The sequence below is a fragment of the Xyrauchen texanus genome, chromosome 6 (assembly GCF_025860055.1).
Source record: "Xyrauchen texanus isolate HMW12.3.18 chromosome 6, RBS_HiC_50CHRs, whole genome shotgun sequence".
NCBI classification, from domain to species: Eukaryota; Metazoa; Chordata; class Actinopteri; order Cypriniformes; family Catostomidae; genus Xyrauchen; species Xyrauchen texanus.
The window spans coordinates 27,079,492-27,203,539 of record NC_068281.1 but is presented as its reverse complement, the minus strand read 5'-3'; the positions used below and the strand labels follow the sequence as shown (position 1 = coordinate 27,203,539).

General features: G+C 39.9%; 2 protein-coding genes across 4 annotated transcripts; both read right to left on the bottom strand.

Annotated features, from left to right (window-relative positions):
• Window positions 1-2,627: 2,627 nt before the first annotated feature.
• Window positions 2,628-30,447, bottom strand: LOC127645686 (TGF-beta receptor type-1-like). Its single transcript, XM_052129363.1, has 9 exons — window positions 30,279-30,447; window positions 17,595-17,828; window positions 12,443-12,682; window positions 11,144-11,374; window positions 9,539-9,706; window positions 8,995-9,151; window positions 6,774-6,898; window positions 6,208-6,338; window positions 2,628-3,532 (listed from the first exon to the last, which is right to left on the bottom strand). The coding sequence occupies exons 1-9, from the start codon at window positions 30,445-30,447 to the stop codon at window positions 3,407-3,409; spliced, it is 1,581 nt and encodes a 526-aa protein (XP_051985323.1). The 3' UTR covers window positions 2,628-3,406.
• Window positions 30,448-31,240: 793 nt separating this feature from the next.
• Window positions 31,241-119,734, bottom strand: col15a1b (collagen, type XV, alpha 1b). Of its 3 annotated transcripts, XM_052128930.1 has the most exons (43): window positions 119,567-119,734; window positions 119,405-119,475; window positions 65,463-66,010; window positions 63,551-63,625; window positions 62,833-62,934; window positions 55,282-55,390; window positions 55,110-55,150; window positions 54,808-54,990; window positions 54,258-54,284; window positions 53,656-53,718; window positions 53,433-53,519; window positions 53,131-53,193; window positions 52,861-53,010; window positions 52,232-52,285; window positions 52,086-52,121; window positions 51,860-51,988; window positions 50,072-50,134; window positions 49,843-49,878; window positions 49,515-49,556; window positions 49,120-49,182; window positions 47,434-47,469; window positions 47,067-47,150; window positions 46,910-46,975; window positions 46,280-46,315; window positions 45,868-45,921; window positions 45,494-45,583; window positions 45,378-45,413; window positions 45,236-45,289; window positions 45,078-45,134; window positions 44,940-44,990; window positions 44,785-44,826; window positions 44,157-44,181; window positions 43,926-44,000; window positions 43,679-43,704; window positions 42,746-42,844; window positions 40,718-40,868; window positions 40,462-40,526; window positions 40,243-40,371; window positions 39,304-39,405; window positions 34,657-34,719; window positions 34,370-34,567; window positions 34,106-34,221; window positions 31,241-32,399 (listed from the first exon to the last, which is right to left on the bottom strand). In XM_052128930.1, the coding sequence occupies exons 1-43, from the start codon at window positions 119,596-119,598 to the stop codon at window positions 32,183-32,185; spliced, it is 3,846 nt and encodes a 1,281-aa protein (XP_051984890.1). In that variant the 5' UTR covers window positions 119,599-119,734; the 3' UTR covers window positions 31,241-32,182. The 3 variants fall into 3 exon arrangements, with proteins under 3 accessions (XP_051984890.1, XP_051984891.1, XP_051984892.1); XM_052128931.1 differs by lacking the exon at window positions 44,785-44,826; XM_052128932.1 differs by lacking the exons at window positions 119,405-119,475; window positions 119,567-119,734 and adding an exon at window positions 116,617-116,751.
• Window positions 119,735-124,048: the final 4,314 nt, after the last annotated feature.

Sequence of the window (124,048 nt, the reverse complement as noted above, 5' to 3'; positions counted from 1 at the left end):
AATTCTTTCATCATTTACACTCCAAACCTGTATGACTTTTCTTCAGCTAAACAAAATATTTTATATTTTGAACAATGTTGCAATTGCTGATTTCCATAAAAAAATATGTTGATAGTGACTCCTTTAAATCTTAAAAAAAAGCACCCAAGTGTCATAAAAGTACTTCATTAGTGTGTCTAATTGTGCAACTTGTGCGTAATCTGCCAAGTCTTTTGAAGCCAAATGATCACTTTGTATGCTGAACAGCCCTAAGTTTCCATTGTTCTCAAATCAATTCACTGATCAACTCATGTAAGCTATATAGATTATGTCATGACGTGTTTAAGCTGTGAAGGGGAGTTACTACAAACTGATATTGAATTGTAATTAGCAAACTGAATATCCTTTTCAATATTTTCTATTGTTTTTTGCAGATAAAAGAAAGTCATACGGGTTTGGAATAAAAAGGACGGTGAGTAAATAATCCCTGCGTTCCAAATGGCATAAATTATGCTATCGGAGGGTATTTTGAAAGCAGAACTATCATGATGGCCTTGCTGCAAGAATTTCCAATAAAATTGACTTTAAAAGCGAGTTTTGAATGACCGTTATTTTTGAGCCCCACACTTTTCAGCACTCCAGAGTATGGTTGGGAATCATAAGGAATTTTACGATTCTGCTACAGATTCCGCTTAATGATTCTGGTTCCAGTAACGATTCCAGTAATTGTTTTAGTACTTTTCTTTTTTTCTCTTAAGAATTATTTGGAAATGAGAAATGCAATTATTATTGTAATAATATTAAATATAATAATAATTTCAGATTTCTACAGAGCAGATCCACCCAATCAGAAATACATTTATAACAGTTCTTATAAAAAGTGTTTGCAGACTTTTTAGAGACATAAATACAATCCAATAATAGATCCTTACTATATTTTAAATAAAGAAATCTAAACCAACAAGAAATGTGATGGCATATTTCATTAAATTATTTATTATTTGATAAAATTCCAATTATTACAACAAAACTATCTTTAATTACACATTGTCAAATAAACACCCTTTCAGTAACTTCCCTGCTTGATTTAATAGGGACACAGGTCATCATTAAAAAAAAGAGTAACAATTCCAGAGACAGTTTAGACTGTATTAATAGCCTAATGTTTACTTCAGGCTTGCAAGACTTCAACAGATCTTATTTATTTTCACATTGGAAAACTTGCATAACTTGCACATCAGCATAAGATAACTTGTATACTGGGAGTGCTGTATGTATCATACTGTAGATTCAAAAGAACCAGCTCATTAGAATGGTTCTTTCGGGATTGGTCTATACTGGGAGCATCATGTGTTTTGCGCTGTTGATTCAAAACAACCGGCTCCTTTGAATACAGTTCGATTCCCGAAATAATTATTCAAAGCGCATATGTTTCACACTGGGAAAAAGAGCTGGCTCGAGACTCGTTCGATTGGGAATTAAATACACTGGTAGAGCTGTGTTTTTACGCTGTAGAGAGTAGAGGGCTGCAGGGAACAGTGTTCGAAACAGTGTTCCAGCCGCATCGGCAGAAAATTGCATGCTGGAGTGCCGTTAACGGAATCGAAAGTCAAGAAGATCATACGATTCCGGTATTATTAAAGAATGGAACTGGTTCTGAACAATAACCAGTTCTCGGTTACCAACCCTACTCAAGAGATCTCACAGTGAATGGGAAAATATTTGAAGCGAATAGGGTTTAGGGATGATCCCTTCTGAATGGAACGCACCCTATTACAGAATTTTCAAATTGTGTTTAGTCTTCCTTTAGAAAAAGCTTATAAAAAGTTCTACATCTTTCCCTTTACTCTGAATAGGGCTACATCTTTCAATGTTTTCTTAATGCCTCTAATTGCATGACTGGAAACAGTGTGCAGCAGAAAAAGATTGAGGCAGACATAGTCAGATACCTTATCTGACTACGACAGCACCATACTTTCAAAACAAAAAGCACAGTACTATTGAAAAACATGTTACATAAACTGTAGCATCGTTTCTACAGTAATGAAGAGACACACTATAGTTAAATTGGCCTTTGTATAAGTGGCTTTCATGGCTACCTCACTTCTCTGATAGATTATTTTAAAGAACTGTCTTTCCAGGCAGCTCTCCGGGCTGCTTCTAATATGCAATATCATTGAATGTACTGCCTTTGCTTGAAGATTATTTTATGGTTATTTGGTGCATGTCTGGAAAGTGAGTTGTAAGAAGCAGCATGATCAAGTAGCCAGCTTATTACAAAACCATTTCCAAACAATCAGGCAAGGGTTTGGAGCCTGTGTTACAGCAATCAGGAGAACATGCCGTAACTTTAAGCTGAACATCTGTAACTTTCTTCAACTGCTTCCAAATGCAAACATGCTTGTGGTGCCAATAACCCCAAAACAACTAAGTAGACATAATGACTCGAAAACTAAAGAGGTCCAAGTTACCAAATATGGTAAACATGATTGATTTCAGAGCAGTGGCACTTCCTGGTAACTGAGTCAAAGCACACACACACACACACACACGCACAGACACACACACACGCACGCACGCACGCGCACGCACGCACGCACGACGCACACGCACACGCACACAAGCGTTGGTGCAGCTATCCTTATGAGGACTCTCCATAGACATAATTATTTTTATACTGTACAAACTACAGATTCTATCCCCTAACCATCATAAAAAACTTTCTGCATTTTAAAATTTTCAATAAAACATTGTTTGGTATGTTTTTCCCAACCGATTTACCTTATGGGGACCCTAGATATGTCCTCATAAACCGCATTTATAGCATAACACCCTTGCAAATACCAGTTTGTAACCTATATAAAAAAAGTCCATGTAAACCACCTAAACACACACACACACACACACACACACACACACACACACGCCTTGGTAAGCCTACACATAGAAATACACACTAGCAACTTTAGTCGAATATGTACATCTATGGACAACAGGCTATATATAAATATAAAAGTCAAGAGTCAAGCCCAGCTTGCAAAGCACATCAATGACACTGAATGGCTGTCTATGGTTAGTTGCCTGGTCAGTCACCAAACAACTGAAAAGAAAACTGATATCCCAGTGGACTGGTGTAGCTTTGAGCACAGGTATGTGAAAACCTGCAGTTGCTGTAATGGTTGTTTGAGGTGATCTTGTATGATGAGGATGCATCTTTAGATGGACAGCATGGCAGAGTTTGAAATCTCACAACACTCACCCCTCAACTACTGTCCATCCCCCATAATTGAAGTGTTGAAGTAAATCTCCATAATGAAAGTAAGAAAGTCATCTATTTTTTTTTTTTTTTTTTTTTTAAAGTTTTCCATAACCTCCCTAGATTAGTGGAGGAAGTGGATTGGCAGTGTAAAGATAAAGAGAGATGTATCTACATCTTGATACCCTCTTGCTGGCTGAGCATGGACAGAGACTTCTTCACACGTAGCGCGGTGAGGCGGGCTGCTCCGTTGGCGTACCAGCATTCCCTCATGATCTTAGCCATCACACGCAGGGCCTGTAGGCAAGGGGAATTCAGTTGTTATCACAGATAAACTTACTGTATCAATACAGGTTTCCTGATTCAATTCCATTTCACAAGCTCTCGATTCGAAATGTTACATATCGGTCTGCATTCATGGTGTGTGAGTTACCCATGCCATGGGCACTGACACACCCCTGGCCCATTCAGACATTGGCTTTTGGACTTGACACTGATAACAGCTTGGATTGCCCTTTTCCTCTTTGGCCCAGATAACATGACTGCTTTGCTTTTCAAAAACGTTTTGAAATGTGGACTCTTCAGACCAAAAAACACAGTTCCACTGTTCTACTTTCCATCTAAGATGAGAAAGAGCCCAGAGAAGTTGGCAGCTTTTCTGGACAGTGTTGATGTATGGCTTCTGCTTTGCATAGTTTAGTTTTAACTTGCATCTGTGAATGCAGTGAGTGGTATTGACTAACAAAGGTTTACTGAAGTTATCCCAAGCCCATGTTCATAATATCCATTACAGATGGATGCCGTTTTTAAGACAGTGATGTCTGAGGGATCAGAGATCACAAGCATTCAGAAGTGGTTTTCGCCTTGACTTTTAAGCACCAAGATTTGACCAGATTCCTTGAAACTTTTAACTATGTATTGTTTACTGTAGAGGGTGAAATGCCCAAAATATTTCCTATCTGTGTTTGGGGAACATTGTTCTCAAAGTGCTGGATTATTTGCTGAAGTATCAATTGGCAAATTGTCAAATCTCTAATGATCATTGCTCTTGAAGGACTAGGCGGTTTTTGCAGGCTCCCTATATACTATTACACAATTACCTCACCTGGTTAACATCTCCTTTTTCCCACTGGCTTGTTATTTCAACTCGTCAAATTGTTATTAACAAAACTAAATATTTTCAAAATTCAAATAGTCAATGGGTTGCCTGAATGACTAGTTGACTTATTCGTCTTAAGGAAGCATGGTTTCAGGTTTACTTTCCATTTATCGGACTTAAGGTGCGGTCACACAACACTTCACACTCCATTCAAATATATCCGAAGACCGGAAATGCAAGCTCATATAGAGAAATTTCACATTCCTCTGTATACAAAAATTTAAGTTTGGTGCACTCTGACCTAAGAATCTGGATGATGAGAGGACGTGTGACCAATTGAAGATGGAAATATCAAACACTGAACACTTGGATCAACACAAAGAATACCTATTTTAAGTTGCATGTTTTTATTGTTGCAGGAAAGTGAGTAGACAGTATATTTTAACATGTTAGTATAATTTTATTTGTGATTTATTATATTAAGCCCTCTTGCGTGGCATCATATCCTGGTCTGTTGCAGTGTCAGGAATAATTTTGCATACTTAATGTTTTCCTACTTTTATAACTTCAGCAAATGTACAGTATGCATTCCTTCTTGCAGCATTTTAATTCAAAGGGAAATAACTGTAAAGCCAAGACTTGAAAGAACTCATAGCCTTCAATCTCTTGTGAAAACCCTCAACATGGGTTTGTTTGATGGGCTTCTATTCAAGGATCCACAATACAGAGAGCATGAAGCATCTGCTGTGGCATTCTTGCCTCCTTTTCATCCAGGATCACTGTCTAGACAGCTCATTCTATTACACTCTACAAACCCATGCTTATATACAAACTTGGAAAAGCTTAAACTCAAGAGCTCACTTAACAAATGAAACAATCTATTGGCAAAGTAAAATTAATACAAAGTAGGTTAATGTATACAGCTCTTTGAGAGAGTGAGGTATGAGAATTAGGTCACGTTGGAATTCCACTGATGATTGGTGGGGGAAAAAGATTTAATTTCCATTTTATTTGTGTGTATTCAATAGGGATTACCAGGAGTTCTTGAGTACTTGGAAATTACAGCAAATGATCAATCATGAAAATACAATAATTGCATTGACATGATTTTCTTTCTTTTTTTGTGGTATTTTCTGCCTTTATTATATAGAAAAGAGGAAAGGGAAACAGGGGGAAAAAAACCAGGAAAGTTTTAATAAACAGCATCTTGGATTGTATTAATTTAGGACTCCTTGTCGGTGTCCCTCATAGTAAGAAAAGAATAGGGTATTTTTTGACATTCTATAAATCAATTTTAAAAACTATCAGCCTTTCCCACCGTATTAGTTATCAGTATCAAGAAAATCCACAATTGGTTTACCTCTATTTCAAACCAATAAAAAAAATAAACAACTACACACAAATGTGTCAAAAAGAGGCCTTGTTTATAATTAATTTGAGTACTCAGGTAGGCAAACTGACCAAAATGCCCATCCAAAGGATTTAATCCAACATGTCAGCTTATTTTTTGCTCCCCCTCCCCCTCCTTAAAAAGGCTGGGAAAAAACGACAACAGCCATTTAATAATGGCCTGCATTGCAATCAAAAGTGTCTTTTACTTCGGCATGCTGTGCCTGCTCTGCAAACAGATAGTTGGATTAGGATCTTTTTATGACTCAAATTGGGTGTAATCTAATTCTTCCTCTACAGCAATGAAAAGCACATCAAGAGAAAACAAAACAATAAGTGCCACCTCATCTTATGCTTATGGAGTAGAACAACTAAATAAAGAAATGACAGAGAACATTAATAGAAGGGAATACGATGCAGATGAAGAAAATGAAAATGTGCTGTTTCGAGGGAATGTATCATCTACAAACAAAGAGGTGCATACCTCACAGCTCTGCCACCTGTTAGGGATGTTGACACGAAGCTTCTGGTCACAAACCACTCGCTTCATGTCCTCTACTGATGGGTCAGATGGAACAAGGTCATAGTAGGGATGTTGGTAGTCCTCATGGATGCCTGAGAGGAGAATGTATCCCACCAGAGCACACATTTTAATGCCGTGTATTTTTGACACAGTTTTGTTATTTCAAACCATTACCATAATACATTTACATACAGTGGTGTCCATACATCTGTTACTACACTGATCAAAATCATATAAATAAGATTTATATAAAGCTAAAGGGGGGCATAAAACACTCGGAAATCAATTCTGAAATTCCTTTTAATCTCAATTCCTTTTTTCATTATATTATGTTTGTTTATCAGATAAAAAAAATTGTTGAGTCAACCATTATCCCTCTTAACCCCCATTAAGGTTGGACTGTTGGCCCCACTGCACTTAACTAAACCCATTTCAAGTATTGTTGCACTATCATCATGCAACTGACCTGAGAATTAATCTTTTAATATAGTCATTATCACAATTTGTAGGGGCAACCAATGGCTTACCTCCAATTGAACACCTGCGGGCAATCTCCCAGAATACCAGACCCAAGGCATAGATGTCTGCCCTTTTAAAAGACTCAAAATGCTTCATGTTAATAGTGTCATCCAGTACCTCAGGGGCCATATACCTGTGAACATGAGAGAATACATCAGATGTGTATGACATTTAATTGACTCTGGGCCTCTTGGTGACCTGAAATGGTGGCTGATTTAGAAAATGGGGGTCTTGTGGGCTAGACATTGAGGTTTATTTTGGAAACAGAGAAGAGTGAGCAAACCACATTCCAGAAAGCCCTAGAGGGACAAAAGGCTGTGAGGGAGGTGCACTCTGACATTCAGAACTCACATATGGTTATCATCAGAGCAGGGGAAATTAGCAAGTATATATTGCAGTACATGTATGTGGGTGTCACAGCCAGTCACTGTGCCAGCCCAGGAGCAGTGTGGACAAAAAAGTGTGTGTGTATGTGGTATCCAGGGGGCACAGAGAAGGATGGGCGCACCACTGAGAGCCATTCGATGTAGATTAGATGTGATACTCTCCTGTGGTGACAACACTAGAAGTGGCATCCTTGCAGTACTGTGCTTCTCCCCATTCACCATCAGCACACACATACCACTCAGCCAGAACTTGTTAGTACCGGTGGGGGAAAAGAAACTGCTTGCCCTATGCATAGCAATTCTTTCTAAACTGATTCTGAATCACCCCACAAAATGTCTTAATCTAAAAGTTATTATTAAAATATTTTTGAAAAGGCATACAGGGAACAAGATACAGTATTACAAATACAGATAAGTGCCAGGTAGTTTGCAACACTGCAAAAACAGCAAGAGCACATCTTCTGATGCAATTATATAATGAATAATGGTGTATTAACAGTGTTTTTCATGTAAGGAAAATATGTGGGAGTCTTCATATATTTTTACCAGCCAAGCACAAAAAGGTTGAATAGGCTTTATATTATGACATTTTATTATGAAGAGTTTAAATAACAAGATACTACGTTATTATACCTGCCCATCATATTTCTTTCGGGAAGTCAGGACAGACATATTTTATTAAAAGTCAACTTCACACTAGCTGAAATTTCCGCAGTATTTTCTATGTAAGATTAATTTACATAATCGCTGGCCAGTTAGTCTGCCAGCTGGAGGTCATTAATGTTGCTGAATTAATGGCTCTAACAACTAGAAAAGAACTAGTAGCTCAGTCGCTGGGATGGGCTCTAATGGACACGTCAAGTGAACAATGAGCTTCTAAATTCAGTCTATTACATTTATTTATGCCTACATGTTTCTCCTGTTGTTAAATTGTCATGAAACACAAAACATAATTTTTTTTTTAGATATTAAAAGTTATGTACATGTTTAACAACATTGAGAACAATGACAGCACTCATTATGTTAGCAATACTAAAGGGAAAGTGGTGAGCCATTTCATCCTTTCGGTTTAAATCCAAAGTTAAAGCATGTGAGGTATTTGTGTTAAGAATTAGATGTGATTGGTTAGAGAATGTTTCTAAGTCAGCAACATACTTGATGAGAAGGAACGCTTTAATCCAATCAATGGGCGGACTTTTGCATGAGATAGCATTACAGTGGAGAATTCAAAATCACTGAACCGTGACAGCGGGTTCAGCCCGGCGCAAGTTAACAACACTCGCGGAACAGACACAAGAGCCAACTTTTGCACTAAACACCTAGGTGAGATCAAAATCACTCGCCAGAACGGACAGCAGTCCGATGTTGAAGTCAGCGAGGTTGAAATACTGGATAACTTTACACAGACAAGGTTAGTAAGCCATTTTACCACACAACAGTCATGTTTACACGTTTTATGTTTAAGTACCGTCGCGTTACTTTTAAAACTGTGTAGAAAATCAATAGAGTTAAACTTGTATTAAATCTATAACATTCATAAATATCTATGAATTTATAGTCTCTAAGCATTCCTGGTTTTGGTGGAAAATCCTGCTTTCACTTCCTTCTCAAAAATTTGAACAAAATATCAAAATCTTTGATTTGATTTACACATTAAACTTTTTCCCCAAGACCGACAACCAATGCAACACTAATATTCACAGGCACACAGAGCTCTCAGCTCAGGCAAACACTATTCAGTCATATGGTTCTGCGCTGGCGTACAAACATGGGTGAGAGTGTGTCTGCCGACTGGTTCTGGATATCTTTCACTGTGAATGGTGCTGAGGAATGTATTAGTAACCTCTTGGTGCCCACTCTGTGGTTGGGTGCAATATCTATGGTGTCTGTGGCAGAGTCGTGGCGCACAGCCAAGCCTAGGTCAGCGATGCAGCAGGTTCCATTCTTCTTCACCAGGATGTTTTTAGATTTCAGATCACGATGGGCAATGGCAGGCTTACCTGAGGAACAGATTCAGATTGTTTCAGACAGTTCACAGTCTGAAACAAGATGGATCATCAAACAATTTTCAAAATCGAACACCTCTGATTAATATGAGGGGATGTCAAGTGATTGTCCGCAGTGGCAAGCAATAGATCTTCTCTTTGCTCAAACCAGCAAGACATTTTGTTGATTACTTTGCTTCTATTTCTGCTGCTCCAAACTAGGTAGCCCTGCCCACAGTGAAATCGTATTGGTCCAAATCCTACTCCACATAGTTATTAAACATCAAATATGTTCTGATTTGCTGTGATTTAGCACAAGGTAAATAATTGTCATGCCTGGTTTGGAGTGTAACAGCATATTTAACAGAGTAAAAGGAAAGTAATGTCTGTAGTGTGACTCACCCTGAGTGCCCACAATCTCCATATGCAGATGAGCCAGGCCACTAGCGCCAGACAGAGAGAGCTTGATCATGCCCTCCACAGTGACTGTGTACCTGTTCAGGTAGTCAAAGAGTGAGCCGTGCTCATGGTAATCAGAAACCAGCCACAGCTGAGTCCACGTGCCATTATCTGAGATGCACACAAAGAAACCACTTAATGCCTTGTGGTTCGATGAATAATAGGGTTTAACTGCCAAGAATATTCTCAACCATGACTTTGCTTTAAAGTTCATTATATAAAATGTTTGGCAGCTTTTCAGCTACATTTCTGGCAAAATATAACTTCATTAATCTTGCTGAATGATGGTTGAGCTGTTATTGAGATCAATACTGCATACGTAGAGACAAATCTTAGGACAAATGTTAAAAGTAAAATAAACTGATTTCTTGAAAGTAGGGTGGCTGATGGCCAATTTATGTGACCTGCATTCCATCATTAGACCCAGAAACAGAATTTTATGCATTGAATTAAAAAAAGTTATAGCTTTATAATGACATAATTCCTGATTTTCTGAGATATAATGATTTAAATGTTGGCTGAGACTGGGTCAAAATGTGTTTCCGTATATGATATTACATAGTTTAACTCTTTTTATAGAGTTAAAAATTGCCAAGACAATTTGTCAATTTTGGTACAGATAAATAGGCTGAATAAAGGCCCTCTGCGTGGGTTTGTTTACATTTGAATTTGGAGTTTTTGATTCTGTCAATGTACATCTATGGGATTTTTATGAGTTTTGATCAGCCACTGTGGGCAAACTGTAATTCCGATCAGTCAAAGATAGCATAGAAACCCATGTCAAAACAGTCTGAAAAAACAAGTTGTCAGTTGTCAGTACTGTAGATTCTATTTCTTTTTTTCAATTTAAAAAATAAATAAATATTTTATAATTTCTTCTCCCAATTTGGAATGCTCAATTCCCACTACTTAGCAGGTCCTCATGGTGGCGCGGTTACTCACCTCAATTCTGGTGGAGGAGTACAAGTCTCTGTTGCCTCTGCTTCTCAATCCATGCATTTTATCACATGGCTCAATGTGCAAGACTCCGCAAGGAGGCTCATGCTACTCTCCGCTATCCACGCACAACTTGCCACTTGCCCCATTGAGAGAGAGAACCCCTAATCGTGCCCACAAGGAGGTTACCCCATGTGACTCTACCCTCCCTAGCAATGGGGACAATTTGGTTGCTTAGGAGACCTGGCTGGAGTCACTCAGCAAACCCTGGATTCGAACTAGTCAGCATCAAATCTCGCTGAGCTACCCAGGCCCAAGTACTGTAGATGTTGATATAACAAGGGTTGCTACCACTTTTATTAATTGGCCAGGCAGAGACGGTTATGAGCTGATACCAATAGATCTCAACCTCGCCAAATATTGTATGATTTATGACCTGACAGATACAGTATATCGTCTATCACTAATGTAAAACATTACAGACATAGTAGAATTAACTGTTTGCAAACTAATATCATTATATATAATAACACTCTCCTATACATATTGTTGCCTTGATGGTCTATCACACTTAACAGTACTGAACTGCTTTTCCTGACTTTGCGGTCTGACCTTTGTTGTCTGCAGCAATAAAACCCAGGATGTTTTCATGACGAAGCATGACGGTCTGGTAGATCTCTGCCTCCCGGAACCAAGAGCGCTCCTCTCTGGAGGAGAAGATCTTCACTGCCACCTCCTCTCCACGCCAGCGGCCCCTCCACACCTCTCCAAAACGGCCCTTCCCTATACTCTCCTGCAGGATGATGGTCCTGGCAATGGTCCTTTGTACAAGCAGTGGCAAACCTGTAAAAGACAAAAAGCTGTACTTAAACTATGCACAAGATTTGATACAAGATTATGACAGACATCCAGGAGCTTCTGATGCACAGCCAAGTACAGTATTTCTCAGCGTAGACAGAACAATGCTGTAATGACAGTATCTTTTATGTCCTGGACTGAAGACAAAGCCTAAAGTGATTTGGAGAAAAGCATATAATGTACGGAAACATTAAACTTTTACAGATCCCCAAATGTTCCCAAGGGCTTTTGAAAACGCAGTTATCAAAATGAAATTGGCTTGAGCTTTCTCAGGGTTTATGATGGGTATCAGAGAGCAATGAGGGTAATTTGAAAATTAAAGTAACTTTGCATTATAAGTGACATAAAAACCATTACTACTGGAGAAAGTAAAAATACAAACAATGATGAGCCAAGGCAATAGAACGATCAGAGGTTGTGCTACAAATAATCATTATCAGTCACTTTGGACTGGGTTGTACATTTTCCATTATGCTCCATTTTTATCTGTCATTAAATATGGTAACACTTGGCATTTTAATCTGACATCACAAGAAATAAATATGTGATAGGCACTCTTGTATACTTATCGAGCTCTGTGTTGTGGGTTCTTGGCTTTTTCATTTACTTAGCTCTCACAATTTGAAAAACAACATAAAATCGTTTGAACTGGACTACACTTCTCTCATTCTCTCCTCTAATCCACTGTTATGTCTCTCTATATTTAAAGTAAATGTATGCATTTGGTAGATGCTTTTATCTAAAGGGACTTTAGTCTTTAGACTGCATTCAAGGCATAGATTTCACAGGCTCTTCCAGCCTATTTTTCCCAGGGGTGCTTTTAAGACTTATTTTCCCACTTTTCTCCACTTCTAATTCATGTTAGCACCGTTTACTGGTGTGACATTTCTAAAATAGAGGAATGCAAAACACCAGGTAGCATGTTTTTTAATCTGTCAAAATGATAGAAAGCAAAAAAATTAAATAAATATATAATCAGTTTTAATAAATTAAAGTGTTTGGATAATGCACACAACTTATGAGTATGATCTGTTAAATATGTGCTGGCTTTACCTGAGCCTGATCCAGAAGTGGTCATGTCATAGATGAGGTCCTTCAGTGTGGTGCTATCAGCAAGGAAGGGGTGGTCCACTCTGGGGTCTTCCTCACTTGGCACACGGTGGTGGATTATGAAACCTTTATGGCAAATGTAGAGGAGCAGCACTAGCACAAAGCTCAGTACACAGATGGGTACCGCGATCATTGCAGCCAGGGCCACGGGACTCAGGGACTGGGGTTTCGCATCAGGGAGCTCTGAGAAACAGCAAAGCGATGAGCTTTAGACTTTTAAAATACATGAAAAAAATGTCCTGAAAAAAGATTGAACTAACACTTTTAAAGTTAATTCAGTAGCATTTGTGGCATAATATTGACCACAAAAATGAACTTTGAGTTGCCCCTCCTATTCTTAAAATAAAAAAATAAAAAAACAAGTGAGACACTTACAATGGAAGTGAATAGGAGCCCATTTTTGGAGGGTTTAAAAAGCACTTACATTACATTACATCTTCTATTAAAACTAATTTATTATTTGAGCTGTAAAGTTATGTAATTGTCATTTTTACAGTCAGTTTAGGGTTTACAGTTTGATGACATTACATTGTCATGGCAACAAAGTTGGCTAAAATTGGCTATACATTTATACACAAGGTTAGTAAGTGATTTTTTCACACTAAAATCATGTTTACATGTATATTGTTTACGTCTTGTGGCTATACTTGTGAAACACTGAGCATTTTAACACTCAAAAATTGGCCTCCATTTACTTCCATTGTAAGTGCCTCACTGTAAACCAGGTTTTTCAAAATACATTTTTGTTGTAATTAATATTATGCCACAAATGCTGTCTATAGAGCATAACTTGTATTGAACCTGGAATATAAGTGTATATACGGTAGAGACTTTGTAAGTTTGGGCAAAAACAACAACAACAGATCTTGCTAAATTTGATAATAATAAACACAGCAGGGTGTTCAGACTTTGAAAGTCAACTCTTCTTACATAAAAAAAAGCACTGAGCTTAAGTCTGAGGGCTTAAAACCTTTATTGGGTAGAAAAGTTAGAAAAGAAAAGTGATAAAATTACTATGTAATGAAGCTGAAATAGAAACCATATGAAAAGGATAATACAGAGAAACAAAATCGGACACATTTGACTTTAAAAAGCCCACCGCACTCTTTAAATTAAGTTAAGAGAATGCCATGTGACTAATGTTCTGATACGAGATAGGACTATCAATTTACAGCACCTTCCTTCCTGCCAGAGTTTATCCAGTCATGCTAACGCAGGTCATTGACAGTCATCATATCATTATGGTCACCTTAGCCATTTGATTTAACACCAACATAATGAAATAGTTCAACCAAAAAACCAAACAAACAAACACACACAAAAAAAACAATAAAATGTCACATTCAGTGCATCACTCCAAAATGTCCAACCATGCAACTTTTGCATGACAAGTCGTTTAAAGGCATATGATGACTTTGCATGGTGAACAGACCACAATTTAATTCTTTATTCACTCTCAAATTAAATCAAACATCAACTGATGTATACGGAGCTCAAATCAAATACAGTGATACGTCAACAGCGGCTATAATCCTTTACTCTTATTGTTATTATAATTTATTACATGGCTCACTGGAATACTCAATTCTGATTGGTCGATAGCAGCATCTAGCAGTCTGATATTGCTCAGTAACAATCTGGGTATTGCAAGCCATCATTCCTGCTTCTCGGATCACTGTGCAATCCATGCAAGCTAAGCTTATAAAATAATTTTTTACTCAAATCAATGTTTCTTGTGCATTTATTTATTTGGCAAATAGGCTTGTAATAAACATACACAATGAGCAGTCATACATTTATTAATTACAAAAAAAAACATCAACGTATCTCTGATGCAAACCGGAGGTTGATTTCAGCTGTTATAGGCTGAATAATGAGGAGTGAGATTATCATTTTCACAAAATAAACACCAACAGATCTCCGACGCAAACATTATGCACATTTTTAAATTCACTAGTTCATTTTAAATGGTCCAGTGTAATAAGTGAATATCTATCTCAATTACTATTTTAAGTTTAGGAAAAAGTTGCATGCATCTTAAATATATGTGACCAATAAGATGGCGTTAATGTTTTTGTTTTTTTATCGTTATTATGTCTGTCAATGTCAGTGTGCTTTGTGTCCACCTCTAGAAAATGTGGTTGGTAATATTAAACACAATTCTCTGTAGGGTGGAATGTTGTTATGGACCATAAGTGACACGGACAGGTTAAGCCGATGTGCACGGTCTCCAGGATGTGAGTGGGGTCTGAGTTTAGTCTGAAAAGCTCAATTTTAGGGTGGTAGCAGCCACCCCGTGCCACCCTTCTGGCCTGCCCTTGGTGCCTCTCCCTTGTGATTGGTGCGTAATTTGTTAAGTATTTGATTGATAAATGGTGTTCATAAAGGACATTTGTGTTTGTTATCTTCCCTGTAGACTATTTAGTGCTTCTCGTGTATTTAGTTTGCAGGATCAACTCTGCTGCTTTGTTCTCTCTCAAGGTGAGATGCATGTTTGCTTTTTATTCTTGCACCTATTATTAGGCTGAAGTGCTTTGATGTGGTGGGCTTCGTGTATGGTAGGCTTTTATTTGGGCTTTAGTGGGGTGGTTTATAAATGGTTTCAATTTTATGTTTTAAGTGTATTCATAATAAATTTGTCATTCCAGGTGCAGTGTGGCCCTGTATAACACTAGCTGCTGTTTCTTCACATCTGTTCCAGTATGCCGTTTCATCAGAGTTGCTTCATTGTTTTTGTCAAACTTGTTGCAATACACTTGTCTTGTATCTGCATTGTACAGTGCAAAACATTAAAAGATGGTGAAAAAACAAAATCTCATTATAAATAATAGAAGTGTGTACTGTATGTTATTCGAGAAATTAAAACCCAATAGGTGCATACATCGAAAAAATATTTCATAATGAATGCTTGAGCCAAATAAGAGTGATCTCTAAGGATTTGGGCTCAGGTGTATTCAATAAGATAAGATCCAGATCATGTTTCATGATAAAGTTGGAAACTGTGCTATAAAAGTAACTTAACTTACAAATTACACTTACATTTGCTCTGGAGCTGTCAATTTTACAACAATATCATTAGCACAATTAGGTTAAAGAATATATGACTATCATATAGGCATACAACTTGAACTCAAACGGTCAACACTTGTCGTAGCTGAAGAATTATGCCTGAGCGAAGTATTCATTTATTAATACATTACAGTGCAAGTTATACATACAATTTACAATCTTTAGAATGTGTAAGTGTTTAAGACAGAACATGCAGTTGCACTGAACACATGAATACCAGTGACGTTTTAGCACAGTGTGTGGACTTTTCAGACGGTCTGTTATGCACCATAAGTGAAAAATGTATAAATATTTAACTTAAATTAAACTTTACCCCACCATTATTAAAATATTATTATGCAGTCATAATGCATTGATGTTTTGATTAAATATAATTTGTTTGGTCTATGATGTGGGGTCACTGAACTCATTGGGATGGAAAATGAGAAAACCATTCTACCACTCAAATTTAGGGGGGGTCCATGCCTATTGACATGGGGGAACTTCCCCACACCCACACACCCACACACCCCCACCTTAGAACTGCCCCTGCAGACTACATCAGTCAAAATGAATTCACAAGTTTTCTTTCAATGGGAATATCTGGCTCGACCTAATGAAAAAATGACTTGGAGAACAAAGCTGGCTTTAAAGAGCAGAGCACTTATGTCCCCACTGTCACTAAGAAATGCATAGTATGAGAGCTATATATTTTTTATACAACTGCCCTATCTGTGACGTAAAAGGCAGTGTTCACTCCAAGGTTTTCAGACTAGCGTAGGACACGGTGCATCTTTCGTATACATAAGAGACATGAAAATGCATCGACACGATTGTTCTTGTGTATGTGTGCTGAAGGTCACCACAGAAAATAATTTAATCAAGCTGATGTACAGCCAAAGGGAACTCAGGATTTGGATGCCCGACTCTGCGCAATACACACTACGTGCAAGAACCTATAATCAGCCCTCAAAGTCATTTTAAAAGCATTCATCTTAGATGCCAAACCACATGTACCAAATACAAATGCATACTTTCTGGCAGGCCCGGATTACCCAATGGGCATTATGGGCACGGGCCCAGGGGCCCATGCGCACTTGGGGCCCAAGCGAGGGAAAGATTTTTTATTTTTTTTTCATTTCCGAAAACGGAGCGTATATTTGCACTACGTGCCGGCCCGGTGCCTGTCTTTTTAGCAAAAAGACGCTCGACACAAAATAACTACTGTAGCGTAAGGCGTGAGGTGCATGATGGTAGCTTTTGACGCGTTCGGCCAGAGTTCGAATCCGCCTTTTGCCGAACTCGCTCTTCTCCCTTTTCCCAACACATGCAGGTACTTAGGCCCTACTGCTGGTGGTGACACGTACGCGTGCATTTGAGCAACACTGGCAACAAAACTAGCACTAGTGTAATTGCTAAATAAGTTAATTGCATCACAGGAAGAGGAGAGGGGGAGAGAGACAAAGAGCGGCAGCCCCTGTAGAGCCGAGGAGTAGAGGACAGGAGAGGAAGAGAGAGACAGACAGGAAAGCTACATTAATGGGTGTGTGTACGTGTTTGTGTGTTAATTATGGAAGAATTTGATTCATATAACTGGATTGGTAAAGGTGAGGCACTATGTGCTTGCATATGCCAGCTAGTTGCTCGCTATAGGTGTTACCAGCAAATAGTATCCAAAAATTCAAAAGCTTGATTGTGTGGGTGGGGTGGGGGGCCCTACAAGACATTGTGCCCAGGGGCCTCTGAATTCTTAATCCGGGCCTGCTTTCTGGTATAGAGCGGTATAAAATCTCATTCATTTTCTCCAAACCTAAAGTGAGCTCAGAGGTTGTTAATAAGTGGTATGTGCTTCTGTTGAAGCAATCAGTCTGTGTTATTTCAACTTAATAAAAAGAAACAACAAAGACAGCTAAGAAAGTGGGCGGGCATTGTTACACCCTAAGCTTGTACAAAGTTAAAGAGAAACACAAACTCTCTTGACAAACAAGCCCACTCAAAGGTCATTGTAATCGTATTCTCTCACCTTTGAAGGTGATGAGTCTCTCACCTGGGATGACTTTTGGGTTCTTGTTGCACATGTGGGTGTTGCAGCAGTGTGGATGCATGCCATGGTTGTAGGGGGCACACTGGAAGGGCCTGTCTGGAGGGAGGAGATGATCCTGCTCTATGCAGGAAGCCTCATGTGTCACAATCTGTCCGGCAGACTTCGAGACGAAAGCAAAGCACATGCCAGTTGTGTTACACGTCCTATTTAAACACCGCTCACAATAACACAGCAGTGCTGAATCAGAGGGGAGAGAGGGAGAAAGAGATTCTAGGTTAGAAATATAACACTTCTTAAAAGGAATAGTTCACCCAAAAATAAACATTATTTATTTCATCATTTACTCCTCTGCATGTTGTTCTAAACCAGTATAACTTTTTCATCCCTAGATCACAAAAAGAGATGTTAGGCAGAATGTTATTCTCAGTCACCTCACCATTCACTTTTATTGTATGGAAAAAGATGCAATGAAAGAGAATGGTGACTGTGGCTAACATGAAACAATTTATGCAAATTTATTATGAATACATTTAAAAAATAAAGCAGAAACCATTTATAAACCACCCCAATAAAGCCCAAATAAATGCCTTAACTTCAATGCTGATAGAACACTGAAACTCAACAGTTCAAATTACAATGCATGTTTACAAATTCACATGTCTCACAAATACAAACTTGAGGACTCACTGTATATACAGTATTTGGAAGATTCCAGGCATTTGGCAGCCTGTGGTTATACTGTACTTCTCAAATGGTACTCAATAAGTGGCAATTAGACCAGATGAGGTGAGGTGAAGTGGGTGAAAAGTGTAGGATAAGAGTCTATGTGCTGGAATTCAGGTTACACAGGAAGGAGAGACAGGCTGCATTGCTCTCAGTCGGTCTGAGCCATTTCAGACACTGTATGAAACCTAATGCTGCTGAGATGCAACAAGGATAAACCTGAGAGACCGGAGAGGCCAAACCCCTACCAGACGCTAAACCACAGGCCACAATTAAGTGAATGTGGGAATTCAGGGCGTCTAGACAACTGAAAACTGAAATAAAACCTGAGAGATGCAGTACACATGTTTGCCTCAGGGTGAAAACAACTATGTGAGTTCTTTCAGGGTGAGACAGAGAGTGAGATACAGTTGAAGTCAGATTACATACACTTAGGTTGAAGTCATTAAAAATACATGTTTAACCACTCCACAGATTTAATATTAGCACACTATTAGGGCTTCCGCCGACCAAAGATTTTCCTAGTTTACTAGTAGTCATTAGTCGACTAGTTATTGCACGCTTATGATATTAATTTAATTACTTAAATATTTTTTTTGGGGGGAGCATCCGAAAATGGTTTGAGTTCCAAGGCTGAGAAAGAATATTATAAGTAACATTCCTAATGCTGTTCTAAATTAAAGAGAAATACTAAACCTTTATTGAGCCTTTATATAATTTTTACAAATAAGTAGTTACATTTATTTTTATACTTTTACTTTAGTACATTTTAAGAATTGTAACTGTACTTTTAAAGTGCTATTTCCCCACCACTTCTGTTCACCAATTCCCTGTCATGATTTTATTTTGATCTATCAACGTGATTGACTAGAGAGAGTCTCGTGACTCCTGTCAAATCAAATCAGATGTAAAAAACTTGAACAGCAGCTGCAGATCTGGCGCCATCTGTTATGGATGCCTCAAGCACAGTTCAACACCTGAATATCACGGCTGCACCTGGAAGGATTTTTCACAATGAAAAATACTTGACTCTGTCATGTGAGTTTAACTTGCTCAAGCCAGATATCAGCATTAATCCTGCCTCTAATTTGAAGAAACATATCAAGGAAAATGTCATATTTCTGCTTACTAGATTCTGTGTGTCTATAACATAGCCTGTAATTTATCTATTTATCACTGAGATTATTGGGCTGCTGCGAGAGATTAATGCTGTTATGCTTGAGTAACGAGGCAGACGAGGAAATGCGGATCCAAACGCAGCTTGAACTTTATTAGACGAACCAAAACAGGAAAACACAAAGGAACAACCCACGATGGGGAAATTAAACATAAAATAGTAAACTACACACGACGTGAGCAAAACAGGGGACTCGAGGAGGAAACACACACCGGGTTGACATCAAACATACCAACAAACATTACTAACATTCAGCGATCGACAGGGACTGAACAAACAGGCAGGGTATAAATACAAGACAGGACCAATGAACAACTAGAACTCAAAATGACATGATGAGGTGATGACCAGAAACCAATGGGAAACTAACGAGGACAGGTGAGAACAATGAACAATGAACACAATGGCTAACAAGACTATGGAGGTACAAAAGGTTCAAAAGTGAAAACTATGGAGTGACGAAAGTATCAAAATGGAAGACAAAAGGGAAACAGTAAAACAGGACAAGGTCATACGTTACAAATGCAATGTTATCAGGGCTGGGCAATAAAACTATCAAGAAAAAAAGAAGAGAGAGAGAGAGAGAGAGAGAGATGTCCGCGATATCGATGATAATTTTTTTTTGTCATTTTCTACACTTAGCCTATATTGTACAACTACAACAGAGGTGTTCATTACATCGATCAGGACAGCAAGACCACCACTGTTTGGTTGACCTAGATAAAATATCGAATTTTAATTTCCTGACGTCTGTCTCTGCATGCTGTTTGATTGACAGGCGGCTAATGTTTGAGCACTATTGCGGTCAAATACACTTTAGAATTCCACCAACGCCCGTCTTGATGAGGCATTAAATGTAAACATAATTGGTTTGGTCTAAAGTGAATGTATGTTGTTGGACATCAAATGTTGGACTTGAAGTGTACATGCAACCAAATTGAGCACTGTCTAGTAGGCTATGTCATATGAAGTCTATTAATCAAACAACAATAACAAGGAAATGAGAAAACCACTCCCTGCTTGTGGCTGAATAACTTGAGTAGCTTTAAAAGTATTAATGTAATATAATACATTTCATAATAATATTTTTAATAATATTGTTAGTTTTTATTTTTATAATACTGAACCTGATGTAGCGATTGAGTTAATTTGTATAATAAATTACAAGGAAAGTATAAAGATGATAAAACAATTTATAATTATGCACAGCCTTTATCATGTTTTTCTAATGCCTGATAGAAAAGTATCAACCTTTGTAGAGCAATACTTCAGGCAAACATTCCACCCGTCACAAACTTCAGAAAATTGTGCATCATGCATTAGAATGAGAACACAATATTTCTGGGCTTAAAAGATATAAGAACTAAATCAATGTTGAACATTGTAACTCAAAAGGAGGACAATGTGGCCCCCATGTGCTACTTAAAGAAATAATTCATACAAAACTGAAAATTCTCTCATCATTTACTCACCCTCATGCCATCCCAGATGTGGATGACTTTCAGAACACAAATTAAGATTTTCAGATGAATTTTTCAGCTCTGGTCCATACAATACAAGTGAATGGATGCCAATATGTTGATGCTCCAAAAAGCACATAAAGGCATCATAAAAGTAGCCTAATCCAAGTGACTCCAGTGGTTAAATCCATGACTTCTGAAGTGATATGATAGGTGTGGGTGAGAAATAGATCAATATTTAAGTACATTTTTGTGAGAATTTATTCTCCCTGCCCAGTAGATGGCGATATGAATCACCAAAAACAAAAGAAGTGACAGTTTAAGTGGAGAGCAGGGAGGAGAATTTCAAGCAAACCCCCCACTACTTAATAGGTTCTCGTGGTGTTGCGATTACTAACCTCAATCTGTATTGGGTGGTGGAGGACAAGTTTCAGCTGCCTCCGCTTCTGAGACAGTCAATCCATCTTATCATGTGGCTCGATGTGCATAACACCACGAGACTCACAGCACGTGGAGGCTCATGCTATTCTCTGCGATCCACGCACAACTTTCCAAGTGCCCAATTGAGGGCAAGAACCACTAAATCACGATCACGAGGTAGTTACTCCATGTGACTCAACTAGGCCAATTTGCTTGCTTAGGAGACCTGGCTGGAGACATTCAGCACACCCTGAATTCGAACTCGTGACTCCAGGGGTGGTAGTTAGCGTCAATACTCGCTGAGCTACCCTACTTGCAAGCTTTATTCATATTTACCTTTTATCATTAGAAAATAAAGTTAAAAGTGACAGGGAACTGCTGAGTAGAGGCTGATAGAATACGTGCTTTAGAGATAGATAAATGAGCGATCCACAGGATGCTAGATTTGCTAATTTTTTTTTAGGTTTGTTTATTACATCTGTTTAAACGAGATATGCACATATTTGCAGATGGTATATTAAATAATTTTATTGATATTTGCCCTTTTATCATTTGCCAAGACAGTTAAATGTTACAGGGTACTGTTGAGGAGAGAGAGGGAGAAAGAAACAGGTGAAACAACGTGTCTGTTCTGATATGTGGATATGTGATTGTGTGAGTCTGCGATTTAGTGGTTGACCACTATTTACAGTGGATATAAAAAGTCTACACACCCCAGTTAAAATGCCAGGTTCTTGTGATGTAAAAGAATGAGACTAAGATACATCATGTCAGAACTTTTTCCACCTTTAATGTGACCTATAACGTGAACAATTCAATTGAAAAACAAACTGAAATCTTTTTGAAAAAAAAAAAAAAATACAAACACTCACAATAACCTGGTTGCATAAGTTTGCACACCTTTAAACTAATACTTTGTTGAAGCACCTTTTGATTTTATTACTGCACTCAGTCTTTTTGGGTAGGAGTCTATTAGCATGGCATATCTTGACCTGGCAATATTTACTCACTCTTCTTTGCAAAAGTGCTCCAAATATGTCAGATTGCGAAGACATCTCCTGTGCACAGCCCTCTTCAGATCACCCCACAGATGTTCAATTGGATTCAGGTCTGGGCTCTGGCTGGGCCATTCCAAAACATTAATCTTCTTCTGGTGAAGCCATGCTTTTGTGGATTTGGATGTGCACTTTGGGTCGTTGTCGTGCTGAAAGGTGAACTTCCTCTTCATCTTCAGCTTTCTAACAGACGCCTGAGGGTTTTCTGCCAAAATTGCCTGGTATTTGGAACTGTTCATAATTCCCTCCACCCTGACAAAGGCCCCAGTTCCAGCTGAAGAAAAACAGCCCCAAAGCATGATGCTGCCACCACCATGCTTCACTGTGGGTATGCTGTTCTTTGGGTGATGTGCAGTGTTATTTTTGCACCAAACATACTTTTGGAATTATGGCCCAAAAGTTCAACCTTGTTTTCATCAGACCATAACACATTTTCCCACATGCTTTTGGGAGACTTGATGTTTGTTTTTGCAAACTTCAGCCAGGCTTGGATGTTTTTCTTTGTAAGAAAAGGCTTCCATCTTGCCACCCTACCCCATAGCCCATTCATATGAAGAATACAGGAGATTATTGTCACATGTAGCACACAGCCAGTACTTGCCAGAAATTCCTGCAGTTCCTTTAATGTTGCTGTAGGCCTCATGGAAGACTCCCTGACCAGTTTTCTTCTTGTCTTTTCATAAATTTTGGAGGGACGTACAGTTCTTGGTAATGTCTCTGTTGTGCCATATTTTCTCCACTTGATGATGACTGTCTTCACTGTGTTCCAAGTTCTTTGGAAATTCTTTTGTACCCTTCTCCTGACTGATATCTTTCAACAATGAGATCCCTCTGATGCTTTGGAAGCTCTCTGCAGACCATGGTTTTTGCTCTGAGATGCAACTAAGAAAATGTCAGGAAAATCCTAATAGAACAGCTGAACTTTATTTGTGATTAATCGAGAAGGGTCTGGCTGCAGACTTGCACTCTCAGACTTGCACGCTCAGACACAAGCGCTTCCGCTAATGTAATGAGCTGTGCTGAACTGAACTGAGATGCAAGGTCGAATGACCGAATATTGCATGTATTTTACAGTACGTATTTTACAAAAAATGTAGACATTAAAACAGGACGGGACGGTCCAAACGCTATTGAACTACACTGGGTTCAATGTGCAAACCATGTAATAGCACTGTATTAAATAGTTTCCTTTATGTATTTAATACCGTGAGTGGTTGTTAGGCATAACATTAATTTATTTTTATTTGTATCAGAGATAAAAAAGTAGCGTATATTAAGGTAAAATGTAAAAATCTTATCATGTAACGAAAAAGCATATATATATATATATATATATATATATATATATATAATGTTTACTGAAACGATTTTTGAATGATCTGTTCTCAATCCGACACAGCCAGTCTTTGTTTAAAGTAAACAGAGTTAGACTGACAGGCATTAGCTCGTTTTGTTCAGTAATAATAATAATAATAAAATTGTCATTTTGCAGCCAATTCAGAAAATTGTACCAGCGATTTACATTATTTAAACTTTTAACAAGTCAATAGTTTACGCTGAAGCGGAAGCGCTAGTGTCTGAGCGTGCAAGTGACGTCACTTGCAGCGGAAGCGCTCGTGTCTGAGCGTGCAAGTCTGAGAGTGCAAGTCTGCAGCCAGACGCTATTGGATTAATCAGTCACACTTTAAATGATGGCAGGTGTGAAATGACTTCTATTTAACATGAGTTTGAATGTGATTGGTTAATTCTGAACACAGCCACATCCCCAGTTATAAGAGGGTGTGCACACTTATGCAACCAGGTTATTGTAAGGTTTTTCATTTTAATTTTTCCCCCACGAAGATTTCAGTTTGTTTTTCAACTGAATTGTTCACATTAAAAGTGGAAAAAGTTCTGACATGATTTATATTTGTCTCATTCTTTTACATCACAAAAACCTGGCATTTTAACAGGGGTGTGTAGACTTTTTATATCCACTGTAAATGTACTTTTATATGCCTCCCACATCGGTGTAGCGGCTGTTTGAATGTACAGAAACAGTATACCGTTTCTTGCTGTTAAGGACGTCTTTTTACGCCCTGAATGAAGAACTAAGAAGAACTTCTACGGAAGTATATCAAGGCCTTTAGGGAGTGGTTTTATTCAAATACACATTCCTGTTGACTGTATTATGTCATTTACACCTAAAAATGACAACTTGCTTTTGTTGCCACCCAGTGGATATTTTACCTCAACAAAAATTGCAATTTTGGCCACTGGGAACGATTTCAGCAGCAGAACTTTTGGCCTTCTGTTGCCGATTTCACAGTGTGATCAGTCTGACTCCTCTCACTGTACAATTATAAATCCTTCTAAATTTTGGGAACATTTGTGTGTTAATGTATATAATTATTTAAAAGGAATTGCAATACAATACAATGAGTAATAACTGAGAGTACAGGCACTTACATCAGTACTTGACTTAACTCAAGCAGGAAAGCACAAACCATTTTTTTTTAATACCACAGGAAATGGTAATGAAACCAAACAAAACAAAAGTATAAACAGATAGATTTAAAGCAGACATTTTTTAAATAACTGGAGGTACCTAACCTGAAAAACACTCATACACATCTTGTGTTGGGAGCAGCCAGTCATTTTGAAACATGGCCTATGATGTCTTGCGACGTCATGTAATTTATGTAACAGTAGAAAGCAGACAGGAAACAAAGAGGTAGGAAATAGCCAAACTCAAACTTGGGTTGCCTGTTGAACACTGGAGGCCTGGCCAGAAAATAGCCTATTTTTTTTTTACAACACTCAGTCTTGGGGAAATACATTAGCTAGAGCAGGGGTGCCCACACTTTTTGGCATGATGATCTACTTTTAAATGACCAACTCAATAAGATCTACCAACTAAAAAAACAGTTTCATTTAAAAAAAATAATAAATGCTTGTTGGGACTACTGCATGTATCCCTACATGGAATTCATCTTCAAATTAATTTAAAAAAATAAAATAATGTTCAATGTTGATATCATCCAGTTTTAACACTAAACCAAAAACACCTACATCACAATAGATTACAATAGACAGGGCATTTACCTTATTCTGATGACTTGCACTGAATAGAATCAGACAGTTCTGCATAATCAGGGCAGTAGCTGCTGGTAGCTAGTCTCAAACACTGCTAGCTTTGCAATTTCACGCTCTATTCTCAGAAGCCCTTGGAGGGCGCGAACCTAGTTGTCATGGCAACTGAATAAACAAAAATCTCACCTGGTCAAAATTTACTAGTCAAGTTCAAGTCAGACAGAAAACTAAAAGAAGGAAAGACATTATATTTATTTTTATAAAAATTTAACGAAAGCACATTTAAATTTTGTGCGATCTACCAGCATTGCCTTTGCGATCGACTGGTAGATCGCGATCAACGTATTGGGCACCCCTGAACTAGAGCTTCTGCTCATAACCTGAAAAATACACCTGCGTCTTCATCACCCTTCTTTATTTGTCACTGGCGAGTGATGCGATTTGGGCTTTGCCTTTTAGTCAGTACTATCCCTAACCATGTAATAACATACCATCCTAGCACCGCAGGCAACCATCACCATACAATGTGTCAGAGCAGCACATGCACTTCCTAAATGGCCAGTTCTCTGATGGCTATGGCATGTAGCATTTTTGTGCAGAAATAAGCAATTATGGAATTGTTACTTCATAATTACAAATTATTCGTATTACTCACAAGTAATTACTCATTACTCAAAAGTAATTACATTACTTCCCAGAAAAAAGTAAAGATACTTCTTTTCCACCTCACAGAGGATACATTAAGGCCATTCTCTAGCTTTGAATGTATTTCCTTAGTCATAAACACATTCAGCTTGTCTGGAAAAGAGAGTCAGACCTAAGCTGCCAAGTTTGGAGAACATTACACAGTTAAAGCTCCACTTCCAAATCAGTCACCTACTGTGTGACACATTTTAGAAGAGTGTGGCCAAGGGAGCAACACAACACCACCAATTTAATCAAGATTACCAAAACAAACAGACACTCAATCCTAAACCATATGACAGAAGACAAACAATCAAGAAGGAAATGTGATTATATTTTCAGGGCCCTATAAAATCCAAAATTATCTATTTTATTAATTCCATTGTATTTTAATTTTTTTCCAGAATGTCATATTTTCAAATGTAATCAAATTTTATCATCACATGAGTGTCCATTTAAATGAATAAAAATAAAGCAATTATTTTTCAACAAAAAATAGATTTTTGTTTAATCAAATGAATTGCTTCTAATCAGGTTGTCATGGCTCAACCTTGTGCAAACCCACATCCTTTTGCGAGGACATTGTGTTTTGTCTTTGCTATATGCTATGCATAATTGAATTTCACTTAAATCAGCTGATCTCAGTTCAGGACAATCTAGGCTGTCAGTAAAGGGTTAAACTATTGATGCATCGAATCATGGGAGAAAGCAACATGGAGTCAATCACAGCAGAGTTTGTCTTTGGTAGAAACACCAAAAAAACTACAGAGTCTCTAGTTTCATCTGACATGCCATTTTGACATTTTGAGTGATTTATCAGAAAGCTGCATGGTGACACATTGACCACTGATGTGGACCATAGGCCAATTTTTTCCCTTAGATATCCTACATTACAGAGCATGATCACAGAATCAACGGGTTCATCCAAAAGCTGAAAAATATTCCTTTCAGAGGCTTTATATGAAGTTAGGATGAAAATAAGGTGCATTTCAAACTGTTCTGAGACCAGTAAAGACACACAGCACACTGGAGGCTAAGTCATTCACTAAATTAGGAGCAAGGGATAATTCTATAGCATTCCTTTGCAGCTAAGTGCATTCTCTCTAAAATTTGAGTCAAAAGTTCAGTTTCAGGCTGCAGATGATGTTTGGACCACTCGACATGGTTGGCAGACGTGGGACAATGGTAACCAGTACAGATTAATTTTGACATGATTGGATGATGCTGGCCATTACTTTATTAGAATCAGATTATCAGAATTAATTATGCTAATTTCTGATTGGTAAAATGCTTCAGCACTGGCTATCTCTTGTTTGTTTGACTTTGCAAAATGAGGACTTTGAGATTTTATTGTCAAAGTAGAAAGAAACCATTGAAAAATAAGTCAAATAATTGTATTTAGAGTTTTTTTTCCTTGCACTTTTCCCCATACACATTGTTCCAAAGCAACTTTACAGAAATCAGAATGCTGTAAACTTAATAAAAAGCATCTGTTAAATTACTGAATGTTAAGTTAAAAGACTTGTGCAGCTTCATTCATTATAACAGGGGTGATCACCTACCAGAGATAAGATGTGTGCTACAGTTGTTAGTACTAGGGATGTATCAATCCAATACCTGGATCGGTATAGGCTCCGATACTGATGTTTTTAAACGGAACGGTATCGCTCTGCCGAGCCTGATCCAAATCCGATACTGTGTGTTAGTACAGTCAAGCTCAAAACATGACATAAAAGAACCATTAAAACACCATTAAAGCAGTTCATATGACCTGTGCATTTTATTCAAAGCCACTTGAAGACGTGCGATAGCTCTGTGAATCACAAAAGGCTGTGTTTAATAAGTAAATATATATAGCATGTGCAGTGCCAGGTTTAAAAAGTGCATGATTTAAATACATTACTGTTGTATTTAAAATTAAGTCAATAATAATAATAATAATAACAATTAATTATTATTATTGTCATCATTATTATTTGTTTACAATTGATAACGATATTTAAGTTCAATGGGTTCCAATAAATAACTGTGAATGAAAAGTGGTCTGATGTCTTACAACTAAATTGAACAAAAAAACAGAGATCTGAATCCTTTAAAGTCCAGATGCAAGTTGAAACATTTTTGGGAAAAAAAAATAAAAAATAAAATAAAAAAGACAAAAATAAAACACTGGTTTCTTTTCTGTTGAAGAGTGGAATTACTGTTAATTTTGCTGCTACATTATCCAGTATACTAGCTAATAATAAAGTGTTTCTTAATAAGCTATACATTTATATTGAAATAATGTGTAGTTTGATGTTTGTGTTTCTTTACATATAAAAGAGCACACCCAATTAGTTCCACACAATAATGTAAAGATATTCTAAACTGATTATGCAAAAAACAACACTGGGATCGGCCGATACTGAGATTTCCGATTTCGGAATCGGAGGAGAAAAGTGGTATCGGTGCAAACCTAATTGTGTTAATGATTAAAAGCATTGAGCACAGCTGCAGGCAGGCAGGATCCTAACAGGAATAACAGTGTGGTGTCATAGCTCTGGATTTGTAGGTTTTAAACATATAACCAATGTGTTCATTTAGTTTGATTACAAATTATAATAGCATTGATCAGCATTATTAAGGAAGATTGTGGTTGCGGATTATTGTCTATAGAGGTGGAATAAAGCAGTTGGTAGATCTGAAACGTTTTCAATCAAACTCACTTTATGCTCAGGCATACATTTTGTTTTGAACTCTTTATCAAACAATATTGAAAAATGTACTTAGTTTAAAAATAGACTCTTTTTTTTAATGCAACTTTTAAACGTATTTTAAAAGTGTATCCCGTATAATGATGCATACATGTATGACTTTGGGATAAGCCCCGGATGTCCGATGTCCACTGTCCACTGAAGGGAGTGCAGACGTGAATATAGGATGTTTCCTTCTCTGAGTATCCCAGCGTGTGAATTGAGGCCATCACAGCTTAATGTGTGCATGAAACGTGTTACACAAGAATAAACAGAACATGTATTCACCCATTGTTGCTTAATATAACAAAAACTTAATTATTAGGTAAAAGCGTTTGCTTGCTCAAACCTATGTCGTTGTATTATGACAGATCCACAAACACACTAAGCAACCAGTACGAATACGAAAGTACAAGTCTCGTCGTGTTATTTGTTTTACATCCCAATGCATTTGAATCAGACGTGTTGTTCTACGAGGTTTCAAAGTAAACGCAATGAGTGCAAAAATGTGACTAAGGAAAGGCGTAACAATTTTGTTTGTCTTTATTATGGAGTTGCACCCATAGATCTTCAGTCACATTCGATTCACTTAACTGAAGATAATCGATGCAATCTTTCAGTTATCTGAGCACTGATATATTGATAAGAATAGCACGTACTGGCATTTGTAATGCACAGAAACACTCTGAAATGACACTGCAACTCTCGTAACATAGGAAACTAATTTCCTGTCAGTTCACATAACTTAACAGAATACAGATGACAGATGTATCGATCGGATCTGGCGTTACAAAGAATCTGGCTGGGCTTTGTCCTTTGATTAATGAAAGAATAAGCGATGTTACGATAGGACAGTATTTAATGTCAGATCACGAAAACAAACATGTCCATCAACACAAACCAAGTGCCTTAGTCAAACAGGAGCTGATTGAAGGTAAAGTGCATCGATACTGTTCAGGTTCGCTAATGATAGCAAAGCTCGTTCAACAGTTTCAGATGACAGAACATTTGATCCAGAGGTTGTTATAAATTAAAAGGAGCTTTGAAGTATTGTAAATAAATACTGGCTCGCGATATCCAAACCTCGCGCCCTGCTCCGATAGCATGCACGAGCCACCACTCCATCTTTCTGTCCGAGAAACACACACACACACACACACACTCTTCTAGACTGTTGTGCGATGTGACAAATGCCACGGCTTAACATTAACATCGCTCAATATTAAACACTCATGTCGCCGAGGCTTCCTATGACCCGCGCCATATTTGAACACCCCCTTGATAGACTTATTCTGAAAAAGATGAAAAACTTGAGAAATGTAGACAGGGGGAAATTACAAAGTGTCTCAATTCCACGCACTTACCTCGCGCCTCCTGTGTTACGGTGCACACTAAGAAAGCCAACAGTAATGAACGGCATAGTAACGCTCCCACGTCCATTGCGACAGAGACTATTTCGTTTTTTTGACTGGTCGGTTTTTTTCTCTCACATTCAACTTGTCGGGTCTTTGCATTGAGAGGGAGCGTTCTCATTGGTCAATACGGAGAAGATGCCCCGCCCAAGATGATCATTTTCCTTTTGGCCAGTGAGTTCAGTCGTGCCTCAAAACTACTGCAAATATGTCCCGTAAACATTATCAGTAATATGTAGCCTACTATATAGTAGGCCACACACACACACACACACACACACACACATGTTGTGTTTCCATGTTTTATGGGGACTTTCCATAGACATAATGGTTTTTATACTGTACAAACTTTATATTCTATCCCCTAAACCTAACCCTACCCCTAAACCTAACCCTCACAGAAAACATTCTGCATTTTTACATTTTCAAAAAACATAATTTAGTATGATTTATAAGCTGTTTTCCTCATGGGGACCGACAAAATGTCCCCACAAGGTCAAAAATTTCGGGTTTTACTATCCTTATGGGGACATTTGGTCCCCACAAAGTGATAAATACACGCTCACACACACACACACACACACACACACACACACACACACACACACACACAATTTGTTATCTTGTTATCAACTACATACACATCGGTGGCGCTGCTTTACGTGACTCTACTCTGCCCCTTTGCGATCGTATAAATCGTATTTTATATACGAGGTCGCAATTATAAAATACGATTTATTTTAGTCGTGAGGAGAAAGGTCTCGTTCACCCTTTCAGAGAAAGAGTGTGAAATATTTTGTTGTTGTTCAAATGCAATGAAATCGGGCAATATTTACATATGTAAAAACTATTGCTATACATGCTAGACATTAGAAAAAGATGACCCATGCTTATAAAATGAAACATTTATTCACTGAGCACCAACTGTGCAAAGGGGGGATTCTCTCAGTCATTGTCACATACTTTTAAAAGAGCAAAACCATACTTTTCCCCTAATTTATGATAGTCTCCCTAAAAATGCCACAGAAATCTGTGTTCAGATTTCAGGTCAGCATTCACTTCCATTGTATGGACCAACAGTGCTCAGATATTCTTCTAAAAATCTTCATTAGTGTTCTGCAAATGAAAGAAAGACATACACATCTGGGATGGCATGAGTGTGAGTAAATGACCAGAGAATTTTAATTTTTGGGTGAACTTTCCCTTTAAATACTTTGATGGCAAGTTCACAGACAAGAGCCATCATGGGCATGAAAAACAAACCAAAACTGACAAACACCCATCCCCTACCATGTTTTTAACACAAATTTTAACTTTCTGCTTTTCTGGGCCAACAAAATAAATCCATTGTTTGAATATATCCAAATACTGATATCTAAACATTTACAGATTTAAATGGATTAAAAAGAGCTTGTAACTATCAAAGTTTGTAATTTAATATCTGTAGTTAATGGATTACACATAAAAACCCACTATATTAGTCATGATGAGGCAATAAGACCATCTGTGAAGGCACACTGTAATGTGGTTAAGTTGTACAATGGAATAAGATCTACACATGTGTTACTGAGGTATTCTTTTGTATTCTAATAGTTGAATGAAAGTCAATTGGGTCACAGATTGAACAATGCCAGAGGGTGATTTACACATATTTACATCATGCTCAGAGAAGATATGAAACATGCTTGCAGTGCCATTTTCTCTGGCGTGTTACTTCACACAAGAGCTCTCTCTCTAAAAAACAAAAAAGAGTTAGACTGGATATTTCCCCAGCAGTCCAGCTACTGCTGCTTCCTACATCTGCAGTGTATGAGAGGAACATTAGTTTAAAAGGGTAGATGGTATAAGTCCAATTTCTAGTTCCTTCCGGAGTCCTGCATGTAGCTGTTCTCAATGCAAAGCACAATGAAGTGGTTCGAGCAGCTACGTGTGTGCTGCCCAAGCAGTCTGCCAGTCTGGAGGAGAGACACCAGTCCGGTTACTGCCATGTCACCTGTCCGCCATGCCTCACAGTAGTTGGTTATCATGCGGATGCCCATGGTACTCGAGCCGTGCCACACTAGTTTCTGAGGCCTAGAGTCATATTAACACGTACAGTTGGTCAGACACAGACAAAAACAGAAGCACATATCTAAAAACAGGTCTAGTTCACCCCAAAATGAAAATTCTCTGATCATTTATTCACCCTCATGCCATTCCAGATGTGTATGACTTTCTTTATTCTGCAGAACACAAATTACATTTTTTAGAATAATATCTCAGCTCTGTGGGTCCATACAATACAAGTGAATGGTGCCAAAATTTTTATGCTCAAAAAGCACATCATAATAAATGTAATCCATACGACTCCAGTGTTTTAATCACTATCTTCATAAGTGATTTGATGGGTGTGGGTGAGAAACAGATCAATATTTATGTAAATTTGTGGGGCCTGGCTAGCTCAGTGAGCATTGACTCTGACTACTACCCCTGGAATAATGAGTTCAAATCCAAATTGGCCTGGTTGCTAGGGAGGTTAGAGTTACATGGGGTAACCTCCTCATGGTCGCGTTTAGTGGTTCTTGCTCTCAATGAGGACCTACTAAGTAGTGAAAATTGGGCATTCCAAATTGGGAGAAAAGGGGATTAAAAATAAATAAATATTTAATAACGTTTTTGCTAGAAATTCTTCTAACTGCCCAGTAAGGGGCTTATGCGTGCAGAATATGAATCACCAAAAACACATGAAGAAGAATGTGAAGGTTTGTGTACATTGACTGAGAAGGGAGGAGAATTTCTGGAAACATTTATTTAACCACTTATGTCATATGGATTATTTTTATGCCGATTTATGTGCTTAAAAAGTCGGGCACCCATTCACTTGTATTGTAAGGACCAAAAGAGCAGAGAATTCATCTAAAAATCAATATTTGTGCTCTGCTGAAGAAAATAAGTCACACACATCCGGAATGGAATAAATGAGTAAATAATGAGACAATTTTCATTTTTGGGTGAACTAGTCCTTTAAATTCTGTTAACCAGTCGCCAAGTACTCTACATGGCCAAGAGTTTGTGGACCCATCAACACCATACCCATATTCAAAACCATGGGCATTAATATGGAGTTGGTCCTCCATTTGCTTCTATAAAAGCTTTCATTCTTCTGAAAATTCTTCTGGGGGGGTGGTATAATTGAATTTTTGACCTAAATGGTTTAAACTGAAATATTAACAGCTTAAATATACAACAATATGAAACTGCGTCCCTAAAATGCAAGCACTGTTGATGCAATGCGTTTATTTTTCATTCAGTGCAATTCAGCATGCGTTTTTGTTTTTTTCAAAGACATTTGTCACTAATATACTTCCATACTAGTTCTTTCCCACCACACTCAGTTAACCATTTAATTGGTACCATCCTATGACAGTGTGACATTAAAAGTCACTGAGTTATTTGGTATGTCTCATTCAGCTCAGATCATTTGACTAAGTAGGTTGTTTTGCTTGATTCAGTGATGCAACTACCCATTTTCAAGGATGTATATGATGCCTACATTGGTGCACCCCTATCCCCTTCAATTGGGGATGGGGATGGTAGGGGAGCGGGTAGATGCCCCCATTGCAACCCCTATTAATGTAGCACACCTATACATTGCATTTATGTTTTTTTAACCTCTCGCTTGATTTTATACATCTGTTTGTAATACAGTAGGTTTAGCTGAAATAGCCAAACCTGTTAATTAGAACTGGGTGTCCACAAACCTTTGGTGATGTAGTACATATACTGTAAACACTTTTTACCAAGCCTGATCTGTCATGACATTTCGACCATCAAAGGAGTAAATCGGAATAAGTGGATCAAAAATGGCCCCGTTGCCAGAGAACATAGCCATCCAGTTACTGAAGAGCACTTCTCCCTAGGGAAGACACATGGGAGGCTACATTTAAACAGGCTATATTGAACACCTACATCAAAATAAATGTAAAGAGCACAAACTGATACTCATTCATTCCAAAACTCTACATTTCAATCTACCACTCAAGCATGCTCTATTAATAGCGTACTTTGAGGTTCACCACTGGCAAACTGAAGTGGTCTCCTTTCTTGACAATGGTGGAGAGGTCTTGTAGGTGAGAGGAAAGAAAAGCTCTGTACGTAGATGTAAGGCCCCTAGCATGGGCTTGCTGGTAACACTGATAATCCGCCCCTCGGATTCCACGCATGTCCCCTGAGAATGGGGCATTGAGTGCCACAAGGTGCAACTGAGAAGGACAAACAACAAAGATCATGTCAAAGTGTCACTTTTTCACATCAATGATTAAAGATGCAACAAGGCTTAAGCAATCCTTACCCCAGGCACTGAGTGTGCAGTGTGCGGAAGAACATTGTAGTGTGGCATGTAGCTCTTTAACTCCTACAATAGGCAGAGATTAGATGTTCAGGCACTAATTACTATAAAAGTAATATACTGTGTATATAACGTTACAACTGCAATTACCCTGCAGAAAAGACCAGCATTGCGGGTCACCAACTTATGTTGTGTTCCCCTTCTGTTACTCACTCGATGTTGTGTCGATGTAGTGACACTAGAGGTTGCCCTTGAGAGCCCCAAAATACCTCAATCTTTGAGAAAAGGCCAACGAGAATTGTTGAGTGGAATTTGCATGCTCCAAAATACCTCAATCTGTGAGAAAAGGCCAATGAGAATTGTTGAGTGGAATTTGCATGCCACTACCCCGGACATACAGGTATAAAAGTAGCTGGAATGCCCACTCTCATTCAGATTTTTTCTTCAGAGCCGAGCGGTTGTGTATCAGCGAGCTGAATCCCACTGCTGTTCCATTCACCTCTGAAAGAAGCATATGCTGTTGGATATATGGCGCATTCCGGCGGCTTTCACTCCTTCTGCACGATTAGTGAAGATTACACCACTGGGCGCTTTGACAGCGCTACTAAAAGAGTATATATTTCTGAAAAGAGTATATTTTCCTCTATTAGACCAACACATTGAAGACTAGTCTTTTTAAAGATGCCTTTCCTTCTTTGTGTGATTCTTGGATGCGGTCGTTATCTCTCTGCTTCCGACAGCCACGGGCGTGGATGATTCATGTTCTCATTGCGAGGACATGACCATAGCAACTTTGCAGTCGAGGCTTTCCTTCTTCCCAGGGGAAAGCCACTTCAGCTGCCCCCCGAGCTACGTGTTCTACTTGTTTGTTTCCTTTTGTTTTGTGTTCGCCGCACCCCAATCGGGCTTTGATACCCACATTGTCAAAAAAAGAGTGGTTTCCTCACTCCTTGGGTCAGATAATCGGTGTTTACGGCCAGCGTTGTCACGGCCACCAGACACCGAGTGCTCACAGCCAGTGCCCCGTGAACACGGCCCTTCGCGCGCCTGGCTGCGCCACACCTACAACCACAGCCAGCTGGTTGTGAGAAGTCTCAAGGACGGCCCAAGAGGTCCTCCTCCTCGCGCGTTAACCCGCCCCATTCCGTGTACACGGAGCAAGGTAAATGCTTTGAGGTTCCCCTCAGCGCAGCCTCCTCGGGTCGAAATAATGTTCCTTGTCTTGGCATTGCCTCATACACGTGAGAGATACCTCTGGCGTTGCCACCTTCAGGTACATCAGATGCGATCATCCCCTTAGTGCCCCTCGCCCACAGCTTGGAGGCGTGGCTAGTGCTTTCCAACCATCCATCGGCTACGCGATTCAATTCGCCAGGTGCCCGCCCCGGTTCAGCTGCGTCTGCTTCACCTCAGTGCAGGGCGAGAACTCCGCCACCCTGCGGGCGGAGATCGCGTACCTTCTGTGCAAGGGCGCAACAGAGCCTGTCCCTTCAGCCGAGATGAGGAAAGGGTTCTACAGCCCTTCAAGATGCTGATGCAGAAACATATTTTGTCGTGCGTCCAGCATCAAGATTGGTTCATGGCGGTAGACCTGAAGGATGTGTACTTTCACGTCTCGGTTTTACCTCGACACAGACCCTTCCTACGGTTTCGATGGCCGTGCATATCAGTACAAGGTCCTGAGGCAGCACTTGCCACATTAAGGGAAGTGGGTGTATGCATACTCAACTACCTCGACAACTAGCTGATGCGCACACAGGGACCCGGTGGTCATGCACCTCAGCCGTCTAGTTCAGAGCATCTCTTTTCTCAGCATGGAGTTAGACTCAGTCTCAATGATAGCGTGCCTCACAAGCAAGCGTGCGCAGTCGGTGCTGAACTGCCTGAAGTCATTCAGGTGCAGGACAGCGGTTCCACTGAAATCTTTCAGAGGCTCCTGGGGCATATGGCATCCTCGGCGTTGGTCACGAAGCTCGGGTTGATGCATATGAGACCGCCTCACACTGGCTTCAGTCTCGATTCCCAAGATAGGCATGGCGCCGCAGCACACATCGCATAGCCATCATGTCGATCGGCCATAACTCATTCAGCTCTTGGATAGACCTCATGTTTTTGCGGGCAGGAGTCCCCCTACAGCAGGTGTCCAGGCATGCTGTGGTCACCACAGATGCCTCCAAGTCAGACTGGGGCGCTGTTTGTAATGGGCACACAGACGCTGGCTCCTGGACAGGACCATAGCTGTGTTGGCACATCAACTGCCTAGAGTTGCTGTCTGTACTGCTTGCCCTGCAGAGGCTATTGCCATTGATCCGGGGCAAGCACGTGTTGGTCCGGTCCAACCACACAGTGACAGTAGAGTATATAAATCGTCAAAGCGCCGTACGTTCTCCTCGCATGTCGCAAATCACCCGCCATCTCCTCCTCTGGAGTCAGCAGCAGCTGAGGTCTCTGCAGGCCACTCACATCCCGGGCAGCCTCAACACCACAGCGGACACGCTGTCATGGCAGGTGATGCTCCGCGGAGAGTAGAGACTACACCCCCAGGTAGTCCAGCTGATTTGGTGTTGATTCGGCAAAGCACAGGTAGACCTGTTTGCTTCCCGGGAATCCTCCCACTGCCCACTATGGTATTCCCTGACGGGAGCCTCCCTCGGGACAGACGCGTTGGCACACAGCTGGCCCCGGGGGCTGCGCAAATACGCATTCCACCCAGTGAGCCTACTTGCACAGACCTTGTGCAAGGTCATGGAGGATGAGGAAAAAGTTACCCTCGTGGCCCCATACTGGCCCACCCAGTCTTTGCACTCGGTCCTCACGCCCCTTGCTACAGCACCTCCATGGCAAATTCCCCTTAAGAAGGACCTTCTTTCACAGGGATGGGGCACCATCTGGCACCTGTACCCAGACCTCTGGAACTTCCATGTCTGGACCTTAGACGGGCACGGAAGACCTAAGTGGCCTACCACCGGCAGTCGTAGACATGATCACTCAGGCCAGAGCTCCCTCTACGAGGCAGCTTTATGTCCTGAAATGGCATTTGTTCGCGAGGTGGTGTTCTTCCCGAGACGAAGACCCCCAGAGATGTGCAGTTGGGTCAGTGTCTTCTTTCCTGCAGGAGAGGTTGGAGGGGTGGCTGACCCCCTCAACCTTGAAGGTATATGTGGCCGGCATAGCGGCCCACCTTGACATGGTGGATGGTAATTCCCTAGGGAAGCACGACCTGATCATCAGTTTCCTCAGAGGCACAAGGAGGCTGAATCCTCCTAGGCCACACCTATTCCCCTCATGGGATCTCTCCGTGGCCATCCTGGGCCACGAAGAGCCCGTTTGAGCCACTAGAGTCAGTCGAGCTGAAAGCCCTCTCCTTGAAAACGGCCCTCCTGACTGCGCTCACCTCCATCAAGAGGGTTGGGGACCTGCAAGCATTCTCTGTCAGCGACACTTGCCTGGAGTTTGGTCCAACAGATTCTCACGTGATCCTGAGACTCTGGCGGGGCTATGTGCCCCAGGAGGAGGCAGACTCAGCCCTGTTGTTGCTGTGTCTGGTTCGTGCTTTGCGCATCTACTTGGATCACACACAGAGCTTTAGACGCTCTGAGCAGCTCTTTGTCTGCTTCAACGGACAGCGGAAAGGGAACGCTGTCTCCAAACAGCGGTTTGCCCACTGAATCGTGGATGTCATTGCTTTGGCATACCAGACGTGCCCACCCCTTTGGGAATACGAGCACACTCTACAAGGAGTGTGGCATCCTTGTGGGCACCGGCCAATGGCACCTCTCAAGCAGACATTTGCAGAGCAGCCGGCTGGGCAACACCCAATACATTTGCAAGATTTTACAATCTCCGGGTTGAGCCAGTTCTGTCCCGTGTTTTGTCAGGTACAAACATGTACAGCTGGTCGGGTGTATCGCTTGCGTATAGCGCCTTTCCCCTCTGTGAGCCAAAGACATGTGCTGCTTCTCCCATGCGAGTTCACAAACCTATGAACCCTGGATGTCCTTCCTCCCTAGTCCTGTGGCTCGCGAATTCAATGGAGGAATTTACAGCAGGACCCACTATGAGGTCTAATATGCCCTGAAATGAGATAGGTGATCCACAAGTCCGGTTACTCCGGTAACCCCCTGTGATGTATTTTCCGTGGTACGGTCTCCCTGTAGGCAGACCCGCGTCACCCTTGGGCAGAGCTCTCTATGCCCTGGTTGCTGTGTTTGTAGAGCTCCTCCCCTTCGAGGCAGGACCTACCACCACGCCTCTTCCATGTGCAGCTGGTGAGCCCACGTGTCATATTGCCACATGTTCCTTCCTTTCGGGCAGGATATGGCCTCCGCGGGGTCTTTTCCCCCTCAAAGAATAGGAAAGGAAAAAAACACCTTCCCCAATGCGTATAATAGTGTTAGATGGCCCCAGCCAAATCTAATACTCTGTGGAGAGAAAAATCTAAAGCCAAATCTTATATTCTGTGGAGAGAAAACATAGAGAGAAAAGGCTGCGGCTGGCGCCTTTTTAAACAGCATCAACAAGCTAAGACCAGTATAGCAATTGCATTTTTTTTTTCAGGGATACAGTTGGATTTGAACATTATTTTGACAATTGCATCCCTGATTTGGCATGTTCTCAATGGAAAAGAGCTTTACAGTAAGTTTGACGCACCTGGCTGTGTACTCTGGGTATACTTTGGTCACTTGGTCTGCTCAGGCCTTGTGACAAAGCAGATGAAGAACTGTCTTCAGGAACTGGGATTAGCTCTCCCAGCTGAAAAAAAAACAAACACAGTTACATATCACAAGATTTTTGAAATGTTAAATAGAGTGGTAGGCTGATGCATCAAACAGATTTTTAGCCAATAATTGCATCTGCTTGGCTGATTAACAGTGTTAATTGTGTCTTGTGTCATTTCCAAACTTCACAGAGAGCCTTGACAATGGGTAATAAACAAAATGTATTTTGAATAAATATTATATAAAAGTTTCATTTTATTTCATGAAAAGAAGTGTGTTCTTTTTAGTCGTAAATTGATTTCCTTGAAAACTTCCAACAGAGTGTCTCTGTGGCAAAATTATGACCTTGCTCTGTTTGTCTGAGCATCCAGACTGCCCTATGCAGCAACAATGGCTCAACCAATTGACGGGGAAATATTCGGAAAAGCTGTTTGACAACCATTATTTTTTCAATCCCGTTTGATGGCGCAGAAATGACACGCTTCAGCTTTAAGCAATTTTGAGCACATCTCATTTGCTGTCATTAAGGTTGCACTTTATTTTATAGTACGTGAACTTTCAGTATACTAACAGTGTACTTATATAAAGTTTATTATATTAATATTAGGTAACTACATGCACTTAATATGGGTTTGGTTAGGGTTGGGGTTTGGTTTATGATTAGTACCTAGTAATTATGTAGTATGTAGATGTAGAACAGTACTGTAAAATGAAGTGCTACCTTCATTAAATTCTACTAAACATTTATAAGCATTATACTGGTCATCTGCTTTTTCAGACATTAGTTACATTAGCAGGCAACATGTCTGAAACAAAATGTTTTGATCTATTGACGCTAGTTATGAAAGGGAACAAGAAAATAAGTAGATACCTCAACTTTCCTCCAGCCCCCTCGTACTCTGATGTACAACTCACTCTTGTCTAAGACATATGCCATAGTCCCTTCTGCAGCTTGTCGGGTCTCAGTGATCAAGGTCTGGCTGTTTTTATATGTGCTCACCTTGACCAGGTAAAGAGCACAGTCCAAAGTCACAAAAAAATTCAAGGTATTTTCAGTCATTCGTGAGCTAGTTCTGTGTGTATGACTTACTGGGTTTCTATGGCCAGGAGCACCAGGAGGTCCAGCAGGACCTGGAGGTCCAGGGAGGCTGACAGCTAAAATGCAATCAAGTAAAGCTAAAGTTTAGTAACTTGTAAGTTGCTGATATTAAGTTTTATGTCTTGATGACTGATCCTCAAAACAGTTTTAAAGAGAATTAAGCTTCATCGAATGCCCCAGGTTAGATGTCTACAAATGTTTTGACAAGTCTTCTATCTACTGTCATGATAAAGAAGTTTTTCTGCACCTGAGGCTGAGCCATGCACTGACGGGGAACCTGGTGGCCCAGGAGGTCCTGGTGGTCCTTGTGGTCCTGGTCTTCCATAGCCAGGCAGTCCTGGCAGGCCTGGGGCTCCAATCTCCCCAGGAGGACCAGCAATAGAATCACCCTTGGGTCCCTGAATGCAAAAACATACAGTGTCATACATTAATGCTGCTCGTTCTTGGACAGGATTGTCAGAGACGATCTGCTTCCACTTGAATTATCAGCACCCAATCCCTCCGACTGCTAGCCAGTAGAAAAAATATAATCAAGTTGCATGATGATTGTCAGTAAAAAAGTATTTTCTGTGGCAGAAATCACACATTCACGTGTCTTTAATTGGTCAGAAGTCTCACCTTCTGCAGATCATTTACTTTAAACTGAAATTTATCTCATCATCTACCTCTTGTCACTCGAAAACTATCATGAAAATGTCAAAGCTGCTCTTTCCATACAATGAAAATACATGCTGATCACATGGCTGTCAAATTCACATGCAGTTTCGCTTGATTTATTACATTTTTGATTTGATTATAGATTGGAATTACAACCTGGGTCCCCTTGCACATTTAACAAAAAACTTTACTAACTACACTTAATTTAAAGAACTACTAAGTTGTTAAAAATTATTTTATCCCCTTTGGTCATGTCTTTTGTCCTATGGCACCAAGTGGGCCAGGACCACCACTGGTGCCCCCCCAGTAAAAATAAATGAATAACACCCCATCCTCAAGATTCTGATATGGTGCGTAATACTGAATATAGCCACCTGACCAAACACCTCTGGATGTAATATCCCTTTGCACAGTACAAATTTCACTTCCCCTGGCACAAAAAATCTCCGCGCCACTTTTAAAGGGAAAGCTCACCCCAGTAATGAAAATTCTGTCATCATTTAGGTGGTCCGAATCCGAGTGTGATTGTTCCCGGTGCTCCCCAGCAGCCTTGGTCTAGTTTCAGATTCAGGTATGATTCTGTCAAACCCAGGTGCTTTTGCATCATCAACTTGCATCATCACAAATGTGCATATGATGGAAAACACAACTCAAGTCACTATATATGTGTGTTTGTTATTAATTTGGCATCATTATAGCACACCAGAGTGAGAGACACTTGCATCTCTTTGTGTTGCATGCTGTAATTTAGCAGTTTACATGTTCTGGAGAAGGGGACTACATCTTATGCTCACAAACAATCTTTTTTTGAGGACACTCATTCATGCACATGTATAAAAGGCACCTCACCTCTGTGTTCCATGTAGTTGCCCTACCACTCATGGTGCACATGTGTTTTTTTTTCCTCCAAAAAGTCATTTTACTTCCTGAACATGTGCAGACCTGAGTACAACCAATCTCAGACCACCTCCTATAGGTAGTCTCTGTTTCTGTACCACAGTCCGTTCCCCGGTCTGCAAAACAGCTTTCACATTAACAACTTTTCAAGTGAACCGTACTCTGTCTCAGACTAAACTGCCAGTGTGAAAACTCCTTACTCTCATGTTGTTTAAAACCTGTATGTCTTTATTTATTCTGTGGAACATAAAAGGAGATGTTAGACTCAGTCACCATTAATTTTCATTGCATTTTTCTTCCATACAGTAAAAGGTGACTCAGGCTAAAATCCTCTATGAGATCTCTTATTGTGTTCCATGAAAGAACAAAGTTATATGGGTTTGGAACAACATGAGGGTGAGTAAATGATGACATTTTGATGATAATTTGAAGTGAACTGTGCCTTTAATTCAAAACTGTGCTCAGTGCCTAGGTAAACTATCAAAACGGTTTCACTGTTTTACTGAACTGTAAAATGAGTTTACTTTGAAATCCTCATTGCTGCCTTGCACTGACACCCAACATACTTTAAACAATAGAGCTTTCAAAAATTCCAAATCTCAATTCAACACTTTTTTTTTCAATAAAATATATATTAGACACAGGTACTCTTTGTGAATATTTAAATAGTGGTATGAATTTGTTAGCTTTTACTTTTTAGTTTTAGCTACTGCAGACTTACCACAAGGCCTGTTCTCCCCAGGAGCCCTGGAGAGCCAGGCAGACCTGGATCCCCTTTCTCTCCCTTCTGCCCTTTGTAGCCAGTATCACCATTAGCAACCTAAAAAAAACACACATTCAACATCAACTGCAGTAATGATGTTCAGTCCATGTTTTCAACAGGAAATTGTAGTTCTTAGGTTATCATTAATAACATATCAGCTTTTATTCAAGCAAAATGAAAAAAAAAGATTGCTATTTTATAACAAAGCAACTTGTAATTAAATAATTATTAATTGGAACACATTTGTTAAAGGGATAGTTTACCCAAAAATGTAAATTATATCATCATTTACCCTCATGTTGTTCCAAATGAATATGACTTTATTTCGTAGAACACACAAAAAAAGATGTTAGGCAGGATGCCTCAGTCACATTCACTTATAAAAAAATAGGTGCAATGAAACTGAACGGTGACTGAAAGTAATATGGGTTTGGAAAAAGTTAATCATGACAAAAAAATAAAAAATATTTGGGTGAATTATCTCTTTAAAGCTGCTTTAAGCCATTTCTGTGCACTACTGGCACCAAACAGAAATGCAAAATGTATGATTGTTTCCAAACAGGTTTCCCAAACACTTGCCCTTTCTGCCCTTGTAATCCCATCCCAAACTCACACCATTGGCAGAAAGCTGACTCTAATTTTCTGACTGGCTAACACACATGCGCTGCAGTCAGATTCATTTGTGGTGTTTACAGAGTCTAGGGCTCTCACTGAGACCAGCGTTATTTCTCAGGACACCTTTTTCAGTGATATCTGTCAGGTAGTAGGGACATTTTATGCATTTTATAAAAAATAAAAAAAAGATGCTTATTTCTGGTTTAAGTGTGAACATATAGGTTCACTGCTCAGTACATATTTCATCTTATATAAATACTGAGAATGTATGCTTACCACATAACCCTCAGGAAACATAGACACTGTGGAGAAAGAGACATTAAATTACAGATCAAGACAATAGATTGACAGTGACACTGTCACAGACTATTCCTTTAGTCAAAAAGTGTTAAGGTATAGTCATTGCACTGTCTGTCAGTCAAACTATGCCATATAAAATGTTTAATTGTCTAACATAACATGCACAAAACACTTCTGTTAAGAGTTTTCCACAATATGTGGAATCTTTCAATCTTTATTATACCTGGAGTTCCTGGCAACCCAGGATTTCCTACATCACCCTTCTCCCCTTTGAATCCAAGCGACTCTCTTCTATCAACTGTTAAATGGAAAAATGAAAGCATTTACTCATTACTTAATGTATCCTAAACCTTTTTTATTTACTAATTCTGTAATCTTTTTCAACTATTAAACACAAATATCTGGCTGATAATACAGTACCCATAGTTTCTTATGTAAAATTTGATAGATATACCTTGTTGTGAATTGTTGTTGTTGACCTGTAAGACAATATTTTTTCAATAAAATGAGATGAGGTTTTGGATAGAATGGACTGATTTGATAATTAAATTAATTTCAAATAAATATGAAATCAAAAGGGATCAAAACACATGGTTGCAAATGTCAGCATACAGGTACCAGAGAACTGTTTTGTTAGTGTGACATTATTTGATATATGCAGCATACCAGATCCCATGATACCATGAATTCACTGCTGAGCCCAACATATATTAGAGCTCATGCAACATGCTTTGAGAAGCTCTGGTAAGCACCTCAGATGAGATTAGATACTGGGTTAAAGTACCAGAGCAAGACCAGAAGCAAACTTTTCAAAATTTGTGAGTAACAGCATAAAGCAGGCTTAATTCAATTCTCAAACATATGAAAATATATCTAATCTTTCTATCCGGCTTTAAATAAAACAGAATTTAGATCTGTTTTGTAAATTAAGCCTGTTTTAAAAACCCTGAACCCAAGGAATAACCTAGAAGCACCGTAGACAGAAAATGAGGCAGGACTAGTGAATTAAGGGGAGGAGCCAGAATGACATGCACCACACCCGAGCCAAACCACCAACCACTGAAACTTGCTCATTAACTTACTGGTGTTTTGCAGTGTGGTCGGGGAGGGACTGGAAAAACTGTCTTCAATATTCAGAGCAGAATCATTTCATTACTTTTTTTAAAATGTTATCATACTAATTCTTACTCAATGTAATTCGAAATGCTGCAAGTCTTGCTAACAGGGTCATACTTACTCCATTGAGGCCAATCACTCGACCTGGTGGCCCAGGAGGTCCAGGTGGACCCTAAAACACATGTTGTTTAAATAAATAGTTAGATTTAAAGGCATACAACATAATAGCATGATGCCACAAAAAACACAATGTACTTACAGGTGGACCACTTGCATCTCCCTTGTCCCCTTTCCTTCCAACCATTCCAGGCCGACCCTAAAAGAAGAACATTCCAGGGAGTAATAAGAAAGTGTAAACAAGCATTTATGAATGGTAAAACTGCAAAATCAATCAATCAATCAATCAATCAAACTAACCGGTCGACCAGGAATTCCATATCCCCCTTTTTGGCCTGATGGTCCAATTGGTCCCTATAGGTGAAAGTATAAATAAATATTTCTCTATTTTGTAAAGATGGATGGATGGATGGATGGATGGATGGATGGATGGATGTCTCACCACAATCCCGGCCTGTCCAGGGGGGCCACAGTCTCCCTACAAAACACATTTATGTCAATATCAGACTATTGAGGGTAAATTACAAGTTCCAGATCAGGTGTATAGTGTGTTTCAACCTTGCTTCCCTTTGGTCCTCTGGGTCCTCTCAGGCCTGTGATTAGAGAACCATCAGCAGCAATAGATACGCCAGGCTCCCCCTTCTCTCCCTTTCAGATAATACACAGCAAATTAAACTCACATAAAACGTTAGTATGTCACATATGGGTAATTAAGTAAACCATAAAAGTAACCATATGGTGTGACAATTATATAGCAGTTGTAGACACAGCTGCTCAGATTTATGAATACATTTATGAATTAAATGAGCCCACATTAGTAATTAACATTGAAATGTAATTTAAAAACTAGATGGAATAGAGGGGGAGTTTGGTAGAGTAGCTGTGAATGATGAAATGGTAGAAAGACTTCTGATCAGTTTATAAATTCATACCTTCAGTCCCTGAATACCAGCAAAACCAATGTCACCTTTTGGTCCTCTTGGTCCCTGATCATAAAAACATTAAAGCACTGAGTGATTTACACCATCACAATGTACTATTTGCAAGTTTACACAAACACAACTCATTGTAACCTCATTAAAAGCATCTACACAAAACCAAATTTGTTTGTTAAAATTTAAAAGTGGTTTCTGCCACAAAATTATGAGGTGAGAAAAATGTAAGAGCAAATATAGTAACAGCCAGCAAATTATGCACAGATTTATGACAATACTGAAACTGGTTCAAACATGTTAAACAATGGATGTTATACTGATGATTAAGTCAAAAACGTAATTTTTTTAGGTGCAACAGCCAAAGATATTTTCAATGTATAAAGCAGATAGAGATTAATGGCATTCTTACAGGAAATCCTGCTCTGCCAGGCAAGCCCTCAGGGCCCTGCAAAGTGCACCACACAGAGGCAAACAAAACAACATTAACAATATGGCTGTGATGCATGCACAAAGAATATCCCAAATTGCAGATCATGTAGAAAATGCCAAGCATTAAGAAGCTTTGGGCTGCCTGAGGAGTGAAAGTTATTGCAAATGTTGGCTTTTATTAATAAATCCCACAAGCAATCAAACAAGGGCTTAAACGATATTCCACATGCTGCCTGTGCATTCATGAGCATATGCTTTTAAATGTACAAACATGAAGCTCTAACACATTAAATTCTTTTTTAATTTTGTTTTAAGTTTGTGTAATCTTTGGCAGTGAAGATGTAAACACATTTGGCTCCCTCCGGAATCTAAATAATTATAGAAATCCATTAGTTAGGGTGGAGGAGGGATGCCAGGAGAATTACTGAAAAAGTGAGATACTGTAGACAGATTAGATATATCCTTACATATCATGTATCCTTGTGACTACTCCTGTTCACACTTCCCAAATTCAGGTTGAAAGCTGACATTTGTGCTATCCATTTTAAATATGATGTATTTTAATCTATCCAGGGCTGTTGATAGGAAAACAGTGAGCTGCTTTACATACCATAGGACCTGGGGGTCCTCTGATCTTAGTGAGGTTGAATATGGCTGCTGTATCATTTGAAAAGAGCTGAAAGACAAAGTCATTTCATTTCCATCAATATCCTACAAAATGATTGGGATGAATAGTAGCTGAGCAGGTAATAAGATGTAATACTCACATCCTGGATGTTAATAATTGGTCCAGGTGGGCCAGATGGACCAGGAGGCCCTGTGATGTTCAGTCCATCACGACCTCGCTCACCCTGAGTCACAATTAACACAGCAAATTACACAATGCATTATACACAGAGACAATGACTAACTAACAACAATTATCTATTTGTAGCTAGAACTCATTCTAGCTTTATCTACAAAGATAAAAATTTGAAATAATTCTCACATACCATATATCAAGGATAATAATTTTTTTTAAGTGAATATCATCATATATAATTATACATACGATTTGAAAAATATAGGGCAAAGGTCAGGTCAGATTTACAGACAATTATTCAAAATGCATATTCACAAAAAGACACCCCATACCTTCTCTCCTGTACTGCCCTTCTCTCCCTTGGGTCCCTGTTCAAGGCAAGGTAGCAAAAAAACAACAACTACAGTCTCAGCAGACAGGTAACTTTTTGACATTATTTTTGACCTTTTTATGTGCTGGCCACCAGTGTTGGAGGTAACGTGATAAAAGGAACACGTGTTACATAATCAGATTTCTTTTTTTACGAGTAACAAGTAAAGTAACGCAATATTTTTTATTTTAGACCATAATATCTGAGTTACATTTTAAATAAAGTAACGCATTGCTTTTGTACACCTCTACTGTCCCTGTATTGCGAGAAATCAGAAGTAAAAGTATAAAACTTCAGGGAGGAGATGTAGTGCATGATTGGCATTATATTTCTACAAAGTGTGAGGCCAGAGATCATTTAGCAGATAGAGAGACGAGTTACTTCTATTTAAATGAATGGGAGAAATTGGAACACCCAACCAAGAAGATCTAGCACCCAACAGTCAATAGATGTAGAAAAAAAACACTGCATTAAAAAAATCAGTACACGCATTTAGGCAGAGTGATAAGACTATCCACTGACCACAATCCACAGTCTTCCACTGACCACGACATGATACACAGGGTAAAATATTCACTCAATTCACTAACTTATGCAGCCGAACTGCACTGTGTTTCAGCTCCCCGTTACTGGAGAATGGGATTAGAAAAGACTCTGGATCTGTGACTCCAAGCAATGTTCTACACTGATTTTGTAGGCAGAGAAAATGTCTTAGTTTCTAAAAAGCTTCTCGATTTTTTTTTTAGAATAAATAAGTAGTTTGATTCATGAAACAAACCGTTTTTATGACATTTTGGTAGCATTAAAAACAATTCCATTCAAGTTGTATCAACATGCGCCTTTGAAGTTGTGGCGTCTGTACGCACCGTGGATCAACTCAAAACAAACTGCACTGAGATGACTTAAGTGAAAAATATTCATTTATGCATCAGACTTATTCCTTGAACATGTTAGGCTGGCATCCCCAATGAATTTTATCCTGACTTTTGAAAAACATCTTAAGTTGACTCTGGCATTGTCAATGGGCACAGCACATGATGGCAAATATGATGCAGGTTCAAGTGTAGGACTTTGCTGCTTTAGGTAAGACAGTGGTTATTCTTCATTATTCATATTGGTTGCCAAGTTGGAAGAAAAACAAACCATGCATATTCATGTAATTGATTCTTTATGACGTGAAGACCTACTTTCTAAATATCTGTTTGTTTGCTATGTTGTTTTGACATGAGTGTTGTACAGTAGCTAGCATGACCTGTAATGTCTCTTGTATGCAATGTATGGCTTTTTTGTATGGAGTGCATAGCATAGCAGAAGAGAAAGTGGCTGTGAGAAAAAAGTAACGCAAAAGTAACACAAAGTAAAGTAATACTTTACTTTCCATAAAAGAAAAAGTTTTAATTAATTGAGTTAATTTTTTAAGTAGTAACTCAATCTTCTAACAAGTTACTTTTGGCCATATTTAACAAAAATAATGTCTTATTATGAAATACTAATAGCATTGTTGTAATCACTGTTACATGTAATTAAGGTACTTTTTGAAACATTGTTACTGTATATGATCGCTTCTTCAGAGTAATCCAAATACACATAATTTTCCTCTTCTTTTGCTTGTTTGAAATAAATTGAATAAATAAAGCAGAACTCTAACCCTAACTCCTGGTAACCCAGCTAATCCTGGTATTCCATCAAGTCCTGGAGCTCCTGGTTCACCCTGGACAAAGAAGAGATGGAGATCAGGAACACTCTTAATGAAAAAATTAAACAAGACATTATGAAATGAAATGAACTTGAATGTTTTTTCCTTCGAAGGTTGTGTGTTCTCACTGTAAAAATTTGTAACCTGCAACTGTTACCTTAAGGAGCTATCTCTACCAGATCTAACCCTTAAAAAATGGTTTCATTGGTGTAACCTAATTCAGGTGGATTCAGTGATGCTAATTTGACTTGTGTCAAATTAATCAATCAAGATTTTACCACAAAAAGCACTTTTTCAGTGTTCAGTGATAATGCTTTGCTATGTAGGAGGACTGTATTTTTACAGACCTTTACAGACAAACCGGGAGGTCCGTCAGCACCAGGAAGTCCCTACAGGAAGGAATTAGAACATGTATTTGGCCTATAATATACAGTGAGTGCAACTTATTTACACAGACACACACATTTAAACACTCTAAAACTACTAAACGAAATTAGTGAATTAAAAAAAATCCACTAAATGGGATAATGTGAAGGATAAACATTTTCTCTGTGGATATATTAGACCAGCCATAAAGTATTTTCATTTTTTGCCTGTACATTTAATCTTTATAGTCAACAGGATAAAGGCAATACATCTGTGCCAAATCACTATCAAAAGATACACTAAACCAACCTGAGGTCCGTGTGGGCCAGGAAGCCCGGGAGGTCCCTTAAATAGGAGAAGAGAAACAAAAAACCCACATTATAGGTCCATTCAACAAAACTGTACACTTAGGAAACAGAACTCCAACCAGAGAAGCATGCATTCATGCATCCAAGGTAACTCAAACACCTTGATACGTGAATACTAGTGAATAGAACTTGAAAATTATGTTATAGTTTTGATGGTTTTGTACACTCACTTCATGGCCTTTTGAAATTCCTGCTCCAAGAAATAATCCGCTTTCACCAGAACCCTCCAAATCCTGTAGGTATAAAACATCTCCTGTCCTTAGGTCTATAAAATCCATACCAATTCAAAAGCCTCAGAAATGAGAATTAAGGTTTTTAATGAAATGGTGTACTGACCCTGAATAATGTAATGTTTGAAGAGTTTCTAGCTCAAAGATCTGGTATTATCTCTTTAAATTAAAAATGATGTTTTTCAAACAAGCATTGGTTTGTCAGAGAGGAAACTAAAATGCTCTACTATGAAAATTAGGACAGAATTAGAAATACTTATTAAAACAAAGAAAAATACATCAATCTGAAAATGTTTATATAAAAAAAAAGAATTTGGACTTCATGTGGACTAAATAATTTTTCAAGAATACTGACATGGAAAATATTATATTTTACTTTAGTTTCACAGAATATTTTGTCTTAGGCTCTCCCTTTTTTGTATACTTGTTGGGTTAGATTAAATGAATAGCTTTTCTGCTGTATGTATGTGATCCGTCATGTACCGACTACATGAACCATAGAGACTAAGCAGATATGAGCCTGATCTATTTTTAATATCAGATCTCAAGAAACATTTGAGAAAATTTGATTGTCACTTATGGTCTTCTGATAACCCCATTCAATGAAGAAAAAACATTACCCATCAGAGAGATATATCTGATCGATGTGCCAACACATCGCCACAGGTGGCATTTCCAGTTGGTCTTTATATTATTTTGATGGGATGCAAATGCTATTATTCCTGATACATGTGACTGTACTGTACCGGTATATCAAATGTGTGCATGCCAATGTGGAGATTCTCAATGCATTTTTTTTCTATTTGTGACTTCCATAAGGGGGTGTTTATGGAGATGGAATTGTTGCATATAAACATAAAAATGGAAAGAGTTTCACAAATAGAAAGTTGATAAACAAATAAATAAAATGAGATTTGCAAATAAAAAAATTATTTACAAATATATTTTTTAACTTACAAACACAACTCTGTCCAGCATACATTTGTGAATCGCACGCATTTATTTGTTGATCTCTTCCTGTGCATTTGCAGATTGCTACACGCATTTTTCGATTTTGAAACAAATCTAGCATCAATATGTGCACACAAATCTACAAATAGGTGGACTCCACCCATAATCTACTCAAGCCAATCAGATAACGGCCACATTACTTGGACCAATCATAGCACATTCTATCTTCAACCAATCACGCTTTGTTTTACTATCATGGCGGGACCAGAGTCACAGTGCTCTTATGAGCATGGAATCAAGCACATCCAGATAAGCTCCAAGACTCGCCATCAGCGGAATACTGTGATTTCTCACAATTCTAAACATGTGTAGTGTCTTGTTAAATGTCGACAGCTGAAAATTGCCCATTTGTAGAGTGTCCTGATCATTAGCTTTTTAGCCAACCTTAGGCAGGTGGTTTTAATGTTGTGGCTGATTGGTTTATATATACAGTATATATATATATATATATATATATACAGTATATACAGTATATATATATATATATATATATATATATATATATATATATATATATATATATATATATTTTTTTTTTTTTAATAAAACATTCGAGTAAAGATCAGTTAAAAACATTAGCATGTTGTTATCCATAATCTTTTGCATTGATAATCTGAAATCACATCTTTCATCATGAGTTGCCAATCTGCTTCTACTTTTAAAAATGGAACTGGACTTCTGCACTGTAAAATTATTTTTGGAATTTCTTTTTTAAACCTTCAAAGTGTCCATCATGAAGCCACTGCCTGGTGGACCTGGAGGGCCAGGTGGTCCAGGTGCACCCCTTGGTCCCATAGGGCCTATAGTGCCAGGTAAACCTCTCGGGCCAGAATCACCATTTTCACCCTGTATGTGAAAAATTATAAATAAAACAAAAATATAATGGACTTTTCAACTTAATACAGTTTTATGCATTTTGTATTATGCATAACAAACAATGCACCTTTGGTCCAGGAGGTCCTCTTATTCCTTGTTCACCCTATAAAAAAAAGCACCAGATGTATGGCGGAAGCTTTTAATAAAAGTTTCAAATACGGTTTTATATGACATTAAGTGAGTAGTTTCTTCAAGATTCGATCATTTTCATACTTTTGCTCCCTTCGGTCCCTGCGGTCCAAAAGAGCCATCCTGACCAGGAACACCCTTAAAAGATGACAAAGAACACCTGCTTATTATGGGACTAAATACAGTGAATTCTGTAAAGTCAGCAGCCACACCACATTACTGTCATTTGTTCTGTGCACAATATTACATTTACATTTATGCATTTGGCAGACGCTTTTATCCAAAGCGACTTACAGTGCACTTATTACAGGGACAATCCCCCCCAGAGCAACCTGGAGTTAAGTGCCTTGCTCAAGGGCACAATGGTGGCATCTTGGTGGTGCTGGGGCTTGAACCCCTGACCTTCTGGTCAGTAATCCTGAGCCTCAATCACTGAGCCACCACTGCTACATCTATTACATCTAAGCTTTAAGAGGTCTTGAGAAACACTGGTGGGGAATGAATAATTTATCAGCTGGTCTAAGTTACTGAAAATTTTCACACTGCGTTTCATTTTAAGTTGTCTGTGTGCATTAAAAACTGGATCTAATGCAAGATGACAGGACTAACTGGTGTAGTAGATCAGAGATTAATTAATTAAATGTAAACTGACTATCTTCAGAGACTGATTTTTTAACCACTATTTTATAAAGGCAAAGAGAGAACATACTCACAGGAAGTCCAGGCTTCCCAACGAGCCCATCTCTGCCATCTTTGCCAGGAGCACCTGGCAAGCCATGGGGTCCGGGCAGCATACCTTCTGATGGGCTGCTAGAACCAGGGGGGCCAGGTTTCCCAGGAGGCCCTGGAGGACCAGGTGGACCCTGCAATATGACATTTTTCCCTTATATTATTGCCAATTGCAGACACAGATAACTGGTGTTAAAAAGTAGCTTAATATGTGATAATGTTTGCAGATTTGCAAAACATTACATTTTACTCACTTTTAAAATTTCTGTATCAATGTCAGCATCTCCAAATCCAGAACCAAGAGCATCAAATCCATACTGCCATTAAGAATAGAGATAAACTTTAACTGAAAGGATCCACAGTATGAGTAGTTTTAAATCAGACTGCTAAGAAAAACACTATCACACAAGCCACAGGCATCATCTTGAGAAAAAAATACTGTTAAAAATCACATGCTTTGGCAGTAATCCACAGTGTCACAGGATATTCTAAGTATCAATGCAGAGCAACATTTACAGTATGTAAAGCCACACATTGTGTGTAATGTGGAACTCACTGGAACTCTGACTGGTTTGGATGATCCTGGTGGTCCAGGAGGCCCTGGTGGACCAGGTGGTCCAGGCCGACCCTCTCCAGGATCACCCTAATATAAAATAAAAGGTCCGCTTACGTCACATTTTAAGGTTTATAAAAGCAGCAATACTGCTGGCCATAGCAGTAAGTCCTAAAATCATACGTTGGAAGCATTTGGAAGCATCTCAATAGTTTTTTTAAATCACCTTTTCCCCTTTAACCCCAGATTCTCCAGATAACCCCGGAAATCCCGAAGGTCCCCTTTGTCCCTGTATTAAAGAGATACATGGACTGCTGAATTAAGACGTAAAGATGATGTTATGAAAAAAAGACATGCATCTCAAGATTCACATAATTTAGCTACAGTGTATCTTACATTTTACAATGTAGATACTATTAACATCAGACTATGGGCCAAAATACTATACTGTTTAGGCCAAAATTATACACTAAGATACATTTTTACATGATTTACAAACATTTACATGGCTTTCATGTGAATTTCCTTGCAAATGGCAGGGATCAAAAAATTATTTATCTCCTCTATAATACTGAAAAGACTAAAAGTGAACACATGTACTCTATTTGAATGTCAGCTGGGCGTCTCCAATCTGTGGAGCAATGCTGAGGTAATTTTCTTAGTTATTATCATTGTAAAAGGTTCTAACTGAAATAATTTCTAAAAGTGACAATAATATGTGCACATCATTTCAATATCTTGATTTACTCTTATGAAATACTGTATAGTATCCACTTCTAAAGCACCAGAATTTTAAAATAGTCAACAGCTCAGGAAATTACAACTCACTGGTTTTCCTTCTTCACCTTTGCTTCCCTGTAAAACATAGGCAAGGCATTGGAAAAATTATTATGCAAAACATTATCATTAGGATAGTGGGATAGTTCACCTAAAAGTAAAAAATCTGTCATCATTTATTCATCCTCATGTTGTTCCAAACCTGTCTTTCTTCCATGAAACACAAAAAGAGATGTTAGGCAGACAGCATCTGTCACTATTCACTTTCTTTCTTTCGTAATTCACCATTCACTTTCATTGAATTCTTTTTTCCTTTGAATGAATGTGAATAGTGACTGAGGCTGTCTGCCTAACATCTATTTTTGTGTTCCATGGAAGAAAGTCAGGGTTGGAAGAACATGAGGGTGAGTAAATAATGACAGAATTTAATTTCTTTAATCTCATTATGCTGTGGCAGATGAAATGTTTTGTTGTATGTTAAATTTACAGTGCTATCTCTAACCACTCCCTCAGATTAGAGATTAATCAGGGTAAGAGATAAAGGGTAAATCAGGCCAGATTTGACAATATCTGTATAATCATAAGGAGGAAATAAACATACAGGTTGTCCATCTTTCCCTGGTCTGCCTGGTACTCCTGGTGGACCCACTGGACCTTGTGGGCCTCTCTGTCCGGGCTGCCCTGAACGTTTGGGTGGAAGAGGTGGTCCAGGAGGTCCAGGGGGACCCGGAAGGCCTGGAGATCCAGGAGCACCACGCTCCCCCTTTTGCCCCTGGTCAAAATTCTGGGGAAGATCAAGTGGTAAATAATGTATTTTTTAACCATTCTATAAAAGCGTCATCACTCATAATACTTTTACTAATATAGTGCCTTTTTTTCATGATGCGTTTAATTTATACTTACATCACCTGCAAGCTCCCTCTTTTCGTCTGTTTTGAAAGTACCTGAAAGGATTAATAACCAATATCGTAATCATTCAGAGATTATATTTATTTAAATATTGATTTAGTAAATATTCAAATCTATTTACTAATCATAATGCAATTTGGGGTCTTAACCTAATCAAAGGTCTCACCTTGAAGTAGCCTTTCGTCTATAGGGTTCACATGTCCGGAGGAGTTCTCCTCTTCCACTTCAGGTGATACAGTGGGTGGGGCTCGCACAGGAGAGGTGGGTTGATGTGTCTGCAAGCAATAATACATACACCAGAAACATAAACTCTCAATGAACTGTTTACAATTGAACTACAAGATCAATTGGCCATAATGATGAAAAACATGTTTATGAACTGTTGGGCAGCAAATGCTGTCAGCTAATAACTGTATGCTATGAAAACAATATGGTCTTTCTCAAGGGGGGCATTTATTGGCCTAAAAAAAAAAATCCTCCATTGGGCCACATTCAATTATAAGAACAAAGCAAATCTATCATATTCCTACAGTTTGTGAGCTGCTGAGAATGACTTTTATCAAGAGACAACAATAATAGTCTTATAATAATTATGCATTTCAATAACATCCGTACGTTTTCATGTATAAAAAAGTGTGTCTACATATTGATTTCAGTAAAATGCCTAACTGTTCTAAGAACACAGCAGAACTTTTTCCCTACAGTGTGTCAACTGCACAACAACATAGAGGTAAAAATAGCTTATCATATTTAACACAGATCTGGTAATCTGCTTAAATTGGCAAAAAGGACCAATCAAACTATTACCTCACAAACATAATGTAAAAAGCATAACTTCATGAAGACTCATGTGCTGATATAAACTCCATTTACAATGTGTGCTTAAAAGAAGGATTGTCCTTTTTTCTGCAATGCATTTCACATAATGTTGTCAATCAAGAACGATACGCCGATAAATAACTCTCATTTGTGTGTTCCTCATCTCTAGATTATTAATTTAGATCAGCATCAATGCCGATAAAAAACATGGAGAAATTAGCTTTGTTGAAAGCAACTTTGTAGAAATGAATGGAGTCGCATTGATTAGACTGTCTTGACTGACGGCCTATTACGTAAGGGTTGTTTTGGCTCATGACAGTCACCTGTGGTTGGCTGGATGATCGCTCAATTAGCCCAAAAGAAACAAAACGCAAAGAAAACTGTATACAAATCCACCATTTGGTATCGGTATGGGTTTAGCTTGGAAAACTGTGGGACACAAAAATCACCTTTTAAAGAGTGCTACTACGCCCTTGATCTAAACCGTTTGATGCCTCTAGATCTACAAAAATACTGATTCCCTGAAGGGAGAAGGAAGCACTTTGTTTTCTGTTAAGAAAGATAAAAAATGCATAATGTTTGCAAGTGAAATAACATAATTCACTACAAACACAAACATAAAAGACAAACAAAAACAACACTGATCTTTTCTCATGCCAAATATCAAACCCTTTATACAAACTTGACTATTCTGCGGGGGAGAAAAAAAACACTTTTTCCAGAAAAATTTAAAAAATAAATCCTATAAAGCCTGTAGGTGCACTAAAAAGGTATAATGCCTTTTTAATACATATTATTAAAATATTTTCATAAATTTATGTATGGGCAGTTATACTACATTATAAACCTTTTCTATTCATGGTATTCTTCTAAAATGTATAATGCATTATAAGGGGAAGTATTAAATGTAACATATGTATCCATTTATAGTAACAATTATTTATGAGAATTTGTTTAATTGGGGTATTATGTTATGAGGGGCAGTTTAGGTCATAATTCAAACTTTAAATCTCATACACACACAAAACACTCATACATTCACAAGAAATGTTTGCACATACTTACAAAAACACATGCACATTCACATGAAACGCTTGCAAATACACACAAAATGCATGCACATACTCACAAAATACTTGCACATACACAAAAAAGCCTCCCACATACACTGGCGGCCAAAAGTTTGGATTTTGCTCTTATGGAAAGAAATTGGTACTTTTATAAACAAAGTGGCATTAAACTAATCACAATGTATAGTAAGGACATTAATAATGTCAAAAATTACTATTACAATTAGATTATTTTTTTCAGAACTTCTTAAATACTTTAAAATCCTTAAAATCCTCCACGTGCAGCAATGACAGCTTTGCAGATCCATGGCATTCTAGCTGTCAGTTTGTCCAGATACTCAGGTGACATTTCACCCCACGCTTCCTGTAGCACTTGCCATAGATGTGAATGTCTTGTCGGGCAGTTCTCACGCACCTTACAGTCTAGCTGATCCCACAAAAGCTCAATGGGATTAAGATCCATAACACTCTTTTCTTTGTTTCTTTGCCAACTCTAACCTTTTCTTTTTGTTTTTCTGTTTCAAAAGTGACTTTTTCTTTGCAATTCTTCCCATAAGGCCGCAACCCCTGAGTCTTCTCTTTACTGTTGTACATGAAACTGGTGTTGAGCAGGTAGAATTCAATGACATGTGTGGTGTCTATTTCTCAAACTAGAGACTGATGTACTTATCCTGACTGTAGTGTACACCTTTTTGAATTATTTATTTTTATTTCAAGCATTGTATAGCCTTCAATTATTGACAGATGAGCATCTAGAGAAAGCTTTTTTGTCATTTTTTACCAAATATTGTCCTTAAGACATGCCAGTCTATTTACATAAGTTATGTACATAACTATGGATCTATGAGACTGAACGATGACTGTTACCATGGTCTTTTACCCTGACTTATACCATCATCACGAGACTTAATAAGAACAAAGTCAGCTGACTGACTTTGGGGTTGGCTTTACCATATATAAACATCCGTGTAAACAGACCTGGAATGCCTCAGCTCATCCCGAGTGACAAGGGATGGTGACGTCAACGTTCGGTCTCAGTCTTCACAACAGATAGAGTGTAACTCGGCAGACAGCGTGCCCCCTTGAAAAACTGATTCACCAAAAGGTGTTTTCCTACCTTCATACCATTCACCAAATCAAGAAAGTGGGAAATGGCTACAATGTTTTTATTGTATTAGCCTTCCTTTCTGAGTCCAGGAGTGCCTGAATTAAGCAGAGAACAAAGCAGATCCTGAACAAGACATATAAGAGAAGCAAATCAATGTCTTCTCTGCCATCTGGGAACAACCAGAAGCATCCTGTAATGACCCAGTGTTTCCCTCTTGAGAACAACAACTCTTCAGGCCACTCTCGACATATCCAACCCCAGCGGGCCTCCCTGACCACTCAGAGAAAACCACATTCTGCAATGGGTGTTCTCAGCTGACGCAAACAGATCGACCACACTGAGTAGCATTCTGAGATGCTATACTTCTCACCACTGTTGTACAGAGTGGTTATCTGAGTTACCGTAGACTCTGTCAGTTCGAACCAGTCTGGCCACTCTCTGTTGACCTCTCTCATCAACAAGGCATTTGCATCCACAGAAATGGAAGCGCAGCGTAGTTCTAGCTGAAAGACTAGCAGCTGTACATCATCACATCATTAGCTGGGTAACTCCTAGCCAATCGCATGTAAGCCATTGCTTTATAAGTCTGCTCACAATCTATCACATTGCTGTTTCAGTGTGCTAACCAGCAACCTCCACCACCACAAGTTGAGGCCTGTCCCGCACGGGGGTAGGCTCCTCGCCCCTGCCTCCTATCTCCGGCAGGATATGATGGTTCCGAGTACAACTCCCTCGGACCGCCAGACGGGTCCTATGCCAAAGAGAGACAGTACTTTTCTGTTTTACATTCATCAAATAAATGGCATCTTAAACCTCACTCAAGCCTGTGTCTCTTCCTGATAGAACTGATGCTCACTGAATATTTTTTGTTTTTGGCACCATTAAGAGTCAGTTCTAGAGGCTGATGTGCATGACAATCCCAAGAGATCAGCAGTTACAGAAATGCCATGGTCCAATTCACTAAGATCAAATTTTTTTCCCCATTATGATGGTTGATGAGAACATTAACTGAAGATCCTGACCCGTATCTGAATGATTTTATGCACTGCACTGCTCCCAGTGGTTGGCTGATTTGATTATTACATGGATGATTGTTGGTGCTAGACGGGCTGGTTTGAGTATTTGTGTAACTGCTGATCTTCTGGGATTTTCACACACAACATTCTCTAGTATTTACTCCGAATTGTGACAAAAAAATAATAAATACCCAGTGAGGGGCAGTTCTGCAGTTGGAAATGCCTTGTTGATGAGAGAGGTCAACAGAGAATGGCCAGAATGTTCGAACTGACAAAGTCTACTGTAACTCAGATAACTGCTCTGTACAATTGTGGTGAGAAGAATATAATCTCAGAATACTTTCCTGAAATTCGGGTTGGTGCTGTTTTGGCGGCACGAGGGGGACCTACACAATATTAGGCAGGTGGTTTTAATGTTGTGGCACTGTGGGTTGTCCATAATTTTAGTAAATGTGCCATTCCCAGACAATAAGGACATTCTCGATGGCCATCATGAGGATGCATAACAGCATGGCAAACATGGCACAGTGATGAACTCATGATGTGGTCACTGGTCCAAACAAAAGAGGGTCACAATAATTGAAAACCGTTTATAAGTACTCACCTATGATGACAATAGATTCATACCTAAGCTGTGACAAATCACTGTTTTCACCGTCTGGTAGGAGGTACCGAAATATTCGGGCCCTCACGGCCAGACTGTGTAACAGCTTCTTCCCCCAAGCCATCAGACTCCTCAATACTCAGAGACTGGACTGACACACACACACACACACACACACACACACACACACACACACACACACACACACCTGTACACCATCCAACCTTTGCACATGTCCAGAGTTGCACTTTAATTCATTGTCACTTTATAGCTGGCTGCTACCTCAATAACTGCTATGTCCATAGAACATTATTTCATAGTATGTTATGTTTACATTTGGCATTTTAGAAAGTGTCATCTTTTTGCACTACTCAATTGCAAATGTGTACTGGTCGGCGATGGACTGTCTCTCACTATGCCTATTGTCCAGTTCCTTTTACAAATTATTGTACTGTCCCGTATTCTATGCACACGTTGCACGTGCACTTTATGCAGGAATGTTATTTAGTCTGTGTAATCTCATGCGGTTCTGTGTTTGTCCTATGTTGTTTTATGTAGCACATGGTCCTGGAGGAATGTTGTCTCATTTCGCTGTGTACTGTACTAACTGTAAATGGTTGAACGACAATAAAAACCACTTGACTTGACTTTACTTGACTTGCTGGAGAGAGAGAGAGAGAGATAGATGCCAGTTTACTGCTTCCTTCACTCCTACATGTTTTATTTATTAAATTACTTTTTGGCAAATCATTACATGATTAAAATAACATAAAATATAGAGAGGCAAAACGCTACAGAGCTTGTATTGGAGTTTAAAGATATTAAAATATAACAAATAAACACAGTAATGTGCATTTGAGAAAATGTGTTTGCACTTTATATTAACATATACATTAAAAATGACAAAAGAATGAAGATTTACTGTATTATTTCATGATAATAACAAGTAAGTCACATTTATTTTAAATGTTCATATGTGATGTTATGTCTGTGACAGCCCCTAGACCTCAACGCTCAGTGTATACGTCAGCGTCCAAATTCACTCACTCATTTCTTCTTCTTCTTCTTGTTAATGGCCGTTCACTCCTAGGACCATTACTGCTACCAACCGCATTTTAAATCCTACATCCTTTTGCCTAAAAACATGTTGTCGGCCAAGATCATAGAGCTATGTTGTGGATCCAGCATCAGATGGCGCTGCGTGTTCAGCTCCTCCATCCTTTACCAAATCCCCACACAGTCCCTATCAAAGCATTGCACCATATTATATTCTTCTATCTAAACCTGTGACATGTAGAAAGGTAAAAAGTGCTTTATACACCTGTGTATCCGCTAGACCCGAAATATCCTCTACACCTACTAATCTACCCTCAATGCTTTTTACGATGTCGAATGAAACTCTGAATATATGGAATGAAGCTTGAATATATATATAGAATTAAAGTGTGAATATATGGAAGGAAACTCTGAATGTATGGAATGAAAGTGCAAATTTGACAGTTCTTAATGAATAATGTATAGCTAGTTATATCCTTGTTTGTAGACAGGGGCTGCTGTGGGTAGTCCCTGTGAGGTGGAAGGCATGTTTCTCTCTGTAATGTTTGCCTGATAAGCAGGAACTTCCTGGACTGTGAGGTTCACCGCATTCAATCTTCTGCAGTGAAATAGTGAATGAATTTCTTCATCAGTAGAACGGTATTGAATATTGTTACCAGTATTTTGGCCCATGCATGCATTCGCCAGGGTGTTAATTAGCTCGTCATTACTTTGGATTGCTGCCACTAGATTTCATGCAGACTCACTCATAGTTCAACATCTGTGAGTTTAACATCTGTACGGAACAATCACACATGAAAAACACAAGATGGTGCTTTGATGACGTCAGATTTCATCACGTTAAAAGTTTAATTCTATATATTCAGACTTTCCTTTTAAATAATCTCAGGTTTCATTCCATATATTCACACTCTCATTCCATATATTCAAATTTAATTCCATATATTCACTCTTTCGTTCCATTTATTCAGAGTTTCATTCCATATATTCACACTCTCATTCCATATATTCAAATTTCATTCCATATATTCACGTTTCATTCCATATATTCACACTCTCATTCCATATATTCAGAGTTTCATTCCATATATTCAAGTTTAGTTCCATATATTCACACTCTCATTCCATATATTCAAATTTAGTTCCATATATTCACACTCTCATTCCATATATTCAAGTTTAGTTCCATATATTCACACTCTCATTCCATATATTCAAGTTTAGTTCCATATATTCACACTCTCATTCCATATATTCAAATTTAGTTCCATATATTCACACTCTCATTCCATATATTCAAGTTTAGTTCCATATATTCACACTCTCATTCCATATATTCAAGTTTAGTTCTATATATATATATATATATATATATATATATATATATATATATATACTGTATATATGTAAAATTTATAGGCACTTGTGAAAGATATTGCATAGTGAGGATGTCTTCAAAAATAATGCCATAAATTGTTTTCATTTATCACTTAATGTCATACAAAATCCAGTAAACATAAAAAAGCTAAATCAATATTTGGTGTGGCCAACTTTGTCTTTAAACCAATTCTCCTAGGTAGACCTGGCCACAATTTTTCTTGGTTGTTGGCAGATAGGATGTACCAAGCTTGAAGAATTCACCACAGTTCTTCTACCTATTTAGACTGTCTCAATTGCTTCTGTCTCATCATGTAATCTCAGACTGACTCGATGTTCAGTGGGGGGCTCTGTGGGGGAAATGCCATCTCTTGCAGAGTCCCCTGTTCTTCTATTCTAATCTATTCTATTTGCAAAAGTAATGTTTGGTGTCTAAAATGTATTTTTCCTATTGATACACTAAAGCTGAAGATATAAATAACCATCTTAAGACAAATGTTTTTGTGAAACATCTGAAGTGCCTAAAGATTTTGCACAGTACTGTACATATATGTGTGTATATATATATATATATATATATATATATATATATATATATATATATATATATTGCAGACAGTCAAATGCTGTGTGATGCGATGTGTGTAAGGAGGTGCTTTTGCTAAACCTTCTTATGTTTTCTCTTGTTTGTTCCACCAACGATTTCCTCATGTCTGCCTTGGTCTTCTTCATCATCAAAATCACCATCACCACTTCTGTCCCCAGACGCCTACAACCCCGAAAACACACACATGGTGAACCTGCTGTGTACATTACAGGTCACTCTACCACAAGAGGGAGTACCAGCTCAACAAGAATTACACCCTAGGACAAAAAAACATGCATGCTGCTTTCAATGAACTATGAGAAAATTGTCTCATATACTTAGAAAAGGAAGCTGAGGTCAGTGTAGGACTGCTCTGAGACCAATAGCACTAAGTAAAATTCTTCTCAGAGGGGTACAGATTATAAACTGAAGTAGTTCATGTGTAACGCATTATACACAGATTCTCACAGTCATAGAAACCTGGAAACATCAGGGGATGTAAAAAACAAAAGTTTCCCACCAAGCCTGGAAAAGTCATAGAAATTAATACAATCTAAAAAGTCATGAAAAATTCTATAACAAATATACATTTTTGTAGTCATGTTCTAATCTAAGATATTTTATTGGCTAAATTTAGCCCTTGTGTACAGTAAAACTTGCTTAAAAGCCATAGTGATGTCTGCTTTGTGAGCAAATAATCTTTTCAAGCTGTTTTATTGCAAATGACTGAAAAAGCTCTGTGTATTCATTGTATTCATCAAATATGTGGAAACCCTTAAGAAACAGATCATGCACTCACGCCAGGATCATCCTCCTCACACTGTTCTTCAGCCGCCCTGGGGTCTGGTTTTATTACCAGTTGCTGGATAGAGCCCTGAAAAATATAAAGAGTAAAACATGGGGGTTAGTATTTCAGCAGGATAATACAGTGCACCACCAAATTGTTTGCACACTTCACAAATTGTGTAAAATGATTGCTCTGTATATTTTCAGAATACCAAGCCACTTTGTATGCATGCAGGCAGCAGTGAGTTGTATCTGGTTTTATTTCTAACACCAGCAAACAGCTTTCAGGAGTACATGAGCACATATACATCCAGTGCTCTGTGATGTGCCAACAGTGCTAAAAGGAAGATCATAAATGTCAAGCAATTATCAGCAGGCTTTCAGAAGAACTCTCCCCTGGTATACTCATTAGAATTGAATGGGTACCTATAGCCACACTTTCATCAAAGTACAACAGAGATTTATGATGTTCATCAGCTACTTTTGAGGCATTATACATTTTCATAGTCTAAACAACCATAAAACAATGACAAGCAAAACTCTTACAGATAACACATAATAATGCAATAACATTATAAACGGCACAGCATGCAGAAGTGAAAGAACTTAACAAAATTCAAAACCTGAGAGTGAACTACAATAAATGTGCCACAAGGAGTAACTATCTAGAAAACCTATGCAAGATGTCACAAAAACAAAAAAAAATGTACCTAATATTTATGCGTCACATGGTAACGTTTGAATAAACTGGTTTTCTTCAAATCATCCAACCTTTTTATTTAACATCATTGAAACCTGGTGGAAGGTTGCACCAACAAAAGTTATTTTAAGGGTTAGATCAGGTAGAAATAGCTCCTTAAGGTAACTACGTCATTCCTGTTTACCACTTTTTTATAGTGTAAGGAAAGGAAACTTTAAATGGAACACAAAACTTTAAGCTAGACTGACTCAATTAAATCGACTAAACAAAACTGCATTGTGTTGGTCTGTTATAACATTTCACACTGCATTAAGGACTGGATCCCACACTGTATCAGCAATTCTACTTTTGTTTGTAAAATTTGTACAGGTAGCCCCTTATTGACTGCTCTCTGCCTTAGTGAATGATAATAAAATGTCACTTTATTTACAGTATATTTAGTACAGCAGCAATTTCAATGATAAACCCCCCCAAAAAACAGGAGTCATGTGTCTTATTTAGAGGGGACAGCCATAATTGTAACTATTGAGATTCAGATCGTGATTTCAGGAGTTTGAAATTTGGGCCTTTGTACCCACCAGCCTGGATTTGCCACTTCCCTCCTTAACTGTATGTGACAGTTTCATGGTCAGTCATGCTCCTGGAGGAGGCCCATCAAACATTATGCTACATAACACAAAGGATTCTCCCTCCTTGCAGTCATTTCCATGACAACAAGTCTCACCAAACACAACATACCAACCTAGGGACAAAAGCTCCTTTACTTCAGCTGTAGTTTATATGGGGGCAGAGAACAAAATAAAGTTCTTCTTCAATTTAACAATAGCCTATTTGTTATAGTATAGTGAGTGTTTTAGAGAGTTAAAATGTAAATAATTAAAGGAACAATTCATTTATAATCAACTAATGATTTTGAATCAAGGAAGGAATTTTTTACAGCAACCTTGAGCAATTCTTCATCATGCATCAATGATAGATACTACTGCCTTAATGTGAAATATTAAATTTATTTCCTTTGAGGTGAATCTCTCTGAGATCTGGTTTACACTATAAATACATAACACGCCTCAAGGCCTTCAAGATGGAAGTAATTGCATCTCTGCAAAATTATAAAATCAACAGTAATGTGGTTACAGCTTGTTATGACATTGTTTGTGAGATGTTTTGTAAGAATACCTGTAAATACAAGACCCAAGTTTTATGGAACTGTAAAATGGTGACCTACCACAAATCTCTCCTGACCAGTACTGCCTGCATTTGCAACAAAGATGCCAGAGCCCGGCTCAAAGCTGAGAGGGTGCTGGGTCCTCTTCAGGGGGGTACTGTGGTACTCCTCACAGTCCATATAGAGCCGCACCTCCTCATGCTCTACTGTGAGAGTGAAGTGGTTCCACTGCTCTGTCATGTCAGGCACTTTAAAGGAAGCCACCTGCTGGGTATCACTGGCTCCTGGCTCGTTGTAATACAGTACGATCCTCTGGGTCTTGTCCTCTACAGTTGTCAGGGCCAGGCCCAGATGAATAATCTTCTGGGAGGCATCAGTGATGGCAAACAGCATGCCTCCCAGTGAGCTGGCAGGCTTTAGGGTGACAATAATGGCAAAGTCCCTGAAGAATGGCTCAGGTATGAAGGTCTGAGTCAGTCTGCCTACATTAGCATCAGGCCCAAAGTTGTAGGCAGGGAAACCCTCGTAGCCAGTGATAAAAGACACAGAAGGAGGAAGAGGAACGCCGACTAGCTCAGTCAGGACCAGGTGACCCTTGGACACTTGCTCTGAAAAAAAAAAGAAAGTACAACCGGAATGATTCAAATGAAAGACAATAGACACTTTTAAGGGGATGGAGGTTGGCTGGAGCACCCTTATTTCAGGAGTGGTAGTCGGAGATGGGAAGGGTGGCGGCCTTTGAAGAAGGGTCATTTAGAAGACTGGGAAAGTTTAACTTGTTCATGGAGAAATGGGGCAGGTAACTGTAATTCCCCTTCTGTCGCTCTCTCCACGTTGTGTCAGAGAAGCGACACTAGGGGTCTCTCTTGAGCGCCGATATTCACCTCTGAACTATGAAAAAAGGCCAATGAGAGTTGGCAACCAGTATTTGCATGTCCCGCCCCCAGACATACGGGTACTTAAGCGGCGCAAATACGGGAGTTCATTCAGAAAATTTCTTCGGAGCCGATGGTCGTGTTTGCAGACTGCTGCGTTTTACACACCGAGTTCCTGCTATCCTCTGCTGCATGCTGTTGGATTCTACGGCGCACAACAGCGGCTTTCTCCTGTTTGCACAGCTGTGCACTTCCTGCCCCTGAGCGCATCGACAGTTGCAGATAAGAAAGATCTCTCACGAGTTCTTTCATTCATAAAAGAGTGATTTTATTTAAAAGAGTAATTTCCTCTAAAAGAGCAAAAAACACAACGGCGTTGAACGTCCTTTTAAGGACGCGTCTTTATAAAGATGCCTTTCCGCCCCTGTGTTGTTCCTGGATGCGGTAGAGTACTCTCCGCTTCCGACGGCCACAGGCGTTGTCTCGTGTGTCTGGGCAGTGATCACACTGAGGCTGCGTTTGTGGATGGTTCATGTTCTCATTGCGAGAACATGACCATGACAACGTTGCGGTCGCGGCTTGCTTACAACCGTAAGCAAGCCACTCCAGCCGCCCCCCGCGTCGCTCCTTCTTCCCACGGGATTGAGGACGATGCGGCTGGCGATGGAGGCGATTCAGGGATGGCAGCGGGTGCAGCTCCGCCGGGTCCGCCCCCTCGGACCACCCGCGCCCCGGCACGCTCGTTGACTCCCGTCCCCGCTCGAGGTGGCAGCGACTCGCCTCACAGCCAGTCTGCCTACCCTCTTGCGATGGAAGCAGATGAGTTCGCAGCGACATCGGAGGGCGTGGGCTCTGATGCTGAGGGCTCCTCTGGGCTGCCGCCTTCAGGCTTGCACGCCCAGGAGGAGGCCGACGCACATATGTCCGATATGCTTTCCTGGGCAGCCAACAGCGTGGGCCTGGATTGGAACCCTCCATCCTCCCCACAGCCATCACGGCTGGACGATTGGTTCTTGGGCGTGGGGCGCCGCTCACAGCCTCGCCCCCCCCCCGGTTCCTTTCTTCCCGGAGGTGCATGATGAGCTGACGTCTTCGTGGAGAGCACCCCTCTCCACTCGTCGCACCGCCACCTGCTCATCCGCCCTCGCCACCCTTGACGGCGGAGCGCGCCACGGGTACACGGAGATCCCCCAGGTGGATAGAGCTGTTGCGCTCCACTTATGTCCCGGAAGCACTACCACCTGGCGGGGCCGACCTGTACTCCCTTCCCGGTCCTGTAGAGCAACATCATCGCTCACCGCGAAGGCCTACAGCGCTACCGGACGTGCCGCTTCCGCCCTGCATGCCATGGCTCTCCTGCAGGTCCACCAAGCCAAGGCACTTCGCAACATGCACGGGGGTGGCCCTGGTCCCGACACGCTGCAGGAACTGCGCTCAGCGACCGACCTCGCCCTGAGAGCGACGAAGGTCACAGCGCAGGCACTCGGGCAGGCAATGGCCACTCTGGTGGTCCAGGAACATCAGCAATGGCTGGACTTGGTTGAGATGCGTGAAGCTGACAAGACTCGCTTCCTCAACGCCCCTGTCTCCCAGTTCGGCCTCTTCGGCGACACCGTTGAGGACTTTGCCCAGCAGTTCTCCCTGGTGAAGAAGCAGACGGAGGCCATTTCGCACATCATGCTGCGCCGCAAGCTTGCCGCCACGGCCCAGGCCCCACCTGCTCGCCGAGGGCGTCCTCCCGCCAGAAGACCTACTGCTCCGCCCCAACCTGGGCCCAGCTCCGGCGTCGAGCAAACCGCAGGAAGCATACGCCCCCCTGCCTCACGGACCCCTTCGAGGACCCGGAAGGCTCCCAAGCGTCCCTGAGACAGCGGACCCAGAGGACGAGAAGTTAGCTCCGGAGGTGGTAAGACCACTCCGACCCCCGGTGGAGGGCCGGGAGGAGAATCTTTTGTTTTTTCATTTGCCGCACCGCCTGACGGGGGCTGCAGTACCCAAATTCTCAATAAAAGAGCTATTTCCTTTACCTCTGGGTCACATGGCCCGCAAATGCCGTTCTCACGGCACTTTGCATTCAGGCCTCAACAGTCTCGGCGCCCAGTATGCGGTGCTTCCGCCCTCAGCCCCACGACTGTTCCCCGGCCGGCCGGTTCAGACGAGTCCAGAGGACGCCAGCATCAGACCTCCTCAGTCACGAACCCGCCCCCTGCCGGGTGCGCGGAACAAGGTAAGTGCTTTGAGTTTATTCTCAGCACCAGAGCCTCGGGACACCACAGCGCCTCCCGATGCCGCGTTACCTGTTCCGCACCGGTGCGAAGCCCCGCCGGGTACGTCCAAAATACTCGTCCCCTTGGTGCCCCTAGCACGGAGCTTAGAGGCATGGCTTTCACTGCCCAGCTCGTCACGGTGGCTGCACCGGACCATCCGACTCGGTTACGCAATTCAGTTTGCCAGGTCTCCGCCCCCCTTCGTGGGCGTTCGTTCCTCCGCAGTGCATGGCGAACATGCCCACTCCCTGCGCGAGGAAATCGCCTCCCTTCTAATCAAGGACGCGATAGAGCCTGTCCCTCCAACCGAAACGAAGAAGGGTTTCTACAGCCCTTACTTCATTGTACCCAAGAAAGGCGGCGGCATACGACCGATCTTGGACCTGCAAGTTTTCAATCGGACCTTGTCCAAACTCCTGTTCAAAATGCTTACCCAGAAACAAATTCTATCTGGCGTCCGGCATCTAGATTGGTTCGCAGCGGTAGACCTGAAGGACGCGTACTTCCACGTCTCAATTCGCCCTCAACATCGACCCTTTCTATGGTTCGCGTTCGACGGCCAGGCGTATCAGTACAAGGTCCTCCCCTTCGGCCTGTCTCTGTCCCCTCACGTCTTCACGAAGGTCGCAGAGGCGGCTCTTGCCCCGCTACGAGGAGGCTCATTTTGGCCTCTTTGCAGGAATTACTATGCGCACACAGAGACCAGGTGCTCGAGCACCTCGGCCGTTTAGGGTTTCAGGTCAACTGGGAAAAGAGCAAGCTCACCCCGGTCCAGAGCATCTCTTTTCTCGGTTTGGAGTTAGACTCAGTCTCAATGACAGCACGTCTCTCCAACGAGCGTGCTCAGTCAGTGCTGGAATGCCTCGCTTCTTTCGAACCAGGCACCGTGGTCCCTTTGAAACATTTCCAACGGCTCCTGGGGCATATGGCATCCTCCGCGGTGGCCGCGCCACTGGGGTTGATGCATATGAGACCACTTCAGCATTGGCTCCAGACTCGTGGAAGTTACCCCCGCCTGCCGCCAAACCTTCAAACCCTGGACAGACCTCTGCTTTCTACGGGCAGGAGTACCCTTGCAGCAGGTGTCCCGTCGCGTTCTGGTTACAACCGACGCCTCCAAATTGGGTTGGGCGCCGTGTGCAACGGGCGCGCAGCTGCAGGCCGGTGGAACCGAGGCCCGCTGCGCTGGCACATCAACTGCCTAGAGCTGCTGGCCGTTTTTCTTGCCCTGAAGAAATTTCTTCCGTTGATTCGTGGCAAGCATGTCCTAGTCAGGACGGACAGCACCACGGTGGTGGCCTACATAAACCGCCAAGGCGGAGTACGCTCCCTCCACATGTCACAGCTTGCCCGTCGTCTCCTCCTTTGGAGTCAGCAGCGACTGGAGTCACTGCACGCCACTCACATTCCCGGCAACCTCAATGTGATAGCGGACGCACTGTCAAGGCAAAACTTGCCCGGCGGAGAGTGGAGACTCCACCCCCAATCGGTCCAGCTGATTTGGGACAGGTTCGGCAAGGCCCAGGTAGACCTGTTTGCCTCCCAGGAAACCTCCCACTGTCCACTCTGTATGCCCTCACAGAGGCTCCCCTTGGGACAGATGCTCTGGCGCACAGCTGGCCCGCGGGGCTGCGCAAGTACGCTTTTCCCTCAGTGAGCCTTCTTGCACAGGTGCTATGCAAGGTCAGGGAGGACAAGGAGCAAGTCACTCTGGTGGCCCCCTACTGGCCCAACCGGATGTGGTTTTCGGATCTCACGCTCCTCATGACAGCCCATCCCTGGCGAATTCCCCTGAGGAAGGACCTTCTTTCTCAGGGACGGGGCACACTCTGGCATCCGCATCCAGACCTCTGGAATCTCCACATCTGGTCCCTGGATGGGACGCGGAGGATCTAGCCGGCCTACCTTCGGCCGTCATAGACACTATTAACCAAGCCAGAGCCCCTTCGACCAGGCATCTTTACGCCCTGAAGTGGCGTCTGTTCGCGGACTGGTGTTCTTCCCGAGCCGAAGACCCGCAGAAGTGCGCAGTTAGGTCAGTGCTCGTGTTTCTTCAGGAGAGGCTGGAGAGGAGGCTGTCCCCCTCCACCCTCAAGGTGTATGTTGCCGCTATCGCGCCCACCACTGACACGGTAGACGGCAAGTCTCTTGGTAAGCACGACTTAATCGCCAGGTTCCTAAAAGGTGCCCGGAGGATGACTCCCTCCCGGCCTAACCTGTTTCCCTCCTGGGATCTCTCGGTCGTCCTTATGGGACTCCGGAGACCCCCCTTCGAGCCACTTGACTCAGTTGGACTCAGGGCCCTCTCTCTCAAGACCGCCCTGCTGATCGCGCTCGCTTCCATCAAGAGGGTCGGGGACCTGCATGCGTTCTCTGTTAGCGACGCTTGCCTGGAGTTCGGTCCGGCGGACACTTTCGTGATCCTAAGACCGCGACCGGGCTATGTGCCCAAGGTTCCTACCACACCCTTCAGGGATCAGGTGGTGAACCTGCAAGCGCTGCCCCGGGAGGAGGCAGATCCAGCCCTTTCACTGCTGTGTCCAGTACGTGCTTTATGGATTTATCTGGACCGCACACAGAGCACCAGACGCTCTGAGCAGCTCTTCATCTGCTTTGGGGGACAGCAGAAAGGGAACGCTGTCTCCAAGCAGAGACTCCCCACTGGGTTGTCAACACCATTTCCCTGGCTTATCACACCCAGGCCGTGCCCCCCCCCTTGCGGGTCCGAGCCCACTCCACCAGGAGTGTTGCGTCCTCGTGGGCACTGGCTAGGGGCACTGCCCTAGCAGACATTTGTAGAGCAGCGGGCTGGGCAACACCTAACACTTTTGCGAGATTCTACAATCTCCGAGTTGAGTCAGTATCGTCCCATGTTCTCTCTGGTACCGAGCCCGTAGAACTCGGTGGCACGTCCACAATCTGACCGGGTGAATCGCTTGCACCCAGTGCCCTTCCCCCTAACCAGGGGAAACAGTGCGCCTTCATTCCCAGGAGATCCCAGGTTTGGGACACTGGTTGACTCCTCCCTAGCCCTCGTGGGTCGCAGTTCTGCGGAGGAACTCGCCGACCCAAACCACTGCGGGTACCGCAAGCTACCCTGTACTGGTATAGGTGCCCCACAGGTAAGGCCTCCTGTTCGGACTCCCCCTGTGTGTAAAACCATGGTTCTGTCCCCTCACCAGTTGACTCCGTGTTTCCCTTAGGCAGTTACAGCTGCCTCGGTTGCCGTGCTGTATGCTTCCCCCCTCTGCGAGGCTGGATCTACCACCGCACTACTTTCCACATAAGACCTAAGTATAGGCCATGCGATGTATTTGCCACTCAAAATTTGCCTCCCCTCCCGGGTAGGTGTGGCCTCCGCAGGGTCTTCTCCGCCCTAATAAGGGCTAAGACCCCCTTCCCTCAATGCGTGTAAGGGCCCCGGCCGTAGTTGCTCTATGCGAGAAACATAGAGAGAAAAGAGGCCCAGCCAGGCTGGCCCGTTCCCATGTTGGCGGCCGTCACCTTGTTCCCCCCTCCAGGGTAACGATAAGGAATCCTGATGGCTTAAATGGGGCATTGGGGAAGGGTACGTGCAGCCTGATACAGTTGGTCGTTCTGCACGTAGGAATACCTGCTCGCTCCTGTATCAGCGGATCACGTACACGGCTCAGCGCATGGCTCTTTTTAAGTGGACCCCTAGTGTCGCTTCTCTGACACAACGTGGAGAGAGCGACAGAAGGGGAACGTCTAGGTTACGTATGTAACCTCCGTTACCCGATGGAGGGAACGAGACGTTGTGTCTCCCCTGCCACGTCGCTGAGCCGAGCCCCTGTTGTGGCCGGACCATTTCCGGCTCCTCAGAAAAATCCTGAATGAACTCCCGTATTTGCGCCGCTTAAGTACCCGTATGTCCGGGGGCGGGACATGCAAATACTGGTTGCCAACTCTCATTGGCCTTTTTTCATAGTTCAGAGGTGAATATCGGCGCTCAAGAGAGACCCCTAGTGTCGCTTCTCTGACACAACGTGGAGAGAGCGACAGAAGGGGAATGGAGGTTACATACGTAACCTAGACGTTTATGGATGTGTGATTATTATATATATATATATATATATATATATATATATATATATATATATATATGTGTGTGTGTGTGTGTGTGTTTGTCAATATCATGTGCGACCACCGAGATGTTGTTGGGGGCTAGGGTAGGATTGGGGATTGGGAGGGAAGGGTTAATAGTGGCGGTTAATGTTGATTCTGTCAAATTCTATGTTCAAATATGTGAATCAATAAAAAATAATCTGAAAAAAATTAAAGACAATATACTGTACAGCCATAAAATCACTTCCTACGACTTTTATAATATAAGGTCTACTCATATTGAATAAAAATATGGTCACGAAGCACTGTAAAAAGTTGTTACCTGTAATTGTTACTGTACTCAAGAGTCTATTTCTACTTAGTCTAAAAATTGCTTTATTAATTTGTCAGGCTTTATTAGTTTGATTAAAGCTGAAGTATGCAATTTCTGCGACACTAGCGCCATCGAATGGAATTAAACAAATTAACCATTGTTTTCAAAACAGCTTTCGGAATATGCCACTCATCTGCTGTTGTTTGAACCATTAAATAGTCCCGCCCCAGCTCAAACCATTGGTTGAGTAACTTTGTTGGGGAGGGTCTAAGCAGGTCACTCTAAACAAACATAGGAAATGTTTAGTGCCACAGAGACAAAGCGTTTACAGTTTTTGAGAAAATGAACCTCTGAATGACTTGTAGTTGTTTCTGCATATTAAGCTGGGATAGAGGAAGTATTTTAGCAACCCACATATGTTTTACCTACATCACTCAAAGGTTATATGGGCTGGCAAACATGTGAATTACAGTTTATGGCAGTCTGTTCCCAAAACACATGCAATGCATTAGTGCAAAGCACAGCTGAACACTGACTTTCCTAGATTCAGTGACCACAAACAAAGTACTGAAACTTACTGCATCTGAAGGTATTGAAGAATAATGCTTGCAGTGAAGGTGCTTTGATAGCCACATACAGTAGTCAAATCAATTAGACATTAATTAAAGAAAATGTCTCAGTCCCAGAGGTAGTTTCACCATCTTCCTCTCTGTCCAGAATCAGCATGTGGTCCCGCAACCAGCGCTGCATCAGTGACCCCAATTTCCCAGCGTCCAAGAGCCTCCTGTTCCTAATCCTATTATTGTAATATCATGTGATAGGGATTTAGGGTTATTCGATGAGAAAAGAGGGCTTGCCAAGCACCAGCACGTTGATCTCTCTAACACAACAGTGTATCACTATTAGAAACATTTTAGAGTTAAGCTGGTCTTTTATATCTGATAGCCTAATTGAAAAAAAAAAAACACTTGCCTCAGTAATGCTCAAACTACATGGCTTAACTCCAAATGACATTCGCATAAGTTACCACTAACATATGGCAATGATTCACAGCAACACAAGTTTCTCATGTCAATTCATCACAAAAATAAATGAATGAATACCCTAAAGAAACATATTTATAGTTTATTAGAATAGATTTGACTATATTAACAGTCATAAAGGATGAGCATGTTTTTAAAAAGTTCTTAGTGACTAAGGTTATGTTTAGATTGAATCTAAGAAATTAAACATGCAAAAAAAGAAAATACTAATCATTTACTGTTCAAAACCAATACAACTTTCTTTCTTATATGGAACACAAAAGGAGACATTGGCTTAAATGTTAGTCTTTGTCACCATTGACATATTATGAAAAAAAAAACATAAAATAAAATAAAATGCAATGAAAAAGAATGGTAACTGAGACTAGCATACTGTCTAATATCCCCTTTTATATTTCAATAAAAAAAGAAAGTCATATGGGTTTGGAAAAACATGAGGGAGAGTAGTCCTTTCATTTTTGGGTGAGTTACCCCATTAACATTGACAATTGCCCCAGTCAGCTCACCAAAAATCTCATTAGTGTCATCTGAATCTCAGGTAACATCCTCCCTTTCATCATCCCTCATTACAGCGAACACTCACCACTTTTCCACATTCTGAGAGGTCTCTTAGCTCTGGGTTTGCTGACTTCTTCAGTGGGCTGAGGAGGGGAGGTTGGGAGGACGGGGACTGTGCTCTCCTCTGATGCTGCAGTGGTGGGTGCAAGTGTGGTGACAGCAGAAGCAGGTGTGGTCTTCTCTTGGCTCCACAGAAACCTGAACCACTGGATCTGAGAGGAATCAGAGGCAAGACTCAGGAGGACCAGGCAGGTCAGAGGCAGTACTGGGGCTGCCATGCTGCGTGGCTCAGAGAGGTAGATAAGCGTGCGCTGGCTGTGAATACAGCAAGAACCTGCTCTCTGCACTGCTCTCTGTCACTCCTCCTGCACCACTCCTCTGCATTCTGAGGGGCCCCAGAGCAGACCCCAGACCCCCTAGGAGCCCCTTAGTACCCTACAGCAGCACACAGACTTTGGTATTCAGCAGGGCAGTCAAATGTCCGATCCTCTATGCCAGAGAGTCCATCACAATAGGATTGTTGAGCGCACACAGAGGAAGAATGTACATCGTCTGACCTCCACCGCTCCCCCCGTCCTTCCTAAACTCCCTCTACCTATTACTACCTCTATAAATATATTCAGCACAGGAGCATGGCACTGGGGTTTGCTTTACAAACAAATGGCCAAATGGAAGATTTCACAAAAATGAGCAGCTTTTGAGAGTTTAAAAGATTCCAAATGTTTTTCTTCCGCTTATAAGGGCCTTGACAAGCAAAGACACACTAATCAAAGAAACCAGCTTATTTCCATATGAGGGCATTAGGATATTTGATCAATTTTTAATGCCACTAGGGCATTCATGTCTGGAAAAAGTGCAGGCGGATAAGAAAAGTAATACATTAAAAGTATATAGCAGTCTTATGGGGAAAACAAATTGATTACATATTCAGAGTTGGGGAAGGTACTTTGATTCTGCAGCTTCCCAAGCTACAAGCAACTCATAACTTAAAGTAGCTACAGTCAAGCTACTCTTACACGAGGCGAGGAGTAAAGAATCAGTATCAGAATCAGCTTTATTGCCAAGTATGCTTACACATACAAGGAATTTGTCTAGGTGACAGGAGCTTCCAGTGCACAACAATACAAAAAACAATACAAAAACAGCAGCAAGACATACACTCACCTAAAGGATTATTAGGAACACCATACTAATACTGTGTTTGACCCCCTTTCACCTTCAGAACTGCCTTAATTCTACGTGGCATTGATTCAACAAGGTGCTGAAAGCATTCTTTAGAAATGTTGGCCCATATTGATAGGATAGCATCTTGCAGTTGATGGAGATTTGTGGGATGCACATCCAGGGCACGAAGCTCCCGTTCCACCACATCCCAAAGATGCTCTATTGGGTTGAGTTCTGGTGACTGTGGGGGCCATTTTAGTACAGTGAACTCATTGTCATGTTCAAGAAACCAATTTGAAATGATTCGAGCTTTGTGACATGGTGCATTATCCTGCTGGAAGTAGCCATCAGAGGATGGGTACATGGTGGCCATAAAGGGATGGACATGGTCAGAAACAATGCTCAGGTAGGCCGTGACATTTAAACAATGCCCAATTGGCACTAAGGGGCCTAAAGTGTGCCAAGAAAACATCCCCCACACCATTACACCACCACCACCAGCCTGAACAGTGGTAACAAGGCATGATGGATCCATGTTCTCATTCTGTTTACGCCAAATTCTGACTCTACCACCTGAATGTCTCAACAGAAATCGAGACTCATCAGACCAGGCAACATTTTTCCAGTCTTCAACTGTCCAATTTTGGTGAGCTCTTGCAAATTGTAGCCTCTTTTTCCTATTTGTAGTGGAGATGAGTGGTACCCGGTGGGGTCTTCTGCTGTTGTAGCCCATCCGCCTCAAGGTTGTGCGCGTTGTGGCTTCACAAATGCTTTGCTGCATACCTCGGTTGTAACGAGTGTTTATTTCAGTCAAAGTTGCTCTTCTATCAGCTTGAATCAGTCGGCCCATTCTCCTCTGACCTCTAGCATCAACAAGGCATTTTCGCCCACAGGACTGCCGCATACTGGATGTTTTTCCCTTTTCACACCATTCTTTGTAAACCCTAGAAATGGTTGTGCGTGAAAATCCCAGTAACTGAGCAGATTGTGAAATACTCAGACCGGCCCGTCTGGCACCAACAACCATGCCACGCTCAAAATTGCTTAAATCACCTTTCTTTCCCATTCTGACATTCAGTTTGGAGTTCAGGAGATTGTCTTGCCCAGGACAACACCCCTAAATGCATTGAAGCAACTGCCATGTGATTGGTTGATTAGATACTTGCATTAATGAGAAATTGAACAGGTGTTCCTAATAATCCTTTAGGTGAGTGTAGATAATAAAAAATATCTATATAATTATACATATACGTGCATACACACAGTCACACACCTTCATTCATACATACATACACACACATACGTACTGCAAATCTAAACAAATCCGTCATATAAAGTACAAAAATACAGTATGTAAAGGAAGGCTTTCTTGGAAGAACCATAGCATTTTCTTGATCCCAGACTATGCGAATTCGACAAGAGAGAAACGTGATAGATTCAAGGAATGCAAGAAACTTTTACATCAACAAAAGTTCGCTTTTGCATTGATATTCCCGGCCAAATTAAGAATAGATGACTGTACAACATTCACATGCCCAAAGCAAACAATGTCACTGATAAAGACAATGAGTAAGTCATCTCGCTGTACTCACATTGCAGCCGAGTGGACCGGCTCACTGTACATTTGCTTAACTGTTAGAGAAATCTGCATGTATTTTTTGTGCTGGTTCCGGCTGCAGTTTATTTTGTAGAGTCTCACACCTTCAGGATAGTTTTATGGATGAGTATACACTCTCTTTGTGTTTATTCTGCCTATTGGCTGGAGTTTGTTTTATAGATTATCTTTTGTGTTGTAATTCTGTCTCACAAAATATGTATAGAAACACCGGACTTGAGGAATCCGATGGCAAGGCTATCGTGGGGGTTCTTGTAGGCAGGCATGGCTGTTTGAGTTTGGAGGGATTGGAGGCCAGTTGGACGCGGGATTAATGCGCACATCTTTCTTTTTTCTGTTTGTTTTGTTCTGGGGGATTTTCGGGTTTTGATGGTTGCTCTAATGTTGGAATGTGGTTTTTATAATCTTGTTTTTGACACACAATCTATTTTTTCTTATATGTCAAAATGTTAAATGTTAATTATGAGTGGATTGTCTCTCTCCACGTGGAATGGGTTGGGGCACCCCATGAAAAGAAGGAAGGTTATTTCTCTTCTTAAGAGTAAAAAATATGATATAGTGTTTCAAGAAACACACCTTTTTCCGCAGGAAGCTGAAAAATTTGGGAAGAGATTTTTTTAGAGTGCTAGCTCAAAGAAGAGCAGGGGAGTCACCTAGATGACCGACATGCTTGCCCAGGCCGCCGTCAGCGTGGGGCTCCCCTCCCCTTCACAGCTAGACGATTGGTTCCTCGGGTCCGGGAGCTGCTCAGAGCCACCCCCCCGGAGGTGTATGATGAGCTGACAAGGCCGTGGAGGGCACCTTTCACTGCCCACGACGGCGGGGCAGCCCACAGGTACTTGGAGGTCTGGACTCTCACTTCCCAACCCATCGCGCTGGTTGGCCAGGAAAATTTTACTCAGATAAGTGATTCAGTTCACAGGCCCCCGCCCTCCTTCGGCGGCATCTGCTTTACCTCGGTGCACGGCGAAGATGCCAACACCCTGCATGCGGAGATTGCAACCCTTTTACTCAATGACGCGATAGAGCCTGTCCCTCCAGCCGAGATGAAGAAGGGTTTCTACAGCCCTTACTTCTTCGTACCCAAGAAAGGTGGTGGCTTACGACCGATCTTGGACTTGCTAGTTTTCAGGCATTGGGGAAGGGTACGTGCAGTGCATGGGCATGTTGGGGAAGGGCACAAACACGCTTCAGCGCATGGTGTGATTGAATAGGGACCCCTAGTGTCGCTTCATTTGACACAACGTTGAAGTGAGCGACAGACGGGGAACGTCTAGGTTACTGTTGTAACCTCTGTTCCCTGATGGAGGGAATGAGACATTGTGTCCTCCTGGCCATGACGCTGAACCGAGCCACTGTTATGGCCGCAACCTTATTCTCGGCTCAATGCAAAAACCTGAATGGACAGATGCATGACTCCCTCCTTTTATACCTGTATGTCCGGGGGAGGCACAAGCTAATTCTGTCTGCCAATTTCTCATTGGCCTTTTCTCAAGTTCAGAGATACACGAGGCTCTCAAGAAAGACCCCTAGTGTCGCTTCATTCGACACAACGTCGCGTTCCCTCCATCATACAACAGTAACCTAGACGTTACACTCCGTTATCTCGCATTTGCACGCGGTATGGACAAAAGTGTCCAGAGTGTTTAATTCGGACATTTATTTAAATGTTGCTTCAAGCATATGGCTGAACCCAAAGTTATGTATTAATAAGTCCCCTTTCTGTTGGACAAAGTGGATTGTGAGCAAGGTTAATATGCTTGGTGACCTATATGAGAGTGGAGTGTTGAGATCCTTTCAAAATATGGTTCAACATTTTGGGATTCCAATTCTCAATTCATAATTTAGGTATTTATAGCTGTGCCACCTGCTTTGTACTATTTTTAGAAGTAGCATACATCCCCTAAAGCGGCAGATCCTCTGGGAGTGGTGATTACTGCTTTTGGAAAAGGTCATGAGGCATCAGTGTATTACTCCCTGCTAGGGCTGGGATAAACAATTATTTTTTAAAAGATTAATCTAGCGATTTATTATTTCTATGCATCGATTAATCTAACGATTAATTTTTTTTCAGTCCGATTCGATTTCGATTCGATTAATCGACTTGTGACAACACCGGTAATACCGGTTTCATCGGGGGTGGGGGTGTATAAAATGTAAAAAAAAAAAACATTTGCCGGGAGTTTGTTTGACTGGCGATCTGATCAATCAATCATAATACGCCATTTTTGTCCGACAAAGTAGTCAGGAGAGAGAAGATTAACGTCGGTGGATTTGAATTTGAATAATGGATTGTAGGCTACTACAACAGTCCTTCTGATGTAGGCTACATTCATGTTTAGCCTATTTGATGCTATAAATTAACCAAGGAAAAGATGATCGGTTCACGAGCAGCTTTAACTGAGGCAATCTGTCACGACACATTAAAGAGCCACAAAATAGTAGGCCTATTTATGGTTTAATTTTCTTTGAATGACCACATTTGAAAGTTGAGACTTTATTAAATGTTACCTGCTTGGTCCTGTCTGTCAGCGCGTTGACATTGTCCTCTATGTATTTTTCACGACATTCATAGCTATAAGCACATTATTAAAAGCTATAAGCAAAAATGCTGGTGTACTCTTCAGATGCTGGTGCATTGCCGTGGTGCTAGAATGGAAGGCCATCTCCATTCTTGGGTCCGACGAATCGACGCACATATTTTTCGTCTACGTATTTTTGCGTCGACGTCGCAACGTCCCCAGCCCTACTCCCTGCTAATTCAGATTCTGAGGGATGGAGCTTAATCAAGAGATTTTGGGAGAAAGATTTAAACTTGGTATTGGAGGAGGGAGTGTGGGCTAGGCAAGGCAAGGCAAGTTTATTTATATAGCACATTTCATACACAATGGTAATTCAAATTGCTTTACATAGAAGAGATTAAAATAAGAATAAAAAAATAAGAATAATTGAAACAGTTTAGAATAAAATAAAATAAAATACAGTACAAACAGTCGGACACACAGTGGCACAGTGCTCATTCAGTAAATGCACAGCTAAACAAATGTGTTTTGAGTCTGGATTTGAATGTGACTACTGTAGGAGCACATCTGATCTCTTCTGGAAGCTGGTTCCAGCTGCGGCTGGCATAATAGCTAAAAGCAGACTCTCCTTGCTTAGAGTGAACCCTTGGTATTTCTAGCTGATGTGATCCTAATGATCTGAGTGATCTGTTGGGTTTATATTCAGTGAGCATATCTGCAATATATTGAGGTCCTAGCCCATTGAGTGATTTATATACCAGTAATAATATTTTAAAATCAATCCTAAATGTAAATGGGAGCCAGTGTAAAGACCTGAGGACTGGTGTGATATGTTCATATTTTCTGGTTCTGCTCAGAATCCTGGCTAGGATTCTATAAAATGTTAAGTCTGTATCTAGAGATCAGAGCCGGCCCAAGGCATAAGCGAACTAAGCGGCTGCTTAGGGCCCCGGTGGCCACCAGGGGGCCCCCAAGAGCACTTTTTGTGATTATACTGTCAATGGACAATGGTAATTATACAAAAACACAATATTAAATGCAATATTATGTTAACGGGCTGCAGGATGCAAGCACATTCAGACAGCAAAACAGCAATGTCACAAAAAAGGACATATCCTCTGGTGCAAAAAAAGAAAAAAGAAGAAAACAGAGGAAGAGAAAAAACAGCACAATAAAGGTATGTTAAGTAGCTAGGCTAAGTTATGAGCTAACATTAGCTGGCTAGTTAGTTAGCATAGCCTATGTAGCATATCTTCTTTTTTAGAAAAGTTTGATTAATCATCCGTAAATAGCCATGACATCTTAATATATTATTAGTAAAACATATTACTTAGCAAGTTTTAGATTAAAGTTTTTGTCTTCTGTGTAAAAATAACTTTCCTGGGTATATATTTTTGTAATAAAAATAAGCTTCTGTTCCATAAACTTTGAACTGATAACAACTTAACATTATTTACATTAGTCTACCATTTTGGGGTCTTTGCTATTATATTCCAATATCATTATGCCTCAGTTAGCTAGTTATAGATTAAGAGTTGTTGTTTTAGGAGTACAGATGGCTTGCTGCTGTGTATAATAATTTGTGTTGAGAAAATATGTACTCTTATGAAACTTCCCTAGGAGCACTGTTGAAATATTTTGGACGTGGGGCACAACCAACGCCACCTGCCCCAAGTTCCAGTGCTACAGCTCATGATGATTTTTCAACAATCCCAGATCATTATATTTATATGGATAAACCATGCCTTTGTTTTTGACAGACAGTAGCATTACCTTCTAATATGACATCTAACATGGCTAGCTTTTATTATTATTTTCATCTTTCATCAGGTACATCCTCTGCAGGCGAGGAGCACTTCCCATCATGTACATCCACTGATGTTGTCATCTATCCTGTCTGACTCAGAAAGGACTGATCTGGTAAGCAGAGGGCCACTGCCTATAAAGGAAAACTTCACATTCCCTGAAAAACCTGATGGCCGAAGCTTCCACTACACCTACAGAAAGTTAATTAATGGGGAAAAAATGTAAGTGGAGCTGCTCGCTTATTCAAAAAGAAATGATACTGTCTACAGCTTCTGCTGCAAATTGTTCTCTATGAAGTACACAAAACTGGTAACAGAGGATCAACAGGATTGGGTAAATATAGGTGTGCTACTGTTACATTTAAAACCGTAGAAGGGTAAAATCATAGGCAGACATTGGAATGTTGTAAGCAACACAGCTACAACTAATAAAATTTATAAGGGGTGTGTAAGATTTATAGTGTGCGAATAATCAAGCATTGACCATATTCAATCATATTGGCAGCACCGAGGGGCCCCCAAATCAAATTCTGCTTAGGGCCCCATAAAGGCTTGGGCCGGCCCTGCTAGAGATGCAAGAGAGTGCCTTATGCACTTCAAAATTTTACATTGATTCTATTGGACTATGTTGTATAGGCTTGGTCTTAAAGACACACCCACATGCTGGTGATGCCAATCAGAATATGTTTTTTGGTGGTGTGTTAAGATCCAAGAATTTTGGTTGAGGGTTCAGAGTTTTATCTGTGACGTATTGGGCACTCAAATTGTATTTTAAGCGATGGGCGGTCATTAATATAGGGGATAAGTACATAAAAAATTGGGTCCTAGCCAGTGTTATGATCAGCAGACAGGTCATCCTTAGGGGATGGAAGTCGGCTGGAGCGCCCTCATTTCAGGGGTGGTGCAGAGATATGGGCAGGTCGGCGGCATTTGTGGAGGGGGCAGTGGAGAGGGACTTATATTTATTATTATTCTTTTTTCTGGCCACAGGGGTGTTTGTTGGGGGTCGGGGATTGGGAGGGGGGAAGGGAAATAATGGGATTTAAGGGGGATAATGGTTGACTGTACATTAATGTTTTGCTTTGTTATGTGTCATGCTTGAGGAGCAACCAATAAAAATGTAAATCTGAAAATACATGACAATCAGATGATATTATTTAATCTGCAGTCAATTGCAAAATTAAATTATATCACCTAATAGTTATATATTTAATTTAGGGTGACATTAAACTATTTGCGTGTTAACATGAAATTCAATTACAGTAGATATTATCAATTAAATATAACTACATTAACTATAATCTACTTAATATAAATGAGTCAAAATGTAGTGATAGACAGCAGCAATCAACTATTCCGCTTCAAAAAATAAGGCAGAATATGAATGCATCCCTACTGTAGGGTACAATGTGGCTAAAGGCTCCGCAGGGTAAATGGTTCCATTGATTTTCTCACAAAACACTAAATAGCAACAAAAACTACCACAGCACCACTTACCACTTTCCTAAATGTCACTATACACTTCCGTGAAATCTTTGCATGCTGTGTTTATAGGTTGATTTTGAGGCATCTAATTTTTGTTATTTTTTTTTAAATGCTGCAAATGTATTTATGTGGCAAATGAAAATCCCTGAAAATAATACATTTCTTTTGAGACAAAATACATATTTATAATTTTTTGTTTTGTTAAAGGTCAACAACTAAAATATTATTCATAATTGTCCAATAAGTGAAAGTATTGGATTGTTGCAGGGGCTAAAGAACCCTATTAAACACATTGTTTTTCTTAAAGTGGGGCGAATAGATTTGTTATTAAATTTTTTAAAGGTGGGCTCACATTGACTCATCCAATCATAATATAGATTAGTTTGTTTATAGAATAATTGAGATGTAATAAAATGCCAAATGTGTTTGAAATTAATGTTTGTTACTCAAAAAAGCATCTTGATGTCTCAAATAATTTGCATTACTTGACAAATTGTACCCTATAACTATAACCTCGCAATCTACACGATATACAAAACCTCAGTATTTATAAAAGAGTAGGTGAGGAATACCCAGATGACCTACTACATCAGTGAGATTCTGAAGTGTGCATCCACTGCACACTTTACTATCCCAAAATGCCACAGGAGGAGCTGAGGCTGAGGAGACGTCATATTCAAAACGTTGAATGGCAGAGAACGACGAGTTGGTGGTTAATTTCAACTGTAAGTGCTACTCTATATACAGTACATAAAAACGTTGTTATTTTGGGTTAAACTGTGCTTGTTTAAAAAAAATAGAGTAGATTCTTTTCACGTTTTTTTGTAAAGAAATCATACTTTCGGGTCATGGGACAATATTATTCACGCTAGCGCCATCCTTGATTTTTAATGACAACGAGGCAGTGAGGGATAGACTTATTGTCTCTTCAATAACTGTACTGCAGTTTAAAGTGTTTTTGGATTGATCTATGGACAAAACATTGATCAAATATCTGTCCAAGAACATCCAGTATACAAAGAACTCCCCACAACATGAGTTGTGGAAAATCAGATGTGATCTAGCAGCTTTTTACAGCTTTATACCATTCGTGCCATTGAAGAGACTGTAAGCCTATTCCTCAAAGCCTCATTTCCGTTCCCATTAAAAATCAAATATGGTGCTACCGTGAATAAGGTCTATGCCCATGTTCCCAGATGAAGTATGTCTGGGAATGTATAAATACTACTTCTAAACTCCTACTTTTTAACCAGATGAGAAGTTCTTACTGAAATGCAGTATTTACTCTGACAGTAAATGATTTCGGATGATTTATAGCAAAGTCCCTTCAAGGCTGCGAAGGGGAATTAATTAGTGAATCATCTGTGAATTAGTTCATTTACATATCCCGTCTGAACACACCGACTCACAAAAATGAATTGGAGTTTCTAATGCTAAATATAAGTGAACTGTTTATTTTAATCAGTTAATTTACATAAACTGTCAGAAAGAACCGATTCACTTAAATTATTTGGATTTCCAAGCATTACAAATGAGAGAGAGAGAGAGAGAGAGAGAGAGAGAGAGAGAGAGAGAGAGAGAGAGAGAGAGAGAGAGAATGGTTTAGATGAGCATGTTTGATGACTCCCTTGTATCCATTGCTGTGTTCGTAATATAATGTGAATATTTAAGTATTTTGTGAAGTGGTAGTCATTGAAAAATTTTACTGATTAATGGAAAGGTTCAACTATTATGAAAATAGCGAGTCACACTCACTACTGAAAAATCAAGTTAGTATTATTAAACGTTTTTAAAAGATGTGAAAAAAGGAAACCCTCTGAGGGACAGTTATATGCTGGAGGCCCTCCACATCCAGGGACATGGGAAAATTAGGACTTAGCTCACACAAGCATAGGGAAAAATCAGGGCATGGAAGTAGTGAGCCAAATACTTCAGCCAAGTCTCTACAGCTCAGTGATTAGACTGCATCAATACAGTGACAAAGACAGGCCTGTTCTGATCCATAGTGCGATAGTATATGCTTGAGCACAATTGTTAGGGATTGTTTAGGGTTTAATTTACAAGAGTCTATTTTTGAGTGTGTGCAGATCTACCTGTCTATCTGTGTATGTGATAACGAGATGTGGGTATTTTATTCAATGGAGAAGCAAGGCTTCATCTGCACATGGGCCAGAAGGGCCAATTGGGGCATTTCCCCCCAATAATAACAGTCCTGTTAAACAAAACTGCATTCATCTGTCAAAACATAGCACACCTGGAAAAGAGGTCTAAAAAGATTATGTAGACATCGGAAATCACCAAATAACGAATCATTTGTTGAGATTAAACAGTATAATTTTGAAGAGTGAACAAATGAACCGGTCAGATTTAATTGAAGCTTACTTTGCCCTTTAACATTTGCATCAACAAAAGTTATACTACTTTACTTACCAGTTTGATTTGTCTATACATTCCTGTTCATACCATCAAGCACTATACATCCTGCTGTGTGTGCCAAATCCAGACTCTACATGAGCAGTGGAAGGTCATGGACTTAGTGAACTTTGTGAACAAAAATGTGTTTTGTTTATTTGCACTAGGTTATGTTGTAATTATATAAAGTCTACTTTACTAGTAGCACTTGTTTGTATTTGTACATGAAGAACTGATTGTCCAGCAGATTGCATTGCAAATGACATCTGTTAATCAAAGAAGTCTCATATGCAATGCTACAGATTTTTTTAAGTCACTCAGTATAAGAGCCTCTGCAAAATTTCTAAATATAAATGTAAAATGTAAAACATGGAGTCAAAAGGAAGTCAGAGGGTCAGTTTGTCATGGAGTCTCATGTGAACATCAAGGAACTCGAATGGTAGTCCTTTAGATATTTTATGTTTAGAAGCTCTTAGCAGCCCAATATTTTAGCTGGTGAGAAGAGGTTCCCATCCAACCAACACCACTATTCTCTTTCCTGTACCCCAGCACTGCCCTCTCCAACAACCAGTAATTGATGTATTGTCAAAAGCCATCAGCTGTGCAATACTGTGGATTTCTCGTTTCGAATAGCAGCCATGGCCTCCATGCAAGTGGATTTCGCCTAATGGAGCAATTTGACAGTATTGTCCTCTAAAAGCCACATCTTAGAATTAAGAGCTACATAATTAAGTGGTAAACATCTTATTTGCATTCAATTTCTCTCCTTTGTAGAAAGCCAGTATTGTGCATACAGAGAAAAACACATTATTAAGTTGGCTTGTGAGAGCCAACTTACTGAAATCCTATTTCAACTTATTATTATTAAGTTGGCTTGTGAGAACCAACTTACTGAAATCCTACTTAAACTTATTATTATACCGATTCTTCTTCTTATTCTTCTTAGCGGTGAAATTTCTATATCTAACTCCTCCTAGAGCTTTAACTCCACATACTCCAAACTCGGCTCAGACACTCAAACTGTTCTGACTCGAGTTGCTATATCTTTTCTAACTGATCAGACTTACGGTTTTCCTAAAAATGACGATCAAACTCAGAAAAAACTCCCATTGACTTAACATTGCGGAATGTTCAGAAATTTAAATCTCAACTGACATTTTCACACACACAGACAAAAAGGGCCTGTCAGCCCTGCATCTCTCCCTCTCTCTCTCCCTCATTGCATAGGGATTTTGCATTGAACATAGCTCTGGATCACAGTGTCATAGAGACAAGGGGGCGGGCTCATTTTACTCAGACAACCAATCAGTCTCTCGGGATCATTGTGAAGCTATCAAGCCACGCCCTAGCAACAATTTAAAGCACCTTAGCAACAACTCCCATAGACTTCTAATGAAAGACATCAAAGGGATATCTCCGGATAGAAGTGTCATAGAAACACAAGGGTGGTCTCGTTTGACTCAGGGCAGCAAACAGCCAATCATGAATCACCTCAACACTTCCTAGCCCCTCCCTAGCAACCATTGTCGAGCACCTTAACAACCAAAATCCATAGAGGGATATCTTCCATTCTGAATGTCACAGAGGCATGGGAGTTATATCATTCATACTGACAAGCAGCCTTTGGAGTTTCATGATTGGCAGCTGTCAAGCCACTACCTAGCAACTAAACAGAGTACCCTATCAACCGTTTAGCAATAACTATATCTCTGCACCAGAAAATCAGAGAGACTTCCGGGTTCATTTATTTCAATCAGGATGGCAAGGAGACTTGATAAGTATCACTATGGTAACTGCCTAGCAACCACATGGGGTTACTCTAGCAACCGAGTAACAAATCACATATCTCTGCACCAGAAAATCAGAGAGACTTCTGGGTTGATTTATTTCAATCAGGATGGCAAGGAGACTTGATAAGTATCACTATGGTAACTGCCTAGCAACCACATGGGGTTACCTTAGCAACCGAGTAACAAATCACATATCTCTGCATCAGAAAAGCGTAGCGACTTCGGATTGACTTATTTCAATCAGGATGGCAAGGAGACTTCATTAGTATCACTATGGTAACTGCCTAGCAACCAGATGGGGTTACCCTAGCAACCGAGTAACAAATCAAATATCTCTGCCCCAGAAAATAGTAGAGACTTCGGGTTGACTTATTTCAATCAGGATGGCAAGGAGACTTGATTAGTATCACTATGGTAACTGCCTAGCAACCAGATGGAGTTACCCTAGCAACCGAGTAACAAATCACATATCTCTGCACCAGAAAATAGTAGAGACTTCCGGGTTGACTTATTTCAATCAGGATGGCAAGGAGACTTCATTACTATCACTATGGTAACTGCCTAGCAACCAGATGGGGTTACCCTAGCAACCGAGTAACAAATCACATATCTCTGCCCCAGAAAATAGTAGAGACTTCCGGGTTGACTTATTTCAATCAGGATGGCAAGGAGACTTGATTAGTATCACTATGGTAACTGCCTAGCAACCAGATGGAGTTACCCTAGCAACCAAGTAACAAATCACATATCTCTGCACCAGAAAATAGTACAGACTTCTGGGTTGATTTGTTTCACTCAGGATGGCAAGGACACTTGATTAGTATCACTATGGTAACTGCCTAGCAACCAGATGGGGTTACCCTAGCAACCGAGTAACAAATCACATATCTCTGCACCAGAAAATAGTACAGACTTCTGGGTTGATTTGTTTCACTCAGGATGGCAAGGACACTTGATAAGTATCACTATGGTAACTGCCTAGCAACCAGATGGGGTTACCCTAGCAACCGAGTAACAAATCAAATATCTCTGCACCAGAAAATAGTACAGACTTCTGGGTTGACTTATTTCAATCAGGATGGCAAGGAGACTTCATTAGTATCACTATGGTAACTGCCTAGCAACCAGATGGGGTTACCCTAGCAACCGAGTAACAAATCACATATCTCTGCACCAGAAAATAGTACAGACTTCTGGGTTGATTTGTTTCACTCAGGATGGCAAGGACACTTGATAAGTATCACTATGGTAACTGCCTAGCAACCAGATGGGGTTACCCTAGCAACCGAGTAACAAATCACATATCTCTGCACCAGAAAATAGTAGAGACTTCTGGGTTGACTTATTTCACTCAGGATGGAAAGGAGCCATGTATTGTATTACCTTGGTAACTGCATAGCAACCACATGGGCTTACCCTAGCAACCGAGTAACAAATCAAATATTTCTGCACCAGAAAATTGTACAGACTTCTGGGTTGATTTATTTATGACCATAATTATATAAAAATCTCTCTCTCTCTCTCTCTCTCTCTCTCTCTCTATCTATCTATCTATCTGACGGTAAATATCTATCTATCTATATCTATCTCTCTATATATCTAAGGGTAAATATCTATCTATCTGAGTGTCTATCTATCTATCTATCTATCTATCTATCTATCTATCTATCTATCTAGCAACTAAGTTAAAATTTTTTAACACTACACTGTAGAACTGGCTCATTAGAGTCATTAATGTTGTAATCAGACTACACTGCTCACACTGTATGTTTCACACTGTAGATTCAAAAGAACCGGCTCATTAGAGTAATTTGTTTGGGAATCAGACTATACTGGTCACACTGTATGTTTCACACTGTGGATTCAAAAGAACTGGCTCATTAGAGTCATTAATTTGGGAATCAGACTACACTGGTCACACTGTATGTTTCACACTGTAGATTCAAAAGAACCGGCTCATTAGAGTCATTAATGTTGTAATCAGACTACACTGGTCACACTGTATGTTTCACACTGTAGATTCAAAAGAACTGGCTCATTAGAGTCATTAATTTGGGAATCAGACTACACTGCTCACACTGTATGTTTCACACTGTAGATTCAAAAGAACCGGCTCATTAGAGTCATTAATGTTGTAATCAGACTACACTGGTCACACTGTATGTTTCACACTGTAGATTTAAAAGAACTGGCTCATTAGAGTCATTCATTTGGGAATCAGACTAAACTGGTCACACTGTAAGTTTCACATTGTAGATTCAAAAGAACCGGCTCATTAGAGTCATTAATTTGGGAATCAGATTACACTGGTCACACTGTATGTTTCACACTGTAGATTCAAAAGAACTGGCTCATTAGAGTAATTTGTTTGGGAATCAGACTACACTGCTCACACTGTATGTTTCACACTGTAGATTCAAAAGAACCGGCTCATTAGAGTCATTAATGTTGTAATCAGACTACACTGGTCACACTGTATGTTTCACACTGTAGATTTAAAAGAACTGGCTCATTAGAGTCATTCATTTGGGAATCAGACTAAACTGGTCACACTGTAAGTTTCACATTGTAGATTCAAAAGAACCGGCTCATTAGAGTCATTAATTTGGGAATCAGATTACACTGGTCACACTGTATGTTTCACACTGTAGATTCAAAAGAACTGGCTCATTAGAGTAATTTGTTTGGGAATCAGACTACACTGGTCACACTGTATGTTTCACACTGTAGATTCAAAATAACTGGCTCATTAGAGTCATTAATTTGGGAATCAGACTACACTGCTCACACTGTATGTTTCACACTGTAGATTCAAAAGAACCGGCTCATTAGAGTCATTAATGTTGTAATCAGACTACACTGGTCACACTGTATGTTTCACACTGTAGATTCAAAAGAACCGGCTCATTAGAGTCATTAATTTGGGAATCAGACTACACTGGTCACACTGTATGTTTCACACTGTAGATTCAAAATAACCGGCTCATTAGAGTCATTAATTTGGGAATCAGACTACACTGGTCACACTGTATGTTTCACACTGTAGATTCAAAAGAACTGGCTCATTAGAGTCATTAATGTTGTAATCAGATTACACTGGTCACACTGTATGTTTCACACTGTAGATTCAAAAGAACCGGCTCATTAGAGTCATTAATGTTGTAAACAGATTACACTGGTCACACTGTATGTTTCACACTGTGGATTCAAAAGAACTGGCTCATTAGAGTCATTAATGTTGTAATCAGACTACACTGGTCACACTGTATGTTTCACACTGTAGATTCAAAAGAACCGGCTCATTAGAGTCATTAATGTTGTAATCAGACTACACTGCTCACACTGTATGTTTCACACTGTAGATTCAAAAGAACTGGCTCATTAGATTCATTAATGTTGTAATTAGATTACACTGGTCACACTGTATGTTTCACACTGTAGATTCAAAAGAACCGGCTCATTAGAGTCATTAATGTTGTAATCAGATTACACTGGTCACACTGTATGTTTCACACTGTGGATTCAAAAGAACTGGCTCATTAGAGTCATTAATGTTGTAATCAGACTACACTGGTCACACTGTATGTTTCACACTGTAGATTCAAAAGAACCGGCTCATTAGAGTCATTAATGTTGTAATCAGACTACACTGCTCACACTGTATGTTTCACACTGTAGATTCAAAAGAACTGGCTCATTAGAGTCATTAATGTTGTAATCAGACTACACTGCTCACACTGTATGTTTCACACTGTAGATTCAAAAGAACCGGCTCATTAGAGTAATTTGTTTGGGAATCAGACTACACTGGTCACACTGTATGTTTCACACTGTGGATTCAAAAGAACTGGCTCATTAGAGTCATTAATTTGGGAATCAGACTACACTGGTCACACTGTATGTTTCACAATGTAGATTCAAAAGAACCGGCTCATTAGAGTCATTAATGTTGTAATCAGACTACACTGGTCACACTGTATGTTTCACACTGTAGATTCAAAAGAACTGGCTCATTAGAGTCATTAATTTGGGAATCAGACTACACTGCTCACACTGTATGTTTCACACTGTAGATTCAAAAGAACCGGCTCATTAGAGTCATTAATGTTGTAATCAGACTACACTGGTCACACTGTATGTTTCACACTGTAGATTCAAAAGAACTGGCTCATTAGAGTCATTAATTTGGGAATCAGATTACACTGGTCACACTGTATGTTTCACACTGTAGATTCAAAAGAACCGGCTCATTAGAGTCATTAATTTGGGAATCAGATTACACTGGTCACACTGTATGTTTCACACTGTAGATTCAAAAGAACCGGCTCATTAGAGTCATTAATGTTGTAATCAGACTACACTGGTCACACTGTATGTTTCACACTGTAGATTCAAAATAACTGGCTCATTAGAGTCATTAATTTGGGAATCAGACTACACTGGTCACACTGTATGTTTCACACTGTAGATTCAAAAGAACTGGCTCATAAGAGTCATTAATTTGGGAATAAGTCTACACTGGTCACAATGTATGTTTCACACTGTACATTCAAAAGAACCGGGTCATAAGAGTCATTAATTTGGGAATCAGTCTACACTGGTCACACTGTATGTTTCACACTGTAGATTCAAAAGAACCGGCTCATAAGAGTCATTTGTTTTGGAATCAGACTACACTGGTAGTGTACCCTACACACACAGACAAAAAGGGCCTGTCAGCCCTGCATCTCTCCCTCTCTCTCTCCCTCAGAGGATTTATTTTATCAAGCAGCCAAAAAGTAATGACCTAAACTCTTCATAGCCACACCCTAAAACATGCTAAAAACGTGCTAGCTTCATGATAACACATGCTAGCATCGCCTAACGAAGTGCTAAAACATGCTAAAAAAGTGCTAGCATCATGCTAAAAACGTGCTAGCATCGCCTAGCGAAGTGCTAAAAAATGTTAAAAATTTGCTAGCATCATGCTAACACATGCTAGCATCGCCTAGCGAAGTGCTAAAACATGCTAAAAAAGTGCTAGCATCATGCTAACACATGCTAGGATCGCCTAGCGAAGTGCTAAAACATGCTAAAAACGTGCTAGCATCATGCTAACAAATGATAGCGTTGACTAGTGAAGTGCTAAAACAAGCTAAAAATGTGCTAGCATCATGCTAAAATCGCCTAGCGAAGTGCTAAAACGTGCTAGCATCATGTTAACACATGTTAGCATCGCCTAGCGAAGTGCTAAAACATGCTAAAAACGTGCTAAAATCGCCTAGCGAAGTGCTAAAACGTGCTAGCATCATGTTAACACATGTTAGCATCGCCTAGCGAAGTGCTAAAACATGCTAAAAACGTGCTAATATCGCCTAGCGAATTTCAAAAAATGCAAAAAACGTGCTGGCATCATGCTAACACATGCTAGCATCGCCTAGCGAAGTGCTAAAACATGCTAAAAACGTGCTAGCATCATGCTAACACATGCTAGCATTGCCTAGCGAAGTGCTAAAACATGCTAAAAACGTGCTAGCATCATGTTAACACATGCTAGCATTGCCTAGCGAAGTGCTAAAAAATGCTAAAAATGTGCTAGCATAATTCTAACACATGCTAGCATCGCCTAGCAAAGTGCTAAAACATGCTAAAAACGTGCTAGCATCATGCTAACACATGCTAGCATCGCCTAGCAAAGTGCTAAAACATGCTAAAAACGTGTCTATCTATCTATGTATCTATCTGAGTGTCTATCTCTCTCTCTATCTATCTATCTATCTAGCAACTAAGTTAAACTTTAAACTACTTTAAACTACAAACTACTTTAAACTTTAAACTAGTTTAAACTACAAACTAATTTAAACTTTAAACTAATTTAAACTTTAAACTACTTTAAACTATAAACTACTTTAAACTATTAACTACTTTAAACTAATTTAAACTTCAAACTACTTTAAACTTCTTCAAACTTTCTGGTCCAAACTTTCACAAGCCAACTTAAAGTTTGTCTCGACTAAATTTTTTTTCTAGTTCATTATGCAACATAATTACAGTAAATCTCACAAAGCACTTATTTTGGTACTGAGGCAATGTTGTTTAATATTTTGAAAAAATATAGTTGCATAAAACTTTTCTACTGCTTATAGATTCTTAAATTATGAATTCAATGTAAGCAGAATATTAAAGTTTCAGTCTTTGTCTGTCTAATTGCCCAATAACTGAGCAGTGTGTGTCAGGACACAATGATATCACAAGCAGTGATCATCCAGCTCTCTCTAGTGGTGAGTTACGGAACTTCTACAGTCTACTTCTAACACAATCAAGTGGATGCATTCCCTAAAAATACACAATAAACTGTGTCAACAATCATAGTGTAGACTACAAAAATAGTTGGCTTAAAGTAGTTTTGGAAAATTGACTGTATACTGTATCTAATCTATTTTAAACAGCAATTTGTTAATTCTTTCATAATTATTATGCATTTAGCTTTTGAGACATCATATCAATTGAGGACCATATACCATAAAATGAACTTTTGAAGGCAAAAAGCTGATTAAAAATGGTGAAAAACTTTAAAGAAAGTGTGACCACTTACAGCCAGGGTTCCAGGACCTAAGATACACTTCCATATACATTCAAATAAGTTTAATCATAAAACCTTGATGTGTGATTCACATGAGATTGCTGAATATTACTGATCATTACACTGGCTCTGGTAGTGTGGAGGTCCTTCCTGTCTGCTGAATGGTCATAAGGTTGTGTGAAAGTCTTGGCATCAGAGCAAGTGAGAGAACAGGAGCTGACAGAAGCTGGGCATCAGTAATCAATTAGCAAAATGAAGGAGGATTCGTGGGTGAACAAAAACAGTGCTTAGCCACATTAAATCAAAATCACAGTCCAAAAGCTTTTCAGTAAAGTCTGCACTCCTCAGTGTTTTCTTTTTTAGTGACTCCATGGGCTACGACTCAAGAGCAGTTGCATACTTGATGTCAGACAGTATTATGTGGTCTGTTGTCTGATTAATTGTTTACATCTTCACCATCCATAATTTTAGAGCAGCATACAAGTTACAACCAATGAAAGTAGCAAACAGTCAGCTTTTGGCTGTAAGACTCTTGCTGTAATTTACAAGAGTCTATTTTTGAGTGTGTGCAGATCTACCTGTCTATCTGTGTATGTAATAATGAGATTTGGGTATTTTATTCAATGGAGAAGTAAGGCTTCATCTGCACATGGGCCAGAAAGGCCAATTGGGGCATTTCCCCCCAATAATAACAGTCCTGGTAAACAAAACTACATTCATCTGTCAAAACATAGCACACCAGGAAAAATAGGTCTAATAAATATTCAGACCAAATGATCAGAAATGACCAAATAACTAATAATTTGTTGAGATTAAACATTCTTAATTTTGAAGAGTGAACAAATGAACCGGTCAGATTTAATTGAAGCTTACTTTGCCCTTTAACCTTTGCATCAACAAAATCTATGCTGCTTCATTTACCAGTTTGATTTGTCTATACATTCCTGTTCATTCCAGCAAGCACTATACATCCTGCTGTGTGTGCCAAATCCAGACTCTAGACATGAGCAGTGGAAGGTCGTGGACTTAGTGAACTCTAATGGAAGAATTGTGAGATAAGGAGGTTTTGGAGTATGAGAGACAAAAATGTTTTTTATATATTGTTAAATATATACATCAAAATATATTGTTATTACTAATGTTTATGAAGGGTAATTGTACTGCAAAGTATAGTTCAAAACCTAGTCAATACTTCACTAAAAAGCAACAGTAAAAGCAAATAGAGACTAATCTGACAAGAAAAACCTATTACTTAGCAAGGCATCTTCGTATTTTGACCAAACGAGAAAACATAGCATAGTATAGAATAGTATAGTAAAGTAGAGTAAAGTCTATCAATATAAAATAAGAAAATACTTTCAAAGTCAACTTCATATACTGGTTACACAAGAGAACATACAGCAGTATAGTATAGTATAATGTAGCATTGTTTAGTACAGTAAAGTCTGAATGACCTTCCCAACTCAATCCGGGAAGCTAACTCACTCTCTATCTTCAAAAAACAACTAAACACATCTTTTCCAAAAGCACTTAACCGGTCACTAAAAAAATAAATAAAAAAAAATAAATAAAAATGACATTTCTTGTTGCACTTAAATCTGTTTTGTATACTATTCTGATGATAGTGAAACTTTGTAATATGGCACTTTTTGTACCACTGTCTCCCTAAGATGATTCGCTGATGTTCTTCCTCTTTTGTAAGTCGAATAGTCATCTGCAAAATGAATAAATGTATATATAAAACAAGAAACGATTGTTACTGTGAAATTGTAACACTTGAGCAACGAGGCAGACAAGGATCCAAACGCAGTTTAAACTTTATTTAATTAACAAACAGGTAAACACAAAGGAACAACCCACAATGGGGAAATCAAACATAAAAACTGCTAACTAAACAAACAGAGGACTCGACACACACACATTGTGTTTCCATGTTTTATGGGGGCATTCCATAGACATAATGGTTTTTATACTGTACAAACTTTATATTCTATCCCCTAAACCTCACAGAAAACATTCTGCATTTTTACATTTTCAAAAAACATAATTTATAAGCTGTTTTCCTCATGGGGGCCGACAAAATGTCCCCACAAGGTCAAAACTTTCGGGTTTTACTATCCTTTGCGCGCGCGCGCGCGCACACGCACACACACACACACACACACACACACACACACACACACACACACACACACACACACACACACACACACACACACACACACACACACACACACACACACACACACACACACACACACACACACACACACACACACACACACACACACACACACACACACACACACACACACACACACACACACACACACACACACACACACACACACACACACACACACCAGGCTGACATCAAACCACGATAGACAAGGACTGAACAAAGACACAGGGTATAAATACATAAACATGGGAAAAAGGGGCCAATGAACGAACAGAACTCAAACAAGATAACAAGGTGATTAACAGAAGCAAAAGGCAAACTAATGAGGACAGGTGAAAACAATGACAGAAAACACGAACGCTAACAAGGGGACTATGGAGTTACATAACGGACTAAAGTGAAAACTAAGAAATGCAAACGTGACAAAAATGGCAAACAAAAGGGCAACAGTGAAACAAGACAGGGTATACATAACAGAAATAAAGGCATCTTCATGTTCTTCATTAAATGTTCTGATTTGAGAGAACAAAGTATATTCTACTTTACTATAGTATAGTATAGTTTAGTGTAGTATAATGAAGTACAATATAACATTGTTTAGTAAGAAAAGACTGTTACTTTGAAAGGCATCTTCATGTTCTATACAGTAGTATAGTATAGTATAGTATAGTATAGTATAGTATAGTATAGTATAGTATAATGTATCATTGTTTAGTATAGTAAAGTCTATCTATATCTAAACAGAAAAGACTGTTACTTTGAAAGAAAGGCATCTTCATGTTCTGGTAAAATGAGAAAATAAAACCTATAAACAATTATGTGGATACTGACAACTGACAAAATAGTCACCAGAAAAACAAAGTGATATGTTCAGTTAGTTACCTCAAAGTTATATATAGATTTCATAAATATGTAAGCATGAAGTGTTTTATTTGGTACTATGACATAAAGGACAGGAAGTGGGTGACATCACGGACAGTCAGGTTTTTTGAACCAATAATCTTGAGCTGTTAGGTAAGAGGGAGGAGCTGTGTTGACAGGGAAGAAAGTGGCCTTCTGTTCTTCAGTCTGACTCAGGTTATTATAACAGTTCTACCCTCCTCACACACCTATAAGAGCAGAGACTTAGTCACACACAATGCTGCTTCTGTGTAATATGTTTAAATTAAAGAATCAGCCCCCACCCTCTCTTTTCTTGTTGCAGATATGCAAGTCAGCACAGCTCTGGCAGTTTGTTGAGAGCAGGACATGTTTGATTTCATGTGTGTTTACAATGACTGGTCCATTCCTCTACATTTATCTGCATAATTTCCCCTTTAAAACAGTGTTAAACAAAGTTTATTGGTTTGATGTGGATTCTCATACTTTGTAAGAAGTAATTTAGCAGATGCATCTATCCAAAACAACTTGCATTATATTTCATACCAGGACAAACATCCTGGAGCAACCTGGCCTTAAGTGTTCAAGGGCACAACAGCCAACATTTGCTGTCTGATACTTGCAGGGCTTGAACCAGCAACTTTCTGGTTTTCAGCTTATTTTGATGCCATTTTGTGAGACATATGAACAGTTCAACTGATTTCTAATAAAGAGAATATGAATAAGGAACAGCTTTTGATTAAACTTCACTGGACATACTTTAGGGCTCATCTGGGACATTTTTTAAACTTAAGATATTTGCAATCTACTTTGACTGCCACCCCAATCATTCAGAAAAATAAACAAGACTTGGAAAACCTGACAACTCATCTAGGATATAATTTTAACATAAACTTTTTTGTGATAGAGCAAGAAATACACACATCAGTGGTTAGGTGTCCCACATTACAGAATGTCCTAGATTATTCTAATTCACCCAACACTATAACAAGTAACCAGGCACGGATTAACGCACGGGCCCACTGGGCACTTGCCCAGGGCACTATGCCAGCAGGGGGCCCTTGCAAATTTACTGTTTGTGTGATTTATTTTTTTTTTTCATATAATTATTTATTTATGAATTATAATTTTTTTTTTTGTAAAATGGTGTTGAATACTGTAGAATAATTTTATTTATTTTTTTGCAGTTGCGAAGTATTAACTGCTAAATAAATAAAATAAATAATTTTAATATATTGCTGCGCTGTTGAGAGGGACATCTAGAGGCCAGTGAAAATCATTGCGAAATATAAGCAGTTACGCATAGAAGACGGTTACTAAAAATAACAAACATGAGTGTAAAACCACAACCAAGTGGATCAATGAAAAGAAAGCTAAAAAAAAGACAAAGAAGCAAGAGAAGCTCACTTGCTACAAAAGCTACCAACAATCTCCAGCTTTTTTAAAAATGCAAACACGACTGATGCTAACAACATCGATCCTTCTGCTGCTTCAAGTGAAGATGGCACTAGCACAAGTAACCATGATAGCAGTGACCCGGCCTGTGTATACCACCACCCGCCAGCGCTGCCACAAAGTAATCTTACTCAGGACGATCACAGTAAAAGTCAGACAGACGATGACCACATGTTTTGGGAGACAAACTGCGATCCTGCATTGTGGGGAGATATAAAAAATGATTCGGTGAGAAGTATTCTTATTAACAGAGGGGCTGCCGCTTTCCATAACCGAAGCTCAAAATATACTTCTTCCCTAAGGGATAGTGGTCTGGGTGGTAAGACTCGCTCGCTTACCAATGATTTATTACACACTCACTTGCCAAACGGCCAGATTGTTTCACGAGAGTGTCTTTTATACTCCCCATCAACGGGACAGGTGTTCTGTTATTCATGCAAACTTTTCTCGTCCAAAAGACATGCCTTTACAGATGGATTCAGTGACTGGAAGCACCCAGAAAGGATTTCTGAACATGAGAGGAGCCCTGGTCATATGTCTTGTATGTTAGCCTTATTGCATAGATCTAAAAACACCCAGGCGATGGACTCAGCTCTGGTCTAACAAATAGCTGGAGAGAGGGAATACTGGAAAGAGGTGCTGAAGCGTGTGGTGGCAGTGATAACTTTTTTAGCCGAAAGAGGACTGGCGTTCAGGGGGGAGGACGAGCTCTTAGGTTCACCTCACAATGGAAACTATCTAGGAATTTTAGAGCTAATATCTCAATTTGACCCGTTTCTATAGGAGCATATTAAAACACGCGGCCAAAAAGGAAGGGGAAGTGTATCTAATTTGTCATCAAGTATATGTGAGGAGTTTATTGATGTATTGGGAGAAAAAACTAAACAAGTAATCGCGAATGAATTAAAGGATGCCAAATATTTTTCAGTCGTCGTTGATTCAACACCAGATTTGTCCCATATTGACCAATTAACATTCATCTTCAGACTCGTCAATGCGAAAGGGAATGTTATAGAACGATTCATAGCTTTCGAGCCCATTTCATGTCACACAGGTGAGAGTTTGTGTGATTATGTCATTAAAATGGTAAACAACCTAGGCTTGGACATATTAAACTGTACAGGCCAATCGTACGATAATGCGAGTAATAGGTCGGGCAGATACAATGGACTGCAGGCTCACTTAAAACGGAGAAATCCATTGATCCACTACATACCTTGTGCCGCTCACTCATTGAATTTAGTAGGTGTAAACAGTACACACAGCAGTCCAGAGGTCGAACAGTACTTTAGTCTGCTATAGTCATTGTATTCATTTTGTTCTGCATCTACACGCCGATGGGGGAAAGTATTCGAAAAAACAAACTTAACACTTAAGCATTTGTCTAATACTCGGTGGAGCTGTAGGGCTGATTCGGCCAAAGCTCTTTGGCAAAATTACAGTAATATAAGAGAGGCCTTAAACAGTATAGCAGCAGATGAGACCGAAAAAAGGGAAACATGCAACGAAGCATCGGGACTTCATGCAAAGATGGACAAACTAGAAACTGCATTTATGGCGCAGTTCTGGAATACTATACTCGAACGATTCCACGCGACCAGTTTATGTCTACAAAAAAGTGATATGGACCATAGGACAGCGGTGCGACTGCTTGAATCATTGCGCGAGTTTGTACCAGCTCAGCGAGGACTATTCGAACACTTTGAGAGGAGCGCTTTAAGTGTGCCAGGCGTATGGCAGTCTTATAAACATGTACAATGAATAAAGAAAAGAAAAACTTTTGCTGACGAGACCACAGATGGTGATGCAGGCCTTAGTGGAAGCCGAAAATTTCAAGTGGATACATTTAATGTTACCATTGACAATATTGTCAACTGCCTTGATCACAGACTGGATGCCTATAAACACATGAATAGTTTCTTTGGTGTTCTATTCCTGCCAGACTCAGAATCTGACAGAAACATTATTACAGGAGCCCATAACCTTTCTGCTTCTTACCCTGATGACTTGAACAGCTGTCTTGCTGATGAGCTGTTACAGTTCAGATCTTTCATTTCAATGGAGCCGGATAGATCACCATCAAAGATGCTAAAAACAATTATAGATAATGGGCTCCCATCGATTTTCCCCAATATGTATGTTGCCCTAAAGCTTTTCCTCACCCTACCAGTCAGCAACTGTGAAGGAGAACGTTCATTTTCTCTCATGGCAAGAATAAATTACGAACTAAGAAACAAAATGTGTCACGGACGTCTCAATTCGCTGTCTTTAATGGCCATTGAATGCGATCTTGTGAGGGAACTGGATTTTGATGACGTTGTGGAAGCGTTTTCTCTGAGGAAATCAAGAAAGATACCCCTCAGCTAAGGTAAAACCAACAATTTTATTACTTAGCTAAATGCCTTTGGTGATTGATATTGCTCCTTGTTTTTATAATGCATCGATTGCTAAACGCTCGTCTGCTAAATGCAGAAATGTAAATTATTCATGGCATATTCTCATGTGATATGATTCGAGGAGGTCAGAAGCTGGTGAGATACAAATAAACCAATTTGTGGTGTAAAAGTACATAATATTGTGTGCATTTCCCCCCACGTATTTGTGTCATTGTAAATCCTGTATGATGGGGCATACAGGATCAACACTTTTGTCGAAAAATGTGGTGTAGGGGGCCTTTGAGGTATCTGTGCCCAGGGCACATCAAAGTCATAATCCGTCTCTGCAAGTAACAACCTCATCAGAGGATATGTGGTGTCTGCAGGTGTAAGAGACTTGAGGGAGTGTAACCTGCTCAATGTATTGCAGAGACCCCCTAGGGTCATTGATAGACCTGAATCCTGGGCAAAGAATTAGGATTGTCCAGTTCAAGGCTCCCCTTCCACGTTATGTCCAACCAAAATCACTCAGTCACCCACCTGGAGGTCACAGTTGACTGACAATAGAAAAGGAATTACCCAAATTATTTACAAAACTGCATGAAAGAAGGAGAGGAGACAAAGAATGTCCTTAGATAGAGAACAATCCTGTTTGCATCCCTATTTACTAACATATAGTACTTACAGGATTGGGAGGGAAAAGGATGGGAAAAAGTGGGACAAGAGGCAAAATCGAACCTGGGTCGCTTGAATGAAGAAAGCACATCCACACCATCATAACACCCCACAACACTGCAGAGATATTTGGGGTGCAGTTTGTCTTCAACTTCCGTGTTTCCACCAGACAATTAGAGTGCAAAAATCCACAATGTGTGGCTGGTGCTATTTACTCCAAGTGCAAATAGTCCCTCCAATAAACAAATAAATAAATTAGGCTTACAGTTCACATAGTAAAAATGAATGTTTAGACTCTTCGTAAAGGTTATAGAGACACTGATTCCTTTAATGCCCTGATGTGCATACTATATATTTTTCTTATCTTCTTGTCTTTGACTTCAAAAACAATTCCTCAGTTGGAAGAGGAAAGGAAGGTGCAACTGTTTCATGTGATGCTTGATGCTGTAACAAATTCTGGGTTTGAGACCACATGCAGCAAGTTTAATCTCTTTAGATATCACTTAGTCGTTCACTCGAGCTCACAACTATTAACCATGTTACTGTAACACAAGGTGCACTTAGGTAGTCCTAAGAGTGAGCACATGCCTGAGTAAAAGTCTATCGGTGACTAGGTATGGTTACATGTAGCCAATGCAGGATACTATAATGTAAAAATGTAAGACTAGAGTTTTAAGTTTGTTAATAAATGTTGTTGACTTAATAAATTGTAACTGTTGATAAATAAATTTGCTTGGACATTTGGGGTTTAGTGATGATTAAAGAAAAATTATTTGAATAAGCTTTGAAAACCAACTTAATTAGCATCATTAGAGGAGGATCAAATAACTGATTAAGGTATGTTAACCCAGAGAATCATACTTGTGGGTGGTGTGGTGTAGTGTTTTGGTTAAGGCTAAGGAACAGTAACTGAAGGTTGCTTGTTTGACCCCACAAGAATCAAGCCATTATGCCCTTGAACAAGGCACTTGAACCAAGGTAGCTCCAGTGGGATTCTTTCTGTAATATGTTCAAGGTGAACAAGCAGATTTTATACAAACAGTGAGTGAAGCATCCCAGTGCTGTTACACTAAACACCAACACTCTTGGAAGGCTGCATGTCTAATACGACTTGAGAACCGGAACTCTAATACTGTACAATAAAGATTACAGTCCCCAGTGTAACTTCAAATACATGCACACAAATTTTAATTCAAGCAGACACATTACCACAATGAGTTACAGAATGTGCTAGGACTGCCTGTAGAAATGGGATGACGTATACAAACACACTGGAACAAAGATTAAGTAGACCTAGTAATTGTTAATGTTATGCCACACAGGAAGAAATGATAGTGGAAAATGGCTGCTCATTCAGGGCATTCTTAACCCCAATCTGACCCTTATTGGAGGGGTGATGTGTTTTTTCCATGCAGTGTATTTTCCAATGTGAGTAATAGATCACAGTCAGGGATAAATGGCCTTATTGTACATTATAAAAATGCCAGAGCAGAGCTTGCTGTAAATCAATGATGTCACTTTTAGTACCAGTATGCTACATTATGTGCATTTACACGGTTTTCACAGTGAATAAAAAAGGAGAGGGATGGGGAAGAATCACAGCCCCTAACCATATCCTCCACAAGAAAAATTTTATATAATTTTTTATTCTTTATATTCTATTTATATGCTGAATTATAAAACAAATTACATCTTTTATATGTTTACTTGTCTTTTTTATGTATACATTTTGGTTGGTTTATACATATATATATATATATATATTTTCCTTCACTTGTACTTGTCTTTATGAGTCATTGATTGTATTCATACATGTTTGATCTTATTGAACATTTATATAGAAATAATCCACAGTTTTAGCACCACTTGTGGAATTTTCAGACGATCCCTTACCCCTCCACAGTATTAGCTTGTATTAGCACAATGTGTGGACTTTACAGATGGTCCCTTACCCACCTCTGATAGGGACCTGAACGGTCACAAGGAGAATCACACAAGAGAAAAGGTATAGCATTCCAAAAATTATTTAATCCATCAGAGGTGCACAATGTGCAAATAAAAAAGCATAAAAAAAAAAAATCATAAAACCAAGGTTACATTAAAAAACAAAAACAGATCTAAAATCTAGACCAGTTTCTGGAACTAAGAGCAGTACACTCCCCTCCCAAAACAATGGCTAAAGTCTGATTACACTGTATTCAGCACAAACTGGGCTACAATATGAATAAAAAATGTGAGCAACATGTGTGTGTACAGGTTTGTATTTTTGAGAAAATAACGTTTATGCATGTTTTTTTTTTTTTAAATAAAAAATGTAAGTCACTGAAATAAGGTCATATAACACATACTAAACATTTGTCCACAAGACTTTTGAGAACTGGATCTTGTAGCCTAGAGTTTTTGCTACAAAATTATGTGAAAACCATCCTGATCACTCATTCATACAAAATAATATAGTAATTTAACTTTTGTAAGACAATTTTAGTGTTGATAGGTAATATGCGAGGAGCGTGAATGATAATGAATATGTATTGTAATTCACACATGAGAGACAAAGACCCCTCCCCTGGGCCTATCAATGAGGGATAGAGAATGAATGTGAGGAGACTTAATGATCCAAATCAAGTTTTAAGTTAAAAGAAGTAACCTGACTAAATATTTTCTTTACATAAAGACTTTACTTAATTTTAGACCTACACTACTGTTAAAAGAATTCTCTTCTGCTCACCAAGACTGGATTTATTTGATCCAAAATACAGAAACAACATTGATATTCTGAACTCTTTTTACAATTTAAAAGAACAGTTTTGTATTTAAATATATTGTAAAATGCAATATGTGATCAAAGCTGAATTTTCAGCAGCATTACAGAAGTCTTCAGTGTCACATGATCCTTCAGAAATCATTATAATATGCTGATTTTCTAATATGGGCATATTTAAAGTGCATTTTAATAATTTAACGCTAACACATATTTGCAAGCACAAGCTTTGTTTATAATAATAAGGCATTATAAACACTAGATAAAATATAATCTAAACATTCATATTATTTTTATATCATATTTATATCATACGGCATACAATTTAAATACCTGCTTTAGCCGAAAATGCATTTAAATGTAACTAAAACTTGCTTATTAGAAGTCATATTTCAAATTTCAATACTCTGAATCCTGGCTGGCAAGTCTGGAAACAGTCCCACTAGTAAAATATGCACATGTTTATATAAAATAGCATGTCAACTAATGTAAACTAAATGATTTACTCGTCTGAAATTGTATCCTCGACTGGATCAAGTCTCTCTTCAAAATACAAACGTTCATCGGAGTTCTGCTCTTCTTCTGAGGAAAATGTTAACTCTTCCTTAATATCCTGGAGCTTTCTCACCTGTGTATCATTGCAAACATGCAGAAAAATTAATGAAATGTGTTTACAACCTCACTGTCGGGGGCGTGTACATTTGCATTGATCGTCTCAGCACATTAGCATATGAATAACATGCTCTGCTGGTGGGAGTGATCACATTAGCTTTAATGAGCTAAGCCAATAACTGTACATTGCTTTGTTTCAAACAGATTGCATTGCAGGAGAATATTTGTTTTAAATTTGAATTGTTTTATTAAAAAGTAGACATTTTAAGCTTTCTTTAGACATATGTTTCATGTTTGTGTGATAAGTATTCGCGGAGTTTCAGTTAATTTTTGTGACGTTTTTCAGAAATATGCTCGTGAACACAGAGACTGCTGAAAGCTCACCCTTTTTATATTCTTTATTTTACAAAAGCACAAGATTTTGTTGTTATTGTGAGTGTACACAAATAAAAGTAGACCCTTTATAGTCTCTAATGATGTCTTACACTTATCTGTATACCCAAAAATAACGGAGTATTTTAAGTTGTTTCTGCTGTAATAATGAAAATATCCAGCAGGACGCGCTGGCGCGTCCATCGAGCCCTGAACATGGAACAAACCATTATTTTAAATAAAATTAACCCTCATTTCCCCATTCTTAAATACAAAGTCTTTGAATAAATACATAAAAATGAGTTCAAATGAGAGTTAAAAACAAAACCAATAAATAGGACTAATAAAACATTTGCACAATAATACCCCAATATATACTGAAAATTGCCAAGTAAAATAAGTCCTTTGAACACAGTAAAATATACCAAGAAGATATACAACAGAAGTGATAAACATTCACTTTTATGAAATAATATTGATAAATGAGTCAAAGTTCCTACATTACATGATATTCAAGCATGTTTAACAAAGTAGAGTAGAAGGTGTTCAAAACATGGTAAATTATACTCTCTTTTGATAATTGTACATCTGTAGCACAAATGCTAGCGTTGCAGCATTGTTTATCAATTGGGTTTCTAGGGACTTGCCTCAATCCGGGTGTACGGAGGACGAATCTCAGTTGCCTCCGTGTCTGAGACCGTCAACCTGCGCATCTTATCACGTGGCTTGTTGAGCATGTTACCACGGACACATAGCCACCGAGGAATCTACACACAACTCACCACGCACCCCACCGAGAGCGAACCACATTATACCGACCACAAGGAAGAGGTTACCCTGGTTATCCAACCTCCCTAGCAACTGGGCCAATTTGATTGCTTAGGAGACCTGGATGGAGTCACTCAGCACACCCTGGGTTTCGAACTCACAAACTCCAGGAGTGGTAGCCAACGTCTTTTACTACTGAGCTACCCAGGCCACGATTTTGTGCACTTTTTACGAATTTTTGAAATGTTCAAATCTATAGAACTTCCTGGTCATGTGACCTAGTGAAGTCAAACCCCCCATAATGCTTTCACAAACACTATACTTACAAACATCTATATCACATATTACACGACTTGGATTTTTTATCAAAATATTTTTATGAACTTTAATTTCTGAAGTATTAAAAAAAACAATCAACCTCCTTTGACACAGGACAGACTTTAATTTGTTTTTAGCATGCCTCCTTTAATGAATCACTGCAAAGAACTTGCACTAGGCCACATCTCAGCCTTCTTTGCTGCTATTTAATATGCAGCAATCAGCCATTTTAATAAGTGACCATAACTTGTAGTCAGAGCTGGGAGGGTTATTTTTTAAATGTATTCCACTACAGATTACAGAATACATGCTGTAAAATGTCATTTGTAATGTATTCCGTTAGATTACTCAAGGTCAGTAATGTATTCTAAATACTTTTGATTACTTCTTCAGCACTGGTAGAATTTTTCACTTATTTTGACTATAAAAGCTCTGCTAGTACAGTAAGACACAATACACATGTTAAAAATACATTCTCTGAAAAACCTAAATATCTTATGCAGTGTTGTTTCTGAAACAAGATAAATCAAACCGATCTTGTTTTCAGGATTTTTTGATGTTTTTACAGGAAAACAATACAAAAATTATTATCAAGAATACGATTTTTGTCCTAATTTCAAAGGTCTTACTAGAAAAAAGAAATTATGATCTAACGTGAATTTTCTTGATAAAAACATATGTCTGTGCCTGTTAACGTGCATGTAAAATGGCTAGAAATAGCATTTTAGCTTAGCGTAAAGCTGACAATTTACACAAAGTTTATTTCTATTTATTCTGCTCCAAACTTACTTCAAACTTATTTATCTGTCTACTCGTATTATGTAACGCATCATAAGAAAGTGTTTCACCGCTCTTCAAATGTACTTTTGATCACATAATTTATATGTATAAATGTTTTCCATCAGAAAGGACTACATATTAAATGAAAAAGTGAAATGCAAAGTGAAGAGCAGCTCGGTTTCCTGCGGCCTCAGGAGATTTGTCCGTTGCATGTCCAGTGACTTTGATAACTGCTCCTGTTGCAGGAAGATCACAGGCATTCATAAGTTCTTTTACCTGCTGTTGATGAGAGATCGGCAGACCGGCAGTGGTTAGAAATCCTCTGCGTCTCCACACAGGGCCGAAGTCATGAACAGCACCATATGCATAACGGCTGTCAGTGTAAACATTGACTCGTTTCCCCTGGCCATACTGCAATGCTCGTGTCAATGCGACCAGCTCGGCCACTTGAGCCCCTCCTCCTGAAAGAGAACCACAGTCAACAGTTTCACCATGTTCATTTACATCAGCCCAGCCAGTGAAGCGTTTTCCCTGTTCATGAAAGCTGGAACCATCCACGAACAGCTTCATGGCATCAGAAAGTGGTTCAGATTGAAGAGGGCTCTGGCTGTCCGTCTCGATCAGTCAGGCACAGTTGTGTGCAGTTCCTTCTTCTGGAAGCAAGGATGCAGGGTTGATAGCATTTTCAATGTCAATATTTATATCCACATTTTTACTCTAGAGAGTGGCCTCCCATTTAGCTCGTCTTTGATTAGAGATAGAGCCTAAACGAGTGTTTGTTAACAGTTTCAGAATCTGGTACCACCGGGGGATGGAGTGGTCTGTCTACCACCTCTGAATGTGGTGCAAGTCTCCTCATCTCCGAGTCGTCCATCTAGAAGCCTTCCTAGGGTTCTTGGTCGTGGGCAGTGATCTGTGATTTCCTGTGGGGAGCTCTACGCCGGGGCCAAGCTGTTGGCTCAGGCCGCAGTTGAGCCGATGTTGACCACCAATGTGGACATCACCTGTCCGAGAGCCCACGCTATGACCTTCGTCACCCATAGGGCGAGGTCAGTCACCGTGTGCAGCTCCTGCATTACTCCCGGGTCAAGATCACCCTCGTGCAGCTCTTTCAATGCCTTGACTTGGTGGACTTGCAGGAGGGCCATGTCTTGCAGAGCAGAGGTGGCCTGCCCCACGGCACTGTAAGCCTTTGCCTTCAGTGTCTTACAGGCCTTGAATGTGAGCCTAGGATGGTTCCACCAGGTGGTGGCGGTCTGCGGGCACAAGTGCACCGCAATTGCCTGCTCTACCTGGGGAACGTCTGTGTAGCCCCTGACCGCCCCGCCGTCAAGGGTGGTGAGAACCGCAGAACTTGAAAGCCAGGTCCGGGCAGTGAAAGGTGCCTGCCACGACTTCGCGAGTTCTTCATGCACCTCCGGGAGGAAAGACACTGGGGCGGCGCCACTTTTCATTGGCCCTTTCTCAAATATCAGAGGTGTTCAAATCAAATCAAATCAAATCACTTTATTGTCACACTACCATGTACACAAGTGCAACAGTAGGTGAAATTCTTGTGTGCAGGTCCGAGCAACATAGCAGTCATGACAGTGACGAGACATATACCAATTACAGTAAACAACATACTTACACAACACAATTTACATATCAGATGTACACATACTTACACAACACAATAATTATATACAATGTACAGTAAACAATACACACAATATAGAATACACAATATACAATACAATAAGTAAAGAGTATACATTATATGTAAGTAGTTGTATTGAGGAGAATATGTTGACAGTCCAGTGTGAGATTATAGGTTAATAAAGTGCAGTGCAAATTATTGATCGTGAGAGATCAATTGTTCAACAGTCTGACTGCTTGGGGGAAGAAGCTGTCATGTAGTCGGCTGGTGTGGGTCCTGATGCTACGATACCACCTGCCTGATGGTAGCAGTGAGAACAGACCATGACTCGGGTGGCTGGAGTCTCTGATGATCCTCCGAGCTTTTTTCACACACCGCCTGGTATATATGTCCTGGAGGGAGGGAAGCTCACCTCCGATGATGTTTCTGGCAGTTCGCACCACCCTTTGCAGGGCTTTGCAGTTGTGGGCGGTGCTATTGCCATACCAGGCGGTGATGCAGCCAGTCAGGATGCTCTCTACAGTACTAGTGTAGAACCATGTGAGGATGTGGTGGTTCATTCCAAACTTCCTCAGCCTTCTCAGGAAGAAGAGGCGCTGGTGAGCCTTCTTCACAATGGCCTCAGTGTGGACAGACCATGTGAGTTCATCAGTAACGTGGACATCAAGGAACTTGAAACTGCTGACTCTCTCTACCGGTGCTCCATTGATGGTGATGGGGCTGTGTTCTCCGTCTTTCTTCCTGAAGTCCACTACAAGCTCCTTGGTTTTACTGACGTTGAGGGAGAGGTTGTGCTCCTGACACCAGCGTGTCAGAGTGTGCACCTCCTCTCTGTAGGCTCTTTCATCATTGTCAGTGATCAGACCTACCACCGTCGTATCGTCAGCAAACTTAATGATGGCATTGGAGCTATGTGTTGCCACACAGTCATGTGTGGTTGTGAATACAGGAGTGGGCTGAGAACACAGCCCTGCGGGGCTCCAGTGTTGAGGGTCAGTGATGAGGAGGTGTTGCTGCCCATTCTAACCACCTGACGTCTGCCTGACAGGAAATCCAGGATCCAGCTGCACAGCGAGCTGTTTAAGCCCAGAGCCCGGAGTTTCTCATCAAGCTTGGAGCTACATGAGCTGTAGTCTACAAACAGAATTCTCACATATGTGTTCCTTTTTTCCAGGTGGGAGAAAGCAGTGTGTAGTGTAGATGCAATGGCATCATCAGTGGAGCGGTTGTTGCGGTAGGCAAACTGCAATGGGTCCAAAGGGGTGGGCAGAACAGAGCAGATGTAATCTCTGATTAACCTCTCAAAGCATTTGCTGATGATGGGAGTCAAGAGCAACAGGACGCCAGTCATTTAAGCAAGTGATTGTGGCTTGCTTTGGTACAGGCACAATGGTTGATGTTTTGAAGCATGTGGGGACTACAGACAGGGAGAGGGACAGATTGAAAATGTCCGTAAAAACACCTGCCAGTTGATTCGCGCATGCTCTGATGACGCGGCCCGGAATGCCATCTGGACCCGCAGCTTTACGGATGTTCACCCGTCGGAAGGATCGGGTTACATCCACAACAGAGACGGAGAGTGAACCAACCTCTGTAGCGTCAGCCGTGTGTGCTCTCTCGCGGGCGGTGTTATTGTCCTCGAAACGAGCATAAAATGTATTAACTTCGTCCGGGAGAGATGCAGCGGTGTTCACGGCAGAGTCTTTATTCCGTTTGTAGTCCGTGATGATGTTAATTCCCTGCCACATACTTCTGGAGTCAGTGGTGTTGAACTGACCTTCAAGTTTGTGCCTGTACTGGCGTTTGGCTTCACTGATAGTGTTACGGAGGGTATAACTGGCTTGTTTATGCTCCTCCGTGTTAGAAGAATTAAAAGCGGAGGTCCGCGCATTGAGTGCCGCGAACATCGCCGTTAACCCATGGTTTCTGGTTGGGGTATATCCGTATTGTTTTGGTCGGAACAACGTCCTCTACGCACTTCCTGATGGATCGTTCTGAGGGTGGGTGCTTCCCGTTTCAGTTTCTGCCTGTAAGCAGGCAGAAGAAGAATGGAGGAGTGGTCCGATTTGCCAAATGGGGGGCGGGGGAGGGATTTGTAGCCATACCGGAAAGGAGAGTAACAATGATCTAAAACCCGGTCCCCTCGTGTGTTGAAGTTTATGTGTTGATGGTATTTTGGAGCGATTGTTTTGAAGTTGGCTTTGTTAAAGTCCCCAGCAACAATGAACGCAGCCTCAGGGTGCGCGGTTTCCTGCTCACTTATACACCCATACAGTTCCCTGAGTGCCCGGTCTGTGTCAGCTTGTGGGGGGATGTACACAGCTGTGATGATGACCGCTGTGAATTAACTCGGTAGCCAGAATGGTCAACACAGAAGCATAAGATATTCCAGATCAGGAGAGCAGAAATACTTGATGAAATGTACGTTCCTCTGATCACACCATGATTTGTTGATCATAAAACATACACCACCACCTCTGCTTTTACCAGAGAGGTCTTTCGCTCTGTCCGCTCGGTGCACGGAGAAGCCCGTGATTTCAATGGCCGAGTCTGGAATCTCCGTAGACATCCAGGTTTCTGTAAGGCAGATAACACAGCAATCTCGCGTCTCTCGTTGGAAAGAGATCCGCGCTCTCAGTCCAGAGACTGAACATTTGCCAGTAGTATACTGGGTAGCGGAGGTCGATTTGCACGACGTCTTACTCTGATGAGAACGCCGGCTCTTTTTCGCCTTTTCCTTCTGCGTTTCCGCGGCCGAGCAGCCCAGACAAAGGGCTCCGCCGGCGTGTTTGTAAACAGCGGGTCGGCGTTGAGGAATTTAAAGTCCGGTTTTTCGATGTGTAATTGTAGAACCAATGTCCAAAAGTGTTTGTCTGTTGTAAACAATAAGGCAGACAACATCCAAGACAAAAAACAAAGAACTGTAAACAAAACAAACAATAAACCGCAGTGTTGTATCGGAGCTCGCAACGCAGCAGCTATACTCGGCGCCATCTTGAGTTCAATATATCACTATGTTTGGGGCTCCCAAGGGCAACCCCTAGTGTCACTACATCCACACAACGTCTAGTGAGTGACAGATAGTGAACCTAAGTTCCCTGAGTTGAAGGGAATGAGACATTGCATAAGCTGGCAGAACAACTGACCCAGAGCTTTGAGGTGCGAGTGTTGCACTCCTTGTCCCTGGGGACAAGGAAATGGGGGTTTCGCACCCACTCATATAGGCCAACTGCACGCCTAAAGGACAGGGCTGAAAGACCATTGGCAATTATAGAATTGCCGTTATTTAACAAAGGGCTTCAAATAGGTCGTTGAGAAAGGAATTTTCCATAGCGTCAGCAACACATGTCTCAATCCCTTCATTTTATGGAACTGGGGTTACATGCGTAACCAAGACAATTTCCTTTCCCTCTTTCATATGCTGTTTGAGAGCACTGCACTCAATTCAACTTTTAAGACTTTATATTAGTGTGTAAGTACATAGGTAAGTATGTAATGAGTTATTTGAAGTAAAAACATGTTGTTACTGTAATAGGCTGTTTTTCTACAGCTCCTAACACATTGTGAGTATTGTCAGTCCTACTAATAAAATTAATATAAGGTCCTAATAAGCATGACATAGCCAAGTTAAAGTACAAAATGTTATGCACCATGTCCAAATGTTCAGGAGGATATTTAAAACACCAAAGAGGGGAAAGATTTTATTTATTATTACTGTTGTTATTATTATGGGTGGGATGTGTTTCCAAGATCCTAGTTGTGTAAGTTGTGTTATAGGTGTTTGTAAATGTTTAATAGGCGGTGTGACATCATCAGGTCATAAACAGGATTTTTTTTTGAAAATAAAAGTTAAAATCATAGAATATTATAAAGTTACGATTTTAAAATAAATGGCATGTAAGGTGGAAAGGTGTTGTGTATACATATGCTATAGGAGGTCTGACATTCATCTATTTCTGTTAGCTATAAGTTAAATTCAATTTCAGTTACATTACATTGTTATAACATCATTACATATCTTGATAACTGGCTTGATGAAGAGAGTGTTTTCGTGGCATATTTCAGAAGACGAATGACAAACAGAGCTGATTTGCTTGGCGACATTTCAAGAGAAGAGCAGCTCCTTTGACAGGTTGCATGTCCGTCGCGAGCTGTTTTCGTCCAATCACTGTTACTGGCACCGCAAATATTTAAATAAGAATGTTAACCACGAATGTACAGTGTGAAACATAGGAACATGAATACCCAGGATTAATTATTAATCCAGGATAAAATATGAACAGTGTGAAACATGAAACTGGATAACCCAACATTCCATTTACCCTGGATTTAGAATAACCTGAGGTTAATGATTTCAAGTGTGAAAATCACTAGACTGACATTGTCACAGTTAAGGAGATTGTTTGAACAGAGCATTTTAACAACTCCTTCAGCACCACAGAGCAAAGTTTTACATGGGCATCTGCATAAGCCGTGTTATATGGTAGATAAACTATACCACATGATTACATTTTGTAGATGCCTTGTAGATGACTTTCAAATGGTAAAATGAATACATTCTTCTACATGACAGCTTTGTTACATGAGGACTTACACATAACAACTGACTTTCCAGGCAGGTGTTATATGTTAAAAGCAGCAGGTATTGCTGACTTTTGATTAATGCTGCTCATTTATTGATTTTAAGGGGTTCTTTCCTCCCAGTGCTTAATGAGCAGCAAGTTTATGTAAGCAAAAGAAGTAAATTAATGTAAGAAAAATTAAGCCAACAAAACAGAATGGGTTAAACTTTATTTATGTTCCTCCTTCTATATTTGATTATGTCAGACCTCACAGCGAGTGAGACCACAACACTGATGACTATATATATCCACTAATAAACGACTGCTCTGCAAGCCGTGCTATTACTAATAGATGCTTAATGAATGTGATTTTAATTTACTGTATGCTGAAGACCCTGACCAGTGCTTTTTCTAGAATTAATTAAAGGATACCTTAAACGGATTAAGGGAGAGGAGGCGATAACCGGCTTGACAATATAAATTATATTTTAATGTAAAACAAAAACCAAAAAGACACAAACATAAACGTATGTTTCAGCTGCCCGTAAACGTTCTCTCTCTCTCTCGCACCACCGTCCGAAGTTGGCCTTTATCCCTCTCGGAGGCTTGATTAGCCTGATAAGGGACCGGGTGTGTAGAATCACAACCCGGCCCGCCCTCCGCCCTGTCACATTCCTCCCTCGTTCTCTCAGGCCGGGGAGCCCCCGGCATGACATACACACCACCCCTTCTTTCCCTGGGGGAGGGCGTGCCCTAAGCCCCTTCTGCCGGCAGGTAATCCCCCGAGAAAAGAAAGAGGGGAGAGAGAGGGAAAATAAAAACACTTACTCGCTGGTTCTCCGATACGCCATAGCTTGGTTCTCGGCCAATCCTCCACCCTCTAGTGGACGACAGCCGCACCTCCCTGGGCGGATTGGAGGCAGTCCTCCAGTCCCTGGCGGACGGAACGCCCCGCCGCGTTCTCGGGGAACAGAAGGGGTCTCCCCCGCCCCTGGCAGCAGTTCTCCCTCTCCAGGCAGTCGGCAGTGAGCCCCTCCTTGCTCGTGGTCGGCAGTCTCCGACCCCGCTGCATTTCAGTGGCTGGTAAGGGTCTCCGCTGCCCCTGGCAACGGTGCTGACTGCTACAGGCGGTCGGCTAGGAGCCCCTTCTCCCCTCGCAGCCGTTCCTCCGCTTACAGGTGGCCGGGCTCCTCCGTCTCTTCTCTGTTGGGGTGGATGGTAGTGGCGAGAACTCTACTATGGCGTATTCCTCCTCCTTTTGTGGTCCATTCTGCATAATGCAGCGGCTCAATTTAGCTTATCGCGGCCCATTCGGCCGGTTTTGCGGCTGACCCACCGCCCCGCTCGGTTCTCCCGATGGCCAGTCCTCGTCTGATCGGCCCCAAAGTACGTCGACCCACCGGGAAAATGCCCGGTAAGCCAGATTACCAGTCCAGCCATGAGTTCAGCCATACATGTATGAATATGTATATGTATATATGTATATCTGGTCTCCATGAATACAATCAGAGACAATGGTAACTTTAGCTGCATTAGCCGTGGAATCAGCTAACAAGCACATTCAGAAAGGCGATTTCATTCACAAAATATAAAGTGCGATACTTACATCTTCAGGATATAAAGCTGGAACATGAACAGTTGGTACTGATCCATGCTTGAGAATCAACCTGCTTTATATTGACACTCATTCACAAAGTAGTCCAGTGTAAAATTATTTGTACAAACCTACACACATTTTTGTATGTATTGGGGCACATTTCATTCAAAAACTAAACTTGTTCACTGCGTCTTCAGTGGCTCTGATGCCGGGAGTACACGAAGACTCTTATGTTCACTTTTACAGCCAACAACAGAACACTGAAGTTTACGAAGCTGAGACATTATTCTTCTCACAGTTTTTGCTCCAGCTCGGAAATAAATGGCAGACTCTATGTAGATCACTCAGGGGAGGATATAGGGTGGAGTCCGTCACCAGTCATGGGCGAGGCCTGTTCTAATTTGACGTCACTTTAGAGCAGAAACAAAAACCATTCATTTTGACACATTGTTTTTGATTAATAGAAATATAAGAAAGAGGAGTGGGTGGACTTTTAACATTGTAGGGTAGTTGTGTACACACACTGTTGTACACATTTATGTACAAACACCATGTAAAAGTGAATTTTGCATAATAGGTCCCCTTTAAAAAAATGACAGCTAACAAATATGATGCCATATATGATTCACAAATTAATTTCAACCAGCCATTTAAATCCTTGGAAAATGTATAAACGTTTCGAATTCATATATACAACGAATAAATCAGAAAATACATCAAACTGGTATCAACAGCACCAGTCTTCCCACAATCCCTCACTAATAGTCAGTGGACCTGCCTGTTTGGGACAAACCGTAAGTCTCACACTGAACAGAATATGTGGATCTGCAAGAAAATATCCAGAGGTCTAACTCCTCACCTAACAAATGCTGCAGAAACACCACCAAACACCATGAGCAAAGCAGAAAGACTGAACATGAATTTCAAACATTAGATACTCAAGGTATTTTCCCCTCTATAATTGTCACCTCATATTGAGGGCATCACACTGAAAATTGAAAGAGATTGATTTCCCTCACCTCTGAGACCTCTTCCTAGAGTGCTTTATATGAGCCCTAATAAAAGTCTTAAGGGGGTCGCACACCGAACGCGCAGCGCAGCGCAGCGCCACGCCGCGCAGCGCCATGTCTTTAAAATTCTAACACATTATTCTCTATGAGTGTACACACACCGGCGGCGGCGGCGCCATTCGGCGTCTGTCCGCGGCGCCCAGCTACGGCTCAGGACCTTGTTCAAAACCCTGCCGCGCCACAGAGCGCCATTTACATAGTTGTATATTAAATGTACATTTATTTGTCTCAAATCGTCGTTAATATACATACTTCACCCTGTGCTGCAATATACATTTAGTTTAACATTCCTAATTTAACAGCTTGAATAAAGTCATATTGGAAAAAATATATAACAAACATAGCCCTTTTAAATCTTTCATTTTCCCCTGTTGTGCCATTTTTCAATACTCTACCATACTAACCATACACTCTTACATAACATATCGTCAGTTACGTATATAATAAAAAAGAATATATCAAATAACTTGTTTGGTTAACGTTGTCACTCGGGTTAGCTAAACGCTAGCTAAATAAATACTATTGTATGTAACATAGTTGCCAAGACAACGGATAAGGTTACAACAAAATAACAGACTTAACAACGTGATAGACACTTTTACTCGATTAACGATCAAACATCAGCTATTAAATTAACATAAAAAATAAATAATACATCAAGTTAAAACTCACCCATCGTGCAGCTCTTCTAGACTTCTACCAGGAGTTGATTCAAAATTGAGCTCGCGCGAATAGAATGTGCGCGTCCGGTGTGCGATACCTGTGAGTTGTTCTAGACGCGGCGCGGCGCTGCGCTTCTCGTTCGGTGTGCGACCCCCTTTACTCTCTGACAAACAAATACTATGAGAGATCATTCCTGATAATTACATTGTTAACTCATGCACTAAAGGTGAGATTTCCATGCTTGCATTGAAGCACACAAGATGCTCTTTGGAACATCTCAAATCATGCTGGGATAACGTGGATGATCAGGTTTTGCACAAACATTTTGTGTACATGCCAGCTTAAGTGCATGCTGTTATTAAAATAAAACCAATACCAATTCAGAAAAAAATTCCACTTCAGTTGTTATGCTTTTAATAATGTTTTTCAATTGGTTTTAATTTAGGAAAACGTAAAATAAACGTAAATTTGGTTTTAATGTACGTAAAAGCGCTAGACAATGCCAAGCAACAAATGCAGATATTCTACAAATGCATCCTTTTATTACCTTGAAATATTATTTAAACACTTGCCTTCATTGGGGTGCAAGGGTAAATGATTCCTTGTACAATGAGACTTCTGTAATAACAATTCTTCATTGCTGAACCAATTAAGAATTCAAATACTGTAGTTCTTCATTAAGAGTGTATATAACAGTAAATGGTTCCAGAAGAGGAACAATTAAAATAACATGCATTATAACCAGATTTGCAGGGAAATTAGTAGAATTAACTCCCTAAAATAATCAACAGAAAGAGGATAAGATAAGGGAGCATTAAGAACAAAAGCATTTCACTCTTATTCTCAGTGTTCATTCATTTAAACAGACATTAAACAGACGATAAGCAGCTTAATGTAATGTTCTCATGTTTTCCTACATTCCATTTTGCCCCTTTTTTTTATGCTTAATCAACCCTGTGATCAGTTATAACAAGACAAAAGACAATTGTTCTCTTTTTTAAACTGCAGCAGTCTAATTTTCAATCTGTTTTTTTATGTGATCCTCAACTTGAGAGCCACATTCCCATTAAATTATTATTTTTATTACTTAGTTTATTATTAATAAGGATTGTTAACAGTTAGATTAAAAGTCTCTTCAGGTCAGAGTAGAGCAGATCATGTTACGTAGATGTCATGCTGTTTGGGTGATGCCTCTTGAAATCACCAAGCTGATTAACTAAACTGAATGGAAAGGATACAAAGTATTTGCTTGATTTCATAAATTTTTTTGGCCACAGCAGATGTCTGTACACAGTTTGTGTTGTAGGCAATGAAACTATGCTAAGCTTTGGACAGTGCTGGAAAGGTCACCTGCCTGTTTCAACCTGTTCTAAATAGGCAGTCAGAGACTGAACAATTTATCTGTTGACACAACTTGGCTCCTCAGACAACACATGGTTTACAGCATATCACCTAATTCAGAGTCATCACTGTACCTGATGACAACCAGACACACAGGCACATTTTGTGGTCATGTTAAATGGTCACTAGGCCTATTAATTGGTTTACACTGGCAGTATAAGATGCACTATAACTTCCTTAGCGCTTCCTCAGCACTAACACACACCAAATGTCTTTGAACATGAGGATGAGGTCATTTGAAATTTATATTGGGAGAACATCTTTTCATCAAACAAAGATGTGGTGTTTATGATCACAGTGTCTAAGCCTTCTGTAAAAACAAACCCGGAGGCACAATGACTGGAGAATGAGACAACATCATCACAAATCATCAGGTAACACCTTACAATATGGTTCCATTTGTTGACATTATGCATTAGGATTCATGAACAAACAATTAACAATATATTTTTACAGCATTTTTTCCATCTTCATTAATGTTAGTTAATAGAGTACAATTGTGCGTTGTTATTTTATGTTCATGGTACATTAACTAATGTTAGCAAAAGCAACTTTTGATTTTAAAAATGCATTAGTACTGTATAGGTTCAAATTAACATTAACTAAGACTAAGAAATGCTGTAAAAGCGCGGTTCATTTTTAGTTCAAGTTAACTAATGTTGTTAACTAAAGTTAACAAATGGAACCTTACTGTAAAGTTTTACCAAACATCTCACAGTTCCTTTTACTATGGATCTGAAATGGAAATTTAGGAATTGTGAAACCAAAATGAAGTAACATTAATGAAAAGATGAAAAGGCTCTACACTATTTCAAGGATAAAGAATGACAAAGAGGCCTATTTTTGCTGTGTAATATAATTACAATATTGGTTTATAACAAAAATAGACATATTTTTAGATGCAAAATCACACGTACGCTTCTAAGATGAATAAAGCTATTCATCTGCAAGCTTTTTAAGAAACATCTGATAAGAAGTTTACCCAGAATCTCTATCTTAATATCTAAAACTTAAGTAGCTTCTCTCTCTAAACACACCTTCGATATCATGCAATATTCTCTAAATCATTAATAAAAATATAATAATCATCCTATTTTAAAGCCATGCCAAACATGACAATGCGACGAAGGACACATCAGTCATCATCTTTGCAGGAAAGGTGTTTAGAGATGTCTAAGACCACAATGTCTACAACTGTGTCTCCTGATCATACATCACCTAAAGGCCAAGATTGACTAGTTCTGCCACTAATATATTCCCCATCCACAAGAAGATTCATGCAAAAAGCATATGATATCAGTTCCACCAAACTTCAATTACAATGCCACTAGAGTAAAACACAATTGCTGAAATTGCACTGTAAAGTCTTTTGATACATTTATATCCATGCACTTACCTTCCATCACGTGAAACTCTGATGAGACGTAACTCAAGGCGAGATGCGCACCAGCGATCCACAACAGGAGGCTAAATGTTAAACAGTGATTTTAAAATCAAACACAGTCCAATATCTCTATAATTATTTGCATGGAACTATCCGTTCATCTTATTCACTTACCAAAATGTAATTTTCTTCAGAAGTAGCAACATTTCAGCTTGTGCGACAACGTGAATATGAAGAACACTTCCAGTGTCGTCACCCAGACCAACTCAGTCTCTCTCCTCCGTGACTTCTCTTCTCCTCCTCCTCACTGATTCTTGTAGTCTCTCACTTTAGACTGGCTGAAGTAGCACACAGAACAAAGACTGCCTCAGTCTCAACACTACAGCGCTACGGCCTGCTGAAATCCGACCTCGAAAACTCTGAGAAGCGACGCTCTCCACTCTTTCAAATCCGTTTTAGTGCGGTGACCCCATAAACAGCTCGACTATTCAATCTCTCAACAAATATGCTTTTATCATCCTTGGCTGTGAGTTCCAACATGAATCGTTTTTACCCAAGAAATCGCGTCATATTGCACCGTGTTTTACAGAGTTGAGATGAAAATATGACATTTTGTTTCTGAGGGGGAAATGGTCAGGCCCAAAGCTGAAATAGAAAAGATCAATTCAATTTAAGCGACCAAGACAGAAAGGTATTGTCACTGTTTTCTAGTGTTACTGTTTTACCATAATATAGGCCTACCTAAAATGTAGTCAACATTGTAGGCTACTACAAACTGATATATGAAGACATCATGATCAAGTTCCAGATACACATGTATATAGGCTAGCCTTGATGGTCTACTAACTTGTACGGTATGTACGCTCTCTGTCATATTGGTTCTGATTTGTTGTTGCTGTAGTATCCGAAGCACGAGCTGTAAAGGCACAGTCCTCTTCCTATTAAACTTTTCAGATTTACGCATTTTAATTTAGTTTTAAAAATCCATGAAATTGATCTGAGTAATCTTGAACACAATAAAATAAAAACGACATATTTTAAGTTGGTTTTTTTAATTATTTAATTTAGATTTTGAATTTAATTTAAAATTACACAATTAATTTAAATTAATTGTTATGAAATTGAAATGCATAAATATTAAAAATAGGGTAAAATATGTTTTGAGTTTACCTGTCAAAATTAAGATTTAAACAAATGGTTTAACTTTAATTTATTTAAATATAGCATTCCTAAGTATAACATTTGTTCAATTTATGCCTAAGCATATGTAGTTGCTTCACCATTTACAAAACTGTATTGTTTGAAACTTTTGTTTAAAACTTTGTTTACTAAATTTTTAAAGCTTATACAGACTTTTAAAATAAATCATAATATGTACACTATATTGCTATATACCTGCTGGAGCAGCTGCCCCCGCGACCCGACTTCAGATAAGCGGTTGAAGATGGATGGATGGATGGATGGATGGATGTACACTATATAAAGATTACTCAATTCTGATTGATGGAAATTTGTCATTTTTGAGTGTATTTGTGACAGATCTCTAACTTTCTTTCAAGGAGGAAGCAGGATCAAACAATTCAATGTGAGTCTTTTATTCTTTATACTTTTCAGTATAAACACTCACACAGGTAGCTTTTCAGCATAACCGATCACACACACAGTCAGGATTGTGTGTCACTCTCTCTCCCCCCTCTGGCAGTCTGGACTGCCCTCTTATCCCTCTCCAGCTCTCACTGTAACACAGAACAGCTGTTAGAGATAATTTCCCACAGGTGTCAATCCTTACCGTTCTTCCTCTCCCAGCCTCACTCTCCACAGACGTCACTCGGCCATGCCCACATTACCACAGTATTGTAGTTAACAAAGCATCTGTTAATATTCCCATCAGCACAATTGTCTTAACAACATTTTAAGCTGACTTTATTTCTTTTCTATTCCCTGGTGTGTTCTTTTTTTTTTTAAAAGACAAGAGTAGCCTATTGGAACAAAAGGCTGTGAAAATGAAGGATCCTTGTATCACACTGAGTAACTCCTGAGAGACCTGCACAAAGAACTGAAGATAACATCCATGAAGGACCACCTGGTAGGCAAAAGCCTTGTCAGACTTTCACCAGGGGACTTTTAAACCCCTGCTGTCCCCTCAGAGACATGCAGAGTTGCCTCAAGGCACTCATACCTCTCTCTGAAACAATGCAACAAATCAGGGGTGAAGAGCCTGTGCCGGTCAAATCATTCCCAATGCCAGTGTAGTCTGAGGTCCGAAACAAAACATCCTGCTCCACAAGAGCCCTGTCTATTCTTAAGTACAACACTCTCCCTGTTATCATCAGGAGAGACTTTATCCTGGACCAGTTAAACTCATATTTCAGCCCAGAAAAGCCTATTTTAAATCTATTTATAAAAGTCTAACCATTTTGTTAAGGTGATACATGAATGGGTGATTCTTGGTAACCACCGGCAATTAGCTGATCTCTAAAAGGCAATAGTTTTGTGGGAAAGTCGTTGAATTGCCGGAGAGTGCGGACAAACTTACATGCCCCAATGCTAATTGGAGAACACATGCCCAGGTGCATGACCTCACAGGTACTGCAGAGATACATGTTTTGGTCCATGACTGAATCATGTTTTATTATTGTGGGTCTAGATGATTTGTCAGATGTGAAAAAAGCACTTTTAACAGAGAGCCCCTAATTTAACTGCTTTACATTCAGATATTAAAGGGATAATCCACCCCAAAATATTAATTATGTCATCATTTACCCAGTTTTGTGTTATTCTAAACCTGAATGACTTTCTCACTTACATAGAACACATAAGGAGATATCTAACAGAATGCCCAAGCTGCTCTGTTCCATACAAAGAAAGTAAATGTTGACCACAGCTGTATGGAATAGAGCAGCTTGGGCATTTTGCTAAATATCTCTTTTGTGCTCTAAGGAAAAAGTAAGTCTCAGGGATTTGGAATGACATGAGTGTGAGACAAATATGACAGTATATACATTTTTAGGTATATATATAACTTCCTTCAATGATTATTAGAATATCAATTGGTTATAAATAGGTAATTTATTGACAAACAATTTTTGAAATAATTAAAAAGCCTTGCGATCTTGATTTTATGAATCATTAACTATCTACCATGAGAGATATCCTTAGTTACAATGTAGAGCACATGCAGTTGAAGGACTATGCAGGGTTTCTTATGTGACCTTCTTATGTGATTCTGAACCACTTTCAACTGGGTTAAGTGCTGTGGGCAGATCTCAAACATAATGTCTTGTTGACAAGGTCAGATGTCAGCTGACCTCAGCACTTGGGGTTAAGTATACAGATGCCGAGTTTAGACAGGGTAACTCAAATTAAGTGGATTGTCTGCCATAGCTCCCACAAAAGTTGGACAAGTATTTTATACTGTATGTACTGTGCCGTTCACCAAAACACATCACATCATATAGACTGAACCAGATAGTGAGACAGAGGATAGATTTTAACCATATCTTTCAGTGATCAGGGCTGCATTTCCCAAAAGCTTATGTTGATGGTAGAGACCATTGGCACTAATGCTTTCTATGATCTACTAAGGCTTACTATGCTTTGGGAAATGCTGCCCAGATAAGTAGTGTGGGGAACAGTTTATCTGTAATGTTGATATCCATATTACTCATCTAAATTCAAAAACTGACAGAAAATTTGTGTAGATTGGGAGAACAAAATATGAAAGTCCAGTTTCAAAGACCGATCAGTCCCTCAATTTGTTAAAGTAAACGCCTGGTTTCATTAAGATTTATACAAACAAATACTGTGATGGTGTTTCCCAGCCTCCCGTTGACTCAATATGTCTGAAGAGACTTAGATGAGACAGTTCTGTGATTCCAAATCTTCAAAGCTTGTTTCTCTTATCTGAACATGGGAAACAGCAGCCTTCCATATTCTCAAGGTCTTTATTCACTGACTTGAATAAGTTGCTACAGTATTGAAAGCTTTGATAGCCTTTTCAGTTCAGTATTTATATTTGTTAACTTCAGAATGATATTTAGATTAAATAGAAATATGATCAAATCTAAAAAATTAAAGCCAGAAATGATGAGGGTTTTATCATTAGAAATAAATTTACACGCACAAGTTTGTTTTTAAATTATGCAACTCCATTTGAATTATATTGTTCAATTTCTATAGACTACATATAACCCATAATCCAAACATAGCCCTAAATGTTTATAATTTTACATAATAAGGCATTATTATGACATTTTACCGTACGTAATAAGGTAATATCAATATTAGTCCCTTTATGAAACTCTTTTGCTCGTTGGGACTACAATATGATATGGTCAAACAATGTAGGTTTTTCAGGGTTTTTCAGCTTATTATCTTAGTGTCAACATTTGGTGATTTACACACAAACAGAAAAGTTTAAAAAATAGCCTTATCTTTTGTTTTAATGTAATGTTAAATTGTATGCTTACACAGTTTTAGTTGTTACACAAAGACACCTTTAAGGCATCAGGCTCTGATGTCAAAGTCTATTTTAGCCTCTAACGGACTCTAATGAAAACATAATTTCTTTTATGTATTTCCATGAACCAAAACCTTTCTTGGACGTACATGGAAATTCATGCTTGCCTACATTTTTTATTTTTTTTTTCCAGCTGG

Excerpts from the sequence above, each read along its gene's own strand:
- col15a1b (XM_052128930.1), bottom strand. The coding sequence starts at position 119,598 with ATGTTGCTACTTCTGAAGAAAATTACATTTTG. Across the intron at positions 55,391-62,832 it reads ACAAGAGAAAACATAAGAAG|ACACATCAACCCACCTCTCC; the intron begins GTTTAGCAAAAG and ends TATTGCTTGCAG. Across the intron at positions 44,827-44,939 it reads GAGTGATTGGCCTCAATGGA|ACAGTTTTTCCAGTCCCTCC; the intron begins GTAAGTATGACC and ends TGAATATTGAAG.
- LOC127645686 (XM_052129363.1), bottom strand. The coding sequence starts at position 30,447 with ATGAGAACGCTCCCTCTCAATGCAAAGACCCGACAAGTTGAATGTGAG. Across the intron at positions 9,152-9,538 it reads GGAGATTGTGGGCACTCAGG|GTAAGCCTGCCATTGCCCAT; the intron begins GTGAGTCACACT and ends TCTGTTCCTCAG. Across the intron at positions 3,533-6,207 it reads ACAGGTGGCAGAGCTGTGAG|GCCCTGCGTGTGATGGCTAA; the intron begins GTATGCACCTCT and ends CCTTGCCTACAG.